At 44.9% G+C, this 121,896-nt stretch overlaps 1 protein-coding gene across 1 annotated transcript; it reads right to left on the reverse strand.

Moving 5' to 3' along the window:
• Positions 1-44,539: 44,539 nt before the first annotated feature.
• Positions 44,540-120,150, reverse strand: wnt10a (wingless-type MMTV integration site family, member 10a). The gene is made up of 4 exons (XM_072579945.1): positions 119,761-120,150; positions 110,742-111,004; positions 84,462-84,835; positions 44,540-45,452 (listed from the first exon to the last, which is right to left on the reverse strand). The coding sequence occupies exons 1-4, from the start codon at positions 119,823-119,825 to the stop codon at positions 44,943-44,945; spliced, it is 1,212 nt and encodes a 403-aa protein (XP_072436046.1). The 5' UTR covers positions 119,826-120,150; the 3' UTR covers positions 44,540-44,942.
• Between the last annotated feature and the right edge of the window lie 1,746 nt (positions 120,151-121,896).

The following is a 121,896-nucleotide window of genomic DNA, read 5'->3' on the forward strand; positions in this document are numbered from 1 at the left end:
CTCTCAGAGTTGCTAGGTCAGCAATTATTTCAGCCAGGGGATTAGCAAACCAGATGGTTTTTTCCTGACAACCAGGAATGGATTTATCACAATCATTAGATTTGTAATGCCAGGTATTTATCAAATTCAAACTCCACCACAGCAGGATTTGAACTCAGGTCCCATTACCTGCATCACTGGATTAACAGACCAGTAATAATACCACTAGGCCATCTACTTTCATTTCTCCACAGCTCTGTCCTAAATGGTCTACACTGTATCTTTACATTGTGACTCCTGTGACCTCTAGCACTTTTGTATTCAATAAATATCTGGCATTATAAATCTAATGATTGCTATAAGTCCATTCCTGATTGTTAGGAAAAACCTATCTGGTTTGCTAATCCCCTTTTGGGAAGGAAATCTGCCATCCTTACCTAGTCTGGCCTACATGTGATTCTAGACACACAGCAATGGGATTGACTCTCTACTGGCCTCTGGGCAATTAGGAATGGACAATAAATGCTGGCCTGGCCAGCGATACCCTCAATGAGGTTTTTTAAAACTGTCTTCACCCAAAGAGTGGTGGAATTGACTGCACAGACAGTGGTTGAGGCCAAAGTATTGAATATTTTCAGGAAGGAGCTAGAGTCATTGATAAGTCATAGTTAGATATGTAATGTAGAATATATTTTTTAGTCAAGTGTACGAAATTGTACGAGTATAGTGAGTACAATGTCTGCCTTCATATGGCAACATCTTAGGTATAAGTACCAAGGTACAGTTCTTGGATTCAACACAATCATGGCTGATTATCCAATTCAATCCCCTGTTCCCATTTTCACCCCATACCCTTTTATCTCATTACCAAAAGGTACGGGGGAGAAACTAGGAACAGGGAACTGAGTTGGATGATCAACCATGGTTGTATTGAATGATAGAATAGATTTGAAGGGCCAAATGGCCCTATGTTTCTATTAATGTGGAAACCATTTGGAATAGGTTCAGATTTGCTGATGATACAAAATCATGTCAGAATATGAATTGTAGGGATGAGGTAAAGAGAAGATTTGGACAAGCTAAGTAAATGGGCAAGAGCACAGCAGATGGAATATAATGTGATTCAATTTGAGGTTATGCAGCTTGTTGGAAAAACAACAAACTGGCAGAATATTTCTTTTAAAATGACAGCATAGACTCACAATCATCTGAGAGAAAAAATATTTCCTCACCTCTTTCCTAAATGGACAACTCCATATTTTTAAACTGTGACCTCAGTTCTATATTCCCCCACAAGAGGAAACATCCTTTCCACATCCACCTGATCAAGTTCCCTCAGGATCTACATTACGTTAGTTTTTAAACCCTTTGGATGTTTCATTGGGCTGCTGTCATTTGTAACACTGCCAGCTTGAGATTTTTTCTAATGGGTGATGGTTTATGTGGAATGGTTTGTGGACGATGTTTTACGGTTGACAGTTTATGGGTGATGGTTTATGGATGATGGTTTATGGGTGATGGTTTCTGGATAATGGTTTATGGATGATGGTTTGTGGGTGATGGTTTATAGAACATAGAACATAGAACATAGAAAAATACAGCGCGGTACAAGCCCTTTGGCCCTCGATGTTATGCCGATCCAAGCCCACCTAACCTACACTAGCCCACTATCCTCCATATGCCTATCCAATGCCCATTTAAATGCCCATAAAGAGAGAGAGTCCACCACTGCTACCAGCAGGGCATTCCATGAACTCACGACTCGCTGAGTAAAGAATCTACCCCTAACATCTGTCCTATACCTACCACCCCTTAATTTAAAGCTATGCCCCCCTCGTAATAGCTGACTCCATACGTGGAAAAAGGTTCTCATGGTCAACCCTATCTAAACCCCTAATCATCTTGTACACCTCTATCAAGTCACCCTAAACCTTCTTTTCTCCAATGAAAACAGCCCCAAGTGCCTCAGCCTTTCCTCATACGATCTTCCTACCATACCAGGCAACATCCTGGTAAACCTCTTCTGCACACGTTTCAGTGCCTCCACATACTTCCTATAGTATGGTGACCAAAACTGCACACAATATTCCAGATGCGGCCGCACCAGAGTCTTATACAACTGCAACATGACCTCAGGACTCCAGAACTCAATTCCTCTACCAATAAAAGTCAGTACGCCATATGCCTTCTTCACCGCACTATTTACCTGGGTGGCAACTTTCAGAGACCAGTGTACATGGACACCAAGATCCCTCTGTTCATCTACACTACCAAGTATCTGACTATTAGCCCAGTACCCCATCTTTTTGTTACTCATACCAAAGTGAATCACCTCATACTTACCCATATTGAACGCCATTTGCCACCTTTCTGCCCAGCTCTGCAGCTTATCTATATCCCGCTGTAACCTGACACATCTTTCCTCACTGTCAACAACTCCACCGACTTTCGTATCATCTGCAAACTTGCTCACCCAACCTTCTAGCACCTCCTCCAGGTCATTTATAAAAATGACAAACAGCAATGGTCCCAAAACAGATCCTTGCGGAACACCGCTAGTAACTGCACTCCAAGATGAACCTTTACCATCAACTACTACCCTCTGTCTTCTTCCAGTCAGCCAATTCTTAATCCAAACCTCCAACTCACCCTCAATGCCATACCTCCATATTTTTTGCAGTAGCCTACCATGGGGAACCTTATCAAATGCCTTACTAAAATCCATATACACCACATCTACCATTTTACCCTCGTCCACCTCCTTAGTCACCTTCTCAAAGAATTCAATAAGGTTTGTGAGGCACGATCTGCCCTTCACAAAACCATGCTAACTATCCCTGATCACATTATTCCTATCCAGATGTTCATAAATCCTATCCCTTACAATTCTCTCTAAGACTTTGCCCACAACAGAAGTGAGACTCACCGGCCTATAGTTATTAGGGTTATCCCTACTCCCCTTCTTGAACAAGGGAACCACATTTGCTATCCTCCAGTCTTCTGGCACTATTCCTGTAGACAACGAGGACATAAAAATCAAGGCCAATGACTCTGCAATCTCCTCCCTTGCTTCCCAGAGAATCCTAGGATAAATGCCATCAGGCCCAGGGGACTTATCTATTTTCACCCTTTCCAGAATTTCCAACACCTCTTCCCTACATACCTCAAAGCCGTCCATTCTAATTAATTGTGACTCAGTATTCACATCGGCAACAATGTCCTGTTCCTGAGTGAATACTGACGAAAAGTATTCATTCAGTGCCTCCCCAATCTCTTCAGCCTCCACACGCAACTTCCCACTACTATCCTTGACTGGACCTATTCCTACCCTAGTCATTCTTTTATTCCTGACATACCTATAGAAAGCCTTAGGATTTTCCCTAATCCTACCAACTAAGGACTTTTCATGTTCCCTCCTTGCTGCTCTTAGCTCTCTCTTCAGATCCTTCCTGGCTACCTTATAACTCTCAATCGCCCCAATTGAACCTTCACGCCTCATCTTTACATAGGCCGCCTTCTTCCCTTTAACAAGGGATTCTTATTCCTTATTAAACCATGGCTCCCTCACACGACCCTTTCCTCCCTTCCTGACAGGTACATACTTATCAAGGACACTCAATAGTTGCTCCTTGAACAAGCTCCACTTATCAATTGCACCCTTTGCCTTGAAGCCTACTTTTCCAAGGCACGCATCCTAAGTCATGCCTCACTGCATCATAACTTCCCTGCCCCCAGCTATAACTCTTGCCCTGCAGTGCACACTTATCCCTCTCCATCACTAGAGTAAAAGTCACCGAATTGTGGTCACTGTCCCCAAAGTGCTCACCTACCTCCAATTCTAACACCTGGCCTGGTTCGTTACCCAGAACCAAATCCAGTATGGTCTCACCTCTTGTTGGCCTGTCTACATATTGTGTCAGGAAACCCTCCCGCACACATTGGACAAACACCGACCCATTTAACGAACTCGAGCTATACCTTTCCCAGTCAATATCAGGAAAGTTAAAGTCCCCGATATCAGCCACCCTATTACTTTCACTCTTCTCCTGAATCATCCTCGCAATCCTTTCTTCTACGTCTCTAGGACTATTAGGAGGCCTGTAGAAAACCCCTAACAGGGTGACCTCACCTTTCCTATTCCTAACCTCAGCCCAAACTACCTCAAATGGCGAGTCTTCATCCATCGTCTTTTCCACCGCTGTAATACTATCTTTGACAAGCAATGCCACACCTCCCCCTCTTTTACCCCCACCTCTGACCCTACTAAAACATTTAAACCCTGGAACCTGCAACAGCCAATCCTGTCCCTGTTCTACCCATGTCTCCGTACTAGCCACAACATCGAAATCCCAGGTACCAACCCACGCTGCAAGTTCACCTACCTTATTTTGTATACTTCTCGCATTGAAGTATACACACTTCAAGCCACTTTCCTGTTTACAGGCACCCTCCTTTGAGATTGATGCCATGTTCCTAACCTCCCTACACTCAAGGTCCTGTACCCTAAAGCTACAGTCTAGGTTCCCATGCCCCTGCAGAGTTAGTTTAAACCCCTCCCAAGAGCACTAGCAAACCTCCCCCCAAGGATACTGGTGCCCCTCAGGTTCAGGTGTAGACCATCCTGTTTATAGAGGTCCCACCTTCCCCAGAAAGAACCCCAGTTATCCAAGTACCGAAATCCCTCCCTCCTGCACCATCCCTATAGCCACGCATTTAACTCTTCTCTCTCCCTATTCCTCGACTCTCTATCACGTGGCACGGGTAACAAACCAGAGACAACAACTCTGTTCGTTCTAACTCTGAGCTTCCAACCTAGCTCCCTGAAAGCCTGCCTAACATCCTCAGCCCTCCTACTACCTATGTCGTTGGTGCCAACATGGACCACGACTTCAGGCTGCTCTCCCTCCCCCTTAAGGACCCGGAAAACACGATCAGAGACATCACGTACCCTTGCACCTGGGAGGCAACATACCAAACGTGAGTCTCTCTCGCCCCCACAAAACCGCCTATCTGTGCCCTGAACGATCGAGTCCCCAATAACCATTGCTCTGCTCTTCTCCTCCCTTCCCTTCTGAGCAACGGGGATAGGCTCCGTGCCAGAGGCCTGAACCCCATTGCTTACCCCTGGTAAGTCGTCCCCCCAACAAGTATCCAAAACAGTATACTTATTCTTAAGGGGAATGGCCGCAGGGGGTCCCTGCACTGGCTGCTTCCTCCCAGTCCCCCTCACTGTCACCCATCTGTCTGCAATCTTTGGAGTTACTACTTCCCTAAAGCTCCGATCTTTGACCCCCTCTGCCTCCCGAACGATCCTAAGTTCATCCAACTCCAGCTCCAGTTCCCTAACATGGTCTTGGAGGAGTTGGAGATGGGTGCACTTCCTGCAAGTGTAATCAGCAGGGACGACCATGTCATCCCTCACCTCAAACATGTTGCAAGAGGAACATTGCACTGCCTTCACTGCCATTCCTCTAAAAGTAACCTTTTAAAAAAAACAAACTAGATCTAAAAAATAGAACAAGCAAAATGCAGCACTTACCTACTTACCACAACGGGTCTTATTATTAGGTTAGAGGAGGAGGGCGGGTGGGAGGCACTACCTCTGTAGTGCCTCGGGTTCCACTCCTGCGTGCTTTTATAGGGAAAAAAAACCCTACCCAGGTAAGCTTGCGCTACACCAGCTTCCCGGGCCCGGCTGCCCCTCTGGTCGTTGTCATTTCCCCCTGTTGCTCCCGCTCTTTCTGTGAAGAGAAAAAAAATCACTGCTGCCCGCTACCGGTAAGTAATTTTAAAACAAACTGTCTTACCTTAGCTGTAGCCTTCCGGGTTCGTTTAAACTCAGCTGCTGCTCGCACTCAATAAATCCATGCACATGATGGTTTGTGGGTGATGGTTTACGGGTGATGGTTTGTGGGTGATGGTTTGTGGGTGTTGGTTTGTGGGTGTTGGTTTGTGGGTGATGGTTTATGGATGATGGTTTGTTGGTGATGGTTTGTGGGTGATGGTTTATGGATGATGGTTTGTGGGTGATGGTTTGTGGGTGATGGTTTATGGATGATGGTTTGTGGGTGATGGTTTGTGGATGATGGTTTATGTGTGACGATTTATGGATAATAGTTTATGGATGATGGTACATAGGTGATGGTTTATGAATGATGGCTTATGGATGATGGTATCTGGGTGATGATTTACGGGTGATGGTTTGTGGGTGATGGTTTGTGGGTGATGGTTTATGGATGATGGTTTGTGGGTGTTGGTTTGTTGGTGATGGTTTGTGGGTGATGGTTTATGGATGATGGTTTGTGGGTGTTGGTTTGTTGGTGATGGTTTGTGGGTGATGGTTTATGGATGATGGTTTGTGGGTGTTGGTTTGTGGGTGTTGGTTTGTTGGTGATGGCTTGTGGGTGATAGTTTGTGGGTGATGGTTGTGGGTGATAGTTTATGGGTGATGGTTTGTGGGTGATGGTTTGTTGGTGATGGCTTGTGGGTGGTGGTTTATGGGTGATGGTTTATGGGTGATGGGTGTCACTGCTATTTATTGCCCACTCCTAGTGACCAGTGGGCAGGAGACACCAATTTGCCTTCTTGAATCACTGCAGTCTATGTGATATAGGGACCGAATATGGTGCTGCATTCAGGATTTCAGAAACATAGACAATAGTAACGAGGGTAGGCCATTCAGCCCTCTGCCATTTCATATAAACATGGTTTACTATTCGATGGGGAAGCAATGGCCTAGTGGTGTTATTGCTAGACTGTTAACCCTGCATTTCCCATGGCAAACCCACCTAGCCTGCACACCCTTGCACACCATGGGTGATTTAACATGACCAACCCACCTAAGTTGCACATCCTTAGACTGTGGGAGGAAACCCATGCAAACACGAGGAAAACATGCAATCTCCAGACAGACAATTACCCAAGGCTGGAACCAAACCCAGGTCCATGGCACTGTAAGGTAGCAGTGCTAACCACTGAGCCACCGTGCTATGATGCTGCAAGCTGCAGGCCATATGTAGGAAGATGGGATTAGAAAGGACATTTGGGTGTCTTTGTATCTGCATGGACAAGATCGGTCAAATGGCCCACCTCTGTACTGTACCACTTCTGTGGTTCTATAGCAGAATCAGAAAGAATGGTGACATATTTCCAAATCGCAGATTATGCATGTGTGGAAATCTCTCCATATTGAAAGATTTCCTTCAGAACTGTTAAGATACCATCAGAACTGGAGCACAATGAGAGCATAGAAAGCTGTACTGGGGAACTGTAATACTGCGATCATTGTCCTGTTCCATATGTAAGCAAGAGTTTACTGGAAATCCAGAAAATCAGATAACAGTTACTCTCTGATGAGGCAGAAACAATGATGCAGGATACATTGAAACAAGAGCAGAGGCAGTCCAATGTAAGAAAACAACCTCTAAACAACACAAGTCTGAATCTCACAGTAGACAGAAACCAGGAGGAGTGATCAAGTAAGGGCTATGTCCACAATGGCTGCTCAAATTAGCGTCTGCCTGATTTGAGAGGTGTTGCAGATTTTATGGTAATGCATGGCAAGTCAACTGATCATCTTCTGACTGCAACAGCCACCACAGTGAGAACAGTAACCAAATCGCTCATCTCACTTGGTGATGGGAGACTGCCTTTGATCAGAGTGGCTTTGGAGACTTGACTAACAACCATGAAGCAGGAGGAAGGAATTTGTTATGTGTGACAATTTGCATTGCGTTGAAGTAATGATGCATTATTGAAGCATATTTGCTTCTCTATTGCCACATACATTCCCAGCACAAATGGTTGCAAGTAAAGGACAGTAACTACTTCCCACAAGCTGCCAGTAAGTTAATGCAGAGACCCGGTTGACAGGAATCGTTTTGTTTTACCGCCGTACTTCCTGGATGCAGAGTTTGAAGATAACGATGACGAGTGAAATTGGTGAGAAGGGGAGATGCTGGTTGTTGTGGTGTTACCACATCCAGGATTCCATTAGTCAGGGCACACTCTCAGCAGCTTGTTACGAGGCAGCACATTTCAGAATGGGCGTACCTAGTTTTGGGTTCAGCAGCACCTCAATTATAAAGTTCTGAACTCTATGCTCATTTTCCTGTGGGGCATCACCCCTCCCTATCTCCTTAACTTCTTCCAAACCTACAACCTCTGGGACCGATGCACACTTCCAGTTTTAACCTCCAACACCAATATTAGCCAGCAACTCTGCTGTCAACTATTCACTGCAAATCCCTCTAAAGGCAGTTTCACCTTTCTCCATGTCTTTAAGACAGCAATTTTTATTCTTTATTATTCCAAAGGAAGTGGTGGATGCAGGTACAGTTCCGTGATACACAAAACACCATCTTCCAAGATCAACAGGTAATAGGGAAGGCTTATTCCTGATTTCCCTGTATTCCTGTATTCCTGATGAAGAGCTTTTGCCCAAAACATCGATTTTACTGCTCCTTGGATGCTGCCTGAACTGCTGTGCTTTTCCAGCACCACTAATCCAGAATAGGAAAGGCAAGTCAAATGTTGACTTTGATTTCAAAGAGAATGAAGAATAAATGTGGGGAGGTTTCATACAAGGCACTAGTCAGACCAGCAACATAACACTGGCTTCAGCCTTGGTCAGTCATAGCTCCTAGTCTCCCTATAATCTCTCTATGCACTGTCATTATCACCTCTTTATTGCTACCTTTGCTTCTGGAGCCATGACTCACCTTCTCTCAGCCTAGTATAAATGCCTCCCTATTTCTCCATTTTTTTTAGCTTTGACAAAGGGTCAGTTAGACTCGAAACGTCAGCTCTTTTCTCTCCTTACAGATGCTGCCAGACCTGCTGAGATTTTCCAGCATTTTCTCTTTTGGCACTAGTCAGACCACAACAGGAAGAATGTGAACAGTTTTGGGGTCTTTATCTCAGATGGTATATACTGGAATCAGAGGCAGTTGGAGAAGGGGCACTAGGCTGATACCATGTATGGAGGGGTTGTCTTCTGACGAGAGGTTAAGTCAATAGACAATAGACAATAGGTGCAGGAGTAGGCCATTCTGCCCTTCAAGCCTGCGCCACCATTCAATATGATCATGGCTGATCATCCTTAATCAGTTTCCTGTTCCTGCCTTATCTCCATAACCCTTGATTCCACAATCCTTGAGTGCTCTATCCAACTCTTTCTTAAATGAATCCAGAGACTGGGCCTCCACTGCCCTCTGGGGCAAAGCATTCCACACAGCCACCACTCTCTGGGTGAAGATGTTTCTCCTCATCTCTGTCCTAAATGGTCTACCCCGTATTTTTAAGCTGTGTCCTCTGGTTCGGCACTCACCCATCAGCGGAAACATGTTTCCTGCCTCCAGAGTGTCCAATTCTTTAATAATCTTATATGTCTCAATCATATCCCCTCTCAGTCTTCTAAACTCAAGGGTATACAAGCCCAGTCGCTCCAGTCTTTCAATGTAAGGTAATCCCGCCATTCCAGGAATTGACCTCGTGAACCTACGCTGCACTCCCTAGTCATTAAATCAGTAAGGGAATCGAGAGTTAAGGGAAAAAGGCAGGAAAATGGAGTTGAGGGTTATCAGACCAGTCTTGATCTCATTAAATGACAGATCATATTCAATGGGCTGAATGGCCTACTTCTACGCAGAAATGGTTGCTGCAGATGATGGAGATTAGAGTCAAGATTAGAGTGGTGCTAGAAAAGCACATCAGGTCAGGCAGCATCCGAGAAGCAGGAAAATCAATGTTTTGAGCGAACTGTTGAAGAGTTTTACCCCAAAACATCGACTTTCCTGCTCCTTGGATGCTACCTGATCTGCTGTGCTTTTTCAGCACCACTCTAATCTTGGCCTACTTCTACGCCTACATTGTCTGGTCTTACCCTGTCAGCCTACTCTCAATCATCAGTAAAGTGATGGAAATTGTCAACAACAGAGCTACCAAGCAGCACCTTCTCAGCAACAGCCTGCTCAGTGACGGTCAGTTCGGGTTCCCCATGCCCACTCAGCTCCTGACCTCATTACAGCCTTGATTCAAACATGGACAAAAGAGCTGAATTCCAGAGGGGAGGGGACAATGACAGCCCTTGACATCAGGCTGCATTTGACTGAGTGTGGCATCAAGGAGCCTGAGCAATGGGTATTGAGTGGAAGCTTTGCGCTGATTGGAGTCATACCTTGCAGACAGAAAGATGGCCAATTTTGACTTCAAAACTTGGCCAAGTAAAGCTCCCTGCGAATCTTTCCTCACAACATTGCAGGTGTGCTTACATTCCCAGGACGACAGCAGCTCACCACCACCTTCTCAAGGGCAACTAGAAATCTTACATTTTTTTAAAAATAGAGGAGGCGGGGGAAAACGTGATGTAACATTAAAGGAAACGTGGAAATCATAGAGTCATACAGCATGGAAACAGACCGTTCAGTCCAACTAGTCCATACTCACCATGCTCCCAAACTAAACTAGTCCCACCTGCCTGTATTTGGCCCATATCCCTCTAAACCTTTCCTATTCATGAACTTATCCAAATGTCTATTAAACATTGTAACTGTACCTGCGTCCACCATTCCCTCTGGAAGTTCATTCTACACACAAACCACTCTCTGTATAAGGAGGTTGCTCCTCATGTCTTTTTTAAATCTTTCTCCTCTCACCTTAAAAATATGCCCCCTAGCTTTGAACTCCCCCACCCTAGGGAAAAGAACCTTATCATTCACCTTATCTTTGTCCATCATCATTTTGTAAACCTCAACAAGGTCACCCCTCAACCTCCTACACTCCAATGAAAAAAGTCCCTGCCCATTTTTATATCTCAGACCCTCCATTCCCTGCAAAATCTAATAAATCCTTTCTGAACCCTTTCCAGTTTAATAATATCTTTCCTGTAACCTGAACCCCTATGGTTCTTTGTTCGACAATACTTCACAAGGCCCCACCATTAATTATATCAGTCCTGTACTTGTATGTATTACTAAAATGCAATGATGATGTTCATATCCAGCTTTCTAGACTTGTTGTTGTTAAGATTATTGTTACAAGCAATTAGAAGGCAAATGGATCTTGAACTTAAGTTTACAAGTGGGGAAGTCTTACTGTGCTATATAGGACCTTGCTGAGACCACACCTGGGAGATTGTGTGTGGCTTTGGTCTCCCTACCACAGAAAGGGTACACTTACCATAATGGGTGGGTAGAATTGAGAGTGTGGTGCTGGAAAAGCACAGCAGGTCAGGCAGCATCCAAGGAGTAGGAAAATCAACATTTCATGCAAAAGCCCTTCATCAGGAGGACTTCATAGCATTCCTGATGAAAGACTTTTTCCCAAAACATTGATTCTTCTGCTCCTCGGACGGTGCCTGACCTGCTGTGCTTTTCTAGCAACACACTTTCAACTCAATCTCCAGCATCTACAGTCCTCATGTTCGCCATAGAGGGAGGGTAGCAGAGGCTTACTAAACTGAGATCAGGGATGGTGGGACTGTCCCATGGGGAGAGATTGGTTCAACTGGGCCCAAATTCACTAGAGTTCAGAAGGATGAGCGAGGATCTGATTGAAATGTATAAAGTTCTAACAGGACTGATCAGTTTCAATATGTGGAGGATTTTTGTCCCTGGTTGGCGTTTCTAGATTCGGGGGACCATGCAGGATACGAGGTAAACTATTCAGCATTGAGATGAGGAATGATATCTTCCTTCAAAGGGAACCGATGAGAATTCTCTATCAGAGATTACTGAGGAGGCTAAGTCACTGAATGCAATCAAGAAAGAGATAGATTTTTAAAAACATTTTAAAGGTATCAAAGGGTCTAGGGAGAAAGTGAGCTGGAGGGTCAGCCATGGTCATATTGAATGGTGATGCAGGCTTGAAGGGCCGAATGGCCTACTCCTGCTTTTAGTTTCTATGTTTAATACTTGGGGATTTGCTGTGGTGCATTTCGTACATGAAGGCAATGGCACCCATAGGAAGAGAAGTTGGGCTGGTAGAGTGTTACAGTTCATTCAGGGAGCATGAGGAGGGATTGACTAGATTAGGATTGTCTTTGCTGGAGTTCAGATGAATGAAGGGGGATCTCATAGAGACTTGTAAAATTCAAACAGGACTAGACAGGGAGGCTGGGAGGATGTTCCTGTTGTGGGTGTGTGTCCAGAACCAGGGGTCACAGTCTAAGGATTTGGAGTAGACTAATTAAGACAGAGATGAGGAGACATTTCTTCATCCAAAGAGTGGGGAGCCTGTGGAATTCATTACCACAGGAAGGAGTTGATGTCAAAACATTGAATGTATTCAAGAGGTGGCTAGATATAGTTTTCGGGGAGAATGGGACCAAAGGTTATGGGGTGAAAGCAGGATTAGGCTATTGAGTTGGATGATCAGCCATGATTGTGATGAATGGCAAAGCATGCTCGAAGGGCCGAATGACCTCCTCCTGCTCCTATCTTCTAGGTTTCTACATTTCTATCAGTCCTGCTAAAGCAACCAGGACTTTAACACGGACTTTAGCTATGGGCAGTGTTGGCAGAAATTCTAACATTCTTACCATCACAGGGCTGACTAGGAATCTTGACAGCTCTGCCACTGATTTATGGCTCAACACTCAACCATTGTGATTGCATTATGAATGCTCCTTCTTTAGGCTTGAATTTCTGGGTGACACTTGAAGCCTGAGCTTTGGGCTCAGAGGCAGAAATAAAACTGACAGCACTATACAACATTCAAGAAAAGGCATGCATTACAATAAACATAAAATCTGGGGAAGTGTGAGATATCACACATTGGTAGGATGAATAGGGGCTTAGACTATTTTCTAAATGGGGAAAGGCTTTGGAATTCTGCACTTGTTTTGATTTGATTTCATTTATTGTCATCTCATGTACCGAAGTACAGTGAAAAGCTTTGTTTTGTGAGCAGTACAGGTAGATCATAGCAAACAAGGACATACAGACCACATAGGGTGCTTAGACAGAGTGAGGTATACAAGGTTACACTGCACAGGAGGTGCACAGAGGGAGATCAACATTATTTGAAATTAGAGAGTCTATTCATCACTCTGATAATGACAGGGAAGAAACTGCTCTTGAACCTGCTGGTGCATGTGTTCAAGCTTCTGTACCTTCTGCCTGATGGAAGAGGTTGTAGGAGAGCATTACCAGGGTGGGAGGGATCTTTGATGATGTTGGTAGCCTTTCTGCGGTGCAAGCCATGTAAATGGAGTCCGTGGATGGGAGGTTGGGTTCCGTGATGGTCTGGGCTGTGCACACCATGTTCTGTTGTTTCTTATGGTCCTGGGCAGAGCAGTTGCCATACCAGACCGTTATGCACCCAGATAGAATGCTTTCCATGGCAAAGGTTGGTGAGGATCTTTATGAACATGCTGAATTTCCTGAGCTGCCTGAGGAAGAAGAGATATTGCTGTGTCTTCTTGACCGTTGCATCCTGGGATGTCCAGGACAGATTGTCGGTCATTGTCACTTTTCCAATAGATTTTTGTTTTATTCATTCCTTGCTGGTGAAGGTAAGGTATTTTGCTCATCCCTAATTGCTCAGAAGGCAGTTAACCACATTGCTGTGGGTCTGAATGGCTGTTCCTTCCCTTAAAAGACATGAGTGAATTAAATGAAATGACAATGGCTTCATGGTTATTATCCTCATTCAACTCGTAATTCCGGATATTTTATGAAATAGTTAAATTCAAAATCAAGCTCAGATCCCCAGAACATTCCCTGGATCTCCAGATTACTAGTTCAATGACAATACCACTGGGCTATTATCTTAGGACACCCTTAACTGTAATGAACAGTTTCCTTGTGTCTCTTCTCAACACCTAGATTGTGGAAAACACGAGTGTCAACAGGTTTCAAGGCATTTGGAAATGAGACCAGGCAATCCATGCCCAGTGTCCATCCAAACAATCCATGCCCAGTGTCCATCCAAACAATCCATGCCCAGTGTCCATCCAAACAATCCATGCCCAACGTCCATCCAAACAATCCATGCCCAGTGTCCATCCAAACAATCCATGCCCAGTGTCCATCCAAACAATCCATGCCCAACGTCCATCCAAACAATCCATGCCCAACGTCCATCCAAACAATCCATGCCCAATGTCCATCCAAACAATCCATGCCCAATGACCATCCAAACAATCCATGCCCAGTGTCCATCCAAACAATCCATGCCCAACGTCCATCCAAACAATCCATGCCCAACGTCCATCCAAACAATCCATGCCCAATGTCCATCCAAACAATCCATGCCCAATGACCATCCAAACAATCCATGCCCAGTGTCCATCCAAACAATCCATGCCCAACGTCCATCCAAACAATCCATGCCCAATGTCCATCCAAACAATCCATGCCCAATGACCATCCAAACAATCCATGCCCAGTGTCCATCCAAACAATCCATGCCCAACGTCCATCCAAACAATCCATGCCCAATGACCATCCAAACAATCCATGCCCAGTGTCCATCCAAACAATCCATGCCCAATGTCCATCTAAACAATCCATGCCCAATGTCCATCCAAACAATCCATGCCCAATGACCATCCAAACAATCCATGCCCAATGAAATCCAAACAATCCATGCCCAGTGTCCATCCAAACAATCCATGCCCAATGTCCATCCAAACAATCCATGCCCAGTGTCCATCTAAACAATCCATGCCCAATGTCCATCCAAACAATCCATGCCCAATGACCATCCAAACAATCCATGCCCAGTGTCCATCCAAACAATCCATGCCCAGTGTCCATCTAAACAATCCATGCCCAATGTCCATCCAAACAATCCATGCCCAGTGTCCATCCAAACAATCCATGCCCAATATCCATCTAAACAATCCAAGCCCAGTGTCCATCTAAACAATCCATGCCCAATGTCCATCCAAACAATCCATGCCCAGTGTCCATCCAAACAATCCATGCCCAATGACCATCCAAACAATCCATGCCCAGTGTCCATCCAAACAATCCATGCCGAACGTCCATCCAAACAATCCATGCCCAACGTCCATCCAAACAATCCATGCCCAATGTCCATCCAAACAATCCATGCCCAATGACCATCCAAACAATCCATGCCCAGTGTCCATCCAAACAATCCATGCCCAATGTCCATCTAAACAATCCATGCCCAATGTCCATCAAAACAATCCATGCCCAATGACCATCCAAACAATCCATGCCCAGTGTCCATCCAAACAATCCATGCCCAATGACCATCCAAACAATCCATGCCCAATGACCATCCAAACAATCCATGCCCAGTGTCCATCCAAACAATCCATGCCCAATGACCATCCAAACAATCCATGCCCAATGTCCATCCAAACAATCCATGCCCAGTGTCCATCCAAACAATCCATGCCCAACGTCCATCCAAATAATCCATGCCCAATGTCCATCCAAACAATCCATGCCCAATGACCATCCAAACAATCCATGCCCAGTGTCCATCCAAACAATCCATGCCCAACGTCCATCCAAACAATCCATGCCCAATGTCCATCCAAACAATCCATGCCCAATGACCATCCAAACAATCCATGCCCAGTGTCCATCCAAACAATCCATGCCCAATGTCCATCTAAACAATCCATGCCCAATGTCCATCCAAACAATCCATGCCCAATGACCATCCAAACAATCCATGCCCAATGACCATCCAAACAATCCATGCCCAGTGTCCATCCAAACAATCCATGCCCAATGTCCATCCAAACAATCCATGCCCAGTGTCCATCTAAACAATCCATGCCCAATGTCCATCCAAACAATCCATGCCCAATGACCATCCAAACAATCCATGCCCAGTGTCCATCCAAACAATCCATGCCCAATGTCCATCCAAACAATCCATGCCCAATATCCATCTAAACAATCCATGCCCAGTGTCCATCTAAACAATCCATGCCCAATGTCCATCCAAACAATCCATGCCCAGTGTCCATCCAAACAATCCATGCCCAACGTCCATCCAAACAATCCATGCCCAGTGTCCATCCAAACAATCCATGCCCAACGTCCATCCAAACAATCTATGCCCAGTGTCCATCCAAACAATCCATGCCCAATGACCATCCAAACAATCCATGCCCAACGTCCATCCAAACAATCCATGCCCAATGACCATCCAAACAATCCATGCCCAGTGTCCATCCAAACAATCCATGCCCAACGTCCATCCAAACAATCTATGCCCAGTGTCCATCCAAACAATCCATGCCCAATGACCATCCAAACAATCCATGCCCAACGTCCATCCAAACAATCCATGCCGAATGACCATCCAAACAATCCATGCCCAATGACCATCCAAACAATCCATGCCCAGTGTCCATCCATACAATCCATGCCCAGTGTCCATCCAAACAATCCATGCCCAGTGTCCATCCATCAGTGCTCCAGCAGTCCTGGGACTGAAATAGCACTCTCTTTGGGAAACCAAGTCCAATCTCACAGAAAATCTACCCATGCCTTAAGTCTCAATGTGTCATTAAAAAGACCCTATAGAGGTTTATAAAACCATGTGGGGCATGGATAGGGTGAAAAGCCAAGGTCTTTTCCCCCAGGGGGTAGGGAAGTTGAAATCTAGAGGGCATAGGTTTAAGGTGAGAGGAGAAAGATTTAAAAGGGACCTAAGAGGTAACCTTTTCAGGCAGAAGGTATAAAATGAGCTGCCAGAGGAGATGGTGGGGGCTGGTACAATTACAGCATTTAAAAGGCATCTGGATGGGTACATTACTAGGAAGGGCTTGGAGGGATATGGGCCAAGTGCTGGCAAATGGGACTAGATTAAGTTAAGATATCTGGTCAACATGGACGAATTAGACCAAAGGGTCTGTTTCTGTGCTGTACAATTTGATGACTCTATGACTAAACCAACAAAAGCTTCTGGAAGGGTTTCAAAGGAGACAGTTGAGTGTAAAATGCCAGGATATCATCAGTTATGTCAAGAAACCAGACAATTTAAATTGCCAATGAAGATCAAGGTCAATAGTAACCTGTTCTTGCCACTTAAACAAATATCAGTGGTGCTATAATGAAACTGTGGATGTTGGAGATCTGAAACAGAAACAGAAATGCTGCAGAAACTCAGCCGATCTGGCAGGATCTGTGGAGAGAAAAAGCAGAGTTAATGTTTCAAGTTCAGTCACCCTTCTTCAGAACCAGGGAGATTGTACATCCATGGTGAAAAGGAGGGCACTGGAGCCTGTGAACTGGAAATTTTGCAACGAACGTAAAAGTGTCAGAAGAGTAGGTTTGCTCGCTGAGCTGGAAGGTTCATTTCCAGACGTTTCGTCACCCTACTAGATAACATCTTCTGTGGGCCTCAGGTGAAGCAATGCTGAAAATTCCTGCTTTCTATTTATATGATTGGGTTTCTTTGGGTTGGTGATGTCGTTTCCTGTGGTGACGTCATTTCCTGTGGTGATCTCCTTTCCTGTTCTTTTTCTCGGGGGTAGTAGATGGGGTCTAACTCGATGTGTTTGTTGATAGAGTTCCTGTTGGAACGCCATGCTTCTCGGAATTCTTGTGCGTGTCTCTGGCTTGCCCTAGAAACTCGCTAAGCGTCAGAAGAATCATGGATGTAAGTGGCAAGGGACTGGACAAGGAGAGGAAAAGCTTTTGATAAAGGGTCACGGGAGACAAAATGTTAACCCTGCTTTCTCTCTCGGCAGAACCTGGCAGACTTGCTGAGTTTCTGCAGCAATTTCTGTTCTTGTTGTTGACAGTGTTACATTCAGACAAGTCCAGTTCCGATGTCGCTGCCAGCGATCTCCAATGTGAGAAGGAGCGGGAAAGTAAAGGGAGGGACAGGATCAGGTGGATGCTTTCAAACAGTCTCCATCAGAGCTTTCGGCCCCCTCTCATCTGGTGCCATGCAAATGCCGAACAACAGAGAGATGACTGCTGGGGGCTTACCCTTCTCTTGCTCTGGGAGCTCACTGGGAGAGTGGCAAGTGTGAATCTCCATTCCTCTGGCTTATTTTTGGGTGGTCCCAAAAATAAACAAGGAAATTCACATCTCCAAACATGCAGTGAACAGAGGTGGAATTAGAAGTCTTTCCTAATTAATTACAGCATTCCTGAAATGCTGTACTGACTTGGCTACATGTGCAACACACCCAGTCCTAAACACCAATTAACATACAACAGCAATCTCCTCTTGCACCTGATAGGTTAATACCTGTGCAAACAGCTGCCAGGACGCTTGCTTCAAAGACTGAGAATTCTCTTTCTTTTTGGAAAGGAAGGTGCATTTTTGTTCTCGTATTTCCTAACACAGCAGTTACTCTGAGTTGTCAATTCCTGCAAGGATTGAAAGAGAGAGAGAAAGAGAGAGAGAGAGAGAGAATGTGTGTGTGTGTGTGAGAGAGAGAGAGAGAGAGAGAGAGTGTGTGTGTGTGTGTGTGTGAGAGAGAGAGAGAGAGAGAAAGGAAAGAACAAGCACTGCTTTACTTATGTTATTGAGACTAGAATTTCACTGTGTTATGCTTTAAAGTCCTCCCTTCAGAGGCTACAGAGTTATAGAGATCTACAGCACAGAAAAAAGGCCCTTTGGCCCATTGAGACTTTGCCTGTCAAAAACAGCCACCTCACGATTCCAATTCCATTTTCCATGCCTTGGTCCGCTGTCTTGTATTCCCTGAAATCCTAACTAGACATGTAAATATTCTATCAATGTTATAAAGGTTTCCACCTCTCCCACCCTCGCAGCCAATGAGTTCCAGGGTCCCACCACTCTCTGGGTGAAAACACTTCTCCGCACATCTCTCTAACCATCCTGTCCCTTACCTTAAATCTATGCCCCCAATCATTATCCTCTCCATCATGGGGAATGGTTTCTTCCTGTCTATTCTATCTATGCCCCTCATAACTTTATACATCTTAATCATGTCCCCTCACAGTCTCCTCTGCCGAAGGCAAACAACGCCAGTCTATCTTCATGACTAAACTCTCCAGCCCTGGCAACATCTCCAATTAAATCACAGCCCCCATGTAATGTGGAGTCCAAAACTGTGCATAATACTCTAGCTGTGATCTAATGACATTTTATACAGTTCTCCCCACTCTTAAACTCTTAGCCTGGGCTAATAAAAGCAAGTACACCATATGTCGAAAAGTGTGGCGGTGGAAAAGCACAGCAGGTCAGGCAACATCCGAGGAGCAGGAGAATCGGCATTTCGGGTATAAGCCCTTCAGCAGGAATGTGGAGGGGAAAGAGGGATGGGGGGTGGGGGTGGGGGGTGGTGGGTGGGGCTGTAGGGGAGGTAGGTAGGAAGGCGATAGGTAGATGCAGATAGGTGGTGATGGTGATAGGTTGGAGTGGAGGGTGGAGCGGATTGGTGGGAAGGACGATGGACAGGTAGGACAGTTTAAGAGGGCGGTGCTGAGTTGGAGGGTTGGATCTGGGATGAGGTAGGAGAGAGGGGAGATTTGGAAGTTGATGTTGATGCTGATGCTGATGCTGTGTGGTTGGAGGGTCCCAAGGCGAAGATGGGGCATTCTTCCTACAATTGGCAGATGGCTTGGATTTGACGGTGGAGGATGCCCAGGACTTGCATGTCCCTGGGGGAGTGTGAGAGGGAGTTGGAGTGGCTGGTCACAGGGCTTGTTTGGTGCGTGCGGACCAGCAACGTTCCTGAACCACTCTGCAAGTTGGCGCTTGGTCTCCGATGTAGAGGAGACCACAGGAGGTGAGGTCGGTGTGTGCGCAGGAAAATTTCCACTGAATTTGAAATTACTCCCCGCCTACATCCACTTATCGCCTTCCCAGCTACCTCCCCCCTCAACCCCATCCCCCATTTATCTCTTATTTCCCTTGCTCCCTCCACATTCCTGAGGCAGGGCTTATGCCTGAAACATCGACTTTCCTGCTCCTCGGATGCTGCCTGACCTGCTGTGCTTTTCCAGCTCCACACTTTTCAATTCTGATTCTCCAGCATCTGCAGTTCTCGCTTTCTCTAAGCATACCAAATGCCTTCTTAACCATTTCCAAATCCACCTCACTCACTACCTTAAGGGACTTGTATACATGAGCACCATGTCCCTCTCATGCTTGGTGCTTCCCAGGGTCCTACCATTCATGATGTAATCCCTTGCCTTGTTTGTCCTGCCCAAGTGAATCTCCTCTCAATTATCCAGACTGAATTGCATTTGCCACTGCTCAGTCCATCTGACCAGATTGTCTCTATCCAACTGTAATCTCAGGGACCCTCTTCACTATTTAACACAACACCAATTTTAGTGTCATCTGCAAATTTACTGATCACAATACCACAGTAGTTCGAATTGCTACCAAAGTTTAGAAATGTAGTAAACAGGAGAAAGTGTAGACCGTTCAGTCCATCGAGTCTGTTACCCCAATCAATATGATCATGACCAATCCTCCCGCACTCTCCACATCTCCCCCTTAATGCCTTCAGTGTCTAGAAACCTACCCATTTCTCTCTCAGACCTCTCCGGTGACTTGGTCTCCAACATCTTATGTGGTAGAGAATTTCATCCATTCACCACTCTCTGAGCGAAAGCAAGTTTTCTCATTTCAGCTCTAAATGATCTACTGCTTATCCCGGGGTGGGGAACCTGCGGCATTAAGGCTGCATGCCGCCTACTAGGCCATTGTGTGTGGCCTTTTGAATGAATCCAAATTTTGCAACATGCACGAGAAATGCTTTCTTGCTTTTCAACCACTTATTGCTGCGAATCTACATTCTCCTACTTAACCAAAATCAAGACGCCCTTAAGGTCACAAGTGACGGATACCCATCTAGAGGATCACCTAAAACTGCAGACCTCCATGCTGTCACCAAATATTCAAATGCTTTCCCACAAAAAACAGTCACAACAAAGTCCTTAAGAGGTTAGTTAACTTTAGAATTAAAATGTTTTTTTCTTTTTTTTAGTTAGTTAGTACATAGTAGTTAGATTTTTACAAAATAATGTGAATTTTGAAGAATATATAATTGAAGTTTCTTGGCTGCGGCCTTATTAGGTTACAACTAACATAATGCGGCCTTCCAACATGAATAGGTTCCCCACCTCTGGTTTATCCTGAGACACCGAGCCCTTGTTCTGGAGCTCCTTCACCCCCAGCCTGGGGAAACGTCACCTTGAAAATCCAGGCTGGCAAACCCTGTCAGAATTTGATACGTTTCAGTGAGATCACCTCTCAGTTTTCTAAACTCTCTTGAATACTGAACTGATGAAGGTGCAGCACTCTGAAAACTGGTGATTGCAAATAAACTTTTTGGATGATAACCTGGTGTCATGTGACTTCTGACTTTGTCCACCCCAGTCCAACACCAGCACCTCCACGTCATGGGTCCCAACTGAAAGACAGAGCAGGTTTGAGGTGCTGAATGGCCTGTCCTTATTGCAATGACTTGTTGCCTTCTAGTTTCATGTAAACATACAGGCTCATGAAAATCAGGAAAGGAGCTAGTCCCAGGAAAGGTTTGAATAACCAGGTTTTCAGCAGAACCAGTTGAAGCAAATGCTACTGATACCAAAAGGCAATTAGAATTTGGTAACAACTCCAGTGCTGTTGCCCATAATCATGTTGACATCCCAACACATCTTTTCCAATGTCAACATTATCCCATTTAGAGGTAATTATGGTTTCATGATCATCATTTAGTCAGCAAAACTATAATTAGACAATATCTGCATGTAAATTGTTTTTTTTGTAGACAAGGGTGATGATGTTTCAAATTATTAAACGTTTGTAGTTATCACATCACTCGATAAGATGAGTCTTATCTCCCTTTCTTGTGGCTTCTTTTTCTTTGACTCCATTCTTTCTCATGGGGCAGAATCTTATGGGTGACTGACTGTGGTGAGCTATGGTAAGAAATATAGCAGAATCACACCCACAAGATGCCCAGGGGGAGACTTCATCCAACGTCACTCAACTCACTGCGTCTTTTCTGAGCGTTGAGGCAAGATTCCTGCAAGTCAGTGGTATGTTTTTTATTTGCTTGTGGGATGTCGGTGTCACTGGCTGGGCCCAGCATTTTTTGCCCATCCCTAGTTGCCCCTTGAGAAGGTGGGGGTGAGCTGCCTTCCTGAACTGCTGCAGTCCATGTGCTGTGGGTTGACCCGCAATGCCATGAGGGAAGGAATTACAGGATTTTAACCCAGCAACAGTGACAGAACGGCTATATATTTTTCAAGTCAGGGTGATGAGTGGTTCAGAGGTTTTGGCATTCCCATGGATCTGCTACACTTGTCCTTCCTAAAAGTGTTGAGTCCCTAGAGTGCAGGCAGAGATTATTCAGTCCATCAAGTCTACACCAAACCTCCAAAGACCATTCCAGCTAAACCTGTCACCTCCCCCGAGTAAGCCCACATGCAATTTTCTCCATGGCAAATCCACCTAACTCATACATCCCTGGACAATATGGGTAATTTAGCATGGATGTTTCCTGCACATCTTTGGACAGTGGGAGGAAAGTGGAGCAGCTGGAGGAAACCCACACAGACACGGGGAGAATGGGCAACCTCCATACAGTCATCCAAGGGTGGAATCAAACCTGGGTCCCTAGCGCTGTGAGGCCAGTTCCATATTAGCTGGAAGTGGTCATGGGTTTGCAAAGTGCTGTATAAGGATCTTTGGTGAATTTCTGCAGGGCATCTTCTGCCCTGCTGCTACTGAACATCGGTTGTGGAGAGAGTGGTTCTTTGTGGATGTATTGCCAGTCAAGTAGGCTGCTTTCTCCTGGATGGTGTCAAACATCTTGAGGGTTGTTGGAACCATCCAGATTAACTTATCTATTAAGAGGATTATTACTTGACAATCTTATCATGAATGCTCAACTTCTGATCCTGCCACCCACTCTGAACAAACCAGTTTCTGAGACTCTGTGACATGGAAGTCAGAGCAGGATTCTGGAAACTTCAATTCACTGCTGGGCACAGAGGATCTCCATGCTGGCCATCAGGCACCGATATCTCAGAGCACGCTCCATGGGTTCTACCCTCACATTCCTCAAGTCTACAGACATTGGTATCCAGCATCTACGAATCCTCATCTCCGATCCAATTACAGGATACGTCTGAATGTCAGCGCCGCACTGTGACTGCCCTGGGAACTATCATTGTCAGACTGCGACAGGGACACCGTGCAATCAGGAGCACGTACCCAGCTCGTGGACTGGACCAGACAGCTTCTCCGACCTGTCCTCCTGCTCTCTTGGTTCTCACTCATTTTAACCCAGGAGAAAGTGAGAACTACAGATACTGGAGATCAGAGATGAGAGTGTGGTGCTGGAAAAGCACAGCAGGTCAGGCAGCATCCGAGAAGCAGAAGCATCGACGTTTCGGGCAAAAGCCTTTCATCAGGATCCTTCCTGATGAAAAGCTTTTGCCCAAAATGACTGTTCTCTTGCTCCTCGGATACTGCCTGACCACATTTTAAACCTAGCTGGAAGCTACCTACTTTGCCTTTACTTTCTGTGCCTTGCCCCTATGCCAGACACTCCACTGGATTCCTGTGCATTTTGGGCAAAGTAAGAAGTCACATGACACCAGGTTATAGTCTGTTACGACACGGGATAAACCCCTCTGCTAATTTAAACCTTTTGTCATTTACATAAATGATTTGGATGTGACCATAAGAGGTACAGTTAGTAAGTTTGCAGGTGACACCAAAATTTGAGGTGTAGTGGACAGCGAAGAGGGTTACCTCAGATTACAACAGGATCTGGACCAGATGGGCAAATGGGCTGAGAAGTGGCAGATGGAGTTTAATTCAGATACATGTGAAGTGCTGCATTTTGGGAAAGCAAATCGTAGCAGGACTTATACACTTAATCCTAGGGAGTGTTGCTGAACAAAGAGACCTTGGAGTGCAGGTTCATAGCTCCTTGAAAGTGGAATCGCAGGTAGATAGGATAGTGAAGAAGGCGTTTGGTATGCTTTCCTTTATTGGTCAGAGTATTGAGTACAGGAGTTGGGAGGTCATGTTGCGGCTGTACAGGACATTGGTTAGGCCACTGTTGCAATGTTGCATGCAATTCTGGTCTCCTTATCAGAAAGATGTTGTGAAACTTGAAAGGGTTCAGAAAAGATTTACAAGAATGTTACCAGGGTTGGAGGATTTGAGCTACAGGGAGAGGCTGAACAGGTTGGGGCTGTTTTCCCTGGAGTGTTGGAGGCTGAGGGGTGACCTTATAGAGGTTTACAAAATCGTGAGGTGCGTAGATAGGGTAAATAGGCAAAGTATTTTCCCTGGGGTGGGACAGTCCAGAACTAGAGGGCATTGGTTTAGGGTGAGAGGGGAAAGATTTAAAACAAACCTAAGGGGCAACTTTTCCACGCAGAGGGTGGTACATGTATGGAATGAGCTGCCAGAGGAAGTGGTGGAGGCTGGTACAATTACAACATTTAAGAGGCATTTGGATGGGTATATGAATAGGAAGGGTTTGAAGGGATATGGGCCGGGTGCTGGCAGGTAGGACTAGATTGGGTTGGGATATCTGGTCAGCATGGACAGGTTGGACTGAAGGGTCTGTTTCCTTGCTGTACATCTCTATGACTCTATATGGAGAAGCTCACCTCATGCTGTAATCTGTTAAAATTCAAGAGGCAAAGAACTATCCCAAAGGTCACTATTTAAAGTAAAAATTAACAGTTTTATTCCTAAACAACTATTTGCAATTCCTTTCTCTTAAACCTATGTTTTATCTCCCCACTCTACAAAATTGCCACAATAAAAACCGCGATTAAGAATTACAAAGAAAAATTTAAATTGCAAAACCAGTCAACTGTCAAATCTTCCCTGCATCCTCCTCTGTAGATTTTCTTCAGTAGTCCTTTCTTCAGTATTCTGCTTTGCAGGTCTTTCATATGAACAGGTACCTTTTAGAGAGCTATTTGGCCAGCAGTCTATACTTGTTGGTTTTCTTGGCAGTTCTCCCCTTAACTGTTCAAAATGTCTGGTTTTGTACCCCAAAACATTGGATCATTTCATTGATTTGATGTTGTCAAAATACTAAATTCAAATTTGATGGGATTTTTGTATCTGGGGCATGATTTAAACTGTTTGGCCAGATTTGAATTTGTTTTTGTATTATGGCAACTCATCTGCACTATTGGTTTAACAGTCAAATGTGACATTTTAAATTCCTTCAGTACACTGTTGTGTCTCTCTAAGTCCATGCCAGCTTCCCGTCTCTCTTAAAGATACAGTACACATTTATGCCTTTGCAACAAGTCCAACAGGTTTACTTGAAATCACATGCTTTTGGAGCGCTATCCCTTCATCAAGTGAAATAGGCAGATTTAGCACAGTTTATTGACAAGTATAGATATTGACTTAGCTAAAACAGGCTAATTTTCCAATCAGACTTCAACAGTGTCTCATTCAGGGGATGTGCATTATTTTTTCATTCACTCATGGGACGTGGGCATCGCAGGCTGTGTTGGCATTTCTTACCTGTCCCTATTACTCTGGAGAAAGTGGTGCTGCCTTATTGAACTGTTGCAATCACACAATGAGTAATCCCATCACTTACAGATTTCAGAAGTTGAGTCAGGGGTCTTCAAGTCCCATTGTGGCCCTTGAATGTATTATCTAATCTGTTCAGTGCTGAGGAGGTGCTGTAGTGTTGTAGGTGCCATGTAACTCTTATATAATCAGAGGGTTAGATAGGGTGGACAGGGAGAGCCTTTTTCCTCGGATGGTAAAGGCTAACATGAGGGGACATAACTTTAAATTGAGTGGTGATAGATTTAGGATAGATGTCAGGGGTAGTTTCTTGACTCAGGGAGTATTAGGGGTGTGGAATGGCCTACCTGCAACAGTAATAGACTCGCCGACGTTAAGGGCATTTAAATGGGCATTGGACATACATATGGAAAATAATGGAACAGTGTAGGTTAGATGGGCATCAGATTATTTTCAGTCAAGATTAGAGTGGTGCTGGAAAAGCACAGCAGGTCACTCTAATCTTGACTCTAATCTCCAGCATTGGCAATACCCACTTTTGCCTATCAGATTAATTTCACAGGTTGGCGCAAAATCAAGGGCCGAAGAGCCTGTACTGTGCTGTAACGTTCTATGTTCTATGTTCTAACTGCTGGGATGTTAAACCAAAGCTATGTCAGAGAGGCATAGAGTCATACAGCACGGAAACAAACCCTTTGGTCCAACTCGTCCATACCAACCACTTTTCCTAAACTAAACTAGTTCCACTTGCCTGCGTTTGATCCATATCCCTCTAAACATTTCCTTTTCATGTACCTGTCCAAATGTCTTTAAAACTTTGCAACTGTACCTGCATCTACCACTTCCTCTGGCTGTTCATTCCACATTTGACCCACCCTCTGTGTGAAAACATTGCCCCTCAGGTCTGTTATGGACCAGGTCAGAGCACCTCAAAATACTTCAAGAAGGTAGCCTAGACCCTAACTTTTCTCGTTGTTTTAAGCAGGTGTAGAGTGGATATTCCAGGAGGGATGCAGCTGACCCAACCACTCAGTTTTAGACAAAACAGAATTTCTTTACAGACCATTGAATGAAACATGAACAAAAGAGAGCTAAATTTGGAATAACTTCTCCTATCTAAAAACCCAACCGACTCTATTGCAAATTAATGATGCCGTTTCAAATATTTGCAACATCCCCACAAACACCCCCTTGGCAAAAAAAGGTAAAATCAAACACAGATTCTTACAGGAGAGATTGCAGAGAGAGAGGATCAGCATGGAGCTGTTTCTTTGAGTCCCTGGAAGCCTCTCTGATTCACCAGCAGCTATAAACAAAAACAGCTCGCTAAAGCCAAACCAAACCGAACCGTGAGTTGGGGATTCTGGCCACTCCACTTTTATTGTACAAGTGTCTTAAAAACAACACTTACAAACTTTTTCAAGTAGATATTTCCAGACATCTCAGAACCTCTGCCTTTACCACCCCTCTGAAAGAAAAAAACAAGGACAGAATAACATCGTTAAAGGAGCAGCTTATATTTCCAAATTGAGTACAGGAGCAAAGAGGTTCTTCTGCAGCTCTACAGAGCCCTGGTGAGACCGCACCTGGAGTATTGTGTGCAGTTTTGGTCTCCAAATATGAGGAAGGACATTCTGGCTATTGCGGCAGTGCAGCGTAGGTTCATGAGGTCAATTCCTGGAATGGCGGGATGATCATATGTTGAAAAATTAGAGCAACTGGACCTGTATCCACTTGAGTTGAGAAGGATGAGAGGGGATCTGATTGAGACGTATAAAATTATTGATGGATTGGACACTCTGGAGGCAGGAAGCATGTTTCCGCTGATAGGTGAGCCCAGAACCAGAGGACACAGTTTAAAATTAAGGGGTAGGCCATTTAGAACAGAGTTGAGGAGAAACTTCTTCAGTGGTGGATATATGGAATGCTCTGCCCCAGAAGGCAATGGAGGCCAAGTCTCTGGATACTTTCAAGAAAGAGATGGACAGAGCCCTTAGAGATAGTGAAATCAAGGATTATAGGGATAAGGCAAGAACAGGCTACTGATTGTGGATGATCATAATGAATGGTGGTACTGGCTCAAAGGACCGAATGGCATACTCCTGCACCTATTGTTTATTGTCAAATCAGGATGGTGAGTGGGCTGGAGGGGAACTTGCAGGAAGGAGGTAGAATGCTTGCTGTCATGGTGCAAAGATAACAATCTCACCCTCAATGTAATCAAAACAAAAGAGCGGGTCATCGATTTTAGGAAGAAAGGAGGAAGACACGCCCCTATCTACATCAACAGAGCTGAGATGGAAATGATCGAGAGCATCAAGTTCCAAGGAGTGACAATCACCATTAATCTCTCCTGGACCACTGACATTGATACAATGTTCAAGAAGGTATAACATTGCATCTTCTTCCTCAGGAGGCTAAGGAAATTCAGCATGTCCCTAAAGGCCCTCACTAACTTTTACAGATGCCCCATAGAAAGCATTCTATTTGGATGCATCACGGCTTGTTATGGCAACTGCTCTACCTCGGACTGTGAGAAACTACGGAGAGCTGTGAACACAGCCCAGTCCATCACAAGAGCCAGCCTTCTATCTGTTGATTCAACCTACACTTCCTGCTGCCTTGGGAAGGCAACCAACATCATTTAAATTTCTCCTCGGCATTAGGCTCTTTGTTTTTATCTGGGTGAAACTTCAAGGCCATTTTCCTGTAAGCTTTCTTAATTTCATCGTCACTGGCTTAATCCAGAGACCCAGGTAATGTTCTGGGGTCCCAGGTTCAAATCCCACCACAACAGATGCTGGAAATTGAGTTCAATAAAATATCTGGAATCAAGGACCTACTGAATCCATTGTGGATTGTTGGGGGGAGAAAACTGATCTGGTTCTAATGTCCTTCAGGGAAGGAAAGTGCCATCCTTACCTGGTCTGCCCTACATATGACTCCATACCCACAGCAATGTGGTTGACTCTTAACTGCTCTCTAGGTAAATAGGGATGGGTAATGAATACTGGGAGAATGTGGGGTCTGCAGATGCTGGAGATCAGAGCTGAGAGAGAGGTGCTGAAAAAGCACAGCAGGTCGGGCAGCATCCGAGGAGCAGGAAAACCAACGTCTTGAGCCGGAGATGGTCATCAGGAATGAGGCTGGGAGCCTTGGAGGTGAAGAGATAAATGGGAGGGGAGTGGGGTTGGGGAGAAGGCAGCTAAGAGTGCAATAGGTGGATGGAAGTGGGGATGAAGGTGATAGGTTGGAGAAGAGGGTGGAGCAGGTATAGGTGGGAAGGAAAACTGACAGGTGGGACAGGTCATGAGGGCAGTGCTGAGCTGGCAGGTTGGAACTGGGGTAAGGTGAGGGGAGTGGGGAAATGACGAAACTGGTGAAGTCCACATTGATGCCCTGGGGCTGAAGCATCCCGAGGCGGAAGATGAGGCGTTCTTCCTGCAGGCGTCGGGTGGTGAGGGAGCGGCGGTGGGGGAGGCCCAGCACTTGCATGTCCTCGGCGGAGTGAGAGGGGGGAGTTGAAATGTTCGGCCATGGGACAGTGGGGTTGATTGGTGCGGGTGTCCTGGAGATGTTCTCTAAAACATTCTGCGAGAAGTCGTCTAATCTCTCCAATGTAAAGGAGACTGCATCAGGAGCAATGGATACAATAAATGATGTATGGAACTGCAGGTGAAAGTCTGGTGGATGTGGAAGACTCCTTTGGGGCCTTGGATGGAGGTGAGGGAGGAGGTGTGGGCGCGGATTTTGCAATTCCTGCGCTGGCAGGGGAAGGTGCCAGGATGGGAGGGTGGCTTGTTAGGGGGCGTGGCTTATCTTGTGATGCCCTCATCCCATGAATAAATGAATAAAAACAACCTACTCCTGGTTCTTATGTTCCTGGTAAAAGGAGCTGTTCCTTGGTCTTCCATTCAGCTGTGCCCAGCACCACCTATTTTCCTCCCATTTCTCCAGCAGATCCGGCTAATTCACACCATGCTGCATTTGCATTTCCCACCTACACAAATCTCCTGGGAAAAGAGAAAGTTAAGGGAGGGAAATAAAGCCAAAAAGAACACCTTTCTCATCTCCTTAGGCAATTGAAACTAGTCCAGGATATGTCCCAGGTTCTATTGATGTTGCAGGTTAGAAACCTCTTGTACAAGTTAGAAACAGTCACCTCTCGCTTGAAGCGAATTAGCAATGACTGCACAAAGTCAGTAACCTGTTTTACAGGCCTGGGAAAGGTGGACCCACCTAATGTTCAACCTATTTCTGATCGAGCAAGCATAATTTCTGATCTTTATAACCTATCTCATTGAAATCATGTACTTGCATAAAGACAATCTTGTTCATTTTCTTGCCCTTGATCAGATGGGCAAATGGGCCAAGAAGTGGCAGATGGAGTTTAATTTAGATAAATGCAAGGTGCTGCATTTTGGAAACGCAATCAGGCAGGACTTAGACACTTAATGGTAAGATCCTGGGGAGTGTTGCTGAACAAAGAGACCTTGGAGTGCAGGTTCATAGCTCCTTGAAAGTAGAGCCGCAGGTAGGTAGGATAGTGAAGAAGGCATTTGGTACACTTGCCTTTATTGGTCAGTGTTTTGAGTATAGGAGTTGGGAGGTCATGTTGTGGCTGTACAGAACATTGGTTAGGCCAGTTTTGGAATATTACATGTAATTCTGGTCTCCTGCTATGGGAATGATGTTGATAAACTTGAAAGGGTTCAGAATAAAATTTACAAGGATCTTGCCAGGGTTGGAGGGTTTGAGCTATAGGGAGACATTAAATAGGCTGGGTCTGTTTTCCCTGGGGCATTGGCGGCTGAGGGATAGCATTATAGAGGTTTATACAATCATGAGGGACATAGGGTGAAGAGCCTTTTCCCTGGGGTGGGGGAGTCCAAAGCCAGAGGGCATAAGTTTAGGGTGAGAGGGGAAAGATTTAAAAGGGACCTAAGGGGTAACTTTTTCGCACAGAGGGTGGTGCGTGTATGGAATGAGCTGCCAGAGGAGGTAGTAGAGGCAAGTACAATAAAAACATTTAAAAAGCATCTGGATGGGTATATGAATGGGAAGGGTTAGAGGGATATGAGCCAAATGCAGGCAAATGCGTCTAGATTAATTTAAGATATCTGGTCAGTATGGATAATTTGGACCAAAGGGTCTGTTTCCATGCTGTACATCTCAATGACTCTAAATGAATTCTCCTTTCAATGTTAAGACGTCCAATGGAAACAACCAGAGGTCCTGAAAGATGCAACAAAAATACTCATCTTTCTCTTGTTTCTTGCAAGTCTGACAGAGCCTCAGCCCATCAAGTCTGCACCAGCAATAACTACCACGAAAGGCATGCCAACCACAATTTCCTGCACTTGTCCCATATCCTAGAATATTATGATGTTTCAAGTGCTCATCCAAATATTATTTAGTGTTAGACATATGACCAGCAGAGACCTGTACTCACTTCAATAAAACAAAGAGCTGTGCCGATGTAAGTCAGCAGGTTTGGCAGCATCTGTGGAGAGAGAAACAGAGTTAACATTTCAAATCCAGTGACACAGCTTCAAAACTGAAATTAAGACTGAAATTTGAACCTATCCCGCCACTCAGTGAGATCTGGGGCTGATCTATCATCTAATGGTTTCCAAAAAAGTTATCAATCTCAGATTTAAAATTAACACCTGATCCAGCATCAGCTGCTGTTTGTGGAAGAGAGTTCCAAACATCTAAATGCTCCCCAAATATTCATTCGACATTCTTCACATTTGAGTCCTTGTGTAGAAGTGCTCCCTAACATCTCTCCTAAATGGTCTGGCAACAATGCTCAGACTTTATTCCCTAGTCCCAGAATCTCCAACCGGTGGAAATATTTTCCCTTTATCTTCCCTGTCTTTCCCTAATAATATCTTGAAGGTATGATTAAGGTGTATCAGATTGAAGGGTATGGACAGGGTGAATAGAGAACAGCTGTTCCCCTTGGTTGAGGGGTCAATCACGAGAGGCGCATAGTTTTAGGGTAAGAAGCTTGAGATTCGGAGGGGATTGGGTTAAAAAAAGTTCATTCAGCAGTTGATGGGAATCTGGAACGAACTGTCTGGGATGTTGGTGGAGGCCAGAAATCTTACAATCTTTAAAAAATATTTGGATGAGCACTTGAAACATCATAATATTCTAGGATATGGGACAAGTGAAGGAAATTCGGGTTGCTGTGCCTTTCATGGCAGTTATTGTACGTGCAGACTTGATGGGCTGAAGGGCCTTTTCTGAGCTGTATGACTCTACACCTCAATGACTATGACAATGACTTCAATCAGAAAACCTTCTACATTCTAGAGAAAATAGGCCTAATTTATACAATCCTTCCTCATAACTTAATCTCTGAAGTCGCGATATCATTCCTGTAAACCTACGTTGTACTCCCTCCAAAGCCAGCAAATCCTACCTTGAATCTGCCTGGATCTGCTCATAGTACTGCAAGTGGGGTCTAGCCAGGGTTTTGTATAACTGCAGCATAACGTCTGCATTCCTGTCCTCCAGTCCTTTGATAGAAAGGTCAGCAGTCCGTTATCCCTCTTGACTATTTTCTGCACGTTTTATAGATCCATGCACCCAAACCCCCAAACTTTGGAAATCCACTGTGTTTACAGTCACAGAGTCATAGAGATGTCCAGCATGGAAACAGACCCTTCGGTCCAACTTGTCCATATCCTATGTAAATCTAATCCTATTTATCAGCATTTCGTCCATATCCCTCTAAACCCTTTCTATTCATAAATTGGGACCAACATGAAAGTACCCTGATCTATCCTTTATCAGTTATAAATGGATAACCTCACACTTGCTTATGATGAGCATCATCTTCTACAGTTTTCCCCATTCACCTTGCCTGTCAATATCCTTTTGTAATTTTATTCTGAAGAAGGGTCAGTGGACTCAAAATATTACCTCTGTTTCTCTCCTCATAGATGCTGCCAGACCTGCTGAGGTACTCAGTGCTTAGTTCGTTGGCTGTACTTATTTTCCTGGATGGGTCCAGCCCCAGTAACACTCAAGAAGCTTGACGCCATCCAAGACAAAGCAGCCCGCTTGATTGGCATCACATCCACAAGCATCAACTCACTCTACCACCGACACTCAATAGCAGTGTGTACTATCTACCATGTGCACTGCAGAAATCGGTGCAGACAATAGTTTGGGGTGGCACAGTGGCTCAGTGGTTAGCACTACTGCCTCACAGCACCAGGGAGCCTGGTTTGATTCCTGCCTCGGGCAACCATCTGTTTGGCGTTTGCATATTCTCCCCGTGTCTATGTGGGTTTACTCCGGGTGCTCCAGTTTCCTCCCACAATCCAAAAATGTGCAGATCAGGAGAACTGGCCATGCTAAAATTGCCCGTAGTGTTAGGTGCGTTAGTCAGGGTGGGTTGCTCTTTGGAGAGTTGGTGTGGACTTGTGGGCTTAAGGGCCTGTTTCCTTAGAGTAGGGAATCTAAAAAAAAAAATATAAGATTTGGAAATGGGTCTGGATTCCTGACGAAGGGCTTTTGCTCGAAACACGATTTTACTGCTCCTCGGATGCTGCCTGAACTGCTGTGCTTTTCCAGCACCTCTAATCCAGAATCTGATTTCCAGCATCTGCAGTCATTGCTTTTACCTAATGGGTCTGGGTGGGTTAGTCTTCAGAGAGTCGGTGTGGACTTGTTGAGCCAAAAGACCTGTTTCCATACTGTAGGGAAGGGAATGGAATGGAAATACACCAAAGATCCTTAGACAGCACCTTCCAAACCCACAACCATATCCATTTGGAAGGACAAGGGCTGCAGATACATGGGAACACCTTCAAGTTCCCCTCCAAGCCACTCACCATCCTGACTTGGAAATATATCGTCATTCCTTCATCAATGAATAAAGGAAAACAAACCCTGAACAATCTGAAGCTAGCAGGCACTACTGTGATACTTCATGGAAATGCAGAATGAAACGATATTGAGGAAGACAGTTGGCTCATTGAGGCTATGGTGGTTTTTTGGTAGAGCAAAGAAACTAAGCCAATTTTTGTTCTCTGCCTTGGAAATTTTCATCTTCAAATATCCATCCAATTCCTTTTTGGAATTTGCCACCGAACCTGCCACTTCAGGCAAAATAAAGAAAAATGTGCATTTACATTTTTGCCTTCTGCAAGCTAAAGGGCTTCTAAAGTGTTTTGGAATGAACAATCATTTGTAAACAGCAATGGGTTAAAGATGAGAAAGCCTACTTACCTATTAATGCATTCCAAATCACAGGAATGGACAGAGTATATAAAGAGTCCTTAATTCCTGGGGAGTAAGGGATCCATGTAATTCAATCAGTGATTCAACTGATGGTTCAAGCATGGCATAAGCAGAACAGTCTCATCAGAAGAGAGGCAACACTCTGTACTGTCAAAAGTATGCTAATGCAGCATGCAAATCAGGAACAGGAGTAAGCTATCTGGATTATTCATCCTTTAATACAATCAAGGCTGATCTGATTACAACCTTGACTCCACAATCCTGCTTGTCCCCAATAAACGTTCAACCTCCCCTCTACCCTTCCAGATGTAAGCCTTGCAAGCTTTCTCTGAGCTATTTCTAACATGATCACATCTATTCTTAAATAAGGATGTCCGAAAACAGTACTCCAAGTTGGTCTCACCACTGCACTATATAGCAGGAGGATAACTTTCACTCTCTACCATTGTGTTCAATTCCCCTCACAAGAAACAATAACATTCAGTAACCTTTCCTGATGACTTGCTGTATCTGCATATTGGGATTCATCAGGAGGACAATCAGACCCCTCTGCCTCTCGGAGTTCTGTAATCTTGCAACATTTTGATGATATACCTTGTTTTCTTTCTTCCTTGAACCTGGGCAGTTGCACATTTTCCCATCTGATACTCCATTCATTAACTTTTGCCCATTCCCTTAATCTAACTATATCAATGTTTTGCTTCCTTCTGTGTTCTTCACAACTCACTTCTCTCTGTCTTTTTGTGCCATCAGAACGTTTAGCTGCATATCTCTGGTACCAATGCTGTGGTAAGTGTTTAGTGTGGATAGACAATTGGAAGTGCTTTAGCCTCTCTACAAATAGATGATTGGTCGATTCAGACATGAAAGGTTGTTGAGGTGGCTCAGTGAGTTATCACTGCTACCTCACAGCGCCAGGGATCCCGTTTTGATTCCAGCCTCACGTGACTGTGTAGAGTTTGCATTCTCACCGTGTCCAAAGATTTGCAAGTGAGGGTGGATTGGCCATGGGAAATTGCCATAGTGTGCAGGCTAGATGGGTCAGCCATGGGGAGTGAAGAGTTATGGAGGAAGCTGTGTCTGGATTGGATACTCCTCAATTAGATCTCCTCTCATTTTTCTAAACTCTAGACAGTATTAGCTGAAATTGTTCAATCTCTTTTCACCAGGCAAACCTTTCATCTCTGGAATTATCCAGTGATCTTCCTCTGGACTGCCTGCAACACAGCTTTATTAAGTTAAATGATTCAAGTCTCAGCCTTTTAGCCAAAGCAATCAAGTACAAGTAACAGGAAGTCACTTCTGTGCTCGATAATGTTCTGATTGCGCCGCAGGGAAGGACGGGTGAAGATTGCTGGAGTTCACTGGGAGATGATCCTTGGCACCAGGTGGAGAAGGGAATAACTGGGAAAGCTGAGTATTTCAGCTCTAAAAGGAGGCGTTAGGTAGTGAACAACATTGAGAACAGAAAGAGAGTGAGCTGAGAGAGAGCAATAACTTAAACTGGATAATTCAAGGTAGAATGAGAACCTGATGGCAAGATCAGCCGTAATCTTAATAAGTAGCAGAGCAGCTTGTGGCTGCCGAGTGGCTGATTCCTTCCCCATATATTAATCTAAGTGAGTGATTGCATCAAACTATTGTGTCCAGGAGGACAGGCTGATAGTTGTCAATGTTCCTTTGATTGAACATTGTATGGGGTAGATTTCAGCCCAGTTCCCAAACGCCTGGGTCTCTGGATTAGTATACAATGATATTGCCACTTACACCAGGGTTTCCCCCTGACTTGTACCTCGTGGACAGACTTTGGGGAGTCAGGAGGTGAGTTTCTAAAGCGTGCGTGCTCTTTGAAGTTTATTGAGTAGCCAAAGGTAGTGGAACAATTAAATATCCAGCATTTTAAAAGCTGTGCTCATGCTGATCTGAGGAAGTTTTGTGAACATTTGGTATAATAACTTTAGCTGAGGTTGGTGTAGCGAGATTTAACTCTGGTGGGTCATAATTAGTCATGCATTAGAACTTGCAGAGGATTCTCACAAGTTAATGCACAACAGTAACTGCACAATCAAGGCAACTTATTGGCAGTGATGTGCTTTGAAATATCTTGAGATGTGTGAAAGGGGCTATACAATCATAAGAAATAGGAACAGGAGTAGGCCATTCAGCCCCACACAGCTTGCCCCACCATTCAATAGGATCATGGCTGATCCAACATTAGATTAGATTCCCTACAGTGTGGAAACAGGCCCTTTGGCCCAACCAGTCCACACCAACCCATTTCCCTCTGACTACTGCAGCTAACACTACGGGCAATTTAGCATGGCCAATTCACCTGACCTGCACATCTTTGGACTGTGAGAGGAAACCGGAGCACCCGGAGGAAACCCACACAGACACAGGGAGTATGTGAAACTCCACACAGACAGGCGCCCAAAGCTGGAATCGAGCCTGCGACCCTGATGCTGTGAGGCAGCAGTGCTCATCACTGAACCGCCCCAAGTCCACTTTCCTGCCCTTTCCCCATAACCCCATAAATCTATCTACCTCAGCCTTAAATATACACAAGGATTCTGTCCTCACTGCTCTCTGTGGGTCAGAATTCCAAAGACTCACAACCCTCTGAGAGAAGAAATTCCTCCTCATCTCAGTCTTAAATTGCCCCCCCCCTTTTTTCTGAGACTATGCCCTCTGATCCTCGACTCTCCCATGGAGGGGAAACATCCTCTCAGCATTTACCCTTTAAACCCCTTAAGAATCGTCTATGTTTCAAAGAGATCACCTCTCATTCTTCTAGACTCCAGTGAGTAGAGTCTCAACCTATAAATCCAGGCTATAAATGCAAGTATGTTTTTGCTTTGTTTACTGTGAATAGGAAGGACATGGTTTATCTATTTTAGTTTATCCATCCAGAATTGCCCTGGAGCAGTTGATGCGGAGCTGCCTTCTTGAACCGCTGTCGTCCTTGAGGTGTGGATACACTCATGCTGCTGTTACGGAGGGTCTTCCAGGATCCTGACCAAACAATACTGAAGGACGAGGGATAATGGTTCCAATTCAGGATGGTGTGTGACTTGAAGGGCAAGTTGCAGGTAGTGGGTTGGAATTTATCTGCTGACCTTGTCCTTCCTGATGGGAGAGGTTGCTGGTTTGGAAGGTGCTGTCCAAGGAGCCTTGGGAAATTTCTGCAGTACGGAGAAAGTGAGAGGCTGGAGATCAGAGTCAAAACGTGTGGCGATGGGCAACCATAGCTGGTCAGGCAGCATCCGAGGAGCAGGAGAGTTGAGGTATGATGAAGGGCTTATGTTTGAAACGGCAACTCTCCTGCTCCTCAGATGCTGCCTGACCAGCTGTGCTTTTCCAGCACCACACTATTCGACAAATTTCTGTAGTATGTCTTGTACAGGGTACCCACTGCTGCTCGTGTCTACCATGCAGAAGCAGTAAAGTTTGCAGATGCCATATGGGGGGGTCAATCAGGAAAACTGCTTTGTCTGCCATGGTGTCAGGCTATTTGAATGCTGTTGGAACTTCTGTCATTCTGGGAAAAGACAGACACACCAACCCCAGTGCCCTCGACCAGGCCAACATCCCCAGCATCAAGGCGCTAACCTCCCCCCACCTTGCTTGGCTGTGATGGGCTGGGCACGTTGTCCCCATGACCGACATGAGACTCCCCAAGCAGGATGCTGTAGTTCCACCTCTGAAATGGCAGGCGAGCCCCAGCTGGGGACAGAGGAAGTGCTTCAGGAATACACACAAGACCTCTCTGAGGAAGTGTGGCATTCCCACAGACACCTGGGAATTATTGGTCCGGGACCCATCTGGGAAGGCGTCGAGTGCATGGAGACTTGCTGTTGGGAAAAAGCAGAAGCGGAAGCTGTAGGAGCATGCTACCCCACCAATGCCCCACCCACCCCCTTCCCATGACCACCTTCTGCCCCCAGTGTAACAACACAGCCTGTGGTAGCCCCATCAGTCTGTACAGCCACCTACAGACTCACCCTGAGAGTGTGGGAGAGAGTCATCCTTATCTGTGAGGGAGGGCCGATAATGATGATAATAATGATGATGCATTCAGGGAAGTGGAGTGTATTCCATCACTCTCCTGACTTAGTTAAAAATCACAAAACACTTGGTTATAGTCCAACAGGTTTATTTGGAAGCACTAGCTATCGGAGTGCTGCTCCTTCATCAAGTGGTTGTGGAGTCCACCTGATGAAGGAGCAGTGCTCTGAAAGCTAGTGCTTCCAATTAAACCAATCGGACTATAACCTGGTGTTGTGTGATTTTTAACTTTGTACATCCCAGTCCAACACCAGCATCTCCAAATCATCTCCTGACTTGTCTTTTGATGGTGAATAGTCTTTGGGGGAGTTGGGAGATGAGTTAGTCTTGCTGAATTTGCAGCCTCTGACCTGCACTTGTAGCCACGGTATTCATATATCTAGGGTCGAGAGTGTGGTTCTGGAAAAGCACAGCAGGTCAGGCAGCATCCGAAGAGCAGGAAAATCGACGTTTTGGGTATTAGCCCTTCATCAGGCTTATGCCTGAAACATTGTCCTCCTGCTCCTTGGATGCTGCCTGACCTGCTGTGCTTTTCCAGCACCACACACTTGTCTCTAATCTTCAGCATCTGCAGTCCTCACCTTCTCCTATACATATATCAAGTCCAGTTGAATCCATGTCAATAGTAACCTTCCAGGATGTTGATAGTGGATCAGTGCCATTGAAGGTCAAGGGCATTGGTTGAATTCTCTCTTTTTGGAGATGGTCATTGCCTGGCACTTGTGTGACTTAAATGTTATTTCTAAACTCCAAAAGATATTTGGGCATGTGTGCTTCGCTTATCAATCAGTTCATTTAATTACAGCGATAGTTTGTTTTTCTTCTCTTTATTGAAGAAAAGGTTGAGAGCACAGTCTGAGGATTTGGGGTGGACCAGTTTGGATGGAGATGAGGAGACATTTCTTCACCCAAAGAGTGGTGAGTCTGTGGAATTCTTTACCACAGGAAGGAGTGGATGCCAATATATTGAATGTATTCAAGAGACAGCCAGATATAGCACTTGGTGCTGATGGGATTGAAGGTTATAGGGAGAAAGCGGGATTAAGTATTGAGTTGAACGACCAGACGCGTTTGTGATGAATGGCGGAGTAGGCTCGAAGGGCTGAATGGCCTCCTCCTGCTCCTAACTTCGATCTATCTAACTTTAATAGAGATGCTTAAAACTACTAGAGGATCCGGACAGAGTAAATAAGGTGAAACTGTTTACCCTAAAAGATAGGATCAAAACCAGAAGTCACCAATTAACAGTGAATGGAAAACAAACCAAGGACAATATAAGAAAAAGAAATGTTGTTACTCAGCAGTAGGCTAAGCTACAATCTGAAACTCCCCACAGCTCTGGATAAGAAAGGGATTTTCGAGCCTGGTGGTCTGAATAAAACAAAGACCAAGTGAGAATATTTGGGAATTTATTTCAAAGTTGGAATTTGATGTGTAGTAGGAAAAAGGTGATTTCAGAGATGGTTACTGCGAGAAGTAAGGTGTGCAGAGTGGATAGTTTTAGGAAAGGTGTTGAGGTGTTTCTGGATGGCATGTTTGCTCAGTGGTTAGCACTGCTACCTCACAGCACCAGGGACCTCAGGTACTGTCTGCGTGGAGTTTGCACATTTTCTCTGTGTCTGTATAGGTTTTCCCCAGGTGCTCCAGTTTCATCCTACAGTCCAAAGATGTGCAGGTTAGGTGGATTGGACACGCTAAATTGACCACATGTGCAGGCTAGGAAGATTAGCCATGGAAAATACAGGGTTATAAAGTGGGTCTGGGTGGAATGCTCTGCAGAGGGGCTGTGTGAACTCAGTGGGCCGAATGGCCTACTTCTACCTTGTAAGGATTCTATAATACTTTTCAATTCATTTTTTTCAGTTTCCAGCATTTGCTTTTCAATTTTGTGCAGGAGAAGGAGCAAAAGGTAACTCAAATTATGAGACACTTTTAAGTTTTATCAGTATTGATGTGGAGGACTGGGTGGACAAAGTCAAAGTCACAGGATACTCGGTTACAGTCCAACAGATTTATTTGAAATCACAAACTTTCAGGTGTGACAATCACCTGATGAAGGAGCGTCGCTCCGAAAGCTAGTGCTTCCAATTCAACCTGTTGGACTATAACCTGGTGTGGTGTGATTTTTAACGTTGATTTTTGTCAGTATTGTAAGTATCATTGTAACCATTGTATTTGCTTCAGTTTTATCAGTATTGTCAACTAGTGACGAAAATCCTTTGGGACACATGAGTTATTTTAAATACAAAATTATTCATTCGCAATTATCAATTTATCAAGATGTTTTAGGGATAGCAGGGCAGATGATGAGCTCTGGTTCAGAATATAGAAATCTCTGGATGCTAGTGTGATGCAGGGCAAACAAAGCTATAGTGAGGACTTATGGCTTCAGGGACTTTGGCTCGGATTTACTGAACTGGAGGGTAAGCTGCAGACACGGAGGCACATCAGCATAGGGACTAAATTACCTGGATAGGAGGAAGTCTCATCTTTTGCATCTGGTCTTCCAATTTGGTCAGGGCCTAGACAGTAAATGGGAAAGGTATGCGGACTGGAGCTCTACCTTTTGCGATTACCCAAAGGTTTGATTTTTTTTTTCCAGACTGCTTCGATGAGAGAGTTTGCATGCTGGGTGAGATAGCCAGGCATGGCACCATCACACACGAAAACATTCGAGAAGGAGCAGTAAGAAAGAATGTGATACAGTGAGAGGGATTGGCATTGTTCTCTGCACCAAATGACAATCCAGGTGACTGCAGTCTTGCAAGTGTGAGAGTTCAGGATATCTGCTCTAGGCTGGAGGAGAACTTACAGTAAGAAAGGGAGGATCCAACCATCATGATCCACAATGACAATACAGAACGAGGAAAGAGATCCTGCTGAAGTGTTATGAGAGGTGCTAAACTAAAAGAATCTCAGAAGTAATCATCTCTGTGCAAATTAACAGTGAGCATAGAGTCATAGAGATGTACAGCATGGAAACAGACTCTTCAATCCAACTCGTCCATACCTCAATTAAACCATTCCCATTTGCCAGCATTTAGCCCATCTAAACCCTTCCCACTCAAATATCCATCCAGGTGCCACAGGTGAGTACATGGTTCAAAGATTGGTGAGGCTGATTTGGGTTCCAGTTGGTGGGGCAATGGGTCCAGGATGGGACAAAAATGGGGTCTGTACTTGACCTGTGCTGGGACTGATATACATGCACAACCCGTGGCTGGGGAGTGGAGAGAGCTTTGAAGTAGACATGTGGGGTGAGGTAAATATAACAAATTGAGGAAGAGAGTTGAGGCAGGACAGCAAAATAATGATGTGCGTAATGAAGATCAGAAATGCCAGGAAAATAGATAAAGAGAAAAAGAAAAGAATATACCAATAGTCAAGACCAGATGCTACAAAGATATTGCATATAAATCCAAAGGCCTGTTTCTGAATACACATAGAATTCCTAACCGAGTAAATGAACTGAAAGATACATTGAAGTGAATGAATATGATCTGATGGCCATTGGCCTGAAGATTACAAGGTGTATTAATATTAAAGGGGATATGACATTTAAAAAGAACAGGAAGCTAGGTAACTCCTGATTAATGATGGTATTGGTGCAATTGCTTGAGATGACTGTGATGTGGGGGGTCAGGAGGTAGGATTGGTTTGGTTGGAGATGAGGAATAGCCAAGGAAAGGAATCTTCTTTTGGAGTGGACAGGGCCCTGAACATTAACAGAGAGAAGAACACAAGAAGAAGATTGGGTGCTTGTGATAAAGAGATGGCAATAATCATGAACGATTTTAATTACCTATTAAATGGGCAATAGTAGTCTCATGAGGAATTCATAGGATGCTTTCAATATAAATTCTGAGAACAATGCATTCAGGTAGCTAGTTATGCCAGACTTGGTATTGTGTAACACGATAGGACTAATGAATGACCTCAGATTGAAGGCACATCTAGGTAGCAGTGATCATAATATATGAGCAAATTGGCTTTTGAGGAAAGATTGGACAGGCTGGGCTTATTTCTGTTGAGTGAGCAGTGATTTGACTAAAATATGGAAGAACCAGAACGGTGTTGACAAGATCACAGTGGATAGACAAGATGGGACTCAGAACACAAACAGATCAGCCATATTGAATGTGGAACAAGTTCAATGGCTTACCTTTGTTCCTAATTGATAAGTTTGCATGTGTAGTCTGAGAGGGCTGGAAGCAGATTTGGTCATGGCTTTCAATTTAACTCCTCCAATTCAATGAGCACTTGAAGAGGAAAGACAAGTTGCAAGGTCACAGGGAAAGGGTTGGAAGTGGAAAGAATGAGATTACTCTTTTAGAGAGTCAGTGTTAGCTTGACAGGCCAAATGTTGGCTTTCCATGCTGTAACCCCACAGTAATTCAAGTGGTTGGCTCAGTTGGCTGGACAGCAGGCTATTAATGTTGAAGTTCTTAAAGTATGAAAACACGAGCAAACAGGTTTAAGAACTGTTTCTTCCCCACTGTTATCAGACTCATGAATGGAACGCTCGTACATTAGAGTTGCTCTTTCTCTGCACCTTCTTGTAGCTGTAACACTAGATTCTGCATTCTGTTCTATTATCCTGATGTACTTATATAAGGTATGAATTGTCTGGTTTGCATACAAAACAATTTTTTCACTGTATCTCGATACAAGTGACAATAATAAATCAAATCAAAGATGCCAACAGTATGGGTTCAATTCACTAATGGGCTGGGGCTACCATGCAGGTTCAACTGTTGTCTGAGGTTTGGTGGCCCTTCAGTTAAACTACCACCAGTTCTGTCTCTTGAATGAGAAGGCAGGTCTATGGCAATTCACTGTATGATTCCAATTTACTGGCTCCAGCTGCCGATAGGCTCTGGAACTCCCACCCAAAATTTCCACGTCTCCTTTTCCTCCTCTAAGACTCTCCTGAACATCTGCCTCCCACCGCCCAGATATCCGATTATCACCCAGTTTCTGATGAAGTTCAGGGGACTGATCGCTACAACAAATGTATTGGATATAAGTCAATGCTGCCACCCCTCTGGTGAATGGGAAGATATCTAAAGGAAATAGGGAGAAATCATTGCTGAGCCAGTGACAAGAATTTACCAGAATAAATCAGTTATAAATTGTGGGAGAAAAAGGCTGATGGGCGATCTGATAATTGGCTTCAAAATCATAAGTGAGCTAGAAAGAAGACAGAACTAGATCGAGGAGCTGCTCCCACACATAAGGGGAAGTGATGGCCTAGTGGTGTTATCGCTAGACTATTAACCTGGAAGAAGTGAGGACTGCGAATGCTGGAGATCAGAGTCAAAAGTGTGGTGCTGGAAAAGCACAGCCAGTCAGGCAGCATTCGAGGGGCAGGAGAGTCGACGTTTCGAGCATAGGTTCTTCATCAGGAATGTGGTGATCCAGGTATTGTTATGGGAACTTGGATTCAAATCCTGCAATGGCAGAATTTGAATTCACTAGTCAACTGATGACCGTGAAACTGTTGCTGATTGTCAGGGGAAACCCATGGGGTTCACCGATATCCTTCAGGGAAGGACATTGCCATCCTTACCTGGTCTGGCCTACATGTGACTCCAGACCCACAGCAATGTGACTGACTCTTAACTACCCTCTGGGGTAAATAGGGACAGGCAGTAGATGCAGGTTTAAATAGTGACACTACATCCTGTGAACAAATAAATAAGGAGAATGAGACAGCATAGACTTAAAGTGTGAAGCAAGGATGACGTGAGAGGAAACAATTTTCACACTGTGGGTAGTTAGGGTCTGGAATGCATAGAAATGTGAAGGAGGCAGGTCCAATTGGCTCAGTGGTTAGCACTGCTGCCTCACAGTGCCAGGGACCCAAGTTTGATTCCAGCCTCAGGCGACTGTCTGTGTGGAGTTTACACATTCTCCCTATGTCTGCGTGGGTTTCCTCTGGGTGCTCTGGTTTCCTCTAACAATCCAAAGATGTGCAGGTTAGGTGAATTGGCCATGCTAAATTGCCCATGGTGTTCAGGGATGTGTAGGTTAGGTACATTAGTCAGGGGTAAATGTAGAGTAAGAGGGTAGGGAAATGGGTCTGGGTAGGCTCCTCTTCAGAGGGTTGGTGTGGACTTGTTGGGCAAATGGCCTGTTCCCAAACTGTAGGGATTCTATTCTATGATTCAGTTGAGGTATTCAAGAGAGTATTGGATGAGTGTTTGTATAGAAAGGGTGTATGGGGTAAAGGGGAGAAGATAGGAGATTGGCACTGGGTAATAGACCTCTACAGGCATGATGGTGCTGAATGCGCTCTTTCTGAGCTAAAACTATTCTGTGAAGGTGGAAGTGGGTACTGTAAATGCTGGAGATCAGAGTCAAGGTTAGAGTGGTGCAGGAAAAGCACAGCAGGTCAGGCAGCAGCTGAGGAGCAGGAAAATCAATGTTTCGAACTGTGATTGGGTGAAGTCAGTCCCCTTTGGGGTTCTGTTCAGGTCCCGACACGAACTCATGACGGTTTACAAGAGCTTGTTGCTTTGAATTTAAGTTTAATATTAGCACTGAACATGAACACCATTATCTGTTATATTAAAATAACTTATAATACATTAGACAACAGCAATAGGAAATTAAACAATGAACACACTATTACAAATAATTACACATTTGTTCATTAGCTATCTTATTCCCTGCCTTTTCATTGCAGTTGTTCGCCCTCCCCCCCCCCAACGCTCCCCCACCCACCCACCCCACACACCCACCCCCCCCCCACACACCCACCCCACCCCACCTCACCCCGACCAACAACTTCAGTTGGCAAAGTCTTTGAAGACGTTCCTGAGCCTGTTGATTTCACAAGCATCCTCCGAGTCTGACTAGGGTTCAAGTCACCTTGAGAGGGAATAGAACGCAGGGCACGGTGCACTTGGGCAGGAAATCCCAGGAAATTCCGAAGGAAGTGACTCTGCCTCAGTGGAAGAAGGGATGGGGAAGGGGTGGAGGTGGGAAATGAGGGAGACAAGGAGGTTTGCCCTTGTAAAAGGATGGCAAACTTCCAAAGCAGTGCAGAAATGTCGGTGCCAATAGCTTCTTTGGCTGAACTGTGCCCTCCCTTTTTGAGTCGAAATGTTCCCAGTTCTGTTGTTTGTTTTATAATCTCTCTCTGGAGTTCCTATCTCCTGTGACAAGTGTGCGGTCCTTTATTTACACACACTGACCCACTCTGTCACTCGGCATTCTTCGCACGCCACATAGCAGCACCAGTGGAACTTGCAGTTGCACCTCTCCCTGCGCGTCTGCCGCAGGATGTTGTGGCCCCGGCCGCAGCACAGGCTCTCGCAGTTGTCCAGACCGGGGCTGGTCTTGTTGCAGATCCGGCCCCGCGTGCCCGCTGAGTCCAGGCCGGGCTCGCTCTCGCAGAAGTTGGGGGATTCCTCGAAGAAGACCAGCTCTCCAGCGTTGGATTTCCTTCGGTGCGGATGGTGGTGTGGGTGGGGGTGGCTGTGGGAGTGGTGGGGGTGCGGGTGGCTTTGCTCCACCTGCCCAGTGTTGCGGTTGTGGGCTTTGATCAGCGTGGCATTGTAGAACTTGCGCTTCAGCAGGGTGCCCACCGTCCTGAAGTCGGGGGTCACCTGCCAGCACGTTTTCAGCTGGCAGCTCCCTGACGTGCCGTGGCACTTGCATTTCCTCTTCATGTTGTCCGCAATCATCTGGGGTAAAAAATAAAACAAAAATATAGGGAGACAAAAGGTACAGGGATTCAGATCAGACAACATGAATGGACTCTCTCGTCTCAAATAATGCAGATCTTGTTAACGCTGCTCTCTCTTAGAGTGCACCCTGTGCAATGTAGGCTGTAGAGGTATCCCTTTGCTTTTCAAAAGCTTACTTTATGCAACTTCACTTTTACGAAAAACCAACATTTTCACTAACTGAAATAAATCCCAAGTGGATTTTCACTTTTACGATAAAAGGCGAGATTTTTCCCATTTCAATTAATGTTTCTTCACTTTACGCCATTTCGGCTTACAAAAGGTTTCATAGGAGCCCTCAGATAACAGAGGATATCTGTATGCCTCTGTCTAAGTCTTTTTGATCTGTACATCCCTGCTTACTGTGATCTACCAGGACTGCTGGCAAACAAAGCTTTTCACTAAACTTCGGCACACGTGACAATCAATCAATCTAGGGACAACAAGGAGCATAGGAGCAGAGGTAAGTCATTCAGCCTGCTCCTCCATTTAATACAATCACTGGTCATCAAACATGTCAGGCCGTTAAAGCATAAGACTGAGGAGTAGAAGCATACCATACAGGACAATGAGTCTGCTTTTTTTTTCTACTTGCTGGTAAGATGTGGACATTGCTGGCTGGGCTGGCATTTATTGCCCGTCCCTAGATGTCCTTAAGAGGTTGCCCTTGGTGAGCTGCCTTTTTGAATCATTGCAGTCCATGTGCTGTAGGTTCTTAGGGAGAGAATTCCAGGATTTTGATTGAAGGGATGGCGATATATTTCCAAGTCAGGATGGTGAGTGGAACCTGAAGGGGCTTGAGGGGAACTCGCGGGTGGCTGTGTTCCCATGTATCTGCTGCCTTTGACCTTCTAGATAATAAAGGTCATGGGTTTGGAAAGTGCTGGTGAATCTTTGATGAATTTCTGCAGTGAATCTTACACACTGCTGCCACTGAGCGTCGGTGGTCGAAGGAGTGGATGCTTGTGATTGTGGTGCCAATCAAGCGGCTGCTTTGTCCTGGATGGTGTCCAGCTTCTTGAGTGTTGTTGGAGCTGCATCCACCCAGGCAAGTGGGGAGTATTCCATCACACTCCTGACTTGGGCAATGTAGATGGTGGACAGGCTTTGGGGAGTCAGGAGGTGAGTTACTCACTGCAGGACCCCTAGCCGTTGACCTGCTCCTGTAGCAACTGTGTGAGTCGAGTTGAGTTTCTCTGCCTTTCAATGCAATCACGATTGACCAAAAACTCCAATTTAAGTTTTCGAGTTGGATAAAGTTCTTAGGATTAAAGGGGTCAAAGGATGTGGAGCAAAAGCTGGAACAGGGGGCTGAATTGGCTGATCAGCCATGATCATATTAAATGACAGAGCAGGCTTGAAGGGCCAAATGGACTACTCCTGCTTCTTTTTTTCCCCATAAACACTATCCCCATAACCTTATACACCATTGGTAACCACCAATCTATCAAACAATTTCATAGCATACAGGACTATCGGCCAAGTGCTGGAGAATGGGATTAGAATGGATAGATGCGTGATGACCAGTGTAGAGACAGTGGGTTTTCACTATGCTATAAAAGGTCTATGACTCTAAAATGTTGAAACAAGAAAAACAAGAAATTAACGTTTTGAGTCCAGTGACCAGAACTGAAGAATTTAACGTATGGAATACCTCTCTCTGATTTAAGCTTAGACTCTTACTAAATAAGTTATGGCGAGCAATGTGTCACACGCACTGGTTTACATAACAAAATAAAGCCAACAGCAATGCAGCTGCGCAATGTCTCTAATATTATCAAACACTTCAAAGTGTTCCTAGGCTGGGAATAAGATCATGGCTGATCTTTTCACAGACTCTGCTCCACTTATCCGCCCGCTCACAGTAACCCTAAATTCCTTGACTGTTCAAAAATCTATCTTTGCCTTAAAAACATTCAGCGCGGTAACCTCGACTGCTTCCCTGGGCAGGGAATTCCACAGATTCACAAGCCTCTGGTTGAAGACGTTCCTCCTCAGTTCAGTCCTGAACCTGCTCCCCCTTATTTTGAGGCTACGCCCCCCCCCTGGGTTCTAGTCTCACCTGTCAGTGGAAACAACGTCCCTGCTTCTGTCTTATCTGCTCCCTTCATAATTTTATACATTTCTATAAAATGGGAGTACTCTGATGATAATTCACAAGACTAATAATTTCAATACACAAGGCCAATGAATGGGTCGATGAAATTCACTTAATTAAATTTGTATTAAGAAACTGGGGTCATAATATGTTATGGTGACCATGTAAAAAATCCTGCTCCTTAACATTGTGTCTCAAGGTTATTGTTAAAATCACACAACACCAGGTTATACTTGGAGGGCCGAAGGGCCTGTTCATGCCTGTTCTTTGTTCTATAATCCAACAGGTTTATTTGGAAGTACTAGCTTTCGGAGCACTGCCCCTTCATCAGGTAGCTAACCCTAACTCTAACCTTTACTACCCCACCTCCACCCCACCCCAGCACCTCCACCTCTTGGTTATTGTAATAATCTTTAAGGAGAAATGTTTCTCCCCATCTACCGTGTTTATACCCCTCAGAACTTTGTACACCTCAATCCGAAACTTCCTCAGCTTCCTTGTTCTAAAGAAAACAACCCCAGCCTATCTAGTCTCCATTCAGAGCAGGAATACTCCATCTCAGGCAACACTGTGGTGAATCTCCTCTGCATCCCCTCCAGTGCAATTATATCTGTGTTGGGAATTGAGACATGCAGGGTCTGATAGTGGTGGAGATTTTTTAAGGTTCTGGTATAATTCTGTAAAACATTACCTGTGGAAATCAGGAGAGTAGACCAATGTAGCCACTGATAGTATTTCTTAAGAGATTATCAAATTTAAAAAGAGCAAATAAATCGTGTGGATAGTGCCACCAGACTAGTAATCCAGAGTCCGTGGTAATTCTCCAAGAACATGGTTCAAATCCAACTGATGGAATTTCAATTCATTTAACAAATCTGGGAATTCAGCATGTCCTTAAAGACTCTGATCAATTTGTATAGATGCACCATAGAAAGCGTCCTATCTGGATGTATCACAGCTTGGCATGGCAACGGATCCACTAAAGACCACAAGAGATTACAGAGTTGTGAACACAGTCCAGTCCACCACGGAAGCTAACCTTCCATCTGTTGACTCCATCTACACTTCTTGCTGCAACACAGCCCACATCATTAAAGACCCCTCCCAACCCGATTATAATCTCTTCCATCAGAGAGAAGATACAAAAATTTAAACACATGTACCAACAGATTCAAAAACAACTCCTTCCCCGCTGTTATTAGCCCTCTCAAATTTCAAATTTAATGTTGAGCTCACCCTTTGTGCACCTTCTCTGCAGCCATGGCATTGTATTCCTTGCTCTGATCCATTACCCTTATGCACTTTGAGCTGCCTGTACTGCTTGCAAAACAAAACTTTTCACTGTACCTAGGTACATGTAGCAATAGTAAATCTAACCTAATCTAATCAATATAATTAACCTATCTTCAGTGACAGTGAACATAAAACTATCATCTCTCGTTGGGAAAACCCACCCAGTTCTGCAATGCCCTTTAAGGAAGGAAATCTGCCATCCTTGCCAGTCTTGCCTACATGTAATTCCAGACCCAATAAGGTTGACTCTTAACTGTTCATTGCAAATGCCCAGAAAGGGCCTCAGGTCAAAGGAAGCTGGGGATGGGCAACAAATGGCAGACTTGCCAAAGATACCCACATCCCTCAAAATAAAACTAATTGGTGCAGAACCTGTTGGCATTTTCTCAGGTGTACCTTACTGCATTTGTCACCTCTACCAGACGTAGTAGTGGGTAAGGATTGTTTGACCTTGTTTACTGTTACTAATCCTCCTTAGTCTTTGCTGCGTCTCAGTTATTAATGGGGACGATACAGCACCATAGAGTATCTATAAAAGTGACACTGCTTTAGATAACAAGAAAGATTATTCCATGTTAGCAATAAGTACAGCTACTTTTGGTCAGTCATATACAGTTGGGCCTGAAGGAGTTGGTACAAATACAATGCCCCTCTCCTTAATATAGAGTAAAACTCCTCATCTCCACCCTCAGACTGTGTGTGACATCAGTAGAAAGGATGGAGTCAATGTAACATAAACATTTATCCCTTGAGAACCATTTTCTTTTCCAACAAACCCCTGCGGGAATTCAGTGCTGGTGATCATAATTGAGTCTTTGTTTGTCTTCCTTTGGTATCTGAAAGTTCCAGGCTGTTACACTTAATTGTACTTGCTTTAAGTTACTTCCTCCCTCCTAGAAAGATGTTTATAGTCCTCCTTCATCTCCAACATCTAACTATTTACAGCCAGCTCATGCACACTCTCCATTTGCATAGCACTGACTATTGCCTCCTGAGACCAGAACCATAAGATGGAGGAAGTTAAAGATCACACAATACCAGGTTATAGTCCAACAGGGGGTTTATCTGGAAGCACTAGCTTTTGGAGCAACAGGTGGTTGACAAGATGAAGGAGCAGTGCTCTGAAAGCTAGTGCTTCCGATATAACCTGTTGGACTATAACCTGGTGTTGTGTGATCTTTAACATTGTCCACCCCAGTCCAACACCAGCATCTCCAAATCATAAGTTGGAGGAGCAGAATTAGGTACTTTGAGATGGATCCATCATTCATGTCTGATCTGATAGTCCTCAACTCCCCCTTCCTGCTTTATCCCCTTGATTCCCTTACTGATTACAAACCTGTTTATCTCAGCCTTTAGTATATATATGATAACCCAGCCTCGACAGCCCTCTGTCATAAAGAAAACAAATTTACACCGTCCAAAAGAAAACCACTTCTCTTCATCTTATTCATGCTCTAATTCACAAAAGTTCCCTATCCCATCCCATCCCGAATTCACACCACGGTCGTCATCCTGAAATGGTTTGGCAAAAAAAAAATGAGAGCTCCAGGACAAAATGGAATCCTTTCTGAGAGAGTTGTGAGCATTGGCTTTGTTTGTAAACCACATGTGAAGGAGAATCTTCTGTAGAAGGCTTCCTTTAAGCAACTAAGGTGAGGGAGTGCGATCCTGGCTGTGAGACACAACCCTTAGATTCACTGGATTCATTCCCGTTAGAACATAGAAAAGTACAGCACAAGAACAAATTAAACTAATCCCTTCTGCCTCCTCTTGGTCCATATCCCTCCAGTCCTTGCATATTTATGTGCTTATCTGAAAGTTCCTTAAAAGCCCCTATCATATCTGCCTTCACCCCTACCCCTGGCAGCAACGTTCCAGACTCCTACCTCACTTTGTGTAAAAAATTTACTCTTCACATCTCCTTTGAGCTTTCCCACCTTAAGTGCATGCTCTCTGGTATTAGACATTTTAACTCTGGGAAAAACATTCTAACTGTCAACCCTAACTCTCACAATTTTATAATCTTGTATCAGGTCTCCCCTCAGCCTCCGTTGCTCCAGAGAAAACAACCTGAGTTTTTCTAGCCTTTCCTTACAGTTCATACCCTCTAATCCAGGCAGCATCCTGGTGAACCTCTTCTGCCCCCTCTCCAAAGCCTCCACATCCTTCCTGTAATGTGGCGACCAGGATTGAACACAATTCTAGGGACAAGGGGCTTCAGTTGGAGAGATGGAGAAGTTGATGAGGACAATGCTGACTGGAGATCTGATTAAGATGTTCAAAACCATGAGTGGTTTCAATAGAGTGGACAGGGAGGAGCTGCTCCCACATGGGAGAGGTTCGAAAACAAGAGGGCACAGACGCTAGCTAATTGGCAAAGTAAGTAAAAGTGATATGATTAAAACTGTCGTCACGCACTGACTGGAAGGTACTGCCTGAAAGTGAGGTGGGGGCAGCTTCAATCAAGATATTCAAAAGGGAATTGCTACTTGAGAAAGGCCAACATTGAGGGTTCAAGGGAGAAGGTGGAGAATGGCAATGAGTGAATTCTTCATGTGGGGAGCCAGTCCAGGCATGATGGGCCACATGACCACAGTCAAGATTAGAGTGGTGCTGGAAAAGCACGGCAGGTCAGGCAGCATCCAAGGAGCAGGAAAATCAACATTTCAGGCAGTAGCCCTACATCAGGAATCATGCTCTCCTGATGAATGGCTCCTGCCCGAAACATCGACTCTCCAGCTCCTCAGATGCTGCCTGACCTGCTGTGCTTTTCCAGCACCACTCTATCCCTGACTCTGATCTCCAGCATCTGCAGTCCTCACTTTCGCCCAAATGACCACAGTGCAGGCTGTAACAATTCCAAGCTTCTGTGCTTTGTCCTCGTTTCAAAGAATCTGCAACACCCCCCCCCCCCTCCCCCAAACCTTTTTGACACACACAAACAATTGTTAATGCTCTAACCTTATTAAGCAAATCTATTAAGAAATAACCTGACAAATCAAGCTTATTGGGCGGCCAACCTGGCATGTGAATGGCAAAAATGACCTGAAATTGCCTTAAAATGTTATTAAAGACCGAGTTTGCATTTTGTGCAAAGTTTTTTGCAATCTCAGGATTTCACACCTTTTAATCCTCCAGGTACATGTGAAGTACACTCACCATTGTGCGTTTTTTTACGTAAAGGATGTTATCCAAATAAAGCCTGTTGACAATTGTCAGGCAGCATCTGATTCCTGATGAAGGGCTTATGCCTGAAACATCAACTCTCCTGCTCCTCGGATGCTCTCTGACCTACTGTGCTTTTCTAGCACCACACTTTTGGACTCTGATCTCCAGCATCTGCAGTCCTCACTTTCTCCCTGCTGACAAAGTGCTGAGTACAAAGATTAAGTACTGAGCAAGAGCAGAGTCCCATTGGACACTGGGGCACAAACACAGGAGTGAAAGGAGGATTTCAAAACTCGCACAAAGTTTGCCCAATTGTTTGCAAATATAAATTTTAATGCTCAATATACCTTGTTCTAGATTAGAGTGGTGCTGGAAAAGCACAGCAGTTCAAGCAGCATCCGAGGAGCAGGAAAATCGACGTTTCGGGCAAAAGCCCTTCATCAGGAATAGAGGCAGGGTGCCTGCAGAGTGGAGAGATAAATGAGAGGAAGGTGGGGATGGGGAGAAAGTAGCGTAGAGTACAATAGGTGAGTGGGGATGGGGATGGAGGTGATAAGTCAGGGAGGAGGGTGGGGGAAGGTAGCAAAGAGTACAATGAATGGGGGTCAGGATGAAGGTGATAGGTCAGAGAGGAGGGTGGAGTGGATAGGTGGAAAGGAAGATAGGCAGGTAGGACAGGTCATGGGGATAGTGCTGAGCTGGAAGTTTGGAACTAGGGTGAGGTGGGGGAATGGGAAATGAGGAAACTGGTGAAGTCCACATTGATGCCATGGGGTTGAAGTGTTCCGAGGTGGAAGGTGAGGCGTTCTTCCTCCAGGCGTCTGGTGGTGAGGGAGCGGTGGTGAGGACCTCCATGTCTTCGGCAGAGTGGGAGGGGAAGTTGAAATGTTAGGCCACAGGGCGGTGTGGTTGATTGGTGCGGGTGTCCCAGAGATGTTCCCTAAAGCGCTCTGCTAGGAGGCGTCCTTGTGTCAATTTGACTGCTTTCACTTGTCTAGTTAATTCCAAATGTCTTCATGAAGCAATAGAGTGGAATGAAAGAAGCTGTAACTGAGGACAGTTTCAGAAAAGCAAGTCTCATAATCACCTGCGATTATTTGTTTACATTTTCTGATCAACCTGTTACAACACACCTAAACATGGGCTCCTGGTTCGGAGGGAGGGACACTGCACCACTGAAGCCCTCGTGCAAGGTACTGAAGTGACTGAAGAGGAGTCAGACCAACCCTACAAATGGCACCCCACTAAAACCCATTCTCCTACCCTATTTCCTGCATTTGTGGCCAAGCCACCTAACTTGCATGTCTCTGGACTATAGGAACAAAACCAGAGCACCCAGAAGAAACCCACACAGACACGGGGAGAATATGTAAAACTCCACACAGACAGTCGCTGAGGTTGGGATTGTACCCAGGATCCCTGGCCCTGTGAGGCAGCAGTGCTAACCACTGATCCACCCAGAATCAATTGCTTTATAATGGCTTCAATATTTGGCTGAAAGGAAGTTTGAAATGGCTATTACTGACAGTACTGTTTGAGTAGAGTCTTACTTTTTTAAATGCATGCTTAATGAAGGGTTAACACATCTGGCTAAAAACAGACAAAACAAAGAGCTTAAAATATTTTGATTTTGTCACTATTCTTGTTTACCTCTGTGTAACAGGCACAGGGTATGAGATAGGGCTTCTGGCGCATTGTGAGATTATACGTTGATTTAGTCTATTAAAAGGTGAAGGTGAACATTCTGTTCTTGTTGCTGCAATGGGTGACTTTCCCTTTGTTCCACCCCCTTCTGAAACTGTAGACTATCACTGGAAAATCAACTTCAGTGGTGTAATCACCACTGTGATTACAACCTGGTGTTGGTTAGTGTGAGGGATCTCTCAGAGAGTTCCCTGCATGTCACAGTCTGGACCCATGGCTAGTGATGGGAGGGGCACTGTCATTCCAACACATGGCTCAGCAATGCTCTTTGCTGCTGTTACTGCTTGCCATTGTTGCACGTTGCAACGATTTGCAGGCCAGTAATCAGCCCACTTGGACATACCATGAACACACTTCTCTTGACTGTCACAGACTGAGGAGGAATGTGGGTGGCTCAGTGGTTAGCACTGCTGCCTCACGGGACCTGGGTTCGATTCCAGCCTCAGGTGATTGTCTGTGTGGAGTTTGCGTGTTCTCCCTGTGTCTGTTTGGGTTTACACTGGGTCCTTATATTTTCTCCCACAATCCAAAGTTGTCCATGTTGGGCGAATGGGCCATGCCAGATTGCCCTGGGGTGTGCAGACAAGGTGGGTTATCTATGATAAATGCAGGGTGATGGGTGGGGTACTCCTTGGAGGGGTGGTGATACAGACTTGACGGGCTGAATGGTCTCTTTCCACACTGTTAGGGTTCTATGGTCCTTTTGACAGAGAAGCACTGCAGGACTATTGGCATTCTGATTACATGCCCCTGAACATTGATTAAACTATCGTGTTATATTCCTGTCCTCATGCACCACAAGACCTATCTCACACCCTGTGCTTCTTGCTCTCTTCATGTCTGGCCCTCAATCATTAGACATTTAAGACATTCCTACCCAACCCAGGGGAAAGAAAGAGGCTGGTGGGTCTTATGGAGTTCTCTTTCCCAGAGGGCTGTGGGTGCTCAGTCATTAAATAAGTTCAAGACAGAAAATAATAGATCCCTAGTTACCTGTGACACCAGGGGATATGGGAATATTGTGTTAGAGTAGATAATCAGCCATGACTTAGAATGACAGAGTAGGTTTGATGGGCTGAATGGTCTACTCCTATGTTTCCTGCATTCCTAAAGTCAAAGGGAATCTTGTCTTCACCCCCGTGTACCCTTTACCCTACACCCTTTTATTCTGTCACCTTTGCTCCCCATATGTTATCCTCGCTAAGTATCTAGTTCCTGACGATAACCCAAATAACTCAGAGGTATCTCTCAAAGGGCAAGCCCACTGTGATAAAAAGGAAAGGGGAAATAGCAAAACACTTAGTCCAAATATAACGGAGAAAAAGGTTTATAATTTGCACATTTGAGGGGGGTTTCAGACCGTGGTGCTTGTTTTTGAAGTGTGCTCACTGTTGTGGAAAGCCACAGCAGCTACTGTTGTGCACAGCAAGATCCCATCAAAGCCAAAAGATATATGGCCGGATCATCATGTTTTTTACTGAGATTGGTTGAGAAATAATTGTCGACGAGGCAAGGGCACCAGAAGGAATTCCTATCTGCCCCTCCCCCCGTTATTCTTTAAAACAGTTTCAAAATTTATTGTCAAAAGTTACAAACAAGTAAAAGACATTGAACCAAAAATGAGACAGTGAGCGATTATGATGTATTGGTAATTAGATTAGATTCACTCCAGTGTGGAAACAAGCCATTTGGCCCAACAAGTCCACACTGACCCTCCAAAGAGTAACCCAACCAGACCCATTCCCCTACCCTATATTTACCCCTGACTAATGCACCTAACACAATGGGCAATTTAGCATGGCCAATTCACCCTAACCTGTACATCTTTGGATTGTGGGAGGAAACCAGAGCACCCGGAGGAAATCCACACAGACACAGGGAGAATGTGCAAACTCCACACAGAGTCACCAGAGGCTAGAATCAAACCCAGCTCCTTGGCACTGTGAGGCAGCAGTGTTAATCACTGAGCAACCATGCTGTCCAACATCACTTGGATAGTAACCTAGGCAGATGCTGTAAGGATTAGATTACTTACAGTGTGGAAACAGGCCCTTCGGCCCAACAAGTCACACTGATCTGCTGAAGCGCAACCCACCCAGACCCATTCCCCTATACCTAACATTACAGGCAATTTAGCATGGCCAATTCACCTAACCTGCACATTTTGGACTGTGGGAGGAAACCGGAGCACCCGGAGGAAACCCACGCAGACACGGGGAGAATGTGCAAACTCCACACAGTCAGTCGCCTGAGGCAGGAATTGAACCCGGGTCTCTGGCGCTGTGAGGCAACAGTGCAAACCACTGTACCACCGTGCCACCCAAGGAATATGAGGTCAAACCCCACTGAGGATACTACCACTGGAATTAAGGTCTAATGAATAAAATTCAGAATTGCAAGCTATCCTCCATAATGGTGACCAGGATAACCACCAGCGATTGCTGTGAAAACCCATCAGGTTCACTAAAAGAAAAGATTTACAAGGATGTTGCCAGGGTTGGAGCTCTAGGGAGAGGTTGAATAGGCTGGGCCTGCTTTCCCTGGAACATCGGAGGCTGAGGGGTGACCTCATACAGGTTTATAAAATCATGAGGGGCATTGGATATGATAAATAGAACATAGAACATAGAACGTTACAGAGCAGTACAGGCTGTTCAGCCCTCGATGTTGCGCCGACCTGCGAAACTAATCTGATGCTCATCTAACCTACACTATTCCATTATTATCCATATGTATATCCAATGCCCATTTAAATGCCCTTAACGTCAACGAGTGTACTACTGTTGCATGCAGACCGTTCCACACCCCAACTACTCTCTGAGTAGAGAAACTACCCCTGATATCGGTCCGAAATCAATCACCCCTCAATTTAAAGCTATGTCTCTTCATGTTAGGCTTCTGAGGAAAAAGGATCTCAATGTCCAACCTATATAGTCCTCTGATTATCTTACAAATCTCAACTAAGTCACCCCTCGAAGAACTCAATAAGGTTAGTGAGGCATGACCTACCCTTCACAAAACCATGTTGACTATCCCTAATCAGGTCTGCAGATGCTGGAGATCAGAGTTGAGACTGTGTTGCTGGAAAAGCACAGCAGGTCAGGCAGGTCCGAGGAGCAGGAAAATCGACGTTTCTGGCCGGAGCCCTTCATCAGGAAGAAGGCCTTAGGGTTTTCCTTGATCCTATCAGTCAACAGCTTCTCATGTCCCCTCCTGGCTCTTCTTAGCCCTCTCTTTAGATCTTTTCTGGCGAACCCATAAATCTCAAGCCCCTTATCTGAGCCTTCATGCCTCATCCTCACACAAGCCTTCTTCTTCCTCTTGACAAGAGCTTCAACGTCTTTAGTAAACCATGGCTCTCTCTCTCGACAACGACCTCTCTGCCTGATAGGTATATACTTATTAAGGACCAGTAGCAGCTGTTCCTTGAATAAGCTGCACATATCAACTGTGTCCATCCCCTGCAGTTTCCTTCCCCATCCTATGCATCCGAAATCTTATCTAATCACATCATAATTGCCTTTCCCCCTGTTATCCCTCTTTCCCTGCAGTATATATCTATCCCTGCCCATTACTATCGTAAATGTAACCCTGGGGTGGGGGAGTCTAGAACTAGAGGGCATAGGTTTAGGGTGAGAGGAGAAAGATATAAAAGAGACCTAAGGGGCAACTTTTTCACGCAGAGGGTGGTACGTGTATGGAATGAGCTGCCAGAGGAAGTGGTGGAGGCTGGTACAATTGTAACATTTAAAAGGCATCTGGATGGGTATGTGAATAGGAAGGGTTTGGAGGGATATGGGCCGGGTGCTGACAGGAGGGACTAGATTGGGTTGGGATGTCTGTTCAGCATGGACGGGTTGGGCCGAAGGGTCTGTTTCCGTGATGTATATCTCTATGTCTCTCTGACTCTAATGTCCGCCATCTTTACCTGGCCTGGTACCTGTGACTCCAGGCTCACAGCAATGTTGCTGACTCTTAACTGCTCTCTGACGTGTCCTAGCATAACAGGTACACGGTTCCTTGAAAGTGGAGGCACACATAGAAGGTTGAAGAAGGTGTTTGGTACGCTTGCCTTTATTGGTCATGACACTGAGCACAGGAGTTGGGAGATCAGGTTGCAGTTGTACAGGACATTGTTGAAGCCACTTTTGGAAGACTGTGTACTCTTCTGGTTGCCCTTCTACAGGAAGGATGTTGTTAAACTAGAGAAGGTGCAGAGAAGATTTATAAGGATGTTGCTGGGACTTGAGTGTTTGAGCTTTCAGGAGAATGGCCTGGGGCTATTTTCTCTGGAGCATCGGAGGCAGAGGTGACCATATACAGGTTTATAAAATCATGAGGGGCATGTATAGGGTAAATAAACAAGGTCTTGCTCCTCAGGTGGGTGAGTCCAAACAAGAGGGAATAGGTTTAAAGTGAGAGGGAAAAGATTTTTTTAACAGAACTGCTACAGTGTGGAAACAGGCCCTTCAGCCCAACAAGTCCACACTGACCCTCTGAAGAGTGACCCACCCAGACCCATTCCCCTACTATCCTATATTTAGCCCTGACTAATGCAACTAACCTACACATCCCTGAATTATATGGGCAATTTGGCATGGCCAATTCACCTAACTGCACATCTTTGGTTTGTGGGAGGAAACCGGTGCACCCAGAGAAAACCTACACAGACACAAGGAGAATGCACAAACTCCACACAGACAGTCACCTGTCCCCGCCACTGTGAGGCAGCAGTGCTAACAATGCTGCCTTAGACAGGATCTGAGGGGTAACTCTTTCATGCAGAGGGTGGTGCGTGTATGGAATAAACTGCTGAAGGAAGTGGAGCAGGTGGGTGCAATTACAACATTTAAAAGGCATCTGGATGGCTATATGAATAGGAAGCATTTAGAGGGATGTGGCCAAATTTTGGTAAATGTGACTAGATTGACATGTCTGGGCATAGAGGGTGAGTTGGATTGAAGGGCCTGTTTCCATGCTGTTACTCTATAAGAGTCAGTTCAAGGGCAATTAGAGATGGGTGACAAATACTGGGTTTGCCTGTCACACCCATATTCCATGAAACAGTAAATTTTAATAATGTCTTTACAGTACAGGAAATAGGCCATTCATCCCAAATGGTGTAGTCTGATGTTTTTGATCCAGAGATGCCGCCTCCAACTCCTCTTTATCTAACAGCTTCACTATCTCCTCTTTTTACTGCTTATTAGCTTCTCTTTGACTGCATCCTGTGCTTTTCCCCGGAGCTCAGTCCCCATTCTAAGCCCTGTCTGCAGCAAAGATGTGCTGACTCTGCAAACTGCAGGAGTTGACACAGCAGCTTTCCCCAGGGCCACAACCTGTCTCACACTCCGTTCCATCACTCAGTGGCTCCTGGGTCCAAGCCCTGTCCTCACGGCCCCTGTGATCACAAGCATCTGTCAGCAACTAAACAAACACTTTGCAACCAATGACTGTACAGGAACAAACAACACGCAGAAAAACTGGTGGTTGGGAGCAAGAGCAACGGCAGCCTTTAGACTAATGACCTATCCAGCAATCTAGGCAAGAACAGCTTGCATTAACCTAGTTGAGTAAACACTTCTTTTCCAATGAGCCTCAGGGGAAAAAAAATTAATTCCCAGATAAAGGTGTGTTTATTGAACAGGTGACTGAAGCTTGGTTGTAGAACTGAATTATAAGTTTAAAAATCACCCAATACCAGGTTATAGTCCCACAGGTTTAATTGGAAGCACATGAGTTTTCGGAGCGGCGCTCCTTCATCAGATGGTTGACCACCTGATGAAGAAGTGTCGCTCCGAAAGCCAATGCTTCCAATTAAACCTGTGGGACTATAACCTGGTGTTGTGTGATTTTTAACTTGGTACACCCCAGTCCAACACCTGCATCTCCAAGTCATGAATTATAAAGAGCATCTTAATGGGAAAAGGTGAAGCAGGGAGGCAATGGTCAAATGGTATTATCGCTAGGCTGTGAATCCAGAGATCCAGGTAACATTCTGGAGACCTGAGTTCAAATCCTGTTATGACAGTGTGTTGAAGAAGATGTTTGGTACGCTTGCCTTTATTGGTCATGACACTGAGCACAGGAGTTGGGAGATCAGGTTGCGGTTGTGCAGGACATTGTTGAAGCCACTTTTGGAAGACTGTGTACTCTTCTGGTTGCCCTTCTACAGGAAGGATGTTGTTAAAATAAAAGTCTGGCTTTAAGAGTCTAATAATGACCATGAGATCATTGTTGGGAAAAACCCATCTGCTTCACTAATGCCCTACAGGAGTGTTACTGAACAAAAGAGACTTTGGAGTGCAGTTTCATAATTCCTTGAAAGTGGAGTCACAGGTAGATAGGATAGTGAAGAAGATGTTTCGCATACCTGCCCTTACTGGCATTGAGTATAGGAGTTGGGAGGTCATGTTGCGGCTGTACCGGACATTGGTTAGGCCATGTTTGGAATATTGTGCACAAGTCTGGTCTCTCTCCTATAGGAAGGCTGTTGTGAAACTTGAAAGTGTTCAGAAAAGATTCACAAGGATTTTGCCAGGATTGGAGGGTTGGAGCTATAGGGAGAGGTTGAATAGGCTGGGGCTGTTTTCCCTTGGACCGTTGGAGGCTGAGGAGTGACCTTATAAGAGTCTTATAAAATCATGAGGGGCATGGATAGGGTAAATAAACAAGGTATTTTCCCCTGGGGTGGGGTAATCCAGAATTGGAGGGCATAGGTTTAGTGTGAGAGGGGAAAGATATAAAAGGGACCTAAGGGGCAGCTTTTTCATGTAGAGGGTGGTGTGTGTATGGAGTGAGCTACCAGAGGAAGTGGTGAAGGCTGGTAGAATTACAACATTAAAAAGGAATCTGGATGGGTATTTGAATAGGAAGGGGTTAGAGAGATAAGGGCCAAGTGCTGGCAAGTGGGACTAGATTAGGTTAGAATATCTGGTTGGCATGGACAAGTTGGATTGAAGAGTTTGTTTCCACGCTGTACATCTCTATGACTCTATAAAAGGAAACTGCCATCCTTATTTGGTCTGGCCTACATGTGACTCCAGACCCACTGCAATGTGGTTGACCCTTAACTCCCCTCTTCGATATCTAAGGATGGACATAAATGCCGGGGCTAGCCAACATTCGTTCAGAAATGAAAAACAAACAGACCTCAACGAATTGAGGAGCTTCTCAAGATTGAGAGGTTCCAAAGCTAATGCAGGGATCTGAAAATCTGGAGACATTTCATCACCTGAGGATGAAAATTTCTAAATTGAGCATTGCCAGTTCAGAATCCAATTTATCAGGCAAGCCCATGGCTTCTAAGGAACCAAGCACTATATATTCATCCCCTAGCCTTCATAGTTACCAAGCTGTGTGTTGATCGCAATGGTCAGGGGTTTGCAAATTCCACTGTCAGTGGGGTCTTGCATTGTGAGGGATACAGATCAGAATATCTGGGAACAGAAGCATTCAATCACTCTCCTTGACTCACACTCCCTTTGACTAAAATGTTCCCATTGCCATCACAGGGTTATGACTTCAAGTTGTTACCAGTGACTCAGTGGGGAGCATTCCCAGTCAGAAGGTTGTGAGTTCAAATCCCTATGCAGTAACATCAGCACAAACTCCAGGCAGGTTCTTCAGTGCAGTGTTGAGGGAGTGTTGCACTGTCAGACATAGGAACAGGAGTAAGCCATTCAGTCCTTCAGGCCTGCTCCACTGTTCGTTATGATCAGGATTGATTGTTCTACTCAGGACCTTGAAACCACATTTTACCTATACCCTTCGATTCCTTTAGCCCAAAGAACTACTTTCTTGGAATTGGACTCAAAAGGACCAGGTTAGTGATTCAGATTGAAGTATGCCTGTTGTTAACCCAGCCTGGTAAAAGTGGGCCTCAATTATGAATTCATTGGAGCCAAGCGAGTTCTAACAGCTTCTTATGCTCCATTAGTGCTTTGAATGGTGAGGGGATTGTTTCAAATCAAAGGGTCATGGCTTGACTGACTCAGCCTGCCTTAATTGATGGTAAAATGGCGCACTAATGGTCAGCACCAGTTCAAAAAGTCATGTTCTCGACACTGTGATCTGTAACAAGCTGCAGATATAATTACAGACCGGGTGACTTCAAAGAGACGAGAGTGCAACTGCCTACAAACTGGATGTTTTATAGGGAGGGGAAGGGAATGAGGGAGGGAACGAGAAAGAGAGCATCTTGCAGAGAAATTACCCCTTAAAACCTGCCATTATCATTCATTGTTCAATGCAGATAGCTGTGGAGTAATCGTCAACTGTGATTAGTCCAATTACATGCTAAGAGCTAACTGGACCAATAGATGTGGCAGGAGGGAATATAATCAGGCAAGGTGGTAATAATTGAAAAGATATGGATCCTTCAAATAAGCACTTAAATGGAGCATAATATGCTCATTGTTTGTCAAATGTAAAATTACACACTAAAAAACTTACATTTACATTGCATCTTCCCTGACCTCAGAACATACCAAAGCATTTGACAGATAATGAAGTGCTTTTGAAATGGAGTTGCTGTACAAATACAGGAATGGAACACAATTACTACAATCTTCCTTCCGATTACAAGAAGTAACATGATCCCAGATTAACCGACAAGAGAGTATTACAAACACACCACGTTGATATGTTGTTCAGTACACCCTGTGAGTGACACCGTGTCGATGTGTGATGTGGTGAAAGAGGTGGGAAATAGTCCCTGGTTGAAGGAAATGGCAGGAGCTTTGGCCTTTTATTTAATCTACTGTGGTCAAAATATGAATGGAGAGAAACAGAGGGGTGGGAGAGAGGAAGAGAGAGAGAGAGGGGTGGGAGAGAGGAAAAGAGAGAGAGGAAGAGAGAGGGGTGGGAGAGAGGAAAAGAGAGAGAGGGAGAGAGGAAGAGAGAGAGGGGTGGAAGAGAGGAAGAGAGAGAGAGGGGTGGGAGAGAGGAAGAGAGAGAGAGGGGTGGGAGAGAGGAAAAGAGAGAGAGAGGGAGAGAGGAAGAGAGAGAGGGGTGGGAGAGAGGAAGAGAGAAAGAGAGGTGGGAGAGAGGAAGAGAGAGAGAGGGGTGGGAGAGAGGAAAAGAGAGAGAGGGAGAGAGGAAGAGAGAGCGGGGTAGGAGAGAGGAAGAGAGAGAGGGAGAAAGGAAGGGAGAGAGAGGGGTGGGAGAGAGGAAAAGAGAGAGGGGGGGTGGGAGCAAGAGAAAATAAAACCAAAAAAGGAAAAAGGGACTTGGATTTCACTAGTTTCTGCCAGAGTCAGGTCTCCCATGAAAATCAGTGGTTTCACATCTGCCTGGGAACCTTCAATTGTGGCTCCCTGATCCTTTTCTCCCTGCCCCCAATCCCCAGTACCACACTTATCCCATAGCTACACAAATGAACATCACCGCTTCGAGAGGCCTTACTACAGATCAACCTCCTCCCCCACTTCTCGTGACCCCTTCGAGTCAAATGTCATTACCACAAACTCATGAGAATTGGCAATTAGCCCATCTTATCAGAGGATGGAGCTCAGCTGACATTAATGAACCTTTCACTGGGATCACAGCAAAAACATTGCTCTAAAGAGAACCCTGTAATTATTGACTAATACAGTATACCCTTCAGCACATTGTGCTGTGTTGGATCTTTGAAAATTGATTAATCCCACCCCTATTATTCTTCTCCTGCAACTCTTGTCAAGTGGATATCAAATTCCTCATTTTGAAAGTTTTTATCGAGGAACAAGGCATTTTTCCAGTATCATACACGAACCATAAGTTAGATACGTTGTTTTGGTACCCAAGATTTAGATTGGTGCTACCATTGGGCTATAATTCTAGGTGCCCAGCCTAATACTCTGGGAGTTCAGATTCAAATCCTACCATAGCAGCTGCTGTAAATCTTTTTTGTTTCAAAAAGCCCCTTCAAAGGTCTGCAATCTGATTAATTTGTCCAAACTGGTTTTCATTCGGTTTCATTTGGCTTACTTTATTTATCAAAATAATATCTATAAGACACAGGAGCAGAAATTAGGCCATTCAGCCCATCAAGTCTGCTCCACCATTCAATCATGACTGAGAGGTTTCTCAACCCCATTCTTCTGCTTTCTCCCCATAATCCTTGATCCCCTTGATACTCAGGAACCTATCTATCTCAGTCTTAAATATACTCAATCACCTGGCCTCCACAGCCTTCTGTGGCAATGAATTGCATGGAGTCACCATCCTCTGGCTGAACAACTTTCTCCTTATCTCTGTTCTAAAAGGTCTTCCCTTTACTCTCAGGCTGTGCCCTCGGGTCCTAGTCTCTCCTACCAATGGAAACATCTTCCCAACATCTACTCTGTCCAGGCGATTCAGTTTTCTAAAATCAGAATGGATTTTTTCATTTGATTTGATTTGACTTATGATTGTCACATGTACCTCGGTACAGTGAAAGGATTTGTTTTGTGTGCAGTACAGGCAGATCATACCATACAAAGTGCATTTGGGTAATAGAACAGAGTGAGGAGTACAACGTCACGGCTGCAGAGAAGGTGCACAGACAGCAAGATCAACATTAAGTTTAAAACCTGAGAGGTCCATTCAGAAGTCTGATAATAGCGGGGAAGAAGTTGTTCTTCAATCTGTTGGTGCGAGTTTAAACTTTTGTACCTTCTGCCCGACGAAAGAGGTTGGAAGAGATTAAAACTGGGGTGGGAAGGGTTTTTGAGGATGTTGGCTGCCTTTCCAAGGCAGTGAGAAATGTGGATAGTGCACACAGCAAATACCTTCAAAACAGAAAGGGACCTGGGGGTACATGTGCACAGAAAGATTTAAGGTAGCAGGATCGATGGAGACATAAAGCACATCGTGATCTCAGCTTCATTAATATGGATACAGAGAACAGGAACAAGGAGCTGATGTTGAACTCCAATTTTAATTGAAGCAATGTGAAGTTTCTTTCTGATTTTGACCTCAGTTGTAGTATCCCCTTGAAGAGATTATTGCTCTTTTACTTTGGTTTGTATTTAGATTAGACTACTTACAGTGTGGTAACAGGCCGTTCGGCCCAACAAGTCCACACCGACCCGACAAAGCACAACCCACCCAGACCCATTCTCCTACATTCACCCCTTCACCTAACACTACGAGCAATTTAGCTGGCCAATTCACCTAACCTGCACATTTTTGGATTGTGGGAGGAAACCAGAGCACACCCACGCAGTGAGTGTGCAAACTCCACACAGAAAGTCGCCTGAGGCGGGAATTGAACCCAGGTCTCTGGCGCTGCGAGGCAGCAGTGCTACCCACCGTGCCGCCCACAATTGCTTTCCAAAAGTATTATCACACAAGACTTGAGGGGCTCTTGTGGTACAGTGGTAGTGTCGCTTTACCTGAGCCAGCAAGCCTGGGTTCAATTCCCACCTGCTCCTTCAGGGTGTCATAACAAGTAGAAATGATGGTAGAGAAGGCCTAGGGTATGCTTGTCTTTACTGGTTGGGGAACTGAGTACAAGAGTCAGGATGTCATGTTGTAGCTTTATTAGATTTTGGTTAGGCCACACTTAGACTATTGCATTCAATTCTGGTCACGACATTACAGGACGAATGTGGAGGCTTTGAAGAGGTTGCAGAAGATGTTTACCAGGGTTTCTGGATTAGAGGGTATGAGCTATACAGGGGGGGCTAGAAAACTTGAGTTGTTTTCTCTTGAGCAGCACAGGCATGAGGGCAGACTTAATCGGGGTGTACAAAATTATGAGATGCATAGATAGGTTTGACGATCAGAACTTTTCCCTAGAGGTGAAATGTCTAATGCTAGGGAGCATTTAAGGGGAAAGGGGGAAAGTTCAAAGGAGATGTGACGAGCAAGATTTTTACACAGAGTGGGGTACGAGTCTGGAACGCGCTGCCAGGGGTGGGGGTGAAGGCAGTTAGGATAGGGGCATTTAAGGGACTTTCAGATAAGCACATAATATGCAAGGAATGGAGGGATATGGAGCAAGGGGAGGCAGAAGGGATTAGATTAATTTGCTATCATGTGCAGCACAACATTGTGGGCTGAAGGGCCTGTTCCTGTGATGTACTGTTCTACGTTTCTGAACAGGCTGAATTGAGAAATAGCACAAATAAGATGAGGTTTAGCGTCAAACTTCAGCAATGTAGATCCTTTGGGAGTGAGATCAGTAAATATTTCTTCACTCTGAGGGTATTAATCTGTCGACATATTCAAGAATGCAAATGTTAAAAGAGTGGGAGGAGAACGTGGAATATGACATTGAGATAGCGGCTTAACCATGATAGTATTGAATGGTAAAGCAGAGTTAAAAGGCTGAATGGTCTACTCCTGCTTCTAGTGTCTGTGTACTGGCATTCAGATTTGCTTAATACAAGATACCCAGTTCAAAATTGGGCAGAAACATTATGAAGAGAGTTGGCTGGGAGATGGGTTGGCAGATCACCTGGAGTAGTTTGTGACTGCTGCATCCTGTCACTGAACCCATTATTAAAGGCCACTGCCTAGTTTCAAGCTTCACCAACTGGGCTGGAATTGCGTTAGCATCATGGTCCAGACAGAATATCTCAAACATTGGGGCTGGTATAGCAGGAGATTAAATACCAATTACCATTAGAATCAGAGAGTCTCACATAATAGACATGATGGGCCGAAGGGCCTGTTTCTATGTTGACCAACAGACACCAAATCCTATTGACCTGTGCTTGCTCCATAGCCCACAATGCCCTGGCATTTTAAGTGCCCATCCAAATGCTTCTTAATTGTTGGGAGAGTACCGGCCTCTACCACCCTCTCAAGCAGTATGTTCCACCCTCTGGGAGAAAACAGATTTCCTCTCAATCACTTCCTTGTGAACTTAAACTTAAGTGCTTTGGTCTTAGAGATGTCTGCCCAAAGGGAAAATTCTACAATTCTGTTGAGTAGGCGCCTTTCCTGAGGCTGGAAAATTACCCCTTCTTGCACCTTCTTTATATAGTCTTGGCCTGTGACTGGACAAGTGAATCATAGAGTCATAGAGATGTACAGCACAGAAATGGACCCTTTGGTCCAACGTGTCCATGCTGACCTGATATGTTAAATTAGTCTAGTCCCACTTGCCAGCAATTGGCCCATATCCCTCTAAACTCTTCCTATTCATGTACCCATTCAGATGCCTTTTCAATGTTGTGTTATGAAGGTGCAAGGGGTACTGTACTTTTAAGAGAGTTGAAAGCTAGCAAGGACCTAGAGAAGCACACAGAGTACTGGAAAATTTAAAATGTAATATTTGGTCAAACAGCTAGATTAGCTGGATTGCCTGGAGACAAAAAAAATTCGAATTCAGCCAATCAGTTTAAATTAGGCCCCAAAATACCAAACTCCAATCAAGTTTGAATTTGGTATTTTGACAACATTAATACCAACAAAATGATTCGATGTTTTGGGGGCATAAAACAGAAAAAAATTGAACAGTTGAGGGAGAACTGCCAAAAAAACCAACAGATGTAGCCTGCTGGTAAGAAATCTCTGAGAGGTCTGGATTACAGTGGTGCTGGAAAAGCACAGTAGGTCTGGCAGCATCTGAGGAGCAGGGAAATCGACATTTTGGGCAAAAGCCACCACTCTAATCTCTGAGAGGTACCTGTCTAGAGAAGGAGTCTGCACAGAAAGAAACATCAACACCGACCTGGAGAACAAATCTACAGAGGAAGATATAAAGAGAAGAGTCGACCGCTGGCTGGATTTGAAATTTGAATTTTTTGGTAAATCTTAATCGGGGGTTTTATCGGACTAGTATTATAGAAGGGGAAGTTAAAAGATAAGTTAGAGAAAAGAGTTGTCAATAGTTGTGAGTTAATTATTCTCTGTTAGACCTTAAAAAATAAAGGTGTTAATTTGTTATTTTAAATAGTGACTTTTGGATTAGTTCTTGGCCTCTCGAATTTTCAGAGATTAGCACACAGGGTAAATCTTTTCAGTTACAGGTTTAAATTCACGGGGCGGGGGTTGGGGGGTACCCTGTGTTGTAACCTTTGTAATTGTACCAGCCTCCACCACTTCCTCTGGCAGCTCATTCCATACATGCACCACCCTCTGCATGAAAAAGTTGCCCCTTAGGTCCCTTTAAATCTTTCCCCTCTCAAATTAATATATGCCCCCTAAGTTTGCCCCCTATACCCTCTAATTCTGGCCTCCCCCACCCCAGGAAAAAGGCCTTGTCTATTTACCCTAAACATAGGGATAATGCAGTACGAGAGAAGGCCATTCAGCCCGTTGAGTGAATGCTGGTCCTCTTTCAGCAATCTAGTCCGTTCCCTGCCAATCTGTCCCCGTAGTCCCTGCAACTTTATTTCCATCAAGTCACCCACTGAAATTACGAGCTCGCCCTTCTTTTAAAACAGATATGAGGAGAAATATTTTCTCATGGAGGGTGATGACTCTTTGGAACTCTTTTCCTCTAAAGAAAGAGCGGAGGCAATAGTATTATCGCTAGGCTGTTAATCAGAGACCCACGTAATGTTTGGGGGAAACCAGTTTCAAATCCTGCCATGGTAGATGGAAGAATTTGAATTCAACAAATATCTGGAATTAAAAGTCTAATGATGATCATAAATCCACTGTCAATTGTTGGGGAAAAACCCATCTGGTTCACTAATGTCCTAGAAAGAAGGAAACTGCCATCCTTACCTGGTCTGGCCTACATGTGACTCCAGACCCACAGTAATGTGGTTGACTCTTAACTGCTCTCTGGGCAATTAGGGATGGGCAATAAATGCAGGCCTTGCCACCAAATGAATAAATTTGAAGGAGTGGAAGCAGAGTTTTTGAATATTTTTAAGGTAGATAGATTCTTGGTGGTAAAAGGTTATGGGGAGTATAGGTGGGATTCATCTAACCTGCACATTTTTGGATTATGGAGGAAACCGGAGCACACCCACGAGGAGAATGTGTAAACTCCACATAGTTAGTCGCCTGAGGTGGGAATTGAACCCAGATCTCTGGCGCTGTGAGACAGCATTGCTAACCACTGTGCCACTGTGCCACCCTTATTTCAGAAGGAAACTGGTATCCTTACCAGGTCAGGCCTACACGTGACTCCAGACCCACAGTAAAGCAGTTGACTCTTAACTGCCCTCTGGGTAACTTTTTCTAGATGACTTTTTTTTGAGAAAGTCATTCATTCTCTTGTGCCTATTCTGATATTTCACAAGACTACAGTTGGTCTATATCCCTTACCTTTACCTTTCTTTTATTCTCCATATTAACTAAGACCATAAAACCATCGGAAATATGAACAGCAGTAGACCATCCTGCCCCTACTGTGCCATTCAATAAGGTTGTGGCTGAACTGACATTCCTCACGTGCATTCTCCTGCCCATTCCCTGTAACCCTCAACTCCCCAACTGATCAAGAATCTATCTCAGCCTTAAATATACACAAGGACTCTGCCCCCCACAACTCTCTGCGGCAAGGAGTTCCAAAGATTCTCAACCCTTTGGGCAGCACGGTGGCACAGTGGTTAGCACTGCTGCCTCACAGCACCAGAGACCCGGGTTCAATTCCCACCTCAGGCGACTGATTGTGTGGAGTTTGCACGTTCTCCCCGTGTCTGCATGGGTTTCCTCCCACAGTCCAAAGATGTGCGGGTAAGGTGAATTGGCCATGCTAAATTGCCTGTCGTGTTAGGTAAGGGGTATGGGTGGGTTGCGGGTCGGTGTGGACTTGTTGGGCCAAAGGGCCTGTTTCCACACTGTAATGTAATGTAATGTAATGTAATCTAAAAGATTCCTCCTCAACTCAGTCTTAAATACATGATGAGCATCCTTCTGCCTTCTCCCTGTAATTGTTCCATTTGAAAGAAGTTGCCAAACCCCTTTGATTGAATTTGACTCCACCATGTTCAACACTAGATTATTCTAGTTCTAAACTTTCCCTGTTTCAGTAACGTATTCCTCATGTCTCCATCGCTTTTTTTGCTAAATACAGTGAATCTTGCCTCATTTCAATCCTTCCACCGATGGGAACAGTTTCTCCCAATCTATTTTCCCTAGACCTCACCTGGTTTTGAACACCTCTGCCAAATGTTCCCTCAGCCTTCTCTTCGTCAAGGGAAGCAGACAAATGTGAGGTGATGTATTTTGGAGGATCAAATCTAGGTGTGAATTATACTGGAAATGGCAGAACCTTTAGGAACATGAACGTGCAGATGGATCTGGGCATACAGGTCCGCAGTTCCCTGGAAGTGGCAACACAGATGCCCAAGGTGGTTAAAGCGGCATATGGCATAGTTGCCTTCATCAGCTGGGGCATGGAGTACAAGAGTTGGCAACCATGTTGCAGCTATATAAAACCATTAGTAGGCCGCATTTGGAGTTTTGTGTGCAGTTTTGGTTGCCACACTAGCAGAAGGGCGTGGAAGCTTTGGAGAGAGTGCAGAGAAGGTTCACTAGGAGGTTTCCAAGGCACTGGCTGTGAGGAAAGGTTAAAAAGACTAGGATTGTTTTCATTGGAAAGACGGTGGCCAAGAGGAGACCTGATAGAGGGCTACAACATTATGAAAGGCATAGTCAGGGTGTATAGTCAGAGGCTTATTCCCAAGGTTGAAGTTTCAATTACAAGGGGACAGAGGTTTGAGGTGAGAGAGGGAATGTTTCAGGGTGATGGGCGAGGGAGATTTATCACCTCAGAGAGTGGTGGGAGACTGGAACACACTGCCAGAAGAGTTGGAGGAAACAGGCAAATTGGTGACATTTCGGAGGCATGTGGATGGTTACGTGGATAGGGAAGGAATAGAGGGATACAGACGGAATAAGGGCAGAAGGCTTGTTGTTTAGTTTAATTCGGACATGATGATGATCGGCATGGGCTTGGAGGGCCGAAGGGCGTGTTACTGTGCTGTGTTTCTCTTTTATTCTTTTGTTCCTTGGAAACACTTCCAACTTGTGTATCTTACCGATGAAAGACACATGTTCTCAAAGCTTTTCACCTTGCACTCATGAGGACAATTTGTAAGAGTAATTTATATTCTTACAAATTATTTTGATGCAGGAGGTTGAAAAGTTTCAACAAAACATCCCTTTCCTCCACAATGTGCAAGTCCCAGCTTCTCTAATCCATTTGAGGATCATTTGACACAGAGCACGGAGGCCACTGAAAGCAAATGGACTGCTCATCATCACACTGCTGCTTGTGGGATCTTACTGTGCACTAGTCATTTTCTTCCCAACACCTGGACAGCAAGAACAGCTGTAAATAACTCCATTGAGAGTTTCAATATCCTGAGGTTGAGAAAGATGCAATACGAAGGAAAATGGGCCATTAACCAGAGGACACAGATTTAAGCTAATTTAGGAAATTAGGGGAAATTAGGACAAATTTCTTTATCAAGTGAATTACCAAAAATGTAAAAGATAAAGTCGTCATAGTCTCAAAGGACCATAGGGATGCTGTTTCATTAAAGAGAGAGAGAGAGGTGACTGGTGGTTAGTATAACCTGGAAGGTCACCACACGAGGGGAGAGTTTGGAAGCAGAGTCTTTCATGGTAACCTCAACCGCTGTAGGATTTGAACCTATGCTGTTCACATAACTATACATGACAAACCAGCTGTCCAGCCAACTGAGCTAAGAGAGTGGGAGAGGTAGATTCACAATGAATTGGGAAAGTGATTAAAAAGGGCAACAGGGAAAGTGTAAGTGGATAGTTGTTTCAGGGTTCTAGTACAAGCACAAAGGAGCAAATGGCCTCTATATTCTACAAGGTTAAAAGTTTAAGTTTTAAAAACATAAGTTTAAAAATATAAGTCTGCATTCTGAGCTTAGAGCTAATATCAAATTATGATTTATACCATTTCTGTGAAGAGTTTTGGGGTGTTTTATGATGTAAAAGGCATTACAGAATGTTAGTTGTTGCTACCATTAATTGTTGAGAGAATTGTTATTCTCTATTGGCTGAGATACAGAGATCCTTTCTTCATTGGAATACATGGGCAGAGGTGAAAACCCATCCCACCATGCAAATGGTTCTTGATTCTGAAAGTCTGACAGTGCAATGTAATAAATACTGAAATAAATAATAGAGAATTAAATACTGAGACTAATTAACAAATACTATTCACAATTACACTGCAGAGAAATTCAACAAAGCCCCTTAAGATAGCACCTACCAAATCCATGATCACCATCCTCTGCGTAACCTTCTCCTGTCTGTATTATCTTGTTTATAATAGACTCCAGTCTGTGTGTTATCTGGTGTATATCCCACTCCAGTCTGTGTGTTATCTGGTGTATATCCCACTCCAGTCTGTGTGTTATCAGGTGTATATCCCACTCCAGTCTGTGTGTTATCTGGTGTATATCCCACTCCAGTCTGTGTGTTATCTGGTGTATATCCCACTCCAGTCTGTGTGTTATCTGGTGTATATCCCACTCCAGTCTGTGTGTTATCTGGTGTATATCCCACTCCAGTCTGTGTGTTATCAGGTTTATATCCCACTCCAGTCTGTGTGTTATCCTGCGTATATCCCACTCCAGTCTGCGTGTTATCAGGTGTATATCCCACTCCAGTCTGTGTGTTTATAATGTATATTGCACTCCATACTCTCGGTTAAACTGTGTATTATGCACTCTGGAATACATTTAGTGGGCGTATTTATCTGAATTAATTATAATGCCCTCTGAGGATGGTAGAGGGGTTGTGGAAGGCCATTGTACATGGTGAATCTTTTTCAAACCTAATACCTGGCTTCTGGACATCTGCAATAAAATCTCTACTTAGGACAAGAGGTCAAAGTAAAACAAGTTTGGGACATTCTATACCCAGCTCCTGTGAAAATCTGCCCCTGGACTAAACTGCTACAAACTTGGCACACATCTACAGTAAATTAGCAATCTCATTCACTCGGCCAATCGTTGCAAAACTTTAGATTCACCCAAAAAGCTACACCCGAATGACTGTAGCACCTGTTCCCTTTTAGGTGCTGACTGACTAGTTGGCTGCTGTTCCAGCAATCCTTGTGGTTTCATTATTGTGTTTTGATCTTTGGTCATATGCAGAGCCAGTGAAGGAAGGGAGAGACAAACAGAACGCTAGCAGGAAGGGAGCAAGGAGACCATTCGGTTTGTTGTGTCTGTGCCTGGCCCTGTGTAAAACCAACTCAGTTCCCCCCACTGCCCCACCTTTTTGATGTGACTCTGCAAATATTTCCTCCTCAGGTAGATAAACCAATTCCCAGTTGAAAAGCCACCATTGATTCTGCCACACGCTTTGGCCACCCATTCTAACAACTCACAAATCCAAACAAAAAGTGATAGCAATCGCTACCTCTCCTCTCCCCACAGGTGATGCCAAACCTGCTGAGTTTCTCCAACACTCTCTGATGTTACCCCTTTGAACCTTCTCTTCACAATTTATCCAGGTCCCTCATCCTGAGACCATTCTCATGAGAGATTAAGGATGAGACAGTGTTGACCTCAAAGTCAGCTAGTCAAGGCCTGCTCCATGCATAAAATCCTTACAGTGTGGGAGCAGGCCATTCAGCCCATCAAACGACAACACCTCCCCAAAGAGTATCCCACCTGCATATCCCTGAACAATTTAGCATGGCCAATCCACCCTAACCTGCACATCTTTGGATTGTGGGAGGAAAGTGGAGCACCCAGAGGAAATCCGCACATACACAGGGAGAACGTGCAAACTCCACACAGACAGTCACCTGAGGCTAGAATCGAACCCAGGTCCCTGGTGCTATGAAACTGCAGTACTAACCACTGAGCTACCATGCTGCCCATACACTTCAGCGTATAAACTAAACTAGCACTTCAGTGCTGTACTGACAGAACATTGCACTGTCAGCAAAGTCATATTTTGGATGAGCCTTTGAACAAGGTCACCTGCTCAGGTGAGCATTAGGATACACTTGGCATTTTATGAAGAGGAACTTGTGAGTGCTCCCAGTTATAAACATTTAATTCACTCAAAAAATGTAGGTGTCACTGTTGGGGCCAGTGTTTATTGTCCACCTCTAGTTGTGCTTGAGAAGATGGTAGCTGCCTTCTTCAACAATGTGCATCGGGAGAGAATTCCAGGATTTTGACCCAACAACACAGAGGGAGCCAAAACGTGTGGCGCTGGAAAAGCACAGCAGGTCAGGCAGCATCTGAGGAGCAGGAGAATGGACGTTTCAGGCATGAGACCTTTATCAGGAATGTGTGGGGGACACCCAAGGGGGCTGAGAGATAAATGGGACGGGAGTGGGACTGGGGGGGGGGATGGTTGCTTGCACGAAGGAGTGGCGATGTAATCCTAAATCAGGATAGTGAGTAGCTTGGAGGGGAATGGTGTTCCTATGTATCTGCTGCCCTTGTCCTTTGAGATGCATACAGAAATTGGCAGTGTTCTGCAGCATCAGGAACCTTCATAGAAGGCAGAGGTTGGTTAGAGATGGCAAGTATTCAGCCTGGAGCTTGGTGATCATTTGTGTTCCGCAGTGATCTGTTCTGGGACATCTGCTCTTTGTGATGTTTACAAATGACTTGGAGAAGGTAATGGAAGGGTGGGTCAGTAAGTTTGCTGATGACATGGAATTTGTTGGAGTTGTGGACAATGCGAAGTCTGTTGTGGCTTGAAACTGGATAATGACAGAATGCGGAGCTGGGCTGAGGAGTGGCAGATGGAGGCCAAAATGGAAAAGTGTGAAGTTGTGGGAAAAGGTTTGATAACCCATGATAGGCTCAAAAAAGCAAAACTGTTCGAGAACACACAGAATTCATGGATGACTTTGGGATAGTGTATGGGGACAAGCTGAGAACAGTTCACAGGTCGGTGTAACATCGAGGGCCGAAGGGCCTGTTCTGCGCTGTATTGTTCTGTATTCTATGTTCTATGGAAATAGTCATGGATTTGGAAAGTTCTGTTTCACAATCTTTGGTGAACTTCTGCAGCGCACACTGCTACTACTGAGCGTCAACAGTGGGGGGCACGGATGTTTACAGATGTGGTGCCTATCAAGAGGGCTGCTTTGTCCTGGATGGGTGAAACATTGAATGTATTTGCTAAGTTGCACACAGCAAGATCCCAGTAATGCAAAACAAGATCCAATCACCGTTTTGTTGTGTGGATTGGGAGGTTAATGATTTGCCAAAACTCTCAGAGGACGATACCCTGGCATCCTTGCCCAGTCTGGGTTTATTCATGGATATTTAGATTAGATAACTTACAGGGTGGAAACAGGCCCTTCGGCCCAACAAGTCCACACCAACCCACCGAAGCACAACCCACCCAGACCTATTCCCCTACACCTAACACTATGGGCAATTTAGCATGGCCAATCCACCTAACCTGCACGTTTTTAGGTTGTGGGAGGAAACTGGAGCAAACCCACACAGTCGCAGGGAAAATGTGCAAACGCCACACAGAGAGTCACCTGAGCTGGGAATCGAACCCAGGTCGCTGGCGATGTGAGGCAGCAGTGCTAACCACCGTGCCGCCATTTATACATGACTCCAAACTCGAGTCAGGGAGGTTGGCTCCTCATTGCCTTCTGAGGTGACCCAGTGAGCTGTTCAGCTGGATTGTAAGAAGGTATGCAAACATTAAAACCTTCTCCCTGGGAATGGGCAATTGTGGTCAGTGCTAGCAATTATTATTCAAAGTCAAAAGTAGATGTTAATTTCAACACGAACGTCCATGAATGATGTTGTATTGGCAGCTCATTGCAGACACTGTCTGATTTTCTCCTTGCACTGACTTCAAAGTCAGACTGACTATTCTAAAGCAACTGTGGAAGTCTTCTAGGTATTGCTGTGAAACATGGTCGAGTGCTACAGAGCCCTCTCGTAATGGGGCAGCTGGCATCACTTCCTCGAAGCACTACCTCCAAGATACCCCCTGAAATATCAGTGTACCTTCGTGGTGTGGAACTGTCCTCAAAACATGGCTTTGACACCCGTAAGAAGCTTCCATACAAAAAAAGAGTTAATAAAAGAGACTGATTGGGAACCGCAGAAGTAAGAAAAGGCATAGAAATGGAACGAGTCCTTCAAATTCCTAAATGACACAGACTAATTCATTACAAGTGAATGTGAAGGTTGTCAACAAAATCATGTCATTGCAATCAATATTTATGTACTGCACAATTACTATAATTAATGTGTTTAATCAACTTTAGTGTCAGTGTGTGTGTGTGTTTTGCGTGTGTCTATGTGCGAACATATCTATATCTGCATGAATAAGTGTGTGTCTGTTTCTATTTGTGTTACTGTTTGTGAGAGTATTTGAGTATGTAGGTTTGTGTGTGTGTCTGTGTCAATGCATTTACATCAGCATGCACAAGCTTTTCTGTGTTTTGTGTATGTGTGTATGTATGTGAGAATGCATCTACATGTGCATGCATACGTGTGTCGGTATATGTCTCTGTTTGTGTGTATCCGTGTGTCTGTCTTTTGTTTGTCTGTTTATGTGTTCGTATGTCTGTCTATCTGTGTGTGCGTGTGCGTATGTGAGGCTGTGCCTACATGTGAGTGTGTGCGTGTGCGTGTGTGTATGAGAGAGATAGAGAGAGAGGCTATGCCCACGTGTGTGTGTGTGTGTGTGTGTGTGTGAGAGAGGCTGTGCCCACGTGTGTGTGTGTGTGTGTGTGAGAGAGAGGCTGTGCCCACGTGTGTGTGTGTGTGTGTGTGTGTGTGTGTGTGTGTGTGTGAAAGAGGCTGTGCTCATGTGTGTATGTGTGTTTGTGTGTGTGTGTGTGTGTGTGGTGTGTGAAAGAGGCTGTGCCCAAGTGTGTGTGTGTGAGAGAGAGAGAGAGGCTGTGCCCACGTGTGTGTGTGTGTGTGTGTGTGTGTGTGTGTGTGTGTGTGAAAGAGGCTGTGCCCACGTGTGTGTGTGTGAGAGAGATGCTGTGCCCACATGTGTGTGTGTGAGTGCCCATGTGTGTGTGTGAAAGAGGCTGTGCGCACGTGTGTGTGTGTGTGTGTGTGTGTGAGTGAGAGAGAGAGAGAGAAAGGCTGTGCCCATGTGTGTGTGTGAGAGAGAGAGGCTGTGCCCATGTGTGTGTATGTGTGTGTGTGCGCGAGAGAGAGAGAAAGGCTGTGCCCACATGTGTGTGTGTAAGAGAGAGAGGCTGTGCCCATGTGTGTGTATGTGTGTGTGTGTGTGTGGTGTGTGAAAGAGGCTGTGCCCAAGTGTGTGTGTGTGAGAGAGAGAGAGAGGCTGTGCCCATGTGTGTGTGTGTGTGTGTGTGTGTGTGTGTGTGAAAGAGGCTGTGCCCACGTGTGTGTGTGTGAGAGAGATGCTGTGCGCACGTGTGTGTGTGTGTGTGAGTGAGAGAGAGAGAGAGAAAGGCTGTGCCCATGTGTGTGTGTGAGAGAGAGAGGCTGTGCCCATGTGTGTGTATGTGTGTGTGTGCGCGAGAGAGAGAGAAAGGCTGTGCCCACATGTGTGTGTGTGAGAGAGAGAGGCTGTGCCCATGTGTGTGTATGTGTGTGTGTGTGTGTGTCTGCGCGCGCGCGCGAGCGTCAGTGTTTATGCACCCTTTTCCAGCCTTGTGAAACTGCCTGTGAGCTGGGATTGGAAGGAAGGGGCTGAGAGTTCTCAGCTTCCCGTCTGTTTGAAGTTCCTAATGGCTTGCATACTCAACATCTGTTACCGAGAAGCAGACAGCAACTAATTACTGCTTTTAACAGGGCTGGGCAGCGTGAGAACCAAAGGGTGGGACTGAGGTCGATGGCAGAAACCTTTAAAACATAAAATGAGAAACAAAAATCAACAGAAGAGGGTGTCGCAGGTGGCAATGCTGGACTGAGACTGACTGGTCTGAGCAGCAATGATGGAGGCTGGCAGAATTTATTGAATCGAGAAGCTAAACAGTCATTGGACTGATAAGATCCAAATTTGCTTCAATCATTAATTCGCTGTTTGTGTGGAAATTGTTTCTGCTAGCTATTCTACACAAGTCTATAGAGAGTGGTGGGCAGGAAGAACATTATCAGATACAAACGTATTACATTTTGGTGGCATTCTCTTATGTTATTTTAAAAGCAACGCGGAAAGTTCTTTCTAAATAAGTGTGTTGATGTCAAGGGGCTTGGAATGCAAATGTCAGTATATTAACTTTCAGTTATACAGATCCTTTGATGTATCCTAAAACAAAAAATCTACAGAACTCCGGATGCTGCAAATCAGAAACAAAAACAGAAATTGCTGGAAAAGCTCAGCAGGTCTGGCAGCATCTGAGGGAAGAGAGAAAAACAGAGTTAACTCTGAAACAAGAGTCGAAGAGTGTGGTGCTGGAAAAGCACAGCAGGTCAGGCAGCATCCGAAGAGCAGGGGAACAGATGTTTCAGGCATAATCAATAATTCAGGAAGGATTCCTTATGCCCAAATGTCTTTTAGAGATTGTAATTGCACGCATATCCACCAATTCCTGACCTGAACCTGTGTGAAAAATTTACCTCTTAGGTCTTTTTAAAATCTCTCTTAAAAACATTCAATATTTTGGCCTCAACCTCCTTCCTGAGGCAGACAATTCCCCAGGCTCTCCTGCTCCTCAGATGCTGCCTGACCTGCTGTGCTTTTCCAGCACCACACTCTCGACTCTGATCTCCAGCATCTGCTGTCCTCACTTTCTCTTAACTCTGAAACAAGTTTGTTTCGTCTGCCTTGAGATGTCAGAAGAGTCGTACTCAACTCGAATCGTTCACTCTGTTTCTCTCTCCACAGATGCTGCCAGACCTGTTGAGCTTTTCCAGCAATTTCTGCTTTGGTTTCTGATTTCCAGCATCCAGGAGTTTGCTTTTATATCATTGCAGTCAGTACTGGGCACCATACCTTGGGAAGGACATACTGGCCTTGAATAGGATACAGATATGCTTCACTGGAATGCTAGCAAGACACTAGCAATGTGTTAAATTGTGAGGACAGGGTACATAAACTGGTATCCTATTGGGTAGAGCCATTAGAAAGCACAGAACATAACGACAGGAATAAAGAAGTGATTTATTCCCCTTATGTTGCTAGAGGCGACATGGTGCTATTGTGAAATTCAGTGCACTGGCCAAAGTGTAGGTGCAAACATAGGCCAGTTGCAGCTTGTGCATTCCCAAAAGGCAGAACATTTCTGTTTACACAGAGGTACATCAGTCCTGTCAGCTTCGTTACTTCAAAGGAGAAACAGATTGCAAGCACTGTGCATGACTAACCAGCTCTACCATCAAGAAGGGCAAGGGCTGCAGATGTATGGAACACCACCCCCTGCAAGTTCCCCTCCAAACCACTCATCATCCTGACTTGGAAAGATATCAGCCCACTCCTTCGCTGTTGCTGGGTCAAAATCCTGGGATTCCCTCCCGAAGGGCATTGTGTGTCGACCTACGGCACATGGACTGCAGCACACGAGGAGAGATTGGATTGGCTAGGACTATATTCCCTGGGGTTTAGACGAACGAAGGAGGATCTCATAGAAGCCTAGAAAATTCGAACAGGACAAGACAAGGTAGAGACAGGAAGAACGTTCCCAATGACCCAGGGGTCCAAAACCAAGGGCTGAGGATGCGGGGGAGGCCATTTTGGACTGAGATGAGGAGAAATGTCTCCACCCAAAGAGTGGGGAGCCTGGGGAAGTGTCTGCCTCAGGAAGGAGGTTGAGACCAAAATATTGAATGTTTTTAAGAGAGATTTAAAAAAGACATAAGAGGTAAATTTTTCACACAGGTTCAGGACAGGAATTGGTGGATATGCGTGCAATTACAATGTTTAAAAGACATTTGGATGGAAACATGAATAGGAAAGGTTTGGAGGGATGTGGGCCAGGAGCAAGCAGGTGGAAATAATTTAGTTTGGGATTATTTTCGGCATGGGCTGGTTGAACCAAAGGTAAAAACAAGGTAAAAACAATGACTGCAGATGCTGGAAACCAGATTCTGGATTAGTGGTGCTGGAAGAGCACAGTAGTTCAGGCAGCATCCGAGGAGCAGGAAAATCGACGTTTCGGGCAAAAGCCCTTCATCAGGAATAAAGGCAGTGAGCCTGAAGGGCGGAGAGATAAGCTAGAGGAGGGTGGGGGTGGGGAGAAAGTAGCATAGAGTACAATAGGTGAGTGGGGGAGGGGATGAAGGAGATAGGTCAGGGAGGAGGGTGGAGTGGATAGGTGGAAAAGAAGATAGGCAGGTAGGACAAGTCATGGGGACAGTGCTGAGCTGGAAGTTTAGAACTAGGGTGAGGTGGGGGAAGGGGAAATGAGGAAACTGTTGAAGTCCACATTGATGCCCTTGGGTTGAAGTGTTCCGAGGCGGAAGATGAGGCGTTCTTCCTCCAGGCGTCTGGTGGTGAGGGAGCGGCGGTGAAGGAGGCCCAGGACCTCCATGTCCTCGGCAGAGTGGGAGGGGGAGTTGAAATGTTGGGCCACAGGGCGGTGTGGTTGATTGGTGCGGGTGTCTCGGAGATGTTCCCTAAAGCGCTCTGCTAGGAGGCGTCCAGTCTCCCCAATGTACAGGAGACCACATCGGGAGCAACGGATACAATAAATGATATTGGTGGATGTGCAGGTAAAACTTTGATGGATGTGGAAGGCTCCTTTAGGGCCTTGGATGGAGGTGAGGGAGGAGGTGTGGGCACAGGTTTTACAGTTCCTGCGGTGGCAGGGGAAAGTGCCAGAATGGGAGGGTGGGTCATAGGGGGGTGTGGACCTGACCAGGTAGTCACGGAGGGAACGGTCTTTGTGGAAGGCAGAAAGGGGTGGGGAGGGAAATATATCCCTGGTGGTGGGGTCTGTTTGGAGGTGGCGGAAATGTCGGCGAATGGTTTGGTTTATGCGAAGGTTGGTAGGGTGGAAGGTGAGCACCAGGGGCGTTCTGTCCTTGTTACGGTTGGGGGTGTGGGGTCTGAGGGCAGAGGTGCGGGATGTGGACGAGATGTGTTGGAAGGCATCTTTAACCATGTGGGAAGGGAAATTGCGGTCTCTAAAGAAAGAGGCCTTCTGGTGTGTTCTGTGGTGGAACTGGTCCTCCTGGGAGCAGATACAGTGGGGCAGAGGAATTGGGAATACGGGTTGGCATTTTTGCAAGAGGTAGGGTGGGAAGAGGTGAAATCCAGGTAGCTGTGGGAGTCGGTGGGTTTGTAAAAAATGTCAGTGTCAAGTCGGTCGTTATTAATGGAGATGGAGAGGTCCAGGAAGGGGCCAGAGGTGTCAGAGATGGTCCAGGTAAATTTAAGGTCAGGGTGGAATGTGTTGGTGAAGTTGATGAATTGCTCAACCTCCTCGCGGGAGCACGAGGTGACGCCAATGCAGTCATCAATGTAGCGAAGGAAGAGATGGGGAGTGGTGCCGGTGTAATTACGGAAGATCATCTGTTCTACGTAGCCAACAAAGAGACAGGCATAGCTGGGACCCATACGTGTGCCCATGGCTACCCCTTTGGTCTGGAGGAAGTGGGAGGATTCGAAGGAGAAATTGTTTAGGGTGAGGACCAGTTCGGCCAAAGAAATGAGAGTGTTGGTGGAAGGGTACTGTTGGGGACGTCGGGAGAGGAAAAAATGGAGGGCTTGGAGGCCCTGGTCATGGCGGATGGAGGTGTAGAGGGATTGGATATCCATGGTGAAGATGAGGTGTTGGGGACCGGGGAAACGGAAGTCTTGGAGGAGGTGGAGGGTGTGGGTGGTGTCTCAAACGTATGTGGGGAGTTCCTGGACTTGGGGGGGATAGGACAGTGTTGAGTTAGGTAGAGATGAGTTCAGTGGGGCAGGAGCATGCTGAGACAATGGGTCGGCCAGGGTGGTCAGGCTTGTGGATCTTGGGAAGGAGGTAGAACCGGGCAGTGCGGGGTTCCCGGACTATGAGGTTGGAAGCTGTGGGTGGGAGATCTCCTGAGGTGATGAGGTTCTGTATGGTCTGGGAGATGATGGTTTGGTGATGGGGGGTGGGGTCATGGTCGAGGGGGCGGTAGGAAGAGGTGTCCTCGAGTTGGCGTTTGGCTTCAGCAGTGTAGAGGTCACTGCGCCAAACTAACACTGTACCCCCTTTATCTGCTGGCTTGATGGTGAGGTCGGGATTGGAGCAGAGGGAGTGGAGGGCTGCACGTTGTGAGGGTGAGAGGTTGAAGTGGGGGAGGGGGGTAGACAGTTGATGCAGTTAATGTCCCGGCGGCAGTTGAAAATGAAGAGGTCGAGGGCAGGTAATAGGCCAGCGCAGGGTGTCCACCAAAGGGACTGTCTCTGTGCTCTATGACTCTAAAATGTCATATATAGTTCTTTGGGCTAAAAGGATCAAAGGATGTGGGGAGACAGTGGGAACAGGGGACTGAGTTGGATGATCAGCAGTGACCATATTGAATAGTGAAGCAGACTCAAAGGGCCGAAAGGCCTACTCCTGCTCCTTTTCTTCTATGTTTCTGAGGTAACTCACCATCACCTTCTGAGGGTCGTTAAGGATGGGTAATAAATGCCAGCCCATCCAACAATGCCCACATTCCCATGAACAAGTTTGTAAATTCCCAACGTGTTTCACCAGACTATTATCAGAGAAGGTCTGACAGAGAGACACTTAAGGAGATATCAGGATGGGTGGTCAAAAGTCAAAGAGATAGATGTTAAGTAGTGTTTTAAATGAGCAAAGAGAGGCAAGGGGGTTTAAGGAGAAAATTCCAGAGCTTAGGCTTCAACAACTGAAGGGACAGGCAGCAGATGGTGTATCATTAGATTGAAAGCATGTGTCGGCTGATGCATAAGGTAAATATTGACTAATTAAACATTTCAGACTGGGACAGGGATGTTGGAGGGATAGGTGACAGATGAATATTAATATTAATAGTAATCTCACCCTAAATCTATACCCTCGAGTTTTGGACTCCCCCAACACAGGGAAAAAAACGTTGGCTATTCACCAAGAAACATTTTTCTAATCAGTCTATTCTGAGACATAATGACACACCCCTGAAGCATGAACCCAATCCTCCTTGGGACGCTACCACTGTGCTGTAAGAGGCCAAAGCAATCACAGCAAGGATTGAACCTGTACTAGAACATAGAACAGTACAGCAGAGTATGTGTCCTTCAGCCCTTGATGTTGTTTTTTTATTAGATTCCCTACAGTATGTAAACAAGTCCTTTGGCCCAACAAGTCCACACCAATCCTCTGAAGAATAACCCACCAAACCCTAACATTACAGGCAATTTAGCATGGCCAGTGCACCTGACCTGCACATTGTGGGAGGAAACCAGAGCACCCGGAGGAAACCCACGCAGACACGGGGAGAATGTGCAAACTCCACACAGACGGTCACCTCAGGTTGGGATCGAACCCGGGTTCCTGGCACTGTGAGGCTGCAGTGCTAGCCACTGTGCCACCCCAAAACTATAGTGACCGTTTACCCTACGCTAAGATCAAATTAATTTACATATCCTACATTTTTCTATCATCCACATGCGTAGCCAAGAGTCACTATCGGATCAAAATTACTAAATATCGATCAATCAAGCTGGTCAGTGATATTATTACATACTATTAGAGCCAGTCAGACTAGAACACAAACCTCCTGAGCCGAGAGGTAGTGGCATTACTACTCTGTCACAGGACCCCCAGCATTACTCAACAAGAATATTAATTGCAGTTATCAATTTGCTATCACAAATTGGAGTGATTTGAAACCAACCCTCCTGGCTCTGAGGTAGGGACATTACCACTATAACACAAGCACCCTTAACGTTAAATGAGTATATTTTTTAAAATCAACCTGTTCAGTGATATTCTTACCGTAACTTTCATTATGGGGGAGGCGATAGTCTTGTGGTATTATTATTGGACTGTTAACCCAGAAACCCAGGTCATGTTCTAGGGACACAGGTTTGAATCTCACCATGGCCGATATTGAAATTTGAATTCAATAAAAACCTGGAGTTCAAAAAGTCTAATGACGCCCATGAAACGATAGTCAGGAATAATCCATCTGGTTCCCTAATGTCATTCCTAGGGAAGGAAGCTGCCATCCCTACCTGGTCTGGCCTACATGTGACTCCAATGGGGCTGATCTCTGGTGTAGGCCATAAATGCTGCCTAGCCAGCGATGATCTCATCTCCGTGAATGAAAATTTTAAAGTTACACACATTTCGGACAGATGGGACTTAAACCCAGGCCTCCTGGCTCTGAGGTAGGGACATTACCACAGTAGCCCCTAACATTCACTGATCATTTGACAGACCAAGTGCCTAACTGCTATCACTCATTTGTCCTTTTCTGTTTTCACGATGTGTGGATTTTTTGTTTTTGTTCTGAGCAGAAACAGACAGAGCGAGAGAGAGACAGACAGACAGACAGAGACACAGAGAGAGAGAGAGAGACAGAGACAGAGAAAGAGAGAGAACAAAAGAGAGAGACAGAGAGAAAGAGAGAGACAAAGACAGGGAGAGAGACTGAGACAGAGACAGAGACAGACAGAGAGACAGAGAGAGAGAAAGAAAAAGAGAGAGACAGAGACACAGACAGTGAGAGAGACTGAGATAGAGACAGAGACAAAGACAGGGAGAGAGACTGAGACAGAGAGAGACAGAGAGAGAGAGAGAGAGACAGAGAGAGAGAAAGAAAAAGAAAAAGAGAGAGACAGAGACACAGACAGGGAGAGAGACTGAGATAGAGACAGAGACAGAGACAGGGAGAGAGACTTAGACAGAGACAGAGAGAGAGACAGAGAGACAGAGACAGAGAGACAGAGAGAGACACAGAGACATAAGCAGACAGCGAGAGAGAGTCACTCACCTGCCGACCCACCCTGTTGTTGTGGAGCCTCATGCGTGAGTGGATGTCCTTGTAGGTTTCCCGGGAATCCAGAAAGTCCCTGGAGAACTTGTCACCATACTCCACGTCGGGGCTGCATCCTCCCCATTCCCAGGAGTCCTGGGGTCCCGGCAGGTCAGTGGGAAGGGGTTCGAGGACCCCATGTACCATGCCTTTGCCCCGGTTCAGCGCCTCCAGCTGGAGCCGGTTGAGCTTGAGACGGAAGGCCTCCTCATCGCCGCGCCTCTTGTCGTCACAGCTGCAGGCTTTCAGCTTGCCCAGGCTGCAGGCGTTGGAGACCGCGTGAACGACCCCTGCTGCTGCGATGGCGTAGGCATATGCACTCTCCTTAAAACCTGCACAGAGACCGAGACAACACAGGTCAATGTAGAATAGAATCCCAGCATCAGAGCGATGCAAAGGTGGCCGTTCAGCCCATTGTGGCCGGCTCCAATCCCCACTGCCAGTCCCCTGCCCTTTCCCTGCACACTGTCTCTATCCAAAGAATCCTCTTGAATGTCTCAGTTGAACCTGCCCATTCCCAGGCCCAGCCAGCAACACCCACATCCCATGAAAGGATATTAAAAGAAAATTAGGCTAATTAATCTTGATGAGGTAAAGTACCTTAAAATATTTTGATCCAGGGGTGGCAATGGCCCTGTGGTATTATCACTGGGCTCTTACTGGGTTCAAATCCTGCCATGGCAGATGGGAGTATTTGAATTCAATGGAGGGATGGGGAAGAAGTATCTGGAATTTGGAGTTGTATGATGACCATGAACCCATCATCACGAACAGTCACCCATCTGCTTCACTAATGCCCTTTTGGGAAGGAAACTGCCATCCTTACCTGGTCTGGCCTACATGTGACTCCAGACCCACAGCACTGCCATTGACTCTTAACTGCTCTCTGGGCAATAAATGCTGGCCTGGCCAGTCACACCCTCATCCCACAAATTAATAAAAGGATTCAATTATTCATGGTGCCATGTAAATGCAACCCTTTGTTGCTTTACCTGGATCTGACATATCTGAGAATTTCTATCAGGAACATAGTATGTGACTGGGTATGACACTGCTGCATATTACAGAGGAACCTCAATTCGCCGAACGACACGGACAGGGAGTATTTTGTTCGGACAATTGAACGTTTGGATATTCGAATGCTGGATAACACAGTTTAGCCAAGCATTTGGACCTTGCATTCATGCCATACAATCTGAAATTCAGACAATCAAAAGCCGAGGTTACAGTAAGCTGCTGTGTGAATTACGAGATGTAGCATTCACAAATGTGACACAGTGACTCAGTATGTCAATGTATATGCCACTCCTGTGCAGTATACAATAACCACAGAAAGAGATATTAGCGATGAAAACACAAAGTGCAGGAAATACTCAAATTAAAATATGAGAAAATAGCTGTGATCAGTGACCTCAGGCCTGCTCCATCATTTAATAAGACCCATGGCTGATCTGACTGTAAGTTCAAATCTAAATAACTCTTCACCCTCTTTCTCAACCAGAATCACTGCACCTCTGCCTTAAAATATTCAAGGCTGCTTCCATCTTTCAGGAAGACAGTTCCAAAAACTCACATACGGACTAGGAGCAGTAGGCCATTCAGCCCATTTAATACTGTCATGGTGGATCTCATTTCGGCCTCACTCCCCATAACCCTTCAACACATTACTAATCAAAAATCTATCTCCTCCTTAAACTTATTCGATGTCCCAGCATCTACCGCACTTTGAGGTGAAAAATCCACAGATCCATGACTCTTTGAGAGAAATCTTTGCTCCTCATCTCTGCTTTAAGTCTGTCACCCCTTGTCCTAAAATTATGACCTCTCATTCTAGATTACCCCACATGGGGAAAGGTCCTCTCTACGGCCACTTTGTCAATTCCCTTCAGTATCTTATGTACAACACTCTGAGAAAAAAATATATTCACCTCAGCTCTGTTTTAAATGGATGATTTATCAAGGGACCCAAGATTACGCAATCTCCCATCAGAGGAAGCATCCTCCCCACATCCACCTTGTCAAGACCCTCAAGATGTTACGGTTCTATCGCACAGGAGAAAGTGAGGACTGCAGATGCTGGAGACCAGAGTCGAGAGTGTAATGCTGGAAAAGCACAGCATGTCAGGCAGCATCCGAGGAGCAGGAGAATCGATGTTTCGAGTATAAGCTTTTCTGATGAAGGGCTTATGCCCGAAACATCGACTCTCCTGCTCCTTGGATGCTGCCTGACCAACTGTGCTTTTCCAGGGCCACGCTCTTGACCTGGTTCAATCACATCACAGGGTTGATGGTCAGAGACAAGAAATAACAAAAATGCTGTGATACAAAAGTCAAAGTGAACAGTAACAGTTATAGAATCATAGAGTTATACATGGAAACAGGCCCTTCGGTCCACACCGTCCATGCTGACCATAATCCCAAACTAAACTAGTCCCACCTGCCTGCTCCTGGCCCATATCCCTCCAAACCTTTCCTATTCATGGATCCATCTATTCATGTCTTTTAAACATTGTAATTGCACCCACATGCCCCACTTCCTCAGGAAGTTCATTCCGCATGTGAATCACCCTCTGTGTAAAAACTTTGACCCATGTCTTTTTTAAATCTCTCTCCTCTCACCTTAAAAATGTACCCCCCCAGTCTTGAAATTCCCCATCCTAGGGAAAAGACAACTACCATCAACTCTATCTACACCCTTCATTATTTTATCATAGTTTGCTTTATTCATTCCCAGAATGAGAGCGTAACTGTCTGGACCAGTATTTATTGCCCATCCCTAATTACCCAGAGGGCAATTAAGATAAAGCCCCATTGCGTGGGTATGGAGTCACATCTAGGCCAGACCAGGTAAGGATGGAAGTCCTTCCCTAAAGGACATTAATGAACCAGATGGGTTTTTCTGATGATTGGTAATGGATTCATGGTCATCATTAAATTCTCAATTCCGGACTTCATTGAATTAAAATTCCACCATCTGTCATGGTGACATTCGAACCCAGGTCCCCAGAACATTAACTGGTCTCTAGATTAATAATCTAGTGATCACCTCCGCCCCCAGAACCTCCCTTTGACCAACCACTTCCTCGACCTTTTCAACAGGGAAATATAACAACATTTCTACCACCCTTCAATTCTGACTCTGTTTATCTTAGAATTCCTACAATGTGGAAACAGGCCAGTTGGCCCAACAAGTCCACATCCATTCTCTAGAGAGTAACCCACCCAGACCTATTCCCCTGCATTTACCCCTGACTCATGCACCTACCTACACATCCCTGAAAGCTCTGGGCAATTTAGTATGGCCAATTTATCTAATCTGCACATCTTTGGACTGTGGGAGGAAACTCATGCAGACACGGGGAGAACATACAAACTCCACACAGACAGTCACCCGAGGCTGGAATCGAACCTGTGTCCCTGGCGCTAAGAAGTAGCAATGTTTACCACTGAGCCACCCTGCTGTAACTCTTGCTTCTCTCTCTCTGGGTTTCTGCAGAACTTTCTGTTTCTGTTTCAGCTTTCCAGTGTCTGTAGTATTTATTGAAAGATATTAGTGCAGGCTTTTAAAGAAGCAGGAGAGAGGGAGAGAGATTGAATGAAGATTAAAGTGACAATTCCATTGCTCAGGGTATTAGAATCAGCAGTACAAGCACCTACATTGGTAAAACTCCCTCGGAGTGAAAATGCCAAAAGTACCAAAAAAGAATTGTCATGGAAATCAAATATCCCAAATGTCAGCAGTAAAGGGTTTTCAGATCCAAGTCTGCTACCAATTATACTGTCATGAGAGATTACGGTAAGGCCTCATCTGTGCATTTGGTGCCTCATGGCAGGAATAAGAGGTTGTAAAATAACAGCAACATAAATTGCTTCACCCATTTTTTTGTGATCCTGCCACGCAAAAAAAGTGGTGGCGGCATTGCTCTGAGCAAATTAAGCAAGATCACAGCATTGTTATATGGCCAAAGGAGGCCCGCATTGTCTGTGCTGGCTCTCCAAGTGGATCTCGCGCCATTCCCATGCGTTCTTCACGTCACCCTGTACATTTTCTACTTTCTCATAAACATCTAATTCCCTTTTGAACATCTCGATTGAACCTGACTCCACCACACTCTCCGGCAGCGTGTTCCAGACCTTAACCACTTGATCTGAGAAAATGTTTCCCCTCGTGTCACTTTTGTTAATTTAAATCTGTGTCCTCTCATTGCTGACCCCTTCACAAGCAGGGTCACTTTCTCCCTACCTGAACCTCTCATGACTTGAAAACATCAATCAATCTCCTGTCAGCCTTCACTTCTTCAGGGAAAGCAGCCCCAGCTTTTCCAATCTATCTAAATATCTGAAACCCCTCACCCTTGATTCACCTCATGAATCTTTTCAGCGCTCTGTCTAATGTCTTCACATCCTTCCTATAACGCAGCATGCAGTGCTGGAGGCAGATTACTGTCTTATACAAGTTCAACACAACCCCTTTTACTCTTGTTTTCTTAGCCCATATTAATAAATCTTCAAATTAATTTGTTGCATGCACAGTATCTTGAGTTAATTTTCTGTGTCATCCAGAAAAGGCATAAAGGTCTTCCTTTTGATAAATACTTCATCTAAAGGGGTCGACAAATTGGGAATGAGCTTGACAAATCTTCTAAAATGGGGTCATAACCGTGCAATTCTTTGTTGTAAGTTGCATTGAAATGTATCATAGAGTCATAGAGCATGGAAACAGACCCTTCAGTCCAACTCGTCCATACTAACCAAGTTTCCCAAACTTAACTAGTCCAATTTGACTGTGTTTGACCGATACCCCTCTAAATGTTTCCTATCCATGTACGTGTCCAAGTGTCTTTTAAACATTGTAACCGTATCTGCCTCTTCCTTTGAGAGCTTGTTTCATATGTGCACCATCCTCTGGATAAAAAAACTTATCCTTCAGGTCCCTTTTAAATCTTTCCCCTCTCACCTTCAACTTATTCCCTCTATTTTTGGACTGCCCTACCCTGGGGGAAAGACCTTAGACACTCACCTTAACAATGCCCCTCTTGACCTCTATAAATTCACCCCTCAGCCTCCAACGCTCCAGGGAAAATTGCCCCAGTCTCTCCCTAATACTCAAACCCTCCAGTCCCAGCAACATCCTTGAAAATGTTTTCTGCATCCTTTCTAGTTTAACAACGTTCTTCCTATAGCAGGACAAGTTGTATGCAATATTCCAAAATTGGCATAATTGGCATCTGCAACTGTAAGTTGGTTACATCACATTCAGTGAATTTACTGAAAGACTGAACCATGAAACACAATTCTCAACCAACTGAAAAGTGACCTCTGTCTCTCTGTCTTCACAGAAGCTGCTTAACCTGCTGGGAATTCCCAGCATTTTCTGTCTTCATTCCAGGTATGGTGTCAGCCCGTGTTGAAGTAAATAGTGTTGAACTATAGTTGATGAAAGAACAGCGGATGCTGTAAATCAGAAACAAGAACAGAAGTTGCTGGAAAAGCTCAGCCGGTCTGACAGCATCCGTGAGGAGAAATCAGAGTTAACGTTTCGGGTGACCCTTCCTCAGAACTCAAACAGAACAATTCTGAGGAAGGGTCTCTGGACCTGAAATATTAACTCTGAGTTCTCTTCACAAATGCGGCCAGACCTGCTGAGCTTTTCCAGCAATTTCTATTTTTATTTTGAACAATATTCAGGCTTGAAGAATTGACAGTCCACCTGAAACAATAATTTATGGGAAGATGGCGCAAGTGAGTGGGGAAGCAACACTAAATAATCACCTGAACTTCCTGATGAAGGGCTTTTGCCCGAAACATCGATTTTCCTGCTCCTCGGATGCTGTCTGGCCTGCTGTGCTTTTCCAGCACCACTCTAATCTTGACTCTAATCTCCAGCACCTGCAGTACCCACTTTCGCCTAATCACCTGAACTTGCTAGTGTTTGGTCATAATGGAGACATTATCATATAAGAGTAATTCCCACAGGTACTACCAACGACTATACCTTCAGGTCCTCCTCCAGGTTAAAATCCTGTTTTATTATTGTCTTCTTACTCTGACTCGTACTTCCCCAGGACCCCCAAAATCCTCATCTTGCCATGTCCCTATGTTCTTAGAAAAGTGACTTCAACTAACTACCACTTAAGTCTTGAGCTTTCCTTTTTTTTTAATTCTCTCATGGGATGTTGGTAATGCTGGCCAGACTAGCATTTGTTGCCCATTCCTAACTGAATGGCTGACTGGGCTATTTCAGATGGCAGTCCGCATCAATGACAGTGGTGTGTTAGCTCGGTTGTCTGGATAGCTGGTTTACAATGTAGGGTATTATAAATGGTGTGAGTTCAATTCTCACACCAGCTGAGGCTATCATGAAGGTCCTGCCTTCTTATCCTCTTCTCCTCACTCAATTTGTCTACCTCTGGTGAGATAAGGGAGCAGGAGAGCCAATAATTTGGGTATAAACCCTTCATCAGGAATGTGTGATGAAGGGCTTATGCCCAAAAGGTCGACTCTCCTGCTCCTTGGATGCTGCTTGACCTGCTCTGCTTTTTACAGCACCACAATTTTTGACTCTGACTGCCTAGCATCTGCAGTCCTCACTTCCTCCTCTGGTGAGAGAAGACGACTATGGTGACTTTATTGTCAATCTGGAGTCACATGTTGACAAGACAAGGTCAAAAGGTTATATTCTCAAATCCTTTGCTGGAGTAAACCAGACAGACTTTTTTACATCAATTCGTGATGTTTATGCTGGTCACTAATGTGTTTCTAAAATCATTTGTGGGATGTGGGCATCACTGGCTGGCCAGCATTTATTGTCCATCCCCAGTTGCCCCTGAAGGTGTTTTGTTTCAAAGTTCCAGCAGCTACTATAATTGGTTTGGAAAAAGTATCCCGAGAGAATTAACATCAGGATGACTAAGCCAGTGACACTACCATAGTGGCAGTCCCCTTGACTTTAACTTCCCACTTAGATTCCCTACAGTGTGGAAACAGGCCCTTCGGCCCAACCAGTCCACACCGACCCTCCGAAGAGCAACCCACCTCCTCTCTGACTAATGCACCTAGCACTATGGGCAATTTAGCATGGCCAATTCACCTGGCCTGCACATCTTTGTGACTGTGGGAGGATACCGGAGCAAACCCACACAGACACAGGGAGAATGTGCAAACTCCACACAGACAGTCGCCCGAGGATGGAATTGAACCTAAGACCCTGGTGCTGTGAGGTAGCAGTGCTAACCACTGAGCCATTGTGAATCACCATGAATCTTGAAGGCTCACTGCACAGCAGGCCATTTGGCCTATCTCACATGCTCCTAGCTATCTAGTGATAATATATTTCACCTTAGAGTTGCAGTGGTTTCTCCTTTGACCACTCCCTATGGCAAAGCATTTTGAGTTCCAGCAGCACCCGTAGAGAGTGCATGGGTATGGTAACATGATCCTTCAGATTATGAGAGGGTCTGCCAGGCTAAATGAAGAGAAAAGCCTTCGCTGGTATGCCACAGAACAAAGCTGGTGGCCATTATCCCTCATGGATTCAATATGTAACTCAATAGAAATGTCTTCACCCAAGGCATGCAACTTGCTGTAAGGATAGTATGAGAAGAGCATGGGCATATTTGAGGAGAACGTTGATAGGGGAGAAAGGAATAGTAAAATATGGCAGTAGGGTCAGGTGCGGAGCATGAGAAGAGGCGTGAACACATCAATGGGCCAAATGGTCTGTTTCTGTGCAATAAATGAAATGCCAATGTTTTATGGGATTCTAAATTAATAAACCCACCATCACCCTCCCATCATTGTCTCCTCCAACAGAGGATATAGTCTTTTTCTTAAACATTTGATGAAAACCCATCATTATTTCATAACCCTCTATTAAATCTATTCTTTTGCCTTCTGTGCTGTTGTCGGGACAGTTCTCATGCTATGCTTTTTAATTATAGTTTCCCACTGTCTCTTTAATTCTTTTTTCTTGAACCTTGGTGGTGTGCTCACAATGCGATGTGGTCCTTTTGCAGAGGTTGCTTAATGAAAGTAAATAGTCATTACAATAACTGCCTGTGTGGTATGCGAAAATGAGCCTTCCAGGGAAATGATACACACAGGTTGCAAAACCAGAGATTGGCCAGTCAGAGCAACCCAGTCATGCAAATAACCCGGCACCCATGGTTTTTCTTCTCCTCTTCCTTCATCAAACCATCTTAGCTGCTGATAAAATCCCCCTGAACAGTCACTAAACCAATGTGTCATTGGTCTATGTGTACAGCAAATGTCCAGAGGCATCAGGATAGATAAGCAATTCATGGGGAGGTGATAGCCCAGTGGTATTATCATTGGACTGTTAACCTAGATGCCCAGGTAACATCCTGGGCTCAAATCCTTCCCATAGCAAGTGCTGCAATTTGAATTCAATAACAAAAGAAAATCTGCAATTAAGTGTCTAATTGATGGAAAAACCCACTTGGTTCATGAATGTCCTTTAGGGAGATTCTTACATAGTCTAGTCTACATGTGATTCCAGACCCATTGGTTAACTCTTTTCTGCCTCCTGGGATTGGCAATAAATGCTGACCTAGCTAGCAATGGCCTCATCCCATGAATGAATAAAAACAATTAATAATAGAGGGTATGGCTGCAGTAAATGATTTAGATGTGACGTCGATGCAGGAGAGCTAATGAGGGTGTGACAGCAGAGTGGGCTGAAGTAAATTGGCAAACTTGGCTCAAGGATAAGTCAATAGAGATACACTGGCGGAAATTTCAGTGAGACACTTCCAAATAGATGAATAAACACATTACAACAGGAAGAAAATGTCCACTGGTCAGACTACCTTGTGTTGCTAATTAGAGCATTAAAGATTGTATCAAACTAAATAAAAAGCATTTAGTTGTGCAATGACAGACGGCAGTTCAGAACGTTAGCCAGAACATCAAAAGAATGACAAAGATATTAATAAAGGGAGAAAAATTAGTTTGAAGAGAGAGCTAGCCAGAAATATAAAAACAGAGTTTTTGTAAATGTTTGAAGTTGAAAGAGTTAACAAAGTGAGTGTCGATCCTAAAGAAAGTGTGTCTGAAGAATTAATAATGGAAACTACGGAAATGGCAAATGAATTGAACAGATATTTTATATCAGTTTTCACCAAAGAGGATACAATTAACAGCCAAAAGCAGCAATAAACCAGGAGATGGGAAGAGAGGGAGTAACACGGGAAAATCACAATAACCAGAGAAGCGGTACTGAGTGTTGGAGGTGCAGGTTGAGAAGTGCTTGGGTCCTGATGGGTTTTATCCTCGGGTTTGTAAAATAAGTGGTTACTGTGACAGTTGATACATTGCTGTTAATTTTCCAAATTCCTTTATTCAGGGGATAGCCCCATAAGATTGCAGATAATGAACATATCCACCTTATTCAAAAAGGGATAGAGAGAGAAAGCAGCAAACTACAGGCCAGTTAGCTTAACATCATCATGGGGAAAATGTGAGAAAATATAACAGGGCATTTGGATAAGTTCAAGGTAATTGAGCAGAGTCGCCATGGTTTTATGTAAGGGAAATCATGTTTGACTAATCTACTGGAGTTTCTTAAGGAGGTATTATGTGCTTTGAATAAAAGGAATGTGTAGATTCTACTAAGATTTCAGAAGCTGCAACATCAAATGTTGATGTGGGTATTTTTAAAACTGTCTCCAGGTGTAGTAGGGAGCACACTGGCATGGATAGAAGACATACTGGCAAACAGGAAGTACAGAATAGTTGGCAACATGTATTGCATGGTAATAGGGATCAGTGCGAGGACCTCAACTGTTTATAATTTAGATAAATGACTTAGATGAAGGGATGGAAATGTATTATTGTCAAATTTTCTAGACAGGAAAGTGAATTGTGAAGAGACACAAGGAGGTTACAAAAATATATTGATTGGTCACGTGAGGGGGCCACGGTGTGGCAAATGGAATACTATGTGAAGTTGTCCATTTTGCAGTAGGAATAAAAAAGTCTATTATCTAAATGGTGAGAGGTAAGAGTTCAGAGCTGCAGAGAGATCAGGGTCCTTGTGAAAAAAAGTTACACAATGTTGGTATTCAGGTACAGTAAATCATCAGGAAAGTAAATAAAATGTTATCATTACTTCAAGAAGAATTGAACATAAAAGATTTGAGGTTATGCTTTATTTATACAGGACTCTGTTGAGAACACAGCTGGAGTGCAATGGACAATTGTGGTCACCTCATTTAAGGAAAGATGTCAATTCATTAGAGGCAAAGACTCTTAGAACTAGGAGTCAATGCTTAAAAATCAGCGTTCACCCATTTAAAACTGAGATTAGATGAATGTATTTCTCTCAGAGAAATACCTGTTGGGAAGTTTCATCCTGAAGGGTTGTTGGAATCAAGGCCCGTTAATACTTTTAGGGCACAGGTACAAGACTTCTTGTTAAGCAAGGAGTTGAAAGGTTATCGGGGTGGGTGGGGATTGGATTTGAGGTTGCATTATGATCAGCAATGATCATCTTGAATGGCAGCGCAGGCACGAGGGGCTGAATAGCCTTCCAGCACTTCCTCAGGAAATTCATTCCACACACGAACCACCCTCTTTTTAAAAAATTTGAACCCACATCCAGCACTTCCTCAGGAAATTCATTCCACACACGAACCACCCTCTTTTTAAAAAATTTGCTTCTTATGCCTTTTTTAAATCTCTCTCCTCTCACCTTAAAACTGTGCCCCCCTAGCCTTGAAATTCCGCATCTTAGGGAAAAGCCAACTACCATTAACCTTATCTACACCCCTTTTTGTAAACTTTTATTAACTCATCTCTCAACCTCTTACGTTCCAGTGACAAAAGTCCAGCCTATCCAGCCTTTCTTTATAACTCAAACCTTCCACACCCGGCAACATCCTGGTAAAACTTGTCTGAACCCTCTCCAGTTTAATAATATCCTTTCTATAACTGGACGACCAGAACTGGACACAGCACTCCAGAAAAGGCTTCACCAACATCCTGTACAACCTCCTGGGAAGTACATTCAGAAGTCATGAGAATGATGAAGACATCTCCTTAAATGTCTAGGGATCATTTATACAACACCATAAAAACTGATGAAAAGTGAAGGAGTCCCAGGGCAACACAGACAGCATCAAGCTGTGGGATATTTTTTCTCTTCTTTAGGTGTCATTGACAAGGCCAGTATTTAGAGTCATAGAGTCATAAGAGATGTACAGCACGGAAACAGACCCTTCACTCCAACTCGTCCATGCCGACCAGATATCCTAACCCAATCTAGTCCCACCTGCCAGCATCCGGCCCACATCCCTCCAAACCCTTCCTATTCATATACCCATCCAGATGCCTTTTAAATGTTGCAATTGTACCAGCCTCCACCACTTCCTCTGGCAGCTCAGTCCATACATGTACCACCCTCTGCATGAAAAAGTTGCCTCTTAGGTCTCTTTTATATCCTTCCCCTCTCACCCTAAGCCCATGTCCTCTAGTTCTGGACTGTCCGACCCCAGGGAAAATATTTTGTCTATTTATCCTATCCATGGTCCTCATAATTTTGTAAACCTCTATAAGGTCACCCCTCAGCCTCCAGGGAAAACAGCCCCAGCCTGTTCAACCTCTCCCTATAGCTCAAATCCTCCAACCCTGGCAACATCCTTGTAAATCTTTTCTGAACCCTTTCAAGTTTCACAACATCTTTCTGATAGGAAGGAGACCAGAATTGCATGCAATATTCCAACAGTGGCCTAACCAATGTCCGCAACATGACCTCCCGACTCCTGTACTCAATACTCTGACCAACCAAGGAAAGCATACCAAACGCCTTCTTCACTATCCTATCTACCTGTGACTCCACTTTCAAGGAGCTATCATCCTGCACTCCAAGGTCTCTTTGTTCAGCAATACTCCTGAGGACCTTACCATTAAGTGTATAAGTCCTGCTAAGATTTGCTTTCCCAAAATGCATCACCTCGCATTTATCTGAATTAAACTCCATCTGCCACTTCTCAGCCCATTGGCCCATCTGGTCAAAATCCCGTTGTAATCTGAGGTAACCTTCTTCGCTGTCCACTACACCTCCAATTTTGGTGTCATGTTGCACGTCCCACCCTGTCATTTAACTGAGAGGCAATTAGCAGTCAGTGACATTGCTGTCTGTCTGGAATTACCTGTAGACCGGGCTAGATAAAGTTGACAGATTTCCCTCCCTAAGGGAGAATAGTGAAACAATTGTGCCATGGTCATTATAACTGAAAGTGGCTTTCAATACCAGAATTATTAATTAAAGCAGTCATGATTTGGAGATGCCGGTGTTGGACTGGGGTGTACAAAGTTAAAAATCACACAACACCAGGTTATAGTCCTACAGTTTTAATTGGAAGCACACTAGCTTTCGGAGCGACGTTCCTTCATCAGGTGATAGTGGAGGGCTCAATCCTAACACACAGAATTTATATCAAAAATTTACATCACAGTGTAAATTTTTGCTATAAATTCTGTGTGTTAGGATTGAGCCCTCCACTATCACCTGGTGAAGGAGCGTCACTCCGAAAGCTAGTGTGCTTTCAATTAAACCTGTTGGACTATAACCTGGTGTTGTGTGATTTTTAACTAATTAAAGCAGATGTGCTTTAAATCACAATTTCACAGTTGCCATTACAGAGACCAGCTTTATAAATTATCAATAAATCTCATCAACTGTTTGGAGGGATTTGTATCCACGTTCACAAAAGCTTGGCCTGGCCTGGTGGTTCACTAGCCCAGTGACTTCACCAATATGCAACCATGACACCAATTTTAGGTTGGTCTGTTAGAAAGACAGTACTGATCCAATGGCCTGTACTTTACTAGGTTGGCACGGTGGCTCAGTGGTTAGCACTGCTACCTCACAGCGCCAAGGACCCGCGTTCTATGCCAGCCTTGGGCAACCATCTGTGTGAAGTTTGCACATTCTTCTCTTGTCTGCATGGGTTCCCTCCCAAAGTTCAAAAATGTGGACTAGGCATGGGAATTACAGGGATAGGGTAGGTCTGGGTGGCATGCTCTTTGGAGGGTCAGTGTGGACTTGATAGGCTGAATGGCCTACTTCCATACTGGAGGGATTCTATGAAAGTAGTTTTGTTAATGAATTCATTGGCTTTCTACTGCTCCACTCTTGGGGAAGAGTCCACATTTAAAGTAATAATCTGACTCATATTTTCCATGCATCCAATGCCTGCTTCCGGCACTTTCTACCATTAAATTTAGATTTCTGGCAGTTTCATCTTTTATTCATTCTGTCTCAGAGAGCTAAGTTCCTATCGAGCTAGAAATACGAGGTGACGTTCGAGAGAAGTGAGCAATCCGATAGACACAGCCCCATACGTTACACAAGCATATGAAGGGAAAAGGATAGGTACATAAAGAGAAGTAGAAAAATGAAAAGATCAGTGGAGAGATGTAGATGGACATGTACAAGGTTAAAACATAGATAGGACATAGATCAAAAGATGTGTATAGGAAGAGAGAGATACAGATAAATAACAATGAAAGCTGTTTGAGGAGAAAGATTGCAGGAATAAAAATACACAGATGGCTGTTTGTTGGGTGTGTACATGCAAAGAAATTGGGGCTACAATGTTTAAGCTCTGAAGCTGAGTGCCACTTGAGAACACTATCGATAACCCCTTCTGTAGTTATGCTCCCCTTCTGTTGGTATCTCCCCTGCTGTCCCTGATGTCATTGGTATCCAGAAATCTATTGATTTCTGTCTCACTGCCTCCACAGTCAACTACAGTGGAGAACTCCAGAGATTCACCATGTTCTGAGTCAAGAAATTCCTCCTTATCTTAAACTTGAATGGCTTGTCCCTTATTGTTAGATTTTATCACTAGTTCTAGACTCAATAGCCACATCCGTGCCCTGCAACAATTTTGTAAGTTTAACTGTAAGTTTCACCACTCACTCTGGGGCAAATCAAGAGTAGACTGATGGTAATTGGCCGGGTTGGATTTCTCCTGCTTTTCGTGCACAGGACATACCTGGGCAATTTTCCACATTGTCGGGTAAATGCCAGTGTTGTTGCTGTACTGGAACAGCTTGGTTAGGGGACCGTCAGGTTCTGGAGCACAAGTCTTCATTACTATTGCCTGAATGTTGTCAGGGCCTTTGCGGTATCCAGCGTCTCCAACTGTTTCTCGGCATCATCTGGACTGAACTGAATTGGTTGAAGACTGGTGTGTGTGTGATGCTGGGGACCATTGAAAGAGGTCGAGATGGTTCATCCGCTTGTCATTTTTGGCTGAAGATGGATCCACACATTTCAGCCTCATTGTTTTCAGTCATTCAGCAGTCACACGACACCGGGTTACAGTCCGACAGGTTTATTTGAAATCACGAGCTGTCGAAGCGCTGCTCCTTTGTCAGGTGAAGTAAGATGTTGGGTGACTTCTGCGCTTTAACCACCCCAGTCCAACACCGGCACCTCCACATTTGCGCTGATATCATGAACTTTCCCCGGCATTGAGGATTAGGATATCGTGGAGCCCTCTACTCCTATTGGGTGTTTAATTGTACCCCCCTGCGCCCTCCACCACCATTCACAACTGAAAGGGGGCAGGTGTACAAAGTTTAGATCTGATCAGAGATTGGCAGCTCAGGTTCGGATGACAAATGTCCTTCCCTGAAGGATATTAGTGAATGAGGATGGGTCTTTATGACAATTGAAGGTAGTTCCATGGCATTAAAATTGAGAACACATTCAGTGAATTTAAATTTCCCACCTGCCACAAGGCGATTTGAACTCGTATCTCCAGAGTGTTAGCCTCGACCTCTAGATTAGCTATTAACTGCCCCAGAGTGAGTGGTGAAACTTACAGTTAAACTTACAAAATTGTTGCAGGGCACGGATGTGGCTATTGAGTCTAGAACTAGTGATAAAATCTAACAATAAGGGACAAGCCATTCAAGTTTAAGATAAGGAGGAATTTCTTGACTCAGAACATGGTGAATCTCTGGAGTTCTCCACTGTAGTTGACTGTGGAGGCAGTGAGACAGAAATCAATAGATTTCTGGATACCAATGACATCAGGGACAGCAGGGGAGATCTCATTGAATGAATGGGCTGAATGGCCTACATCTGCTCCTATATCTTATGGGCTTCTGATCTAAAGGAAGGACTTGAGGTTGATGATCAGCCATGATCTTAATGAGTGGGACATTAGGTTCACTATACCGAATGACCTATTCCCGCACCTATTTCCTATTGATCTATGTCTCACTTCCTTTGCCAAGGTTTTTGGTCATCCGTCTTGTTTCTATTTGGTTAGCACCACTGCCCTACAGTGCCAGGAACCCAGGGTCAACTCCACCCTCAGAGCGACTGTCTGTGTGGCGTTTACACAGTCTCCCCATGTCTGCGTGGGTTTCCTCTGGGTGCTCCGGTTTCCTCCCACAGTCCAAAGATGTGCAGGTTAGACGACCTGGCCATGGGAAATTGCCCATAGTGTCCAGGGATGTGCAGGGTAGGTGGGTTGGTCACTGGGAAATGCATGGTTACAAGGATAGGGTAGAGGGCTGGGTCTGGGTGGGATGCTCTTCAGAGGGTCAGTGCAGACTCGATGGGTCAAATGGCCTCTTTCTGCACTGTGGGGGAATTCTCAGAGGCATAAGAAGGAATAATCTGCTTCTGCTCATTGTTGGGCATATCGCCTTTGTGTGATCATTAGTCTTGTGAAGCCAAATGGATAATTTTACCATGCTAACGCTGTTTTATAAGTACAGATTGTTTTGAATCTGATGGGTATGTGAAGATGGGGTTCACAGCTGAGGGGAGACAGGAACCCCCAAACCAATCTCAACAGCTCCAAATCCACCCCCACCCCCCCACAAACCCCCACCACCCCACCTCCCCCACCCACCCCAGGCCCGAGCGTAACCAATGCCGACAAATCCTGACACTTCTGTTTGGAGCTCACAGTGTAGCAGTCAACCTTGTGCTTCCCCAGCAGCAGGAAGCACTCCAAATAACCTCCACTTCAAATATGAACTTGCCCAGCTCAGCTAGAAGGGAAATTTAACAAATAAATCCAACAGTGCGTGATTCCCCCTTTTGAAAATAACAAATAACATGGCAATCAGGACACTGCTGGAAGTATTTCAGATTTAAATCAGGGGAAATCAAGATGGAGTCAGTCACTGGGTGTGTGCTTTTTGCACGACTGAGGGAGGGAGTTTGATTAAATTGAATCTCTCTGTCCCTCTCTCTCTCCCTTTAAGATGTTCCTTACAACCAACTTTATCAAACCAAGCTTTCAGTCACCTGAACTAGTTCAGCACGTAGACTAACAAATAATTCAAAGGGGCACGCATGCATGGATGCACTGATGACAGCAGAAAGTGGGAAAATGAATTAAACATTTAAGGAATCTGTCACTTCTGGTTAAGAAGAGCAGGCAACATGTGCACCAAGGGGAGCAGATTCACTTAGTGCTAAATGGGAATGAAGCAGACACAGTGTTTCCACTCTACGATACCAAACACAGACAAAGAGGGATGGGGAGGGAAGGAATGTTTGAGAGAGAGAGTGGGCACAATTGAAAAATGGAAGAGTGAAATACATACTCAGGCGGAAGCTGGGTGGAAAATATGAAGTGTATCAAAAAGTGTTGATTTGACTTGGATCTGTGTAAAAGATGCCAACCCCAAAGTTTACCTGAAGTGAAAATAAAGTATGGAACATGTTTATATTGGCTGTGGATTGGGCATAGCAGAAAGAATTGCAGTGCGTTACATATTGAAATGGGTTCCCCACCAGATTGAGTTGGAATGGTATTGAGTTCATTGTCCCTTTGCACCAGAAGCAGGTATCCACCAATGCATTGATTCTGGCATCTCATAAATCCCTCACTTCCATCACCCACTAACTCTAACTATGTCTCCAGCCCGAAACCGTTGAACTCCCTTGCTAATCCTCCCCATCTTTTATTCTCAATACATTTGGCAGCACCTTCCAAACTCACAACCTCTACCATCTAGAAGGACAAGGGCAGCAGATACGTGGGATTACCACCTCTTGCAAGTTCCCTTCCAAATGACTCACCATCCTGACTTGGAAATATATATCGCCGTTCCTTCACTGCAGCTGGGTCAGAATCCTGGAGCTCCCTCTCTCCCTGAACTGTGGGTGCACCATCACTATGCAGATTGCAGACAATTAACATTGTCTCAACAACAGTTACAAACTGAGTTGAAAAGTGTGGTGCTGGAAAAGCACGGCAGGTCAGGCAGCATCCAAGGAGCAGGAGAGTCGATGTTTCGGGCATAAGCCCTTCTTTTGAAGGCCTTATGCCCAAAACGTCGACTCTCCTGCTCCCTGGATGCTGCCTGACCGGTTGTGCTTTTCCAGCACCACACTTTTTAACTCTGACTCTCCAGCATCTGCAGTCCTACTTTCTCCTAGCAGTTATGAACACACCAACAAAAAACAAGAGAAGACCACTCGGCCCTTCAAGCCTGCTCCACCATTTCATAAATTCATGACAGATCTAATTTTATCCTCAACTCGGCTTCCTGCATATCCCCGATAATCTTTCATCCCTCTTGGTCATCACAAACTTATTTCCGCCTTAAAAATGTTTAAAGGTTCCTCATCCATTGTCTTTTGAGGAAGAGAATTCCAAAGACTCAGAGAAAAAATGTTTCCTCATCTATGTCCTCAACTGGCAACACCTTATTTTTCAACTATGACCTCTCATTCTAGATTCTTCCTCAAGAGGAAACATCTTTTCCACATCCACCCAATCAAGTCCACTCAGGATCTTTTATGTTTCAATTAAGTGACCCTGGCTCTTCTAAACCCCAGTGGAAACAGGCCCAGCCTGGCCACCCTTTCCTAATAAGGCAATCCCCACATTTCAGATATTAGTCCAGTAACCCTGTCTCCAATGCCTTAACATCCTTGTGCACATACACTGACCAGAACTGTACACAGTACTCCAGATGCTCTGCATAACTGAAGCATAACCTCCTTTATGCTCTAACGTTCAATTCTCCTCACAATAAAACAATTCCCATAGTTAGGAATTGGAAACAAACGCTGGCTTTGCCTGTGTTGCCCACATTTTGTGAATGAAGAAAGAAGATGGTGTGTGTTGTGAGACATAAGGCATCACACAAGGACAAGTATCAAAGAATGGATATTTGCATTTACCTTTGGTAATGTACAATTGCACATCATGAGACTGGGACCTGGGAGGATGGGCTGCTAAGCCATTGGGCTGCTTTGTGAGCTGCACACATCCGGGCAAGTGCCGAGCATTCCATTATGATCCTGACTGGTGTACATTCAGAGTCATACAGGCCTACAGCTCACAAAAAAGCCCATCAAATTTGCTCAACTATCTAACTATTCTACACATACATGTTAGCTTTTTATTTATTCATTCACAGGATGAGTGCATTGCTGACGAGGCCAGTATTTATTGCCCATCCCTAATTTCCTACAGGGCAGTTAAGAGACAACCACATTGGGTCTGGAGTCACATGGAGGCCAGACCGGGTAAGGATAATGGATTCCTTCCCATGAGGGAACCAGGTAGGCTAGTAACCAGGTAGGTTAGTGAACCAGATAGGTTAGTAAACCAGGAAGGTTAACAAACCAGGAAGGTTAATGAACCAGGAAGGTTAGTGACCCAGGTAGCTTAGTGACCCAGGTAGGTTAACAAACCATGTAGGTTAGTGACCCAGGTAGGTTAACGAACCGTTAGTGAACCAGGTAAGTTAGTGAGCCAGGTAGGTTAACGAACCGTTAGTGAACCAGGCAGGTTAGTGAGCCAGGTGAGATTTTCCTCTGGTGATTGACAATGGATTCATGGTCATTAGACTCTTAATTCCAGATTTTTCTTGAATTCAAATTCTGCGCCTGCTATGGTGAGATTCAAACAGAGGTCCCCAGAACATTACATGGGCCTTTTGCCCGAAACGTCGATTCTCCTGCTCCTCGGATGCTGACTGACTGGCTGTGCTTTTCCAGCACCACACTCTCGATCTCTAGGTTAACAGTCCAGTGGTAGTACCATTAGACTATCACCTCCCCTTATAGCTTTAAGGGTATTGGTAGCAATCTCCACAAAGCCATTACAAATAGGAACAGGTAAAGGCTATTCAGCCCCTTGAGCCTGCTCCACCATTCAGTAGAATCATGGAGGATCCAATAATACTTACTTTCTTGCCCTTCCCTGTAACCTCCAATTCCCAAATAGATCAAGGATCTGTCTCAGCCTCATCCCTTCACCTCAGAGTCATAAAATGGTAAATTGAAGACCGAGCTCAGAGTCATGATAGCAAATCGAGGCTGACAACGTGCTACAGATAGAGTGATAGAAACCTACAGCACGGAAACAGACCCTTCGGTCCAACCCATCCATGCAGACCAGTTATTCCAACCCAATCTAGTCCCACCTGCCAGCCCCCGGCCCATATCCCTCCAAATCCTTCCTATTCATATACCCATCCAAATGCCTCTTAAATGTTGCAATTGAACCAGCCTCCACCACTTCCTCTGGCAGCTCATTCCATACACGTACCACCCTCTGCGTGAAAAAGTAACCCTCAGGTCTCTTTTATTTCTTTCTCCTCTCACCCTAAACCTATGCCCTCTAGTTCTGGATTCCCCCAACCCAGGGAAAAGACTTTGTCTGTTTATCCTATCCATGCCCCTCATAAGTTTGTAAACCTCTATAAGGTCACCCCTCAGCCTCCAACGCTGGAGGAATGTGACACCATTGGAGCTGGGAGCTTTCAAATGGAGCAGTTAACTCGAGACCTTGTCCTCTCTCTCTCTCTCTCTCTCTCTCAGACAGATGTAAACAATGCCCTGGCCCCATTCAGAGAGGTGCAGGGGGAGCTCTTCACCAGCTAACAAGCTAGTGTTCTGTCGGTCCATTAACACAGTAAAATGTCGGAAGGCATTTCAACAGAAATGAAATTGGAGAGAAAGGTGTAACAGGCTGCTGATTCACTTTCAGCTGCCTTACAATTGAAAGATAAGGGGACTCCCATTTAAGACAGACTGGAGGGGAAAGACACCAGTGAGCACTGTAGGTTGGATCATTGTTCAAGGCTGATTCAGACAGATTTGTCAGAGTCATAATACAGTTACATTGCACGGAAACAGACCCTTCGTTCCAACCAGTACATGCTAAACATATTCCCAAATTAAACTCGTCCCAGCTGCCTGCTCCTAGCCCATATCCCTCCAAACCTTTCCTATTCACATACTTTATCCAAATGTATTTTAAATGCTGTAGCCTTTTCTTAATTCATTCATGGGATGTGGGCATCGCTGGCCAGGCCAGCATTTACTGCCCATCCCTAATTACCCAGAGGGCAGTTAAGAGTCAAACACATTGCTGTGGGTCTGGAGTCACATGTAGGCCAGACCAAGTAAGGATGGCAGTTCCCTTCCCTAAAGGACATTAGTGAATTCGATGGGTTTTTCTGACAATCAACAATGGGTTCATGGTCATGATTAGATTCTTAACTCCAGATTTTTATTACATTCAGATGCCACTATCTGCCATGGCATGGTCTGAAGCCAGGTCCCTAAAACCTTACCTGGGTCTCTGGATTAACAGTCCAGCGATAATACCACTAGGCAATCACGTCCCCTTACTGCACCTGCACCCCCATGTCCTCTGGAAGTTCCTTCCACACAAACCACTCTCTAGGTAAAAAGGTTGTCCCTCATTTTTTTAAATCTTTCTCCTCTCCCCTTAAAAATATGCCCCTAGACTTTAACCCCCACACTGTGGGGAAAAGACACCTGCCATTCACGTTAGAGGTGGGGGTTATGGGGGACTATCAATAAAGTTGTATTACAGCAGCTATCAAATGAGCCATGATCACGCTAAATAGCAGAGCAGAAGCAAGAGACCAAATGAACTGCGCCTGCCCCTGTTTGCAATCATTTGAATATAGCACAAAGCCTTAATCACATTATAGCTACTGTGGTGCAGTGATAGTATCCCAGCCTCTGGGTAAGGAGGTTTGGATTCAGGTCCCCCTGCTTCAGAGGTGGTGTTGTAACATCTCTGCAAGTGTTAATTTAATGTAATATTGCTCAACCCGGAATCTAGAGATCCAGGTTGTTGTCATGGGGATTAGGGCCTAAATCTGACTTTTGGCAGCTGCTGAGGTTTATAGTCAATTCATCGAAGACAAAATCAGATAGTGACAGCTTGAATAATGGAGACCATAAAACTATCATCCAAATCCACATGGTTCATTGAATTCTGAGGAAAGGCAAGCACTTGAAGGCATAGGTTTAAGGTGAGAGGGGAAAGATTTAAAAGAGACCTAAGGGGCAACTTTTTCACACAGAGGGTGGTACGTGTATGGAATGAGCTACCAGAGGAAGTGGTGGAGGCTGGTACAATTACAACATTTAAGAGGCATCTGGGTGGGTATATGAATAGGAAGGGTTTGGAGGGATATAGACTAAGTGCTGGCAAATGGGATTAGATTAATTTAGGATATCTGATCGGCATGAATGAGTTGGACCAAATGGTCTGTTTCTGTGCTGTACATCTCTATGATTCTTTGTCTGAATGAAGGGTCACTGGACCTGAAAGGCTAGCTCTGATTTCTCTCCACAAATGCTGCCAGACCTGCTGAGCTTTACCCGCAATTTCAGCTTTTGTTTTTGGTTCTTGAGGAATGTCTTTGAGGAAGGAAGTTTATGTCCTTACTTGCTCTGTTCTACATGTGACTCCAGAGCCATGGCAACATGGGTAGGTGCCCTCTGAAATGGCCCTACAAACCACTCGGCTCAAGGGCAACTAGGGACGCTCCATAGAAGTTGGCCTTGCCTGTGATTTACCCTGAAAGTGTAAATAAAGTGGATTAACTTATTCCATAACTTTGTTATTCATTCTAAATTGGAAAAAAAAATTGTTGTGGGTAAAATGGAAATAGAGTATTTGTAAATGCAATTCAAATGTAGACTAATATCACAGGCCAGTTGCTATAAGATAACGTATCAAGCCAGCACAGACGGCAGCAGTAATCTCACAATCCAATGGTATAGGTGAGTGTGTAAACTACTTCATCCACTGCCTTTCATCATTATCTTGTTTAGTTTCTCCTACTTATCTATGACACTGTGTTGATAAAATATGCTCACTGAACATGTCGTGGGCAAATGCACCTGAAGTGCTTGTAGATCTTCTCTTCCACTGCACACACTTACTCTTTCATTCAACACATTTTCTGATTAATATTTCATGTTCATTAGGGCGAGCAGCAGTGGTTCCAGAAAGGAAAGCTGGTTTCCTTGTCAGCTCACTGCAGAGTAAAGTGCCATTTAAAGTGAGCATCTATTCTCTGATCTTGAAGACAGTAGTTGTCCCCCTCTCTGCAAGGAGCGCACAGTAATCTGCTAGCCAAAGCTCACAGTCTGGGGATATAGCTTCCATTCTGACTGCTGCAATTTTGGCTTACAAAGCTCATTTCTTTAATGGCGACTATACAGTTACCAATTCAAAAGTTGAGCAGCTCCTCTTATGAAGAGAGTTTCGGTCTCTACTCACGAGATTTAGAACAATGAGAGGAGGTCTAATGGAGGTATACAAGAAGCTAAAAGGGCATGGAGGCATGGAGTAGATGTTTCTCCTTGTGGGACAATCTTTGAAAGGTCACAGCCTTAGGATAAAACGTAGCAGATTTAAAACAGAGGTGAAAAAGAATGATTTTTCTCAGAGGCTTGTGAATCTGTGGAATTCATTATCCAGAGTGCAGTAGATGCTGGGACACTGAATAAGTTTAAGGAGGAAATAGACAGCTTTGTAATTAGTAACAGGTTGAAGGGTTATGGGGAGCGAGCAGGAAAGTGGAGTTGAGGCCGAGATAAGATCAGCCATGATAGTAAACTGGAGCAGGCTCGAGGGGCAGAATGGCCTACTCCTGCTCTGAGTTTTTATGGTTTTTTTTAGTTTTTAACTGGTGCGGTTCGGTTTGCGACTCCCATTTTGGGAGTGGGGTTCGGGAGTCCGCAGGAAGGACATCTACTGTCTTACTGGTGACTCCCAGTTGAGATCAATTCCAACACATGCCTCGAAGGGTAATTAGGGAAGGGAAATGAATGCTGGTTTTGCCTGTGGCACTTATGTGTTGCGAAGGAAGCATCGGTATTTTAAAAAAATGCTAACTCAAAGGGCTTGCGGAGTAGACTTGCCGATTGGTGCCAGGTTAGTGTGGAATTCTTGCCCTGTACAAACTCAATGCCGGGAGGGAGAGAGAGAAAATTGGCATTCCAACAAGATAAACTAAATTCAAGCTTGCCTAATAACTAATCCTACGCCTTCTTGCTCTCAGGCCTTTGATATCACTGTCAGATCTTAATCCTAATTAATTTGTGAATGCTGATATGCCTGCTCAGATAGGACCTTGTGATCAGGAACTAAAGATTTTCAAGTCAAGGCATAACTTGTCTGTGCAGCAGTACACAGTTTAAGAACAGAACGGTTGCTTTAGCTGTCAGTGTGCTCTCAGCTCTGTATCTGTGTTCAAGTCCCACTCCCAGGATTTGAGCTCCCCACTCACTGGGAGTCGAGACTACCATTGCATTGCTGTACGGAGGGAGCCATTTATCAGACAGCAAAGCAGGGCCCTGATTGCTGTTTCAGATAGACCCAAACATTCCATGTTGGGGAATTCTCCTGCTATTTGAGTCAATGTTTAAGCCTGTACCAAACAGACTGACTGATTAACTTCCCCAGGCAGCAGTGGAGGTAGGGTCACTGAATAGATTAAAGGCAAAAGTAGATACATTCTTGACTTAGAAGGGAGCCAAAAGGTTATTTTGGAGTAGGTGGGAATATGGAGTTGATTGGGTACTACTTTCCTGAATGACAAGCAGGCTTGAGGGCCAAATGGCTTGATCTTACTCCTTATTTGTATGGTCATGCAGAGGGTATAGAGTTCAAGTGATTGGTTGTGATACTCAGGTGAAAGACGAATACTTCATATTTAACATCATTTAGGAATACAGAACTTGAGCAAAAAAAACCACATTCTGTTGAAGCTGTACCGAGTACAAGATGAAAGGTTTCTATACAATGTGTCGTTTCTCAGCAACATTCATGGAATTTCACTTTCGGACTTTGGATTTCAAAACGGTGGCATATGGACATTGGCTACTTTCGTGAAAGTTTTCTTTTTAACAAAATAGGTCAGAGAAGCCTTTTGGAATGTGATTGTCAGAGACTAAGCGACTGCAAATTTCTATGACGTTAATGAATGGACATTTATACTGTTGGGTTTGCAACAGGTAGAGTAAACATGTGAGGCCAATCGATTTGTTTTCAGTTTAGAAAGGTCTGGGATGGTCAAGATTTTTATTTTAATTCAGTTCAGAAGCAAGTCTTTCAGTCCAGTTCAGAAGACAGTGGTGTAGAGTTTGGATGTCAGTTTAACTTCTCCCTTAGAAGAGCAATTCATTTCTGTTCAGAGAATAAGTTACCTCAGAAGAAGGATTTAAATTATGAAACTTCCAAACCAGGAGGTTTTACTTAGAAATTAGCAGATTATTAAAACTGATAAAGTTTAGGCCATTAGTTTTATGAATAAGCTCACAACTATAGATCTAGTGAGGATTAATTGAATTGGGTCCACAGTTAGGAATTGTCAGGAGTCAATTAAACCCCTTAAGAGTCGCAATATAGGGTTCAACCTCTCTATGACAAATGCTGTCAGAAAACAAGTTGACACTTTGTTTTGTTGTATGTTTTAGATCCTATTAACTATCTTCAGTGTTTAGACAGGTTTGGTTTATTTGTATTCTTAATTCTTTTGTGTAAAAAGAAAATCCACAGTCTCGATTGAATATGTCTCACAGACTTACGACCACATTACCTAGCTAAACCAACACAAAACTCCTCCGTACCTCCCCCTACCTCCACATCTAATCCTGAAGAAGGGCTCATGCCCGAAACGTCAATTCTCCTGCGCCTTGGATGCTGCCTGACCTGCTGCATTTTTCCAGCAACACATTTTCAGCTTTAATACCCGAAATATTGACTTCTCAACCTCCTAACACCGCCTGATTTGCTGTATTCTTCCAGCATCCTTTTATCTGCTTTGGATTCCAGCATTTTTTTGAATGTATAGAATCCCTACGGTGTGGGAACAGGCCCTTCAGCCTAACAAGTCCACACCAACCCTCCGAAGAGTAATCCACCCAGACCCATTAGTCTACATTTACCCCTGACTAATGCACCTAACCTACACATGTCTGAACACTATGGGCAATTTAGCACAGCCAATTCACCTAAACCCCACCTTTGGACTGTGGGATGAAACCAGAGCACTCAAAGAAACCCACGCATACACGGGGAGAATGTGCAAACTCCACGCAGATGGTTGCCAGAGGGTGGAATCGAACCCGGGTCCCTAGCACTGTGAGGCAGCAGTGCTAACCACTGAGTGATTGTGCCACAGCTGTGGAAAAGCATCTGAAGCTTTTCTATCTCTAAAAACTCAATATGATCTCGAAAGGCAGGTTTCATTCTGGAATTTAGCATTTCATTCGGTTGGATCCTATCACAAGCACAAATCCTTTTTTCTCAAAGAGTGATTAGGATCTAGAATGCACTACTTGAGACTGTGGTGGAGAGAGACACAATGGTAACTTTCACAGGGAGAAAAGGTGATAATGAAAAGTGAGGTTTTGGGTTGAGATGGCCTTGAAAGAGCTGGGTTAAACTTGATGGGCCAATTGGCCTCTGTCAGTGCTGTATTATTCAATTGAGATCATTGCAGTAACATTCACGTGGGCTAACCAGCAGTTGACACTAGATCAATTCATTCAGATACATTACCAGCATCTTACCACAACAAAGGGCAGCTCTGTCATTAGAAAGAGAGCTGACTGGTGGTGGTTTAACCTGAGGGTCACCACACCTCAGGCAAGGGAGAGTCAATAAGGAGAATCGTCCATAGCAACCTCAGCCAGGAACTGAACCCACGCTGCCATCCAAACAAGTGAGCTAACTGACCTCTCCACTCCCATGCATTCACCCGACCCTGAGCAAAGTAGTTAACTCTTAACTGCCCCTTAGGAAACAGCGCAGGAAACACATTCAGTTCGAGGGCAATTAGGGATGGGGACTAAATGCAGCTCATCCCCACACCCATGAAAGGATTCGCATAAACGGGAGACGGAATGGGTGAAGACTCGAACGCGGCCGTATGACTGTGTACCTCGGCTGAAGATCACACTGTCATAAGGGATCTTGTTCTTGGTCTCCAAGCTGGAGCAGTTCCACCTGTGATCCTGAAACTGGTGCTGGCACTCATGGATGGCAATCTGGATTCCCTGGATGGCGGAAGCTGTCACATCGGGATTCCTCATGCAGACTTCCAGCTGACGGCGGGTCAGGCTCGAGAGCGTGAGGCACACGGTGTTCGCAGTCAGGACGGGATCTACTGGGATCTTCAGGCCGAGGATCTCATTGGACCAAACCCTGTTGGTAGAGTGGCGAATCACAGTTAGTATTGTTGACCCGATCATTTCACCGTCCAAGTGAACACTGAGCCCAGGAGCATTCAGGACTCAAGTTGAGAGGATTCCAACACTTTCAAATCATTACATTATCTCACTGCATATTGTAATCCTTAAAGAAAAGACAGAAATGGAGTATAAGGAATTAGTTTTTAAAAATAAAACTGGCCTTTATACAGCACCCTAGAATAACCCTGAAATGCTTTATAATAAAGTATTTTGTACTTGGCAGAAGAGTAAAGGTTAAATTGCCATTGTTGTACCATGCCATACGGCTGCTCTCTCATTAGAGAGAGACGGCTGGTGGTAGTTTATCCTGAGCATCACCATGTCTCAGGCAAGGGGAGAGATTGAGAAGGAGAGTTCTTCACAGTAACCTCAGCTGGTGCAGGAATTGAACCCACGTTTTTGGCCTTAGTCTGCACTGCAACCAGCCACCCAGCTAACAGACACCACTGCTGTAAGGTAGAGTCAAGAAGCAACTGATTGGTACACAGCAAGATCCCACAAATGTGGAATGAGACCATAGAAAGACAGGGCTTGCATTGTTCACAACCACTGAATGTCTCAAAGTGCTGTCCAGCCAGTGACGTAGTTTCAAAGAGCAATCACTGTACACAAGGTAAAAACAATGACTGCAGATGCTGAAAACCAAATACTGGATTAGTGGTGCTGGAAGAGCACAGCAGTTCAGGCAGCATCCAACGAGATTTCACTGCTCGTTGGATGCTGCCTGAACTGCTGTGCTCTTCCAGCACCACTAATCCAGTAATCACTATACACAGCCTGTACACAGGAAGATCCCACAAACAGCAATGTGATAATGACCAGATCACCAGTTTGTGTGATGTTTATTGGGGATTAAATACCAACCTGAGCATGAATGAGACCATCCCCCGCTCCCATTCTTAGAAGCAATGCCATGGCCTCCACCCACCATGTACACACATACATAAACACTCGCATATGCGAACACATACACATACACTCACATATACACACACACTCACATATACACACATACATGTACACAAACACACACATATACACAAGCACGCACAAACACACATATACATAAATGTAAATGCACATGCGCATATACAAATGCACACACAAACACACATGTATACATGCGCGCACACCCATTCACACAAACATGCATCAACATACACATATACACACACATGCAAACACATTCACATAAACATGTACATGCACACAGATGTGCACATACCTATGTATGCGCACAAACACACACATACATAAACACACATATACATGTGCACATGCACACAGATGTACACATACGTGCAAATACACACGCACACATACATACACATGCACACACATGCATGCACACAGATGTACACATATGCGCGCGCACACACATACAAGCAAACACGGACTCAGAGAAATCAGATAGCTATTCGTCATCGTTGTAGCCATCCCTCAAGGTTGAGGATGACGGTTTTTGTTCTGTTGATCTATTTATGGGCTCTCAGGTGGCTTATGAGTCGAATCTTGGCTTTGAAAGTTCATCAGCATTCAGGACAAACAATTCCAGATGGCAGATCAGGCTTTGGTTGTTGCTGTCTCACTTTCCGTTTTCTTCTCTTCTGGTTCTGCCCATCTGATGGCTTCGAAAGTTGCTGTTCTTTCTCAGTTGATGGTTTGCCAGAGTTTCCTGTCCTTGGCATTGGTTTCCCAATTGCTGGTGTCGATGTTATATTTCTTTATGTTGACTTTTAAAATATCTTTGAATCTCTTCTGTCGTCCACCTCTTTTATGTTTGCCTTCTTTAAGCTGGGAGTAAAAGACTTGTTTCGGCAGATGTTCGTCTTTCATCTGAACAACATGACCACTCCATCTTAGTTGGTTTTCGATTATGTAGGCTTCAATGTTTGTTGTTTTGCTTCATTCAGTAAACTGACATTGGTTCTTTTATCTTCCCAGCTAATATTCAAGATATTTCAAAGACAATGAGTGGAGCTTTTCAAGTGCCTTCAGATGTCATCAGAATGTTGTCCAAGTTTCTGATGCGTACAGGAGCATTGGGATCACCACTGCTTTGTACACTAACATTTTGCTGTCTGGATGTCACGATCATGAAAGACTCTTGTTTGGAGATGTCCAAAAGCTGTTCCAGTGCATTTAAGATGATGTTGGATCTGGTCACCAAGGTCGACTTTGGAGGACAGGTGACTGCCAAGATACAGAAAATGATCCATGTATTCCAGAATGGTTTTGCCAAGTTGAATCAATGGTTCTATCCGACTTGTATCAGTTGGTGATGGTTGATAGATAATTGGAGTCTTCTTGGAAGTGATGGTAAGTCCAAGTTTCGTGTATGCATGGTTGAGGGCAGTCAGAATCTGTTGTAGGTGGTTTTCTGAGAGAACTGCAACACTGTTGTCATCTGTGTTTTGGAACTCAATGAGGGAACTCATCGATGTCTTGTTTTTGGACCTAATGAGGGCAAGATTGAAAAATCTGCCATCTGTTATATAGACAATTTTGATTCCTGGGGATAGGTCACCAATGATGATGTGGATGATTGTCCCAGTAAAGATAGTGAACAAAGTTGGGGCGATCACACATCCCTGTTTTACACCTGATCTGAATTGAAAAGACTCACAGTTCCTGTTGCTGACCATAACTGTGGCAAGTATGCCACCATGGAGGAGTCTCAGGATTCGTAATATACTTTTCAGGAGATCCATAGGTGGATAGGACATCCCATAGGAGTTCCCTTGATCCCATTAAAGGCTTTGGTGAGGTCGATGAATGTGATGTGCAAAGGTTGATGTTGTTCACGACATTTTTCTTGGTCGCATAGTGAAGATCATGTCGATTGTTCTCCTGTGATGATCTAACACCAGCTTGTGTCTCCAGAAGGATCTTCTTGGCTAAAGGCTTGAGCCCGTTGTTCATGACGTGGGTGAGGATCTTTCCTGCTGTTCCTAACAGGGAAATTCCAGGATAGTTTCCACATTCAGATCAATTGCCTTTCCTTTTGTAGATGGTAACGATTGCTGAGTCTCGAAAGTCTGCTGGTACATTTCCATTTATCCAGATCTTGATGAGAAGTGGATGCAGATAGTAAGGAAGCAGGTTACCTCCAATTTTGACCAGTGAGCCTGGTGTTGGTGGTGGGCAAGTTATTGGAGGGAATCCTGAGGAACAGGACGTACATGTATTTGAAATGGCAAAGTCTAATTAGGGACTTCAACATGGCTTTGTGCGTGGGAAATCATATCTCACAAACTTGATCATGTTTTCTGAAGAAGTAACAGAGAGGATTGATGAGGGCAGAGTGGTTGACATGATCTATATGGATTTCAGTAAGGCATTCAACAAGGTTCCCCATGGAAGACTGGTTAGCAAGATTAGATCTCATGGAATACAGGGAGAACGAGCCATTTGGATACAGAACTGGCTCAAAGGTAGAAGACAGAGGGTGGTGGTGGAGGGTTGTTTTTCAGACTGGAGGCCTGTGACCAGTGGAGTGCCACAAGGATTAGTGTTGGGTCCACTACTTTTCTTCTTTTATATAAATGATTTGGATGTGAGCATAAGAGGTACAGTTAGTAAGTTTGCAGATGATACTAAAATTGGAGGTGTAGTGGACAGCGAAGAGGGTTACCTCAGATTACAACAGGATCTTGATCAGATGGGCCAATGGGCTGAGAAGTGGCAGATGGAGTTTAATTCAGATAAATGCGAGCTGCTGCATTTTGGGAAAGCAAATCTTAGCAGGACTTATACACCTAATGGTAAGGTCCTAGGGAGTGTTGTTAAACAAAGACACCTTGGAGTGCAGGTTCATAGCACCCTGAAAGTAGAGTCACAAGTAGATAGGATAGTGAAGAAGGTGCTTAGTATGCTTTCCTTTATTGGTCAGAGTATTGAGTACAGGAGTTGGGAGGTCATGTTGTGGCTGTACAGGACATTGGTTAGGACACTTTGGAATATTGCATGCAATTGTGGTCTCTTTCCTATCGGAAGGATGTTGTGGAACTTGAAAGGGTTCAGAAAAGATTTACAAGGATGTTGCCAGGGTTGGAGGATTTGAGCTACAGGGAGAGGCTGAACAGGCTGGGGCTGTTTTCCCTGGAGCATCGGAGGCTGAGGGTGACCTTATAGAGATTTATAAAATCATGAGGGACATGGATAGGAAAGATAGACAATGTCTTTTTTCCCTGGAGTGGGGAAGTCCAGAACTAGAGGACATAGGTTTAGGGTGAGATATATAAGAGACCTGAGGGGCAACTTTTTCACACAGAGGGTGGTGCATGTGTGGAATGGGCTGCCAGAGGAAGTGGTGGAGGCTGGTCCAATTACAACAGTTAAAAGGCATCTGGATGGGTATATGAATAGGAAAGGTTTAGAGGGATATGGGCCAGGTGCTGGCGGTGGGACTAGATTGGGTTGGGATGTCTGGTCAGCATGGATAGGTTGGACCGAAGGGTCTCTTTCCATGCTGTACATCTCTATGGCTCTATGACTCTATGACCTCGACTGGTATTCCATTGAGTCCAGCGGCCTTGTTGTTTTTCAAGGTTTTGATAGCTTCCTTGACTGCTTTAAGTGTTGGTACTTTGCTGAGGGAGTCATCAATGGGCTTTTTGGAATGTTGTTGATCACATTCCTGTCAAATGGGGTGGTTTCATTTTGAGGATCTCCAAAGTGACCCCTCCATCTGGAATTAATGTCAGCATTGTTCTTCAGGATGATTGGACCATCTTTGCTTTTGAGAGGGGCTTGACTGTGAGTGGATGGGCCAAAAATAGTGTTAAGTGCATTGAAGAAGCCTCGAGGGTCATTGGCATCCACTAGTTGTTGAAGTTCCTGTGCTTTCTTCCTCCACCATTGGTTTTTCAGCTTTCGGGTGCCCTTCTGGACTGCAGCCTTGAATTCCTGATAGTGTTTCCTTTTGGTGGTTGATTGTTGGTCATTTTGTAAGGTGATGAAAACCACTAACTAGATAGTAACTTACACTTCGGGCATCTCCACTGGGTTTGCAGCTTTCCTGTGGAAGGAAGACGCAACGGGGAGCTCTATCTCCCAAATATTGGGGGAAATCATCTCAAACCCGCCTTCAATAAATTACAGTGTTTGATACATTCTGCCAGGATATCTCTGCAGCCCTGGCAATACACAAGACATGGACTAGAGAAAGTACAAATGGAGACAGACAGAGGCAGAGAGAGAAAGCACAAGAGAGTTAAACAGATCAGAGCATCATCAGAATTAAAACAGTTCTAATCCTAGTGACCTTGCTTCAGATGGAAAAGGGTTGCTAATTGTTTGGATCCGACTACTGGGATCTTTAATCCCAGAATTCTAATAACATGGGTTATACAGCAGATGATTAAACACATTAAAATTACCCTGTAATCATTGATGATATAATACACCATCTTAACATAATGCCATTGACTGTCATAATAATCTAACAACGGTTTAAATCCATGTATAATTCAGACCAAGGTCCTCTCTCACTCACTCAATGCCACAACGAAAGTAAAATAGCATGAATAACAAACGAAAGCTGCTGTAGAAACTCGGCAGGTTGCTCAGCATCTATGGCGAAAGAAAGTTTTGAGTCCAGTGATCCTTCTTCAGATGCTGTCAGACCTACTGAGTTTCTACAGCAACTTCCGCTTCAGTTTCAGATTTGCAGCATCTACAGTTCTTGGATCTATTGAATTAAATAAAATAACATTGTCCAATTGCCTTATCGAAGTGGGTGGAAACATTTTACTGGGGTCTACCCAGGAAAGCCTTCTTATTACTACATTCCCCAACACCAACCTCTTTACCCTCCAGATGCCCTCCTTATTATCCCCTGGGGGATAGACTGTGGAAGGGGGACTGGGGGAGAGACTGAAAGCAGGGGGACTGGGGGAGAGACTGCAAACAGGGGAACTCGGGGGATAGACTGCAGGCAGGGGGAGTGGGGGGGAAACTGCAGGCAGGGGGACTTGGGGGAGACTGAATGCAGGAGGACTGGGGGTAGACTGCAGGCAGGGGGAGTGGGGGTATAGAGTGCAGGCAGGGGGACTGGGGGGGGATACTGCAGGCAGGGGGACTGGGGGGATAGACTGTGGAAGAGGGTCAGGGGGAATAGACTGCAAGCAGGGGGACTGGGGGGATAGACTGCAGGCAGCGGGACTGGGGGGGAAGAGTGCAGGCAGGGGAACTGGGGGGGAGACTGCAGGCAGGGGCACTGGGGGGGGGGAGACTGCAGGCAGGGGAACTGGGGGGGAGACTGTGGAAGGGGGACAGGGGAATAGACTGCAAGCAGGAGGACTGGGGGGGGGAAGACTGCAGGCAGGGGGACTGGGGGGAGACTGCAGGCAGGGGACTAGGGGAATAGACTGCAGGCAGGGGGACAGAGGAGGGGGGGGGGAAGACTGCAGGCAGGGGAACTGGGGGATAGACTGCAGCATGGGAAGCTGGGAGCTGGTAAGCTGAGCTCTGAGATAGATCACCAGAAGGTCAGAATAAAAAAAACTAAAGAGCTTCAAATACTGGAAATCTGAAACAAAAAACAGAAGTTGCTGGAGAAACTCAGCAGGTCTTGGGGCATCTGCATTCTGAAGAAGGGTCACTGGACTCGAAATGTTAACTCTTTTTCATTTTCACTGCAGAAATGCTGCCAAACGTTTTGAATTTATCCCGAGTGTCACTCTGATGCCCAGCCCACAGCTGATGAACCGGGTGACTAAGGGGTTAACTCAGAAAGCCATTAACCCAGCAGCAATTCTCCACTGCAGGGAGATTGCAATTTTTAATGACAGATGAATTTGGGGAAAGTTACATGACAGTGGGATATGGCAGGCAGGTGGAGGTGAGGGGTGGGTGTGTTTCTGCTGGACTCTGGGCTGAGGATTGGAAATCAGGGGTAAACATTACCCTGAAGATGTTTTTGGACACACTGCTTTTGTGATTTCATTCACACGTTTCCAACGTTGGTTGGTTGTAAAACAGGAAAGAGGGGCGGAAGAATTGAGGGGAACTCCAAAGGAATGCCTTCACCTTAAACATCCACTCAGTTCACCCGGAGACGGGCGGAATGAAGAAAGAGGAAGAAGCCGCGCTAATTAGCCAATGTAAAAGGGTGCACGGTTTAAGAGGAGCCGCTGTTTACCCTCCACCTAACACACCCAAAAACTGGGTCACATAATGTCTTAGTGAGGATCTGAAACCCGGGATATTGGTTAATGTAGAATTCACAGAGCAGGATGGAGTGGAGAAGTTTATCTCAGGGTATCCCCAGAGTGAGGGGGTTAGGTGGGAGGGTCAATATGAAGAGTTCTCACCCCCACCCCTGAGAGACAAAGCTAGTGCCTGAAGGTATTGTACCTCTACGTGGGTCAGTAAGGGCTGGCTAGCATAGACATTAGGGGCCGAGCGGACTGCGTTTATCCACGCGTAGCGTGGACCACATGGTCAAAGGAGGACACCCTAGTCACATGGTCAAAGAGGGACTCTCTGGTCACATGGTCAAAGGAGGGCACCCCAGTCACATGGTCAAAGAGGGACACTCCGGTCACATGGTCAAAGGAGGGCACCCCAGTCACATGGTCAAAGGGGGACACCCCAGTTACATGGTCAAAGGGTCGCTCCGGTCACATGGTCAAAGGGGAGCTCCCAGTCACATGATCAAAGAGGGACACTCTGGTCACATGGTCAAAGGAGGACACCCCAGTCACATGGTCAAAGAGGGACACTCTGGTCACATGGTCAAAGGAGGACACCCCAGTCACATGGTCAAAGAGGGAGTGTCAGACTGTCGGGGGTTCCTCGTGTCTGGTGAAGGGCCCCCGGGTGACCAAGTGTCTCTGCTCCTGTTAAACCAAGAGGCGGGGAGGGGAGGGTGGAGTAAATATCCAGCCTCGGGCTCTGGGGGTCCCTGAGATCCGGGTTATTACACCTCTGCCCGCCCAACCTGAGTCTGCACTGCACAGCTGAAGCCTCAGAAACTGTCAGTCAACAAAATAAAGCCTCTTCCTCATCAAACCCAATCTGTATTAGAACCCAAGAAATTGCTGGAGGAACTCAGCAAAGTCTGGCAGCATCTGTGCAGAGAGAGAGAAACAGAGTTAACATTTCTTCCAGTGACCCTTCTTCCCAACTGGACTGAAGAAGCGTTAACTCTGTTTCTCTCTCTCTCTCTCTCTCCACGGATGCTGCCAGACCTCCTGAGTTCCTACAATATTCTCTGTATATGTTTCAGAATTCCAGCATCCACAGTTCTTTACTTCATTAAATGTGACCACCCCAGCAGTGACACTAAACTGGGGGCAAAATAGGATTATTGGGGGGAATCCACTTCTATGATAAGAGAATTTAAGTCTGAGTAAGTCTAACGTCAACTTCGATGCTGCCTGACTCGAGTTTCTCCTTGCATAAATTTTGGGAGCTAGTTTTTCCCAATAATTTTACAAATATTCTGCAGTTAGTGGAAAATTATCATCAGACATGAACTATTGTTAACTGCAGTATTTATTCAAAAAGTAAATTGGGAAAAAAAACGAGACCCTTAATTCACATGAAATCCAAGAAAAGCAAAAGCTCATAATGAAGGAGAAATTGAATGAACTACATTAAAGGTTACATCCCAGGGCATTCTAACACAGCGTTTCCCAAGGGGCCAAGTCTCCGTTGATTAACGAACGCGGAGGTCCCGGGACGGTGCGATTTTCCGCTTACCTGTGTAGACAGAAGGTAAAGGAGAGGAGAGCGATGGCAGAGGGAGAGACGGACAGTGCCAACATCTTCAGCAGCTCAGGCTGGGAAACACAGTGCCAACTGCCAGGTACACTCAGACACAATTCCCTCCAAACCGAGCCCAGTTCATTTCCTATTAGCCCCCCTCCCCCCTCCCCCCCTCTTCACTCCTGGCTGGGGGCAATAGTTCTCTCCCTCCTTTTCCTCAGGCTGAATATCCCCTTCAAGTTCTCAATGTCTCTTTTGACACAGTTCTCTGTGAACCTCAAGTGGGTTCACTGTCCTCTCTCTGTCACTCACTGCTGACTGTCACCAAGTCTCCACTGACAGTCCCCTCTCTCTGGGTCTCGACTCCTGTTATGAGTTGTGAAGTCTCCTTCAGCTGGAACACACTGTATAATAAAGTCAGCCCTGAGATACCGGCCCACTTCCACACGTCACTGCATTCAGTTGCAAAGCAGTAACCGCCCCAAACAATATCAGACGATCAGGTTCACGCACACACACACAGAGGGTGGGAGAGACAGTAATAGAGAGAGGGAGAGCGACACACAGTTATTGGGTCATACCCACTGGCGAGAGAAATCAATTTACAGCAGGAGGAAGATTGAGGAGAGAAAGTGACCAATGGAGAGGGTCAAAGAGAGAGATCTGAAACACACAGGGAGAGACAGTCTCTCACAAACACAGCGACACACACACACATAGATAGACACACACACACACACACAGACAGTCTCTCTCTCTTTCACACACACACAGTCACACACAAAGGGAATGACAGTCTCATACACAATGACGGACTGCAGATGCGGGAGATCAGATTCGGGGAGAGTGGTGCTGGAAAAGTACAACAGGTCAGGTAGCGTGAGGAGCAGGAGAATCCCGAAACGTTGATTCACTCTAGACTCACACACAACGGCACAGAGTAGGAGAGCTAGTCTCACACACACACCCTCACACGTGCAAAGGGAGACACAGTCTCACACACACACTGACACAGAGAGGGAGAAACAGTCTCACACACACACACACAATGATACACAAGGGGAGAGACAGTCTCACACATACTCACCCCCTGACACACACAAGTAAAGACAGTCTCTCACACACACACACCCTGACATACAGGAAGAGACAGTCACACACACACAGTGACACATACACAGGGAGAGTCAGTGTCTCATACACACACACACACACACACAGGGAAAGACAATCTCGCACACACTCAGTGACACACACAGGTAGAGACATTCCCACACACATACCCTGACACACACAGGGAGAGACAGTCTCATAAAAACAGTGACACACTATTCTGGTTTCCCTGCTATAGGAACGCAGTTGTGAAATATGAAAGAATGCACAAAAGATTTACAAGGATGTTGCCAGGGATGGAGGGTTTGAGCTACAGGGAGAGGTTGAATAGGCTGATGCTGTTTTCCCTGGAGTGTCAGAGGCTGAGGGGTGACCTTATAGAGGTTTATAAAATCATGAGGGGCATGGGCAGGTAAATAGCCAAGGTCTTTTCCCTGGGGTGGGGCAGTCTAACACTAGCAGGCATAGTTTAAGGTGAGAGGGAAAGATTTAAAAGAGATTAAGAGGCAACTTTTTTTCACACAGAGGGTGGTACATGTATGGAATGAGTTGCCAGAGGAAGTGGCGGAGGCTGGTACAAATACAGCATTTAAAAGGTATCTAGATGGGTATATGAATAGGAAGGGTTTAAAGGGATATGGACCAAGTGCTTGCAAATGGGATGAGCTTAATTCAGAATATCTGTTTGGCATGGACGAGTTGGACCGAAGGGTCTATTTCTGTGCTGTATATCTCAATGACTCTATGCATTTAATAACTGGAGTGACCGTTTCAATAAACCAAAAGCAGTCCTATTCACCAATCAGATACATCAAAACTTCCCAATTCACAAAAGATGCCAAAATGCCAAAAAAAGGTTTACCAAAGCATCAATCTTCACCAAAATAGCCTGATTCAATAGATAAAAAGTGAATGAACTGCAGATGCTGTAAATCAGGAACAAAAACCGAAGTCACTGGAAAATCTCAGCAGGTTTGTTAACATCTGTGAAGTGAAATCAGAGTTAACACTTCAGGT

The sequence above is a fragment of the Chiloscyllium punctatum genome, chromosome 10 (genome assembly GCF_047496795.1).
Source record: "Chiloscyllium punctatum isolate Juve2018m chromosome 10, sChiPun1.3, whole genome shotgun sequence".
Taxonomy (NCBI): Eukaryota; Metazoa; Chordata; class Chondrichthyes; order Orectolobiformes; family Hemiscylliidae; genus Chiloscyllium; species Chiloscyllium punctatum.

What these genes read in the sequence shown, in the direction of transcription:
- wnt10a (XM_072579945.1), bottom strand. Translation starts at nt 119,825, where the DNA reads ATGTTGGCACTGTCCGTCTCTCCCTCTGCCATCGCTCTCCTCTCCTTT. An exon ending in TTTACCTTCTGTCTACACAG is followed by an intron (nt 111,005 to 119,760) that starts GTAAGCGGAAAA and finishes CTCTACCAACAG; the next exon opens with GGTTTGGTCCAATGAGATCC. An exon ending in CAGTGTGATCTTCAGCCGAG is followed by an intron (nt 84,836 to 110,741) that starts GTACACAGTCAT and finishes GTCTCTGTGCAG; the next exon opens with GTTTTAAGGAGAGTGCATAT.